Source organism: Malus domestica, chromosome 06 (genome assembly GCF_042453785.1).
Source record: "Malus domestica chromosome 06, GDT2T_hap1".
Taxonomy (NCBI): domain Eukaryota; kingdom Viridiplantae; phylum Streptophyta; class Magnoliopsida; order Rosales; family Rosaceae; genus Malus; species Malus domestica.
Window position 1 is genome coordinate 30,476,461 of NC_091666.1, and position 107,956 is coordinate 30,584,416.

The following is a 107,956-nucleotide window of genomic DNA, read 5'->3' on the forward strand; positions in this document are numbered from 1 at the left end:
TTCAACGATCGAACCGTCAAACATGTTTGTATATAATTCGAGATCGCATACGCGAAGAATTGCAAAAAAAAACATTCTGAGACAAAGTAACGGGAAAAACTTATTCGACGGTTATTAACGAAAAATCACGATTTAACGATTATTTTAACTCCGATTTTGATGATTTTTTATATGTACACTCCTTCACCCTATATGAATACACTGAATGAATGCGATCTTCAATTTGAAATATTTACACTAGTGGATATCACAAAATCTTGTGTTATACTTAATGAAAGTATGAATAAACTCTTTAAGTGTTAGTGAATCTATCGTTTTGATGGAATACGAATTCTAAGAAACTAATTTCAATGATCGAACCGTCAAACATGTTTGTATATAATTCGAGATTGCATACGCGAAGAATTGCAAAAAAAAAACATTCTGAGACAAAGTAATGGGAAAAACTTATTCGACGGTTATTAACAAAAAATCACGATTTAACGGTTATTTTAACTCCGATTTTGATGATTTTTTATATGTACACTCCTTCACCCTATATGAATACAGTGAATGAATGCGATCTTCAATTTAAAATATTTACACTAGTGGATATCACAAAATCTTGTGTTATACCCAGATTAATACAAATTGTTACGTTATATTTAATATTTATGCATGTTATATTTCATAATTGTATGTTAATATGATGTTTATATGTTTTTATAATTTAATACAACAAATAATTTGCATAAGAAAAATTCATTTTAAACGAATTATGATAAGATAAGATAGGATGTTTGTGGTGATTTTAGAATATTTATCATATTACTTTATGAACTAGTTGGTCAATTATTTACAATAAAAATCAAAATTTTAATTAAAAATTAACAGAAGAATGTTTGATCAAAAATTTCAAAGTTATAGATGTTTGATTAAAAAAATTCAAATATAAGGCATCTATATCAAAATGATCATAAAATTGTATTTCTGTTTTTTATTAAGTATTATGTATAAGTTAAATTTTATATATTAAAATATTATATGAAATAACATAATTGCTTATTTTTTAATTTTGGGTTAAACCTTTTTTTTTTCCTCCTGCGTTTCCATTTTTTTTTAGTTAAACTCTTTTTTTTTATGTTGGGCGGGAATTTTCCCGCTTTTTTTTGCATGGGGAAATGGATTGGAAGAATTAGGGTGGATTTGGACGTGCGAATGAACCGAGCATCGAAATAATAAATGGTTGCGTCGAAATAATAAATAGTGGCGTCGGTTCAAACCGACGCAACTACTTATTATTTTGACGCAACCACTTATTATTTCGACGCCTCGTTTCATGCGTCGTTTAAACCGACGCAACCACTTATTGTTTTGACACAAGCATTTATTATTTAGGTGCCTCGGTTCATTCGCACGTCCAATTCCGAGGCCACTGCAATAAATTTCTGTCAGAATAACGTCGGTTCAAACCGACGCAATTGTCTTATATTTCGACGCTAGGAAAATCTGTCAGACTAACGTCGGTTGAAAGCGATGCAATATGACCCTATTTCAACGCCAGAATCAAGTGTGTCAGAGGTTGTGTCGGTTTGAAGCGACGTAATGGTTGCATATTTCGACGGTAAGTTTTTTTGCATATTTAAGCTTCTACGACCTATTTCCGTCTCTGTCATTTCTCATTTCACTCCCTTCACTCCCTCATTTCACTCCCTCTCCTTCTCCATCTTCTCTGTATTCCGCATTTCTTCCGTGATTCCTTTACTTTTGCTATGGATAGTAGTAGTGATCATCAACGTTATGAGGAACTTCATGTGGAAGAGGAGGAAGTCGAAGCTGGTTATTTTTCCATATTATTATTAGTTTCGTTTTTTTTTTTTTTTTTTGTGTTTAATCTTCTATTATTCTTATAAACTGAAAATTTACATCTGTTTCCTACTTTTTTGGTGTGTTTTAATTGTGGTTTTTTTATGAACAAGGAACATCTCAACGGAGGCGAGGACCCTCAGTTCCCAAATGGACGAAACAACTTTGTTCGTTTGATATGTCCGGAAAATGCATTAGTGATAATTCTAGTGCATTTTCAAAATATGTGGCATCGGAGGTTAGAGACCACAGAAATCTCCCATTGGCGAAGCATTGGCGTAAGATTAAGGATGTAGATAAGGAAGTTTTCTGGAATACAATTAAGGTATTGGTATTTTTATTGTTATTAGAAATAAAAAGAATAATTCAATGATTGTTATAATATTTGACTTGGTTGATTTTTTTTTTTTTTTTTTGATGTAGGGAAATATTGTTTTTGAAGATGCAGATATACCAAAAATGCCTTTGATCCGCTTTATGACGCTTAAGGTTGCTGAGCATGCACATAAGGAGTTTAGAAATAAGTTAAAAAAAAGTATTATATCGAGAGAGCAGCAGAGGAGCGTCGCCAGCCTCCTCCTGATGTGAATCCTACCCAGTGGGGTAGTTTGTTGGCATACTGGAGTGGAGATAAAACAAAGGTAATCGATGTAGTTTATTTTGTTATAACTATAAATTTGTGTAATAAATTTTTTATTTTTATTTTCAGGAGGTTGCTGAAAAAAACAAGATTAATCGGCAAAGGAAAACAATGAACCATACTACTGGTACAAAATCTTTTGCAAGAAAGCGGCAAGAATATGTATGGATTGTACAATTTGAAGAAATTTTATTTTAAATATTCTATAGTTGTTATAAATTTTAATTTTAATGAGGTTTGCCTAAAATTGTTTGTGTGATATTTTATTTTTGGTAAAGCGGAAGAAGCATGGGAAAGAAGCCGATCCCGTAACCTTTTTTCGTGAATGTCATACACAAAAAAATGAAACTTGGATTGATGAGGAATCGGAGCGTACAGGGGTAATTTATTTTACTGTGTTAGTATTTCATTGTTATTAATTTTTATTATCTATAGCTTATTTTTCTGTTTTACGATTGAATTTTTATTTTTAAAAATTGTAATGCTAGGCAACAATGGAGAGCAATCTGCAAACTTTGATTCAGTCGGGGCAAGAGGATAATGAAGATCTTAGGACCCAAGTGTATGTTGAAACAATGGGTCTTGAGAGGTATAATAGAGTCAGAGGATACGGTCATGGGGTGACTCCTGATATGGTGTCCTGTGCGTCTTCTCGTCTTCTACATCAATTTCCTCCAAGAGGTCATCTAGCAGTGCAATGGCATTGCCGATGACTCAAAATAATGAGTTGAAATTGAGGAACGAAAATAACAATAAATGGATTTCGGACATAGAGAACAAGCAAAGTCAGATGTTTGCGTGGCTTTTCCAAAGATTTCAGCCACAACCACAGCCACACCCACCGTATAGCCCGGGAACCCAACAGTCAGGCCAGAGTCAGCCTCCTCCTCCTCAACAGACGGGTCAAAGTCAGCCACCCCTTGCATATCCGTATGCTGGCCATAATCAGCAACCTCTGTATCCTATGTATCTGATGCCTATGCAGCCCACGGCATACATGCAGCAGCCGCCTATACCATACATGCAGCAGCCTCCCATGCCTTACATGCAGGAGCCGCCTTATCAAGTGCCAGTATATCGACCCGAGATGGCTGCTCCTTATTCTGAATTTCCAGCTGGGGGGTTTGCTGAAATGCTTGCGGGTGTTGGATCTGATGTGGATTTGTCAAGGATGTTGGTATCAAATATAGGACCTCAAGGACGAGAAGGATATGTGCCACGTTCAGGCGCAGATTCGGTTCCGTAGTTTATTTGGTTCGCTTTCTTGTCAGTTAAATATGACACTTTAATCGTTCTATCTTTTTTGTTTTTTTATGTTATGTTTGTAATGTCGGATTTAGTAGTTGTTATGACGGATAAGTTTTTGTATATTAAGTGGAACGTTAGATGTACAATATTTGTGTATTTTGGCACTATTTTTATTGTTAATTATTTTCATTAATGTATGTACAATATTTGTGTATTTTGGCATTATTTTTCTTGTTAATTATTTTCATTAATGTTTATTTTGGCCTTGGAATTTATTAATATAATTATATAAATTTTTTCTATTACAATGAATTGAAGACGAATGCAGTTTGTCGGTTTTTTTTTATTATTATTAACAAAAGTGGTGTCGGTTATGACCGTTATTAGTTTGCATATTTTATTTATTTAATTGTTATTTGATGTCGGTTTATGGGTATTAAATTGATTTAATATTATTTCAGTGTCGTTTAAAAGCGATAGTAGGATGGATATTTTACAATTAAATTGCTAATGAACGTCACATTAAAGCGACGTAACCTGTATGTATGCGTCGCTTTAAACCGACGTTAATTTTAGTGTCGCTTTAAAGCGACGTTGTTTAGTGTCGGTTTAAGCCACGAAACCGACGCTAAAGCCCTTTCGTGACGCTAGCAATAGTGTCGCTTTGAAAATGCGACATTACATTGTTTTATGTTGGATTTTTGCCAAAATTCCGACAGAAATTGGATTTCTCTGTCGGTTTTTGCTCCGACAGTGATAGCATATATTGGAGTAGTGAACACAAACCCAGAATTCTTTTGAAATCCTTGCAGAACCCCGTCGGTCGCAAGCCATCGGTCGCCGATTTGAGCGGCAACAATTTCACCGGCGCTATCCCAGAATATCTCAGCAATGCCGAAGAACTCAGTTACTTGAACATTCGTTGAACCCATTTCAATTAGTCATTTCGTCGAACATCTGGCGCGCACCAAATCTGCATATTTTTTCCACTAGATCCAGCGACTTCACCGAAAAAATCCCAGACTTTGTCGGCTGCAAAAGCCTGTTCAAATCGAACGCCAATGAAATGACTTTAATGGTTCCATCCCATGGGACATCGACCTCACCCAGAACTTTCTCTCCAGCACAATTTCGTCCAACTTCAAGAACTGCAGCACGTTGGAGAGTTTCAACGTTTCGTTTAATTTATTGGGGGGAATAACCCAGGTTCTGATATTTGGGGTTGTGAGGTGATGAGTTTGGTTGCAGGAGTTGACGAATGGATTGAGGGTTGAAATTGGTTTCTAGAGAAGAGGAGAAGGTATAAATTGAAGAAAGTAAGGGGTTTGGGAGAATTAGGGCTCTTGAAATGCTCCTTCAATGCCTCCACCTTCATTTTTAATTGTTAATTTTTAATTTTTTTTAATTTTTTTAATTTTTTAATATTTATGTGGGCTCCTATGACACGTGATGTTTAGTCACTGTCCACGTGAGCGCTATGTCACCAGTTAACGGCTGATTTAATAGCAAACTTAACGGATGTATGAAAATGTCCCAAAATTATGACTTTATGTACCACTCTAGGATGAAAAAAAAACTTCATGTATTAAATGTTGAAAACCAAGAAACTTCAGGGTAGTAAACTGAGATTAACCCTTTTATTTATTACTTTTATGTCGATTTGAATTATCAGATCACTGTGGCATGGCTATATTTGGTTATATTTAAGTTATTTGTTCATCGTTTGCTGCACCGGTGTTAGTACTCGTCCAGACCAGGGCCAGTCTTTCATGTGTATGTGCACATCACACCGTACGCTCACTTTGGATCCATTATAGGTGCCAGTCCTGTCGTACAGGTTGCAATAGGCAACTTCGACTCATATGTGCTGAGCATAGCGCAAGTCTTCACGTGATTGTAGTACCAAAACGTTTACTATTATTACACCTAGTCCTTTTCATGTCAAAATATCTCTGCATGAACTCGTGTGTCAACATATGTCGATGAGCACCTGATATGATATGTTGCTTATGTGAGATTTTGTTATTATGGATGACATGCCCTTATTTACGAGATATTGTGCCGTAATGAATTCTTGAGATTTTGCAGGTTACGGTAAGTATTTTCTTACTATATGTAGTATGCATATTTTGGAAACTATACTTATTTTACAGCGAAGGGTTATTATGTTTTCGAAAAGGTTTTTACAAAGATTTGTTTCTAGGCCCACTTACCCTTATTTTCCGTCCCTCCAGGTTTTATCGCTGAACTTACATGTCGACACGGATTTTTGGCAAATCTTGGTGTAGACATTCGATGGTATAATTCTCACCCTAGCTTATTGTACTATACTTATGCTCTGACATTACGTGTGAAATTGGTTCATTCCCACTCACAGCGCACTCTAATACTGGGGCATTTTTAGGTTTAAATTTATTCATAATTCCATATCACTACACTTTATGGCTCGTCACCCTCCAGGTGTCAACCAGCACAACTCAATTCGAAGTCCAGGTGGACATTTTGGGTTGGGGTGTGTCAGTTTGGTATCAGAGCATAAGTTGGGCAGTATTGCGTTCATCACATGCATGATGTAAGCATTCTCGGTTCTTGAGCCTAATTTTCGAATCTTGCCACCTCGTCGACTACGAAAAACGTGTTAAGTTTTTCTAAGTTTTGGATGAATTGGATGATTTATCGTCATTCTAGAACATTGTGTTGGTAGACGTTCCTAAATTTTAACAAAGAACCTCACTGCCAAGGAAAAATCCTGTTTTTGGATTAAGTTGATGGCCCTGACGTAGGGCGAATGTATCAGGAGTCACACATCACCAGAGATTTACAAGTCAATCCCATCATTACTCTCCTGCCATCATTACCAAATCTTGCGAGATAGGAAACCACAATTAGTTTTGATTCCTTGGCAGCATCCGATCGCACACCATAAATTAGAATTCCTACGAAGTTTACTTAGTCAAGATTTCAGAATTGGCTTGAGCGACAACCTGGTGCTAAAGCGGTATCACTCGACAGAAGAACATCTGAGGGACAATCACTTTTGGTCCCTGATAGCACTAATCTTTTCAAACACACGAACGATCATTTCGGATCTTCAGAAGGAAGATCGACATCCGTTTAAGTCCGTTCTAAAGTAGATTATTATCAAATTCCTTTTTTGTCTTTTGGACGTTCCCACCAATACTAGTTTCTCAAATTTCTTTTGGTGATGTACTCATTATTTAGACGAGCATAGGCACAGGTGTACGAATTGTTATACCTACGGTTAGTAGAAATCCCCGAAATAGTAAGTATGTTTCCTTAGAATTAATGAAACCACCTCATTGGACCAGTTCCTTACCAATTGTCCAAAATTATCCACCTGAGCGGGCTCTAACCTGTAATCAACCTACAGTGGCGCTACTAATTAACGACATCAGCTGACATTCTAGAATGGTCAACCAGTATTCAGGCAGTATAATTTCTGATACCGGGCACATGTACTAGTATCTGGGAGTGATACTCTTATGCCAGAACGCTGGTTTATAATTTCAGGGTAACGAACAATAACAACATATCGTAATTATGTTAATTAGCGGTGAGACTAATAAACTGATTAATAGTGACTACTTGAGCCAAAGAAACTTAGGAGTAAGCTTTGTATTAGGACAGTAAACTTATAGTTGTTTTTACCTTATTACCTATCTAGGTAAGCATAACCTCTCCGACTAGCCACCTTTTCAATCACTTCTATACGTAGACAGTAGAATCGAGGTGTGAATTAATTTTCCATTGTCAAAGTGAGTTGAGTATCGAGAAAACTGTGAAGACCTTTTAGTTCGCGTCGTAGTGAAAGGAAGTAGTATAGTATGTTTCGAGAACGTATATCTTTGGCATCATTTCTCCAAATTTTGCCTAGGATATCACCAAATGGTGAAATAAAGTACGCCATCGATCCATTTTCTCGTACTACACCAATTTTCCTTGTGTCTTTTTGAACAACTCCTACAATTGAGAGAACTTAGTTACATAAGCTTACCGATTGGAAATTTATCAAACCAAACACCTTACCTAGGGAACCTCAAACCTATCTGTGAAGGTGAAAGGCTGAACCTTAGGATCGTACCTAGATCTTTGCAACGTAATTAGGTGACGATTAAAACGGTTAACCCATATTTCGAATTGATGGTCTACCCGACCACTTTTGGAACTTGAGTTTTCTTCCATAGCTTGTTGAATCCATGGTAGTCTTACAGACAACTTTCCCACCTACTTCAGCAGCGAGATCAAACTTCCTAAATACCGACAATTAGCTTTATACAAAATTTCTCAAATGTGTTAGTTGTCTAAATTGGTAGTTTTCTTGGGAGACGTGATATCGGTAGACGATATTCTTTTCTTTTTCCCAAAAGGTTGTAGTGGAAGAAAGTTGAAATTCTCACAAGGTATTGTGAATTTCGATATATCTTTGGTCTTGACGATTTTATCAACAATTTGTTAGCGATTTTTTTGCTATAGTGTTTTTCCTCACTTATCGACCGGGAAAGTTAATTTAGTTTGAGATGTTGAATATGAATAAAGTATCTGACAACTGAACTGTTGTCTCAACTCACCATTGCTTTACACCTTTCGATGACATTGATCATTTCAAATCCCAAGATGACGTGTTCTTTGGATGTTTTGGCTGTGTAGAGGCAACTTGACGATGTATCGCTTATGTTTCCTAACGATTGGAACCATATGAAATGAACTACCTTACTCATGACTTAGAGTCCACAATTATCACCTTTGTTGATGCATAAAATCAGTGAGGACTTTGGTACAACATAAAATGTTAAGTTTGTGACATTCGCTAGATTGCTCCGGTCACTAGTGTGGATAAATATGTAAATGAATAGGGACAGGGAAACAAACACAAGATGTATGTGGTTCACCCAGATTGGCTACGTCCATGGAGTAGAGGGGTTCTCATTAATAGTGAAGGGTTTACACAAGTACATAGGTTCAAGCTCTCCTTTAGTGAGTACTAGTGAATGATTTAATACAAATGACATTCATAAATATTGTGGGAGAATGATCTCCTTTTATAGAAGAGAGTTTGTAGCTTTGTTTTGACATTGACACGTGTCGTGTTATGATTGACTTTTGATGTTAACACGTGTCGCGCTATGACGCTATGATTGGCCTCCTGGTTGAAGGGAAACTCTTCTGGGTCCTTAACGGTATAACTCTGACCGGTGCGCAGTAGTTTCGGGATTGGTCAAGTATGGTACAAACAACCTTCATTTGAAAACCGGATGACATTTCTCTGCGATAAGTGTATCCAGAATCTTTATCAACCCTAGACTTCTCAAATACATCTTCAATTGAAAGGAACTAGATTTCTGACATTGGTGATGGAAGAACCAAATCAACGTTTATAATTGCGCTATCATGCATCATCTCGGTTGTGTAGGCGTAATGACTGTTTACCACAGTGAAAGACATATCTACCCTTGAACATTTCCAGCATTTTCTATCCCATTCTAGTTAGAGCTCACAAGCATCGAGTTGATATTATTTCCGAATTATCAAGAAATTTTTCGTGTGGTTATAATCACTTCTTGAATCCAAATGCAACTGGGAAATATCACCATAAGCTCCTACTACGAGGTGTCTTGTACATGTGGATATTACGATGATGTTTCGGTGATTATCAACCGACTTGACAAGTTAGCTTACTTCGCGTTGGCCCAAAGGGACTACATTTTAGATCACTTGAGAAAATTACTCATTCTTGAAATTATCAGATTATTCTGATGTTTAGATCAACATCTACTTTGACTGTGGTTTCATATTCACCTTTTGTGCAGGAAGGCATTCCAATCACCCTTGGGTATGTGTCTACCCTATTGCACTTTGTGCTAATTTTGAAGCAAATAGACCGTTTAGGTGAATAGCCCAAACATTTAGATTTTAGTTGTGACTATTAATTCCTAAATCACCCAACAAATACTCTGATAAGCGAATCCTTACCGTTGGTGATTGAATGTTCCAGAAGTTACCATTGTAACGAGATGTTATGCATTAATTTCAATTACCTAGTATCCAAAAGTTGATGGACTTGTTTTGACCCTCAGATATTTGAGTGTTCTTTTAGCCTTCTCAACACAGTTTTTCGCTAAATTCGAGAGGAATTCAATATAAAGCTGCTCGCTAAGGCATTGTGAACTACATTGTTTGACTATTTGGTATGCATGTCACTACTGTACCTCTGTATAACACATGTTTCATTTCCAAGTCTTGGGAATCCTTTTTGAAGGTTATGAGTACTAAGTTTTTGTCTAGTATCACATTTTTACCCTCACACTAACGACCAGTCTGAGCGAACTATCCTGACCTTAGTGGACATATTGCATTTTGTCTGTTCTACAATTAGCATGGTTGTAACACATAGTTATCTTTATTTTAGTTGCTTGTAACTCCGGTTACAATTTTTGGTTTTGGGTATGGCACTGTTGAGACGTAGTATGGAAATTTTATGCATAGCACATGATTGACAGAAGAGTATTGTGAACAAGTAGTTGAATGATCGAGATTACAATGTAACAAATTGTGTGCTATTTGCATTGTCGCCTGAGATGGCAGTACGTGAGCGCGATTGAGGCTCTAATTGGACGATTTATGTGTATTTCCCAATGAGAGGCATGATGGTAGTATTTCACCCTTGGGAATTTGTTCCTTACTTATCGAGACAATTGTGAGTTGTCGGTATTGTGGGTTGCAAACTGTAATATCGATAACTTAATTGTTAAACTCGTTAAGCAAGTGGACATTTAGTTCTGTCTACGTTAGTATTTTTATTTATTTATACATCTAGTTATTTATTTATCGTTTGGGCTTAACCCAAAGATACAACACACTCATCTTCGGAGTACATGATGCTACGACTGCGTAGGTGGAAAACTTTCTATTTTCAATGTTAATTTCAGTACAATTATTTTAACTATACGTTATTACATATATATGTATTTTGACGGGATGTTATTATACATTTGTAAATGCTCTTGGCTTTATGTTTTAATAAAAGGTATTATATTATAGTATTATGCTGAAGGAGAAGGAAAGTAGGAGTTTGGGGGCATGAAAGAGGAATCACTGCACTCCGATCGCGACGGAATGACATTCTCTTTTATGCAACCACTCTAACTTGATATCTTCCATTACATATTTATTTTTCCTATTGTCTTTTCATTACTTTTGTATAACAAGTGATTTCAAATTTTGGAGACAAAATTTTTTTAAGGTGGGTAGATTGCGACAACCCGTCCCTACATTGACAATTTTATTAATTTTAAATGAGTAAATTGACAAAAATGCCCTAGAGGTGAGGGTATTGACTTTTGTTAACCAACTTATAGTGAGACTTACAAAATATTCTTTTAGCGTATTCCTGTAGTACTTAACAATACGAATGTGTGGGGGCAAGTAGAATCGAAATTGGAGTTAAGATAGGGGTTTTATGGAACTATAAATCCGAAAAGTACTTTTGTAAAGATGACTGTTTATTATTTTATATATTTCTCATAATTATTATAATATTATTTTGCGAGAAATGAGGGAAGAGAGATCAACGACGGAGGAAAAAAGGCAGAAAACAGAGGGGGCTGCTGCCCAATATGAGGAAAGAAATGAGGGGGCTACTACCCAATCAGAAAGAAGAGAAAGAGAGAGTGACCAACCAAAGAGGAGAGAAAGAAGGGGAAAGGAAAGAGGTGCAAAGCACCCAAACGTGACCCATACACCCACACACCCAACCCGATTTTGACCCGGAGGGTTTTCCGGCCATTCTCATCCATTTTTCAGGGGATTTTCACCCATTCACCACCACCAAACCTTATCACCACATCCCAACATCCATTCCTAGCTAAAATCGACACGAATTGGTTGAGATTTCATGAAGAAATACCCCGTAGGTGCCGCAGAGGGCATTTGAAGTTTTTTTGAGCCAGTCGTGTGCAATACACGCTCGCATGGCCGCACATCCCGACAACAACAAATGGGGGTGGCCCACCAGCGCATGAGCACTGAGATGATCAGATGGATGCCACATGTTCGTTTCTAGGCTGTTGGATTTCAAACAGCTAGTTTTCTGGACCATTGGATTTCCAACGGTAAAAAAAATTGAAATTTAAAATTAATGGGTACTGACGTGGCACAATGAAGACCGTTCAATTTTCAGATTAATAGTCCAGATTTTTCAACCAAAAAACTTAATAAATAAATAAATAAAAATATCAAAAATAATTTTATAAAGTTAGAAATTAAAAATAAAATTATTACTTTTTTATTATTTTATAATAAAAAATAACAATATTTTAATAAATTGACTAGGCTATTTTTTTGTTAGATGTAGAGATGCATTTGGCCTATTACTATAAATTGGGGTCTATCACTATTCACTGAGTGGATTAAATAGGATGGGTGCTGGCACATCTTTTTAAGGGTAGACTTTCTCTTAAGTGTCGTGTGGTAATAAAGTTTCAGAGGTGTTTTGCTTTGCAGAAAGCCTGGGGTAATGCTAAAATAATGGTGATGGAATTATGATGAGGTAAGAAGCCTAGATAAGCTAGGCTTTTGGTCATGATGGGATAAGTCAGGATAGGCTTTTATCTTGTTTGAAAAGTCAGCCATTTGGATGATAGGCTTCAACCTATAAATTAAATAAGGAAATAGTGATGTGATACAGCAGGAGGTTACCATGCATGCATAGATAAAGATTATGAAATGATGGTGGGACCAAATATCCTTGGCAGGATGCCAAGAATTTTAATCAAATGGCATCACTTACAAGATTTGGAGATAAAGTGGCAGTACATCAGGTTGCTACAAATGAACACGTGGCTTTAGTTTGCATGAGATGATTATTTGGGGTTTGAGAGATTTTTCAGTGTGATCGACACACGAGGTGGTACACCACATGTCACTATACAAATGGTGGGATATGTGTGTTAAAAAGTTAATAACTTAAAAAATAAAATTTTCAACCACTTACATAAAAACACGTGGTGTACCACTCGTGTTCCGGTCACAATAAAAAATTTCTCTTGGGGTTGAGCTTTGAATTAATTAAATGTGTCAAAATGAGATAAAGATAAGTCAAACAACTAAAACATGGGCTTTGGCCTGCGTAACGTAAATCGTTTTATGAGTTTGAAATGCAATTGGATTCTGCAACAAGTGTCAGCGGCCAAAGCCAGTATAGCCGCTGGATAAATAGTATTGGAGCCGTAGAATCAGCCGACCGATGAGCACTTTCAATTTGGATAAACAGCACTGCTTCAAGACCAACTAATTATTTATCCAAGTCTCAGTCAACAAGGATTTTCGAGTCCTTGTTGGTAGAGGTCATCTCATCAGCCTTCTTGGCGAAATGAGGTGTTACCAGGTTACTACATTCAGCACATTGAAAGCCGAATTTGATATTGAACTTCGTAGAACTAGTAGCCTTGTCTTCAGGCTCTAAAACCCCGAAGGCCTAGACGTGTTCCTTTCTCGGCCGCAGTCACAAAATCAAGAAGTCAGCAGCGCGCCCAATGCCACATCAACATATTTTACTCCCCGACTGAACTCGGTCGACGAGTTGGCACACCCTGCACACAACTAAAGGATGTAGTTAGTTTATTAATTACTCGGCCTGCGAGCCATGTAGGCTTGATAATTTTTAAGAAAAATAGAAACACACATCCACATAGTTATAATTTTTGTTTCCAGTTAGGGTTTGATGCTTTCTTTTTGCACAATCAACACTAATAATTTCAGTTAGATCCAGATCCCCTCCTGACCTTTAAAAACTGAGCTTGCTGAGCAAACAATCTTGGCCGTTTAAATTTGATCCAACGACTACAAACAGAGAGGTCCACTAAAAGTTATAATAATTGTAGTCGTTAGATTAAATTTCAACAGCCACGATTGCCTGCTTAGTAGACTCAGTTTTTTAAGGTCAGGATGAGATCCGGATCCATTTTAGTTAACTGATTTTCATATTAACCTTGGGTGGACATGACTGATTTGATAAAGAAAAAATGAAATGTATTCAACACCCTTTATATACACAATGCGGCATGGACTCGGATCATCTCTTGACCTTTCTGTCCGGATCCGAATGATCAATTGATCCTAGCCTTTAAATGCACATCATACGGTTATAATTAATTTTATCGTTTTAATGGGCTTCTCTTGACTCTCCTTTTTTTTTATCTCCTCCCTCATTTCTTTTTCTCTCCTCTCTCATTCTATCTTTTTCTTTCCCTTTCACTTAGTCTTGTTTCTAGGGGTGGGCACGGGCCGGACCGAGCCTAAAATTGAAGGGCCCGGACTAGACCCGCTTGAAAATACAATAGGCCGGGCCAGGCGAATTTTATTATATTAAAACCGAGAACCGGACCTAACCCAGCCCATATAAAACGGGCCGGTTCCTACGGGTACAAACTCTTTTTTTCCCCTAATTTTCAGTATCCAGATTTTTCCCAGTATCAGCCATCGCCAAATCCAACACCTAGAACCTATTCGTGACCCTTTTGGAGGGCAAAACCCTAACCCTAACATTCACAACCCCAGAGATCCTCACCACTTCCATCAAGCACCTCCTATACAAAATCTTCAAATACAATTTCGAATTCATCAAAAAAATAAAATAAACTTGAATCCCTATGAGAACTAGAGACATCGTCTTCCTCACGGATCGAACTAGAGATGTCGTCTTCAAGCATTTCTCTTTGACCCTGAAGCACAAATTGAACCAGATATGTCGTCTTCCTTACGGATCCAAGACCTCCACCCTCGCCATTACAAATTACATCGAATCAAAACAAAATCAGAAACCTGCAAAATTCCTAAATCAGAAACCTAAGTTCCACTGATCATGCTTCGTAAACCCAAAACAAAAAATTGAAAATTTAGAGAATATAAATACAAAATTTAATTCAATCAACCCACGATGGTTTCGGAAATTCACATAAAAAGGGAGAGGGGGAGAGGAAGAGAGAAAGAAACTTACGATGTTGCCAACGATTGTTATACGAGCCGAGCTACAACGGAGGCCATGGAAGCTCACGCGGTGATATGGTTGGAACGAGGGTGGGGTGTCAGATAGATCAAAGGAAGAGACTCGGAATGGTGTTGGAGAGATCAAGGGTGAGGGGAGACGGTGAGGACGATGGTGATGGTGGCTGGCTCGGAATGGTGTTAGAGAGATCAAGGGAGGAAACTCGGAGTGGTGTTGGAGAGATCGAGGGTGAGAGGAGACGGCGAGGATGATAGTGATGGTTATGGTGGATGGCTCAGAGTGGTGTCGAAGAGATCGAGGGTGGGGTGAGTTTGACATTTAAGTGAATAGGTGGGTAGAGAGATAGACTGATAGAGGGTTATTCATTTAGGTGGGCAATGAACGGTCCGGGCCGAGGGCTCGTTTTCTCCAATTTTTAAAACCGGCCCACCCCGTTATTTACAAAGACCCGCCCCGTCCCGTTTTGTATTTATAATTTTTTGACCCGTCCTGTACCCGTGGGTCCAGGACCCGTTTGCCTACCCCTACTTGTTTCCGGATTGTTGCATCTCGTCTCTCTCATCTCACATATGAAAATTTGAAGCAACATAAATATTATACCAACTGGACTACCTTTGGTTCTGGGATGTCGAAAGAGCCATTTTGTTGTTAGTCTCAAACAGAAATCAAGTAACTCAACAAATTAGACACCCCAAGATCAGATCTTTATCACCGACCTTCAACCCAAACCCCTGAATTCTTTTCTTCACCCAACCAAGAAAAAACAAAACCCCAGGAGCATAAGTAGAGAAAAAGACATAAGCAGAGAAAGGAGAGAGCACAACACCTAGAAAGAAAAAAGACATAAAATCAAGACACAAAAGGAGACAAGAAAACCATTAAAAAGAAAAATTAATCAAGAAAAAAAAACCAGAAGGACAGAACATAGCATGCAGATGGAGAGAAGTAAAATAAAAAGAGAGAAAGGAAAGCACCGCAAGCCTGCATGAGGAGGGAGAATAAAGAAGAACACAGAATGAGAGAGAAAGGAGAGAGCACTAGCACGCAAAAAGAGGATAGAAAAATAGAGAATGACAGAGAAGAAACAATTAAAAGCAATTTAATTAGTAACCATAGGATTGCATCGAACGGCCAAAATCAATTGGTCCGTCGGATCCTGGTAGAAAGTTCCGGAGATGATATGAGTCCAATGGGGCACTGGGCATCAAAGAACAAATCCTTGGAGTACAAGTAAATTAAGTACATATGTGTAAGAAATAAAATATTTGGTACTTAAGAAAGAACAGGACTTGGCTGCTGATTCTTTTAGCAGCCAAGTTCTATACCCTAAGAAATCCTATTTAGAATATCCAACATTCATGAAGGAATAAATAAGTTAGTAAATAATATTTTTAAACTACACCTACTTCAGTAATAATCTCTCTAAAGTTATAAAATTTGTTTGCTCCCAGCTTTATGGGCTTTACTACATAACATATTAATGCGTGAAGTACCCATCTTTCCAATCACTTTTTGTCATTGATCACCACTTCGTTGGTTTAATTTATTATTGCTAAAATAACCCAATTTCTAAGATACGGTATTAGAAAAGACAATCAAAAACCTAATTTGGAAGCAAAATACAATAATATAAGGTATTTTGTTTGTGAATGCAAAATCCAAACTTGTTTCTAATTTGAAAACCACCCTTGAACAGAGACACATGTATTTTTAAAATGTATATAACATGAAAAGTAGACGGCGAAAGCGAGGGTTTCTCAGAGAAGCAAACAGATCATAAGGTCAAGATTCGGCAAACAATCCTAATGGTTTCCCATGAATAGCTAGGGCGGGCCCCCGTTTCATGTGGAGGCTAACGACATTCGAAGGTTCGCAGTAGGATTCCCTTGACTCGTTTTTGCTTGCTGGGCACGAAGCTTCAACTATATAGAAGCGTACAAGTTTCAGTCAAGCTCCTCCTTCTTTCCAAACCCTCTGTAAAAAGGTGCAAAGAATATTTTGCAGAAGATTAATTACTTCAATTGCTACTAAGAGACTTTATACAAAGAGAGATCTTGCCGAAGAAGTAACCTAGCCTACATTCTAGGTTTTACAAATATTCACAAATCAATTACAAACAATTTACAAAATAGTTTCCTAAAACTAAGCCAAGATATCAAGAATGATATCATTGACTTCTCAACACTCCCCCTCAAGTTGGAGAGTGGACATTGAGAACTCCCAACTTGTGAATGATATTTGAGAAAGTTTCCTTCCCTAATGGCTTCGTGAGTACATCTGCAAGTTGATTGGAAGAAGGAACAAATCTCGTAACAACTTAACCATCTTGTATCTTGTCCCGGATGAAGTGACAGTCCATTTCTATATGCCTAGTTCGCTCATGAAAAACTGGGTTAGCAGCAATGTGAAGAGCTGCTTTATTGTCGCAATGGAGCAGAGCCGGTCTTTGATGTAGTATACCTAGGTCTTTCAATAAATATCGTAGCCATGATAATTCACAACAAGTTCCAGCCATGGCTCGATACTCGGCCTCCGCTGATGATAAAGACACAGTCTTTTGTCTCTTTGACTTCCAAGAAATCAACGAAGAGCCCAAAAAAATACAATACCCTGTAGTTGATCTTCGTGTTGTTGGACAACCTGCCCAGTCCGAGTCACAATATGCATTTAAGACCAAATCATTCTCAGAAGAGAAGAACAAACCTTGTCCAGGTGTATTCTTGATATATTCAAAATCTGAAGGGCTGCTTCCATGTGTGGTGTGCAGGGCTCATGCATAAACCTACTCAACACATGCACGGAATAGGTTATATTTGGCCTAGTGATTGTTAGGTATATCAGACGCCCCACCAATCTTCTATATTTTGTCAGGTCTTTGAGGATTGCACCATTGTCTGATAACTTAAGATTCTGTTCCATGGGAAATTCGACGGGGCAAGCTCCCAAAAGACATTCATCTTTCAATATTTCTAAAGCATACTTCCGTTGGGAAATAAAGATCCCTTTCTTAGAACGTGATACTTCAATCCCAAGAAAGTACTTCAAATTGCCAAGATCCTTGATTTTAAAATGACCATTAAGGAACCGTTTAAGGGCATTGATAACACTCGAATCATTACATGTAATCAAAATATCATCAACATAAATTAGGAAGGCTGTAAAAGACTTGCCTTGTGTCTGGGTAAACAAAGAGTAGTCAGCCTTGGATTGTACATAACCAGTGGATTGAATCGAGTCAGAAAACTTTGCAAACCATTGATGAGAAGCTTGTTTCAACTCATATAAAGACTTGCTAAGGCGACAAACCAAGTTCTCCCCATGTCGCCGAAGACCTGGAGGAAGAGTCATATAAATTTCTTCATGAAGGTTACCATGAAGAAAAGCGTTGTTAACATCTAGTTGATGAAGAAACCACTGCCGGGAAGCAGTAAGAGCCAAAAAACACCGAACCATGACCATTTTGGCAGTGGGAGAAAACGTGTCATGGAAATCAACACCTTCAAGCTGGGTATAGCCCTTGGCAACCAAACGTGCCTTATAATGCTCAATGGAGCCATCAGAACGATGCTTAATCTTGTAAACCCAACGGCAACCAATGGTAGTTTTGCCACGAGGAAGAGCAGTAAGAGACCAAGTGCGGTTAGCTTCCAATGCCTCTAATTCAGAAGCCATGGCAGCTTGCCAATGAGGAAAACGAGCAGCTTCCTCATAACTCTGGGGTTCAACCTGTTGAGTAATATGGGCAAGGAAAGATTGTTGTGCAGTTGAGAAACGATGGTAAGTAAGGTAATTAGCGAGTGGATACCGCGTACCTGGAGTGGGACCAGACGACGAAGACGATGGAGGAAGAGGTTAGGTAAGCTTGAGAGTAAGACAATCATAATCACGTAACTTGGGTGGCGGAGAAGAATGACGGCTAGAGCGACGGAGCACCGGGGTAAGAGCTGGCGCTGACAGGGTGAGGTCAGGAACGGTAGATGCAAGAAGTGTTGCAGGCGCAGGAGATGCGGCATCAGCGGAAGGGGATGACTCAAGTGGAATCATAGGGTCAGATGGGTGGATAACGGAGGGTGACACGGGACCAAGTAAGTGAGGTGAAATAAGTGGTGTAGGTGAAGATACACGTTGATGGGAAGATGGAAAAGGTGAGGTTTGATAAGGAAATATATTTTCATGGAAGACAACATCACGACTGGTAAAGATTTGGTGAGTGGTGAGGTTATACAGTTTGTAGGCTTTCTGACCAATGGGATATCCTATAAAAATGCACTTGTGGGCATGAGGAGAAAATTTGTGAGTAACATTGACGATAGTGGCAAAAGCAAGGCAACCAAAGACTTTAAGGTGTGAAAAAGTAGGAGGTTTAGAATATAAACGTTCAAAAGGCGTTTTCTTGGAAAGAATGGGTGTGGGAAGACGGTTAATGAGATGAACGGCTGTGAGTACACATTCACCCCAAAAATGGAGAGGAAGATTAGCTTGAAAACGCAAGGCACGGGCGGTTTCAAGTATATGTCGATGCTTGCGTTCTACGACCCCATTTTGTTGAGGCGAATAAACGCAAGAATGTTGGTAAATCACTCCATGATCTTTAAAGAAATCACGAAGGGAAAAAAATTCCCCACCATTGTCAACACGGATTTGACGAATAGAAGTATTGAATTGAGTTTTGACAAAAGAAAAAAAATTCTTAAGAATAGATTGTGTTTCATTTTTGTGTTGCATAAGGAAAATCCATGTGAAGCGAGAATAATCGTCTACAATGGTTAAAAAATACTTGGCTCGAGAAGTAGATGCAACTTTAAAGGGTCCCTAGATATCACAATGAATCAAAACAAAGGGTTTATTAGAAGAAATAGAATTAACATTAAAAGGTAATCGATGTTGCTTGGCTAAAGGACAAATATCACAAGCATTATTAGATGCAAAAAGGAAATGTAACAATTGTTTGGACATGAAATCTAAACGAGGGGCTAACAAGTGACCCAAACGCCGATGCCATAGCTCCGTAGGTGAAAGCACAAGGTTGCAGAATCGCCGAGGATGCTGAGGCCGCGCAAGAGCCAAGGCTACCAAGTAGTACAGCCCGCCTCTTCGCTTACCCAAACCAATCACTGTCCTTGTCGTTAGGTCCTGCATAACACACCAAGAAGGAAAAAATGTTACTGAACAATGTGATCCACTCGTAATACGACTTACTGACATCAAATCTACTTTAAAGGTAGGCACACATAGCACATCTTGCAATCTAAAAGTAGAACTCAAAGGAATGTGACCAATGGAAAGTATGTGGGCTTTCTCTCCACTGGGTAACAAAACATGAGACATTTGCTCATTTTTAACACCATTAGTAAGCAATTCTGGTGAGGAAGTGATATGATCCTTTGCACCACTATCGATTATCCATCGATGGAGATGCAAAGAGGGATTCAACAAACCTGTCTTAGCGGTATTGGCCTGTGGTTGTTCATCACTGCCCTGACCATTCATGATGTGAAGAATCTATTGGAACTGGGCATCAGAAAGCCCAGACATGACTGACTGCATCTCCTCTTTGGTGGCTGCATTTTTCGTGACATGATTCGTCGAGGAAGAACCCCGCTCCTTCTTAAGACGATGGTTCCCTTTCTGTGGTTTAACCTTATGCAAACGATGGCCTGGTGGATACCCATGGAGTTGATAGTAGGTATCAATGGTATGGTAATCTTGATCGCAATGAGTACAATGCAAAGGTTTGCGATTAGAAGACTTTGAACCACTTTGACGCACAACCATGGATGCTGTGCCAGTAGTGACTCGAGAAGAGGCAAGGCTTCTTTGCTTCTCCTCTTGGGAAATTGATGCATAGGCTTGACGAACAGTTGGAAGAGGGTTCATCAACAGAAGCTACCCTCGAACAGCACTATAGGAGTCATTAAGTCCCATGAGAAACTGCATCAACTTGTTCCTCTCATTTTGTGCTCCACAAGTGCAAGAAATGGAATCACTGTAGGACGACAACTCATCCCATAAGCTTTTCATCTTCGTGTAATATGCAGCAATAGAGAGTTGATCTTGTGTAAGCGAAGAAATGTCCCGTTATAGTTGAAAAATTCGAGGAGCATTACTTTGACAATAGCGCTCGCGCAATTCCTCCCAAATTGCATGAGCGTCAGTCATATAAAGGATACTGTCAGCAATATCCGAGTCAATGGAATTAATAATCCATGCTACAATCATGTCGTTGCATCTCTGCCATGAAGCGTGATCGTCCGGCTTGGTCTTGACAGAAGGTTGCATGACAGTGCCATTAAGAAAGCCAAGTTTGTTTTTGGCACTGAAAGAGATCTTCATAGCACGAGACCAAGTTGAATAATTATCTCCATTCAAGGGCTTCGAAACCAGCATCATGGCTGGATGATCAGAATGATGAATAAAAAAGGGTTGGAAACATTAGCCTTTGTATCGGAATTGTTTCCAGAAACAACGTCGGTGGCCATGGCAAACAACGGAAAAGAATATGCGAAAATAACAGAGAAAAAAGGCAGCGGAAGGAACTAGGTTTTCAGCCTAGCTCTCGATACCATGTAAAAAGGTGCAAAGAATATTTTGCAAAAGATTAATTACTTCAATTGCTACTAAGAGACTTTATACAAAGAGAGATCTTGCCGAAGAAGTAACCTAGCCTACATTCTAGGTTTTACAAATATTCACAAATCAATTACAAACAATTTACAAAATAGTTTCCTAAAACTAAGCCAAGATATCAGGAATGATATCATTGACTTCTCAACACCCTCTCCCTTAATTAATTTGCTCTTTATTTCTTGCTTTTCTTGCTTGCTTGGATTTTGGGTTTTGCGGCTTTGTTTCTTTTTAGAGAGAGAGAGGATGAAGTGTAGTAGTGAGTTTTCTTCCAAACCGGACAGGAAGACAGTGGAGAGAAACAGAAGAATTCAAATGAAAAGTCTCTGCTTCAAGCTTGCTTCACTTGTCCCTCCCCAACACTTAAAAACCACCAACTCCAAGGTAAATATAGATCATTGGGAAATTTTATTATATAGTACTACTATAAGTTCAATATATATATTATTCAACTATATGTATATAGTACTAATATACGTTCAAATATATATAAGCACAGTACTAACATATATGTTAAAAAAATATTATATGTAATTAATTTACCTATATGTAAATTTATGATTAGCAAATAATATATATTTTGTAGGTAAATTAATAATGAATCAAATAACATTCTTTTATTTTGTAGGTAACTTATTTTTCATATATTATTACATATATTTGACACATTTTATTATTATAAGATATATGTACAAATAATAGGTAAATTAGATTCAAATCAAATAACATTGCTTTATTTTGTAAGTAAATTAATTTTGAATCAAATAGCATTCTTTTGTTATGTAGATATTTTATTTTGTATGTATCAATATCATATATATTTGGCACATTTTATTATTATATGTACAAATAATAGGTAAATTAGTATTAAAAAAATAATATTGTTTTATTATATAGGTAAATTAGTTTGCATGTATTTTGCATATATTGTCACATCCCGGCCCGAGCCCCTACCACATCCCGGGCTTGACTCCACCATAGCACGATATTGTCCGCTTTGGGCCCAGACCACGCCCTCACGGTTTTGTTTTCGGGAACTCACACGAGAATTTCCCAGTGGGTCACCTATCCTGGGAATGCTCTCGCCCGAACTCGCTTAACTTCGGAGTTCCGATGGAACCCGAAGCCAGTAAGCTCCCAAAAGGCCTCGTGCTAGGTAGAGATGGGAATATACATAAAAGGCTTACAGGATCCCCTCCCATAGGCAATGTGGGATGTTACATATATGGGTTTGTTATTATGTAGGTATATTATTTTTCATGTATTTTACATATGTTGGGTATATTATTTTTCTTTTTTTAAACAATCTAACATTTTAAAAATTTAATATTAGGTGCACTATTTGAATTAAATGTTTTTTTTTGTAGGTAAATTATTTTGCCTAAATTTTACATATATTAGGCATTTATATATGTGTGTGTGTGTGTGTGAAATAATTTACCTATATTAATATGTAAAATATAATTTTATTGACTTAATTAAGCATGTATAATAACATACTAGACATGTTTTATGTTATTATATATTAGGCAATGAATTTATAACAGTAATTTTTTTTTTCTTTCTAAAATCATTCATTCTCCCTTACCATCCATATGCATGGCATTAATTATGTACATCAACATTCAAATAGGGTTTATCAAAAAAAACAAAAAACAAAAAAAAAATCAAATAGGGGTATTTTAGGCATCCGAATTTTTTTAAATGTGTGAAGTCAAATATAGTTAATGAATTTGCTGATGTGGAATCTAGTCAATGAGTTTTATTCAAATAAAAAACTTATGTCGGGTTTAATGCGGAGAAAATTAAGTTTTAGGGGTTAAAGTCATATTTTCAGTTTTTTGTTTTTTTGTTTTTTTTTTGTTTTATCTGTACACCTAGCTTAAAATTTAGATATAAATTGTGTATTTTACTCTATGTTATTTTGGTTACAAATTAGGGTTTGGTTATTGTAAAAGGAGGTAGAGATCAGAAACAGTCAATTAATATATATAAAAGTAAAACCATAAACGGGACGGAAATGAAAATGAAGATTGTGTATTGTGACAAGATTAGTTACAAGGAAATGAATTGTGTGTCAGAGAGAGAGGGAGTAGCGGCACATGTATGTATTAGGTTTTTTTTCTTTCCAAAACGTATGTATTAGTTAAGTAAGTCAAATTGACATTCCTAGTCCAACTTAGATTCAGTTGTATAAATATACTTTAGCTTTCTATATAATTGATTGATCTGGTGAAATATACGAATATTGGAGCTTTCGATTTCCGTCGTTCTCTCAAGAGTTTTACCCTATTTTTGGTTTTCTTCATATTGTTCTACAGGGACCATCAATGGAGGGACTGCTTCTTAGTTTTTGGGTTGGAATAAAATTTCCCTACATTATTTAGGACATGTTAGTTTGTTAGTCTGAATTCAATAATCTAGTAATGTAACATATCAAATATTTAGGATGAGAGAACGCTACTCCTTAACTAAATATATTTCAATAAAAATCAAATTTCATTATCGGCTTTATTAATTGCAATATGCCTTTCTCCCATTGATCAGGATACCGTGTCACAGCAAAATCAGCTTGATACTGCGGCATCCTATATAAAGCAACTGAGAGAGAGAATAGAGAATTTGAAGGAGAGGAAGGAGAAAGCAATGTGGTCACAATTAGGCAGTTCTAATTCTGACGTTGGTGCTATTGCTGCCGAAAATGCCGTAATGACGGGATCAAGATTACCAGTTCTTGAATTAAGAGACTCGGGTTCCTGCATAGAAGTTATGCTGATTAGTGGGTTGAATAAGAACTTCATGTTTTATGAAGTCATCCGTGTTCTTGAGGAACAAGGCTGAAGTTGTCAGCGCTAGCTTTTTCACTGTAGGCGATAAAGTTTTCCACTCGATGCATGCTCAGGTACTAAAACAATCATCCGAGAAGCTAATATCGTCTAATCCTTTATTTTGATCTTAAAAAAAATGTACTAAAACAATTAAGGTCATTATGAAATGGACTTATCAATTTTATTTTGGCATAATCGGATAAATGGTCCCCGTGGTTACAAGGTATTCAGAAGATAGCCTCTGTGGTAAAAAAATTCGGATTTAAACCCCTGTGGTCTAAGTCTGTTAGGATTTACGCCCGAAATTAGAACTTCTGTCATTCCTCCGTTAGTAGCTTGTAGGTGGGTCTCACAGGTAAGACTAAGGTGGTCATTTCATCATTTCCATTTCATCTCTTCCATTGATCTCCTTTCAGAACGATCATGATGGCCACAACCGCACCGCCAAACTTGTTGTCGATGTCTCCTCTTCCTCGCCACGAAAACAAATCAAAATCTTTCAGACCCTCAAATGGTTACACATCTTCCTCAAACCCTCTTCAAAAACCCCTATGTTATCTCCAAATTCGGGCCTTTCTCGTGCCCAATTTTGTGTCTCCGACTCTCTGGCCACACCCGCCATCACCGGAGTTGCGGACAAGAACGCCAAGATTAACAAGTAATGCGAAATGGGTAATCTGAAATCCGCCATGGAAATGGTGTCGGGGGCTCAAAAATCCAAGCTTGACTTGGAGGCTTACTGCTCAGTTGTGGAGCTATGTGCTGGAATGATGTCGCTGCAAGACGGAAAAAGGGTTCACTCAATTGTCTGTGACAATGGTGTGGAAGCTAATGGGAAACTGGGTGCAAAATTTGTGTTTATGTATGTAAGGGATGAAATGGAAATGATGAAATGATCATCTTAGTGTTACCCGTGAGACCCACTTGCAAGCTATTAATGAAGGTATGACAGAAGTTCTAATTTCGGACATAAATCCTAACAGACTTGGACCACAGGGGTTTAAATCCGAATTTTTTTACCACAGAGGTTATCTTCCGAATACCTTATGACCATGGAGACCATTTATCTGATTAGACCTTTTATTTTTTATGCTTCTTTGTAGGTCAAAATTTCTAGAGATGGAGTAGACAATTCAACGGTATGGCAGAGACTACAGGATTTGTTGTACTGAGTAGCTAGCTTTACCTCTTGAAAACTGAAGATTTATAAATAATGTTTTAGCAACTGCATCATGAAAGAGCTCCGGAAGGAGAGGCTTAATTAGGATATAGAAACTGATGTTCCCTGTTTCCTGGGCGAGCCATTGAGTTAATAATTAACGAATCTATTAATATATACAGATGTGATCTGGTGTTAACTTTTTGTTTATTGTCCCTTTTCTAAATTGGTCTCAAAGTATTGATTCTTAACCATCTTTTTAGAAAATAATTAGATAATTTCATGTTTATACACAAGATTACACATAGAGGGTGTTGAATCCTTAATGATGCTACAACAGCATAATATTCTCTCTCATGGAATAAGGATTAATTAATGATCATAAACAAGTTTCAAACTCGCATCTATATATCGTCATTGCCTTACATTAATAGAGGAAGTGAAGGTTAGGGTTTTGAGAGGAGGAACGTGGTTGGAGACAATGGCGTAGCCACCCACAAGGCTAAGGTGGGTTGTAGCCCAGCGAGGTTTTCTGTAAGAGTAGTACTATCTATGCACTCATTTTTACTTCTCATATACCCTTCTCGATTTTCGGTTGTTCAAATTGAATGAGTTGGAGATGATCATTGACAGATAATTAATAAGGCTATGTTGGAAGTACAAATGGGTTTGCGAATATAACTATTTTTTTGTAAAATCATGTTTATAGCTTACCCAATTTCAATAGAGATTATTATTTAATGTATATTTTATAGAGGTTAGGTAATAAATAATACGTTTTATGCTAAAAATTATAAATTAATTCTATCTCCAGCCCCTCTTTATCATATTCTTTAAAGAAAAAGACCATTTACCCTATGTAATTTAGCCTTTGTGCTTTTTACTCAAGAAAAGAAAAATAATTTCTTTAAATCCATAATTAAATCCTTATCTCCGCAATTCCTTAATTTCCGTTGCGATTTTCCAATAAATGTCACATTTGGTACTTTCTTAATCTCTATATTTACTTATTCTTGATTTAATTAGTAGGTTAATTATTTATATGGTCCATGAATTTATCGGTTAGGGTTATGATTTTGAGAATAGTTTATATTATATTGTTGTTCTTTTGTATTGATTATTATATAAGTTTATATAAGCAAAAAATAAACATATGATTTTATAGTACTATTTTTAATTAGCCCATCCAAAGAAAAAATCCTAGCTCCACCCTTGGTTGGAGAGAAGAAAGGCGAGCTAGGGTTTTGGGTTTGTGCAGCAGAGAGGCAAACCTATACCATTTAGAAATAGGGAACTTTAACGAAAAGCACCCGGTACTGTTCACTTTAACGAAAAACCACATTTTTATACTAAAAAGTCAATCCTGGTACTATTCACTTTACCCTTTATTTTGTCCTTATCATTAAAACTCAAAGTTTTCAAGCCCTTTTCATTAGTTTTCCTTTAGAAATATGTGTAACCGTGGTGCAAACGTCCATTATCTATAAACAAAGGGAGCACCCAAAATGGTGAAGCATTCAAATACCATATATTGTCTGTCCCTCATGAATTCAAAATTTGCAATTGAATTAAAAAGAGTTAGCCAAAGGCGAATTTGAACCATATTATTGCTAGCTCATTGTAAGGCTTAACCTACTCCCCCACCCTCATAGTGTAGATAATATCGCTTGTTAAAAAAAATAAAAATTCAACACACGTTGATTTTGATGATTTAAACTTTAAAAATTTAGGAAAAAAATAACAAAAATAGAAAACCCCCATTAGTGGGTGGTTTATGATTTGTGACATCCTTTCCCAAGATTTATCGTATTTTATTATCAGTAGTAGTGAAATTATCAAAATGCCCCTGAGATGCCACGTAGGCCTTCCACGTGGAACTCAATTTTCCTTTCACTTTTCCAGTCTTATTTTACTATTTTCAAATAGTACTTATTTTTACGAACACGTGGTTGCAGACGGAACTCAATTCGGAGTTATAACGAACAAGTTATGTTCGAAACTGTGTAAAAATACGTACTTAAGGCAAATCCTAAACTTGGAAATTTCCCACATGCAACGCACATCCTTGTTGGAACATTATTGAGTGTTGAGTGGGTCTTCGTGCAATGGGTGGACCCTTGCAATTCTTATTTCCTAGATAAAAACTCACCTAATTCTAAACATCCAAATAAAATCCAAATTTGAAAAAGATTGCCAAGTAGAAAAGTAATTGACCTATTATTACAAAGGTCGTAGCTTTCGAAACAAAGGTCGTAGCTTGCCCAAATGTATATCCTTTTTTGGCACCCTCAACACCTTCTCTACATCGGCCAGCTCTCGCCCAGGCAGTTTGATGGTGCCTTGGGTCACTGCATGAAAAAAAATGTTAGAAGCAAGTAGAAATCACAACAAATAGCAAACAATGCGAACAATGGATGCATTACAACCTACAGTCTAGAAATGAGTAGGAACACATCGCTCAGGTGTGACACCCCTAGCATGCTCTTAATCCTTATAAAGAAGGCACCAACGGTTTTTCCAAGTACAGTACGCCTTTTTCTTACCAAAGACAATACGCTCCCTCTCACTTCGACACGCACACTCGGCATAACCAGTGCATAACTTCACTGGACACATCTTATAGCAATAGCACCACTGATGGAAGGAAGGCTCACATAACCCACACTTCATCCAAATAATATAAAACCCGATCAAGGTCTCCCAAAAACCAGGGTTGAGTTGCCCAGGTGCATATCCAATGAGAGATAGCCTATGTTGCAACTATGGGTGCAAGGGTAGCTTCACCCCTAATAAATTCACTAGTATTTGGGTGTAGAACATGACGTGACCCTTGGGCAGCTCAGTGAGCAATTCTTCATAACGCACCAAGCACATTCCTACACTACAGGGTATGCTACATGACTGCCTTAGGGCATCAAGTTGTTCTTCGCTATCTAACAAGTTTTTATCTAAATGGTCCGTTGGGAACTCAGAGCGAAAGATGAGTATTACGTCAAGAGCAATCCCCTCACCCACCGACATGAATGAGGAAGAACCAATATTGGCTAAGGTTACATCCTTCAACCTACACTCCTCACTTATCCCTTCATCGGAAGCCTCGGGAGAAAAACGTGTAATGCATGTTTGACGATTATGAAGATCATCCAATGTTTCTTCTGTACAAGACTCTAACAAAGGCCCTAAAGAATCTGACATTGCAGGCTCAAACCTAGAGCTAGAGCTAGGGAAAGCCTCATCACTAGAACCTCCAAGCTCTGACATCTATAACAAATAGAAACAAACTCTATCACAACGTGAAAGATCGAAACCTAAGAAGTTCCTAGGGCATGAAACAAAGCTCAACCAGTTCATCATGTTCTTAGCTAAATGCATGAATACTCAAACAATTCAACAAGAATGAAAGCATTTAATCTAATGGAGAAGACTACCAACCTGAAAATGGTGCCAAGCACTGCCAGAATCACTCCCAACTAGAGAGCACTTTGTCTTCAAAAATCACTACAAAATGAGCAAATGAAGGCAATGTAAAGAGTGGAAACTTATCCTTCTTATATAGTTCAACATGGCCAAAGAAATTCAAAATTTAAATTCAAACCATGAGAAAACCCCACATGGAAAGTCTTCAAACTTCCACACAAGCCAGGGAGTTTCAAATTCCAAATTTCCAGTTTCCCAAAAAAAAAAACAAATAAACAAAAAAAAAGGAGTTTTAACGAAATACCCGCGGTACTGTTCACTTTAATGAAAAACCACATTTTTATACTAAAAAGTCAAACCTAGTACTATTCACTTTACCCTTTATTTTGTCCTTATCGTTAAAACTCAAAGTTTTCAAGCCCTTTTCATTAGTTTTCCTAAAAAAAAAAGGGAAACACAACAACTTCATCAATGGAGGGCAACTACAATTCTTAAAAGCTTCACACACTCTTGATCAAGATAGTGTGAAGCAAAACCCATTTATGGTGCCAACAAATATTCATCAATAGAGGGCAACCACAATTCTCAAAAGCTTCACACACTCTTGATCAAGATAGTGTGAAGCAAAACCAATTTATGGTGCCCAACAAAGCTTCAACAAATGTAGGGCAACTATAAATGTCAAAAGTTTCACACACTCTTGATCGAGATAGTGTGAAGCAAAACCAATTTATGGTGATCAACAAAAAGCTTCACTTACAAAGCTTGAACATAAAAGCTTCACCTACAAAGCTTCAACCACAAAGCTTCACCTACAAAGCTTGAACATAAAAGTTTCCCCTACAAAGCTTCAACTACAAAGCTTCACCTACAAAGCCCCAACATAAAAGCTTCACATACAAAGCTTCAACCACAAAGCTTCAACTATCCAAGCTAGGTGCCCAAACAAAAACCTACAACCAAAAACCTACAATCAATAAACCCACACCCATTACACTACAACATACAATAAACTAAAAAATCACAAAACCCAAGATTCTCTTGAATATGTACAATAACACATGTTTAAACATAAACGATTTTTGTTTACATCCACAAGGTCCCTATCATAAACAGACATTCATGTCCTATTAACATTGTTGATGCACAAAATCAATGGGGATTTTGCTACAACAGAAAGTGTTAAGTTTGTAACCTTTGCTAGATTGCTCCGGTCACAAGTGTGGATAAATATGCAAATGGATAGAGACAGAGAAGCAAACGCAAGATGTACGTGGTTCACCCAGATTGGTTACGTCCACAGAGTAGAGGAGTTCTCATTAATTGTGAAGGGTTTACACAAGTACATAGGTTCAAGCTCTCCTTTTGTGAGTACTAGTGAATGATTTAGTACAAATGACATTAGGAAATATTGTGGGAGAATGATCTCCTTTTATAGAAGAGAGTTTCTAGCTTTGTTCTTACATTGACACATGTCGTGTTATGATTAGCTTTTGATGTTAACACATGTCACGCTATGATTGGCTTCTGATGTCAACACGTGTCGCGCTGTGATTGGCCTCCTGGTTGGAGGGAAACTCTTCTGGGTCTTTAACGGTATAACGTTGACCGGTGCTTAGTAGTTTCGGGATTGATCAAGTATGGTATAAACAAACATGATAGCTCCTTTTTTAATATTATTATTCCTATGTATGTGATATTGCATACCACTACCAGAAAACGTGATATCACACATACTTCTATTATATATATATATATATATATATGATTTCAAACAGATTATAATAGATTAAAAACAAGTCAAAATTCCAAGTTCAATGGTGGACAAAAATACAAGAAATTCACCAATAGTGAAGGTGCTACAAAAACTTAAATCTTCTCTAGACTTTTAAACCTCAACAGCGACAAGGGTAAGCTTCCAAGCACCAAACCCCTTCACAGTCACGACAAAACCTAATTTTCAGGAACAAACCCAGACATTCTGTTATCCGCAAAGCCCTGCTACCCAAACTCTCGAAGCTTGTAGATCACAAATGGCACCCAAGTCAGCCACATACGAAGGCCTTTTGCAACTCACAACCTTCCTCTGAACTTCTGCGACCTACAAAAGCTTCAACAACAGTCTAATCAACAACCCCTTGTCTGGAAAAACTCACGAAAAAGATAAGAGCATCTTTATCTTCTTTTTCAACTCATTGTTTATTACTTTAATATTATGTTGACTAAAAGCATATCACATACACACCATTTTAATCCATTAAACACATGGGTAGGCTGATCACATTCACCTAAAACCCTATTTAATCCATACACCCACTACACCATTTATATTACTATTGTTATTATTACATGACAATTGCTAATCACGTGGCATAGACTGATCACATCACATACCTGATTCTCACAATTATTATTTTATTTGACAAAACCAGTTCTATGACTTGTCTTCTTGTTAAATAAAATGCCGATACACAAATAAATTATTATTTTATAATTTTTACTAATGTTCTATTGATATAACAGTTTTATCATGGGACATGGCAACCGTACCACATACATTCTATGGAACCAAAATTATTGATCGATGAGCCATGTGCTTATTTTGACAACTGGGCTACTAGCAAGACACCTCATTCGGCAATTCTTCTGGCCTGAAGAGTTGGGGGACTTCCACTATATGCTACTACACCATGGTACTCGATAGTTTTGTGACTACTCAATGACTTAGATCTTTGACTTAGATCTTTCAAGTCCCCAACCGAGAAGCTTTCCTTTCTCAGGAAATTAAGGGAGCACTGTGGCAACCTAAAGGCTTCACCCAGAAAGCTTCAACATACAAGCTTTAACAAAAAAAAAATTCAAAAGCTTAGTGAAGTATGCCTTAGTGTATTTAACACAATACATTGAATGAAAAAAAAGCTTATTCATTGATATCTTCGATAAATTACAGCTATGTGCATACACATGAATCAAAACAAACAAACAGGAATGAGTCTTCACAAAAGTTGTTCATGAGAAGCCTCAGGACTCGGCAAAGCCCCAAAAAGAGAAGGCACCAGAGAGTGATTATTTGGAGCCTCAGCACTAGGCAAAACCCTAGAAAGATGAGGCACCAGAGGTTGATCATTTGGAGCTTCAATACGTGGTAATGCTCTAAAAGACTGAGGCAATAAATGCCTTTGGAACAAACCCACAAACCTTTGGTGATCACTTAAAATCTAACTCTCGGATTCCTGCAGCCGGTCAAGCTTCATATTCATGCTCGTGGAGTAGTTATGTGCAAGTGTGTGCAACTATCTATTTTCATGCTTGAGCCCTCTAATTTCTTGTTTGAGACTTGCCACCTCAATCGTCAATGATTCAACTTGGCGGGTTCGAGCGAGTAAGCGCTGACCCATATTGGATACAGAACCCGTGCATTGAACACTAAGAGACAGAGAATCCTGAACAGCCAACACATTGGACCGTTTGGAAAATATCATGTTATCTTTGGGAGTGAGAAGATTCTTGGCCACCACCATAGCAGTAATGTCATTCTTCATCACAGAGTCCCCAACGGTAAGAGGACCAGTAGGGGATAAGAAGGATACGTACCATATGTTGTCTTGAGGAGACATGGATGCCTCTTCCACAACATTCAAGTCAAAACGACGGTCAAATGGGCAAGCCATTTCAGAAATGATGAAGGAAAAATAAGGTCCAATAAATCTCAGAAGTACAAAAGTAGGGGGAAATTTCTATGAGCAGTAACTTTCTGAATGTACTTCCTGAACACAATTGGTGCCCTAATAAAAGAAAGGGCAATAGTACTGCTTGTTCAAAAATTAAAGAGGCACCGCTCTCTGAATTTTGAGAGTCAGATTTCCCTGGATAAAACTTGTCTGCAATCTACATACGTTGCAGCCTTCCGGATACCACGGGTAACTTTGCCAAATATCTCTGACAAAGTTAAGACACGTGAATTTTGAAGGTCCAGCTACCATACTATTACCCACCAGGGTAAAGGAACAACACCACTACTTGCTAATTAGAAAATCCCTAGATGTGTCGACCTCCGTCCTCTGTGGTCAAGCATACTTACGAGTATACCTAATTTTTCCTCATCTCCAAGATTGCGTCTTCAACAGATTTGCTTGTTCAAAAATCGAAGAGGCAACGCTCTCTGAATTTCGAGAGCCAGATCTTCAACAGGGTTGTTTGTTCAAAAATCGAAGAAGCATCATTCTCCGAATTTTGAGAGCCAAATTTCCCTGAATAAAAGTTGTCTGCAACCTTTACACGCAACATCAGCTTTTTGGATACCATGGGTAATTTTGTCAAAGATCCCTAACAAAGTTAAAACGCGTAAATCTCGCAGCTCCCACTACATCGTTATGACCAAGAAGGGTAAAGGAACAACATTACTACTTGCTGTTGGGAAAATCCTTACATATGTCGACCTTCATTATCAATTGCCAGGCAGACCTGCAAAAATGCCCAACCCTTCCTTACATTCGAGAGGGAACTCCCAACAAAACCTCTCGAAATACTCAGCTATTTTTCCCACCGATAATACCTCTGCAAACAAGTCACACTAAAGCAAGAGCATCTCATATCATCAGGGTCAAAAGCAAGAGTATCCAATATCATGTTTTTTCCTTATCTTTTCCTTTGCCCTTGCTCTTACATGCAAGACAAGGAGAAAGAAAACAATCAGTCGGAACCTAAAATCAAACTTCCAATTTGGAACAAATTACCCGGAACCTTTGTCTGGTTGCTTACCTAGCATTACTCTCGAGTACTCATCCTCAACTGTTGTCAAGGTCACAAATTCCTTAGGCAAATACCTCGGAACCATTCAAATGCAAATGTTACTCACCATTTATGCTATGCAAAAGATTGAAGTAGAGGGTTTAATGATGAGCTGGAACATGTCACTACAGCACAACGCCTTTCTTGCAGAACTGTATAATCCAGACGGATGAGTTTAAGTCAAATCCAAACTCGGCACCGCCGCCTTATTTGAATAGCTCGAGAAGCTTCAACAACTTTTTGCTGGCACTGTCGTCGAAGAGCAAAGTCTCACCATACCACATCCACTACTTTGTCAACAACAAAAGTATCACATGTCATCAGGGTCGAACGTACTCTAGATTTGACGGACTTGTTTTGACCCTCAAATTCTTGAGTCAGCTCACTTCTTTGAAGGAAACTAGAAAACCCTCCAACCTAGTTCAAGAATAAGCCCGTGGAAAGTCAACAAGTACAACAAAACACGTGCCGATTCATCCGTTGCTCCTTCAAAAGCAAAAGTATCTCATATCATCTATTCTCCCTGTCATTTTCTTTGTCTTTGTTGCTGCTTGCAAAACAAGGAAAAGGAGAACAATCAGCCATAACCCGAAATAAACTTCCGATCTAAGACTAATTACTAAGAACTCTAATTGCTTACCTTGTCTGTCACCTCTTTCGACAAATCTCCTAGCTCAGCAACTTGGGAGACTTCTACTATATGGTTTGTATAACACTTGACCAAGCCCAAAACTACAAGTAAGCTTCAAGTGAAAATGATGCATTACCTTGTGCATCAACATTAGTTAAAGATACTACTCCTGGATGAAGGACAAGTACCTCCAAAGAAGATGCCACATCTGCCTAGGGGAAAACTAAAGAGCATACCACTTCTACTTATGGGACAAAGGCAAGTGAAAATGATACCACATTTCGGTACTTAGAAGTTTCGTGATTACTCAGTGCCTTGGATCTTACAAGTCCCCAACCAAAGAGCTTTCCTTACTCAGGAACTTAGGGGAGCATTGTTTGTACCATACTTGACCAATCCTAAAACTATTGAGCATCAGTCAGCATTATACCGTCAAGGACCCACAAGAATTTCCTTACAACCATGAGGCCAATCACAACATGACACATGTCAACATTAGAGGCCAATCACAGCACGACACATATCAATGTCAGAATAAAGCTAGAAACTTTCTTCTATAAAAGTAGATCATTCTCCTACAATAATCCTTAATGTTATTTGTACAATACTTCTCTTTAGAACTCACTTCTGAGGAGATTGAACCTATGTTTTAGTGTAAACCCTTCACTATTAATGAGAACTCCTCCACTCCGTGGACATAGCCAATCTGGGTGAACCACGTACATTTTGTGTTTGCTTCCCTATCTCTCCCTTCACATACTTATCCTTACTAGTAACCGAAGCAACCAAGCGAAGGTCACAAACTTGATATTTTCTGTTGTACCAAAGTTCTCGCTGATTTTGTGCATCAACAGCTTTTATATATTATGACGTGACATGCCATGTTTAGCTTTACAAATAGACTTTTCGTACACTTTATGTTTTTAATATTATTTGTGAGCATAAACTTGTGACATGACATCCTTGCGTTTTATCTGCTCATTATTACATGTTTGCACAATGTCTCTTAGTTATTTGTATTGTCCTGGGCTAAGGACCAGTTTCACATGTAGTTCATATGCACCATTTACATTTGCTTTGGATCTAGAGTTAGGTGTCAGTTTGTCCTTTGTATTGATGTGTTAGACTCGTATGTGATGCGACTAGCGCAACTCACGTGATGTAGTACTAGAATGTAAAACCTACACCCAGCCTGTTCCATTGTCTTAATACCTCTGCAATGGACTTGTATGCCTACATAAATTAATGAGCATTGATTTCTTATGATATCGATTTGAGATTTATTGTTGAGGAAACTTATTATTGTACCCTACATCTTTTACAAAACTTTATTTTCAGACCCACTCACCCTTATTTTTGCCCTTCCAGGATGTTAGTGGTAGAGGATTTCGTGACAACGAGGATTGTTGGCAAAAGCTGTTACATAGGAGACTTCTCTTTTCAGTGTAAATGTCATTACTCTTCTTTTATTGCAATTTATCTATGCTTTGACATCACTTGTGTGATATGGATTCAATCCCCACTCACATGCGCACTCTAAATTAGTCACTTTTAGGTTTTAATTTATTCACATTTTTCACATCATTACACTTTATGGCTTCGTCACCTTCGGGTGTCCAAGTGGACATTCCCGATCAGGGTGTGTCATGATTGATTTCCAATCTATTTTCCAATATATTTTTTAATAAAATATATAAATAAATAACCTAAATTTGCTAGTTTATTTTGTAAAAAAGAAAAAACAAAAACTTAATTTAATGTACAAAAGAAGTGAGTGACAAGATGTTAGTATATAATTAAGCAAGACTAGATTTAGTAGGATTCTAGCAGCGATACTTACGACCAAATTTTAGTAGGGAGAGAGAAACAAACACAGAACCTCGAGTGCCAAAGTAATTTTTTTTAACTACTTGAACTACAAACCCCTTACATACCCCCATATAATACTTGAAAACGATATTATATTGGGGTTTATGTCTCCCACTGTTTTTTTTTTTTAATCTAAGACAACAATTATGGCGTGCTTAATGTGACCTCAACATGAGGTGATAATTAACGAATTTCTCATGCTCTTGATTTAATTTTCCATACAACCAATCACTTTAGAACCCTGCTTAGTTACAAGCCCACTACAAAGCTCGACATCTCCCACTATTATTAATTTTTTTCTAGTTATAAAGTTTATGTATAACTAATCTGTTTTAATGTGCTAAATAATCATATGAAAAAGTGTTTATTTCCCTGTCTACCATTAGGTTTAGTTTTTCTGCAACTATTTTTATTATGGGGTAGACTCCTGATTTAGTGCATGTATTATCACTTGAGTGAAAATTAGGCTCCTAAATTATTATTATTTTTGTAAAATAAGTCACTAAATTCAATAAAATTGCTAATTTCATCCCTACTATCTTATTCAAAATTATTTTATCCAATTTTTCATCAACTTAACCCACATGATACATTCTAGAGGGTAATACCCTCATTTTCTTGCTTATACGCCACTAACGCCTAATTTACTCTCAAAAGTTAACTTCATACACAATATCTTTGAGAAAACAAAGTCCTTGGACTCATGTAAAACTACCAATCGACTCTTCAAAATGTAACACATGCTAGTCATGTGACTTAAATTAACGAAAAATTAAATAGAATAGCTTAGTGTAAGGATTAAATTTTTCGTATAAATAATTTAGGGACCTAATTTTCACTCAGTCAATCATTTAAAAAGTAAATCGGCAGTTCACCCTTTATTTTATATATATATATATATATATATAGTTTTGTACGTGTAAGTGTAAACACCTCAGCTGCATTCCTGATTTGTAGAGAAAAATTACAGATGTCCAATATAACCCGAACACTTTATTTTCCAAATTTTTTTGAGAAAAAAATGATAAATGAAGTGTTTATCCTTTATTATATAAAAATGTGAAAATAATAATGAAATTCTGACACACGTTTCAGCTGTCAGCAAATTCTTCACTTATCTCTCGAATATCTACTGAGAGTCAAATTTAACAACAAATAATTTTGCTTCAGTAAGATATATATATTTATAGTTAGTCTTCTATATAGTTTAAAATTTTTCTTTCTTACTATTGTTTCTCCATTACGATTTGTCTACGAGTTAAAATTAGGCACGGATCTTCTTTGTAATCCTGTACCCAAGTAGACAAACTTTTGTAGAATCAAAACATATGTAAACCTACTTTCCACTGTCCCAATGGCTGACTGTCTAAGTTGGACATGCAAAACCAGTAGTACGTACGGCAGCATGAGTGTTGAATAGTTGGGCAAATTTTGGATATGAGAGTCAAATCATATAACACGCTTAGCTTCAGGATTTTTTTTTTTTTTTTAAATTTAACGAAAAGTATCTGATACTATTTACTTTAACAAAAAATCATATTTTTAATTTAAAAAATCAATTCTGGTACTATTCATTTATAACACATTTTTGTCATTTTCATTAAAACTCGAAGTTTTTATGTCATTTTTATTAATTTTCCTTCTTTTCTTTTTTCAGCTAACCAATGCATGCGAAATTTGAATTATTAGTTCTTGTTATTTTCGTTAAAACTCAAAGTGCTTCCCAAACAAAGAAAACAACTTCATTCTTGCCCGAGTGATTTGAATTGGGTTATACGACAACGTATATTTGAAAAGAAAACATTAAGTTTAATATACATATATGTGTAAAATATACTTGTACGGACCAAATGGCTACAGAGTTTAATTGTTTATCAAAAAAAAAAAAATAGCGCGGTGACGCTAAAGAGTGGATACATACTTTGAGTCGTGGACAATGTGAGATTTTTTAGTATGATCGAAATACGGGATGGTACGTAGGATATGTGTATTAAAAAGTTAATAACTTAAAAAAATAAAATTTATCACTACTTATATAAAAACAAGAGGTGTACCATTTATATTCCGATCACAATGAAAAATTTCTTGTGGACGAGGATTTAAACCAAAGCTAGGGTCAACCTTCACAAATACTCCTTCCATGACGTTTGGAAACTAAATGTGACACCATTAACCACACCATTTTGGCTTTTATTTTTATTTTTATGTTATGTTTACTTATATTGATATTGATATATCTATCGATAATTCTATAAATTTACATATCGATGGATATATCGATATCAATATTCGGTTGCCTTCGACAGGAATTATAGAAATTTGCAATGGGGGTGGGGGTGGGTATATCAACTCATTTAGATTTAGTCGAAATTAGAGAGAAATCTCTCCAAAAAAAATCAAAAGTTCGAAATATGCAATGAGTTTGATCAAATTTTTTCCATATCAACCTTAATCTTTGAATATTTCGACGGAACTATCAATAATTTTGTGGATATTTTAACACTGATTTGATAGCAAATCTGTGGTCGTTGGAGATGCATCCACATTGGATCACTGCTGAAAATACCAAAGGCAAGAACAAAAATATATCTACAAATTATATGGTCCCTTTTGGAGATATCATCCTTCAATGTTATGTCGTAATCACTCTTTCAAGCGAAAGCTTGATATTATTGAGGATCTAAGGTTGGTAAATCTCTGCTTTTTATATCAGAAATCTGCCAGACCACACCGTCCATGTTATATATGCCTCACAAAATTAGCGTTGCTACAAGCTTCTAGATATGCTACAATCACAATTTTTTTTTTTTTTGTCAAATAGTAGATTTATTAGATTAGAGTATTTTCAAAGAAGAAGTCAAACTCAATATACTAAATTTCAATTTGATGGCTGACTTGATAATTTGACATATTGTCAAAATTTTACTTCCACCCGATATGCCAAATTTTATTGTTTTATTTATGTTTTTTTTTAACAAAAATAATAAAGTTGGGTTGTTGTTGGTTAATAATAAAATAATACTTAAATATGCTAGCATTTAAGGTAAGGTAAGTGGAATGTCTTTGGAAATAGCAAAAACTATATTTGAAGGTACTGTCAATTTTGACATCACTCTATCCATGTCAACTTAGCCTTCTTTTCCATGTCATCTTTGATATTTCAATTGGAGTAAATGGTACGTCATTTGTTACTGTTATATGTCTATATGGCATTTTTGACATCTCCTTTGGAGATGACCTTAGATGTTAGATTAAAGAGTCGACATGGTTCAAACTCACGTCGTGGTGTAAGCCAAACGCTCATCTCTACCACTATAATAAAATGCCACTGCGATGCAAGGACAACATAATTATACATAACTAAATATTTAGTTATTTGAGCCTTCCGTTCTGCAGTTCAGTGGCACTCACCTTCTCTTAGATAGGATATTATAAGTTGAATTCCATGAATTATGAGTCTAAAATTTAATTATGACCAATACATTGTGTGGTTTAACTTAAAGTTTCGTTCTCCAATGCCATTCAATTATAAACATTAAAAAAAAATTAATTCTTTGCAACCTAATGGGCTGGGCTGAGTCAATCTACTGACATCCAATTCATTGCTCGTGCTGCTCTGTTACTATGTGAACCCTAAAGCACTGCAAGGTCTACAATGAGGCCCAGTCCCACTTAGTAGAATGGCAAGCCACAGCCCATTGTGGAGGCTATCAATTTTGACAAGACAAAATTCACTTACTCTGGAATTTTTTCCGTAATTATAAAAATTTAATTTTTTATTGTGATTATTTTAGGTTTCTTTTAATATATGCATTTTACCAAAAATGTTGTATCAGATTAATTTAAGAAGTCATATTTCTACACTATTTTTGTTTTAACAACAAAATAATAAGAAATAACAAAGCTCCTTATAAACACATAAACAAATCACTTGTTAAGCGGCACTGAATTTTCACTTTGTTGAAAGATGTTCTTAATTCAAACCTCATAAACCGCTATTGTTAATTCAAGAACAAAATCGAGACCTCCCATGTATTGTATTTTTGTGTCATCTAATCCACTCGTAAAAGGAAAAGCCGCATACGATCCATCCTACGCAAGTACCCTTCCCATTTAGGACACGGTTCTAATCATGTTTGGTCTTTAGCTTTTGGATTAGTACCAATTGGTGATGGTGGTGGCCCAACTTCAATGAGTTCATGAACACGTAACCACTCTGAATCCAACTTCTCTACGTTTTTTGGATTTTGATATTTGTGATCTTCCAAAGCGAAAGCGTCAAACGAACGAGAGATTTTTCAATTTATCGTGATATCATGTGTCATAATATAAGTAAATAGATACTTGAAAAGGAAAAAAATTCAACCACTTACATTGTGATACTTGATATACCAGACCGTGTTCCGACACATCAAAAAAATTTCTCCAAACAAACAAGTAAACGACGCCTAATTGGAAAAATCAATTTGAATATAAAAGACGAACAAGCAGGTTGGTTCGAAATCGCCAATAGAAACTTTCACCTTCAGTTTTATTATGTTTCTTTTTTGGTGATGACCTTATAAACTTTATGTTAATTGATCACATCACGGATTCATACGTTCACATAATTTAAATTATGAAATATTAATATTTTAGTTATTTTTAGCCGCCTTCTGAATTCTAATCCAAATTTTCTAGCATTCTCAAGAAAAAATAACATGTATCATTTTAAATTGCGATGTAACATATGTCATTTTAAGTCGTTACATCAAACAAGCTTCTAATATCATTACTAATTCATAACAAAACAAAATTGGTGTTGATAATGTGTATGTTCTCTTAAACTCAAGTTTGAAATTCTTACTCAGTAGATTAGAGCAATTTTTTTTTTTTAAAAACAAGCAATATAAAAAGAGGAAAAAACGCAAGCCCAAACTTGAATCACAAACTCTTTGCAAAGATAGCGGGTCGTGGCCACGATTTTTTTTTTTTTTGAACAAATGATATTATATACACTAAAGGAATGGAGTAGTAAGCTCCTCCCAATGAGATAGCGATAATGTAATTCAAATTTATCTTTGATAAGTATCAAACCTATAACTGTAGTACAAATGGCAAGACTTTTGTTAACTTATCAACAAAAATAAAAATAAATAGGTGTAAATAAAAAGATAGGAGTTGGGAGAGAGGAAGGGGAGGTTGGGACCTGGGGAAGGAGACCAGAGTGGGTCAGAAGACTCAGAAGCACACGTTGATTGTAGGCAACACCATGTGCTCACATGTCACATGCCACTCTTCTTATTCATTCATTTCATTTCTTACCCCCTCCCCTCCCCTTTGCTCTCCTTCCTCCTCCTCCACAGCCCCCCTCTCTCTCTCATAGTCACAGTCAATACTCATCATTTCCTAGTCAAAACACAAAACAAAACGGAACCCAACTCGTTCAATTTCTGAGCTTCTGAGGGTGAAAAAACCAGAAGCTGAAGCAAGAAAAAAATGAAGGAAAGCTCAGATGGGTTTGTGAGGGCAGATCAGATTGATCTGAAGAGCTTGGATGAGCAGCTGGAAAGGCATCTCAACAGGGTCTTGACTTTGGAGAAGAACAAGATCATGAGAGACCCTGAAACCAATTCCAACAGCATCCACCTCACCACTACCTCCAACTCCAATTCAACCGCTACCACAACCCCCACGACCACCACCTCCACTTCCTCCATGACCCTCTCCATCCCCAGGCGCCACCGCCAGGAGTGGGAGATCGACCCCTCCAAGCTCCTCATCAAGTCTGTCATTGCTCGTGGCACCTTCGGCACCGTCCACCGTGGCATCTACGACGGTCAAGATGTCGCCGGTAATCCCGTCCTGTCATTTTAGCTCATCTTTCATTTGGGTCCTTTAGAAGTTGTCGAGTTCCTCACTTTTGTGACTTTCTCCCCAAAAATTCAATCTTTTTCTTTCAATTTTCGATACCCCTTTCTTACAATGTTATCTTTTTGTTGTATCTATTTTCTGCAGTGTATTATGGATGTTTTTAGCAAAACCCATTTGGTTTTTTACTTTACTTTAATTGAATTTTGGGAGATAATTGAAGATCTTTGTTAATTTCCACTTTGGGTTTTCTACTGTAAAATGTAGTTTAAACACAAAAGTAAGGTTGATTATGGTGTTGTCTTGCAATTATTCACTTTGTTTAGTCAGTTTAAATGTTGGATTAGTTGAACTTTGTGGTTGATCTTGCAAGTCACTACAAGTTTCTTACTTTATAGTTTATATACATTTAGGTATTATATACATATGTGTGTGGCAAAATTCCAAATGCACATATTCAATGGACTGCAATGAAGGTTGCCGATTGTCCACTGTAATTGTACTTTTATGGAGTCCGTGACTCTTACACGGGTTTGTGTTGAATTTTCTGTTGAGAGCAACTTGGATAATGTTGCTGTATTCCTGACTTTCATGTGAGTTCCCCACCTGTTAGTTGAAACTTATTCAACAACCAAATAGGAAAAATGTTCATCCATACGTATTTATGTTAGCGAAACTCCTTATTTGTCAACACATTATTGTAGTTGCTGTTGTCATCATCTTCTAATCCAACCAAATTATGACCTTTTCGGTTCTTTGTATTCTTCTCTTCCTTTTTTCGTTTTGTTGGTTCGTGATGATACACAATCGGGTTGCAAATTTTACCCTTATAATGAAGGCTCCATTTTTTAATGCCAGTTAAATTGCTTGACTGGGGTGAAGAGGGTCACAGGACAGACTCCGAGATTGCTTCTCTAAGGGCAGCTTTTACTCAAGAAGTTGCTGTCTGGCATAAACTAGATCATCCTAATGTTACTAAGGTAACTTTCCACCTCTCTTTTTTAAGAATTTTCGGACGTGTCATTTGGATTTGATCGATTCTTCTAACTTTTATGAATATCAAAACCCGAATGTGTTTGTTTTAAGAAAACCTCTAGCATATGCAACACTAAGGACATTCACTATGTCACTTCACTAGGGTTGGTTTTTCTGCGGTTATCCATAGGGCGTCCACTGACCATGCAAAGGTTTCTAACTTCCTAGTTATACAATTGTTCTCTAGTCAGCGTACCATTATCCTCCTTGATTTATCATGGCCTAAGGTTGCAACCGTACCTGAGACAGTTGCCTTCCTTTTCTTTGGTATCCTTCAGTTGCATCTCTCACCACCTGAGTGAGGTAGAAGCATTAGAGCCTGTTTGGTACTGTACTTGAATCTAATTTTTTAAACTCAAAAGCACTTTTCAAGTTTTAGGCCTTAAAAACTTGTTTAGTATGACTATTTTCAAAAACTAAACTCAAGACTAACTCAAAAATATAGTCTATTCTCTAAAAACATAAAAAGTGAGTTTTTAGAGTTTTTAAACTTAAACCCACTCATTTCTTTTCTCTCTCTCTCCTCCCGTCTCACTCCAAATCTATCTCTCTCTTTTCTTCTTTCTTTATCCTTTTTTTTTTTACCTTTTTCGTCTCTCCTCCAATCCAATCAAGTTTAAGTCATAAGATTTAAAAATTTTAAATAGCAAACTAATTAAGTTTTTGAGTCTTAAAGAAAATTGTTTTCAAGAAATGTTCTTAAGAAATGTTTTGAGAAATGATAAAAATTTCAAATATGATACCAAACAGGCTCTTAGTTTTTGTATCATGAATTTTCAGAATTTACTTAGCAATATCAGGTAGCAAATAAGTTAAGCGATGACTTTTTAAATATCTGCACAGTAGTGAATACATGCTACATTTTCTTTTGTCCGGACGTCATACATACGACAATTTTCTATGCTATTTAACAGGCTATAAGAAGTTCAAAACTTTAATGCTGCTTCAGTACATTAAATGCGCGCATAAAATATTTGTGATTATCTTTTGATTTCCAGAAATATGATACACATTGCTATTGCTTTCTAGTAGTTTTTATTATAGATTGAATCTCGCTAATCTTCTGGTCTGTTGATGTCCAGTTTATTGGGGCAACAATGGGTTCATCAGATCTACAAATACAGACAGAAAATGGTCAAATTGGCATGCCAACAAATATCTGTTGTGTCGTTGTAGAATATCTTCCTGGGGGTGCTCTAAAATCGTACCTCATAAAGAATAGGAGAAGGAAGTTAGCTTTTAAAGTCGTTGTCCAGCTGGCACTAGATCTTGCTAGAGGGTATCCCTTTTCAGTTCTTATGCTACTATTAATTTCCTTTTTCTTAGAGCATTGTAATTTAGTAGATAAAGAGTGAGCTTCAGGCTGCGTTATTGTCAAGCCAAGCACTTAGACTTACTTGTGCTGTATTTTATAGGTTGAGCTACTTACACTCACAGAAGATTGTCCACAGAGATGTAAAGACAGAGAACATGCTTCTGGACAAGACTCGTGCGGTCAAGATTGCTGATTTTGGTGTTGCTCGTGTTGAAGCTTCAAATCCCAATGACATGACTGGGGAGACTGGCACACTAGGTTACATGGCTCCTGAGGTATTTGGTCTACTTTAGTTGCTAAAATTATTCTGGCTACGACTTCACCACCTTACCAGCTACGTTTCTTGAATCTTAGGGAGTCGGTATTCACATGTGTATGCGCATGTAGTTTTAATACGATTCTCTTATTGCATGAAAATGAAACTCTGGCATTTCCAAACCCTGTTTCGCTTGACATAACGGGGGCAGTTTTGCTAATATTTATGCTGAGATAGGAAGCATACAATAAAAGAATTGTTTACTGGATGCTTAATGACTTGCCATATGGATGGGTGACAGGTCCTCAATGGCAACCCGTATAACAGGAAATGTGATGTGTACAGTTTCGGCATCTGTTTATGGGAAATATATTGCTGTGATATGCCATATCCTGACCTTAGTTTCTCGGAAGTGACTTCAGCTGTGGTTCGCCAGGTTAACCATTCTCCTATCTCAACCATACGCCCAAGTTGTCATTTTTGTGTTGCTTGAAATTAATCCTTTTATTTACGCCTCTTGGCAATTACAGAATTTGAGACCGGAGATACCAAGATGTTGTCCAAGTGCGCTTGCAAACGTAATGAAGCGATGCTGGGATGCGAATCCAGACAAGCGGCCTGAGATGGATGAGGTAGTCACAATGTTGGAGGCGATCGACACATCGAAAGGCGGAGGTATGATCCCTCAAGATCAGTCTCAGGGCTGTCTTTGCTTTCGAAAGAAAAGAGGACCGTGAAGATTTATTCATTGAAAGACCAATTGGGATATGATTGTTTTTAAGATCAAAAGAGTCCAATTTGTACTTAAGATAGCAAACAGAAGAAAAGATATCTGGAAAATCAAAAGGAGATGAACAGAAAGGTGGTGGAAGGTAATGGCTTCCGGGTATACATTGACGAGCAATGCTATTTCTCTTATTATCTTGGAGGATGTAAAGCTTTTATTTAATATTGTTCCCATTTTTTTTTCCTTTTCCTTAAACGAATGTGTATTAATTTGACTGGCACTACCAGCTTCTTGTAAGATCCATTATATACTAGTTATATTGTCATGAATTTATGATTAAATTAACCATATTTCTGTATCTATTTAATTTGATTGACATTGTGTATGATAGACATTCTTCGAGACCCTCGCAAAGCCGGGAACTTTGTTTGTGGATGCAAATTTCCCTCCCTCTTCTTCTTTGGCGAAAATGCACCTGCAAAATAATAACATCTAAGATCAAGGCCAAGAGAAGTTAGCTTTTTGGTGGAGAAATTGGACTATATATAGGGGTGTGGCCGGCCCTATTTGGAGAATAAGGACCGGTCACTTATGGTGGTATTTTGAATATAATTGCAAGATATTATGTGAAATAATATCTTACAATTAATTTGGTAATTAATCCTAAATTGAATAGGAAAATTGAGAGTTATCTTTTGAGTGAAGATTTGACGAGGAATGATGAGAGGGATTTAAATAAATACCATCTTTGACTCTTTCTTGATTGAGTCTTGTTCACTTGAGGTTGCCTTTAGTTTCTGGTGTGTACTCTTTTGATGAATTATTTTGGTAATTGACTGCAGGAAAGTGTTCGTCCCAAAAAAAAAACAAAGAAAAAAAATCAGCACAGTGAATTGAGAAATAGATCTTTTTATATAACCAACATTGCAAATTACAATTTACAATTCAAAATTTGAGAACAAATAAAGGAATAAATGAATAAAAAGCTCAAGAATTAGTTGGTCCTACAAAAAGATAAAGAATATTGAAGCAAGAAGCTCCCTAATCCCTATCATTTCTTCTAAATATCAGAGAGTTGGAACTTGTTTTATTGGTTTTTCTTCCTCTTCCCAATTGGTGGTCTGGTAGTAGGTTGCATATAGAATGAACTGCACCAGGCCAGACAATGATCCCAAACTCATGTTTTTCAAGCCAAGCCCACCCGGATACTTCGGAAGGCAGACTTAGCTTCATTTAAGCAAGTTGACTTTACTTTTGGATTGAGTGGAGCTCCAGACGAAATTCTTATTCAACCTGTCAAGTTGATCACAAATGATAGGTGGTAACTTCACTATCTGCATAGTATATACTGGGATTGCAGGGGTGACAGATTGAACAAGAGTGGCCCGACTAGTTCTAAATTCACCTTCCAGGCAGAAAGTTGAGTTTGAACTTCTCTACCAGGCTTTTGTAGGTGTTTTTGTGATGCGAAAATGAATGAGCGGAACTCCCAAATACTTCCCCAAATCATCAGTTAGAGGGGAACCACAAATGCGACTAGGAACAAAAGCCATTCCACGATTAATATTAGCAGGGCAATAAATTCTAGAGTTTTCATAACTTATTTGCTGCCCAGAAGCCAAGCAAAATTTATCAAAGACAATGCTTGATTAGAATTGGAGTGGGGGTAAAAAAACAATAAGAGTGGTCTTATTTCAAAGCACATTCTAAATTTTCATATAAAAATAAATAAATAAATGTTATTTTTACTATGTATTTGTACCATCATTTGTATGAACTCACAAGTATTGGTGGGCCTACCTCTATTAGGGAGATTGTACAAATAAATGGCAAATGTGTAACAGTTTAGTGGCCAACAATAAAAAATCTCAAAACATACGCATAATTTTTTGTGAATACGGTAACTTCTGATAACACCGGTATGGTTGAGACTTGAGATTGTTTCTAAGATGAATGGTGGAGATTAGTTAGTTAATTATCAAGCTAGTTACTCTAACAGCATTGCTTTAGTGTGTAACAGTTTAGTGGCAAACAATAAAAATAATCCTCAAAACATTCACATAATTTTTTGTGAATACGGTAACTTCTGATAACAGTTGTATGGTTGAGATTGTTTCTAAGATGAATGATGGGGATTGGTTGGTTAATTATCAAGTTAGTTACTCTAACAGCATTGCTTTGGAGCTAAGCAACTACTCTTTGTACAAAATAGGGTATGAGAGATCAGTGTAATTCTAAGAAGAATATTCAGTTGTGATAATTCAGGCTATATATACAGCTCTCTCTCTCTCTCTCCATTTTTTCTTTTCTCAGTTCAATACATTCAACATGGTTTATGGAGAAGCACCTCTAGAAAGTATTTCCAAACGAGTTAAAGATAAATGAGGTAGTCTTCATCTTACAGGCCTTTGACGTATCGAAAGGTTGGAGCTATGATATCTCAAGATTACCAAAAAAAAAAAAAGAACATTTAAGTGACTCATTGAAAGATGCTATTTGAAACTACTGTTTGAAACATTTTTAGTTATCTTAAAACATTTCCAAACGGATCCTAACAATTTCAAGTTTGCGAAGTACAACCGTTATATATAATTATGGAGCATAAAAGGTTGTGTTTTAGTTTTTCTGAAGAACAAAAATTGGATAAAACTTATTTCAAAAAGGAAGCATCAACTGAGCTAATTTGAGGGTTCAAATTAATAGAACCACTAATATGCAAATGACATTGATTACCTCAACTGATACAGTTAATTGCAGCGGTAATCTATCTTTCTATCTCATGACTAACTTACAACAAACAATACAGGCAAATACCTACAAAAATTGAGGAAATGGCTCAAGAACTAAACTAGTTGGCCATAAAAAATAAAACAAAAAAACAAATATTGATGCATGTCAACTAATTTCTCTCTAAACAACCGACCTACTTAATGGAACAAAATTTTGTTGTTGTTTGTCAATTAATTTCTTTCTAAACATTAGACACTTGGACCTCTGACCGCGGCCTGTCATTCTCGTCGTCTTCCCATCGAGTGGTTCTGTAGAATATGGCGTACAAAATGAGCTGCACTGCGCCGGAAATCGTTCCCAAACCGTTTGGAAGCTACCAAAGTTATTCAAACAAATATGTTAGAAACTTAAATATAAGTTTTTGATTATTTTTTTATATATTTGTATAGGAGAAGTTCTTTGATTTATTACTTGGCCCTCATATCGTCAATTAATATGCGTTGAAACTTAATTCGGTTTATAAATTACCAGAATATTGGCATCGAATTTAAGGAGTGAGTAGACCAGCCAAACAACCCCATTGAAGAAGTTAGCAAGTGACAGGTAAAATGGCATATACTTCACGCTCTTTGTCTTGATCACCATACGCTGCCAAACAACCCCATTGAAGAAGTTAGCAAATATATGTAATTTATTTACTCATAGATCAATGAAATGGAGAGAAACTTGGGTAGGGTAACAACAGTCACGCACTCTCACAAAGTAACAGGTCTCATTGTATTTGGCTATGTTCCGGTCTTATGTGATACAATTATCAACGAACACCATCACAGCCTTTCTGCTCTACTTAAGGTTTTTTCTAATGACGAGATTCAATATTAATTGAGGGTGCTTAGTAATTAATAGAAATATATATATACATACCATGACTGTCAAGGGTGATAAATACATAAGGATGTTGAAGATAATGCAGATGATTCCAACTACCAAAGACCGGTGTCTAGTTGTATGGAAAATGTACATGGTAACCAAAACCACAATAACAAAGAAGATAACTTCAACCACAAGTGCTTTAAAGATCGTTAGCTGAAATCCAAGAAAAGGAAAGAAAAAAAATTAGGTTATAAGTTTTACCGCAATAACAAAGAAGATAACTTGAATAACAAAGAAGCATTAATACTCAATTAATTAATTTAACAACGTAACGTTTTGGTACACAAAACTAACTCACTGTTAGTATGCTTTTAAATAAAGGTGAATCGTATCATTGTACGTAAAAGCTACTTGTATTCGGGAGCATATCAACAAGTGCGTCAATTTTTTATTGTACGTAAAAGCTACACGTTGCAATACATACTTACGCGTTGTGAGCCTAGAGAAAAGATGAGGAAGACGAGAATGTAGACTAGTTCGATGACAACTCCAGCGCCATTGATTGATACCACAAGAATGCTGTCAGGATGGACAAAGGGCATGCCGTAGAAGACCCATAAGGCACAATTCAGCAATGTTACTACGTAGGGATCCGGCTTGAAATCTGATACTGTTTTTTGCTTTACTATTCTATAAAATGTTGGTCTGCGATGTTTAATTCATTAATCAACACAGTTATATATTAATTAGTTTTGTTATTTCAAAGAATTAAGAGAGAGAGAAAGAGAGAGAGAGAATTACATTGGGGACAGAAACATGATCAAAGAGATGATATTTCCTGGATACAAGGGATAAATGGAACAAGAAAAGCATTAGAGATGTAGGATTTAATTAAAAAAAAATGTAAAAGAAAAGAAATACTCGAAGAACATAACCTAGATTAAAGAAGATTACGTTTGGATAATTTTTTGTCAGAAGATAACACATTCACACAAAAATCAACCTGATTATTATTTTTAGATGGGCACGTAATATAAACAGTGTTATCAAAATGTAGAGAACATTTCCGATGTATTTCTTTCAAATAATACATACAATATATGCATGCTTCTTTGATTCTTTGTCAGGTCGTCCCATGCAATGAACTCGATACGTCACGATTGATAACGCAAAAACGAAAAATGAAAATTGTACAAGTAAGAGGTAAAACACAGCACCGATCACAATTTCACTGACCGATAATGCCAATAACCGTTCTGACTAAGCCTATGTCCACCATTTATACGTTGAGTGCTAGCTTTAATTACTAAACATCTTAATGAATCCAAATCTTGATTATTTAAAGGGTCAACCTGGCCATCCTATATGAATGGATGCATGAAGTTTTGGTCCACTAAAACCGGAGGGTCTCTAAATCTCTTGACTAAATTTTCGTCCTTAGTTTTCTAATCAACAGCAATTAAATTTTCTTTTGCTAATTAATTAACGGTTCTGGATAATTCACCGTTAAATTAGGATTGGCATGAGTGTGGCGATTCATCTTCTCACTGTATATCTGTTTTCCATATGGTGTATAGTGGCCATGAATTAGGGTTCCACAAAAAAGGGAAAACACAAAACCCCCTATTTCAGGTAGAGTATATGTTGAGAATGAATCCCACATTGATGAGAGAAGACACCTAGCTACTCCTCATATTGCCAATTGGTTTTATGGTGGAATCTCAACTTTCTTCATGGTATCAGAGCAGGTTGTCCCACGTGTGAAGTCAAACGGTCACACGCGTTCCACTTCACCTCGTTGTGTTGTCCACGTGTTAGGTTTGAAAATTTGCGTTGAGAATGAATCTCACATTGATGAGAGGAGAGACCTTGCACGGGCTTATAAGAGGCTGGGGTACTCCCCATATTGCCAATTGGTTTTATGGTGGAACCTTAACTTTCTTCATGATATCAGAGCAGGTTGTCTCACATGTGAAGTCAAACGATCACACGCGCTCCAAATCTCTTCTACTTTTCTCCCCTCCTCTCTCACTTTCCTTTATGGCTTTCTCTCTCTACAAAAATGCTCTTCTACATTTCTCCTCTCCTCCTTTGGCTTTCTCTCTCTACAAAAAAGGCTTCATGGTAGTAGGATTATCTCCCTTCCAAATCTCTTCTACTTTTCTTCCCTCCTCTCTCACTTTCCTCTTTGACTTTCTCTCTATACCAAAAAATCAACACAAGATGTTGACGTGATTTAATTGTAAACGTTCAAATAAATTGTAAGAGAGGAGAATGAGAATTTGGAGGAGAAAGAATCATATTCTAACTTCATGTTGGTTTTTCATTTTCAATATCAACGTGCATAAATTTTTTCTGTTCTCGGAATTCAAATTTGGACCATACTTTTAACATTTAGATAGAACATAGTTACCACGTCTACGCTAAATGTTAATTAGTTGGTATACATGCACAATGTGTTACTTACGAGTCTGTCTGACTTCTATTCTTTCCCCTTAATCAAGGATACAGAATGTTAATTAGTTGGTATGTTAATTAATCCTACCTACTTTTTTCAAAAGTAAAAACTATAACAATCTCTCGTCTGTAAAATTTGAACCTAGAACGTTTTTCCATAAAATAAAGGGTAGATGTCACTAATCAAATGTCCATCGGCCCTAACAGAACCTTATATACTTGGTGCTTGGACTACAATTTGACAGTTCACATGAATTCTATAAGACCCATTTGTCATGTTATCAGACAGTTTAAGATTGATTTATGGCCTTAAAGTCTTGAGGATAATTACGGGCATAATAATCATTGTGTGGTGAAAAATCTTGTTAATGTGAGAGCTTTGCATTGCATTGTAGCCACAATCTGAAGATATTTTGATGAAGACCTAGGGCATCATGGAGCACTATACAGGGAAGAGTATGGGCAAAGGAGATAACCCCAACAACTTCAATAAAAATCAAGATTATTCAATCTCTCTCACAAAAGCCTCCTATGAGCAAATCTCTCAAAGTCCCTCAAAGAGCAAACCTCTAAAAGAAAGCAAGCTTTCCTCAAAGCATTTCAAAGAGAAGAAGTACCATTCCTTCTCCAAGTCTCTGTCGAATCAAGTAGTTTCCGCGAAGACGTATCATATCTTCTCTAAGCTCTCTCTCTCAAAATTCAAAGCAAGCCTTCTTTGGCAAAGCTCTTGATTTAATTTGCTTTCTCTTGTTATCTAGCTTCTCATTTTCAAGTTCCCCTTGTAATAACTATGTCTTTCAATATAATTTCTCTCTTTGAATCATTTTTGTGACTTGGTTTCCTACAATACAAGAAAAACTGAAGTCCTTAGCATTCAAGGCAAAAAGAACTCAAAGTTGAGCCTCCCCACTCAATTACACAATCTTTTGATTAGGAGTCAATTAGGTGCAATTTTCTAGTACATGAGATCTGTCTACTAGCGGCCTCTAATAGTGACACACCCACATTATCGCGATCTACACTGTCTATTTATTTTCCGGGCTCGAACTCTTGGTTTTTTAAGCTTTACATTTTAATCAACCTTCTGGTTTTGGAAACAAACATAGTAGTGTGATATACAATTTTTTCTATTGATCCTTGTCAACCTTTTCATTTTTGCATGTAATTATCAACCCACTGTCACGCATGAGCTGTACCCGGATGATTTAAAGTTTTGATACATCCTGCATGATTAAATATGATTACTTGAGAAACATTATTAATAAACTAGATTAAAAGTTAAAAGTAAGATGTTTATTTTTTATTTTTTGAACAAAAGTAAGATGTATATCTAATTCCCCAACCGCCACAAATTAATTATTGCTTCCCAGACTAAGTTGGGCTGACAAGTTTGCATTACTGAACCTCCTCGATTAATTTTTTAGAAAAACTAATGAAAATGGTTTGAAAACTTTGAGTTTTAATAATAAGGACAAAATAAAGGGTAAAGTGAATAGTACCAGGTTTGACTTTTTAGTGTAAAAATATGATTTTTCGTTAAAGTGAACAGTACCGTGGGCCTTTCGTTAAAACTCCCTTAATTCTTTTTGTATGTAGGTGTCATGACAAAATCAATTGAAGTATAGGATAGATTCTGGTGGTTGACATCATAATTTAATTATGAGTAATAACATGGTCAGCTGGAATGTAGTTCTCCAGAATATGAGAAATGCTAGGTAAACTAATGTTTATATTAAATTTGCAAATTAAAAGATATGTCACCAATAAGAAAATAGTTTTCCTAGTATTACCCTAAAAATATATATTATCAAACAAACTTGATAATGCCCTAAACTGATTGTGATTAGAAAGAAAATATATTTCAATTATTATGGGAACTAACTATGCACAATCCTTTTCGCTTTTTCCACCACCAATTGGAAACCTAAACCTGTTTGGTCTTAGTATTTTGATGAGCCAAATCACAAAATAATGCACCCTAGCTACTAATTCGACTGAGTTTAGGGTGTGATCTGAGCATGAGGTGATAATGGATTTCTCACCCTCTTAACTTATCTCTCATACAATTAGTATTTTAATGCTTTACTTAATCACAAGCTCATGATACAAAATTTAGAAATAATAAGCAATTTGTTTAGCAAACTCAAGTCTTGTACAAGTTTGATTATACAAACATCGTTTTAAGAAAATCCAATTTGTTGATGAGCAAAATCTAATTTCTTTAGCGTTTGTTTAAATCAATCGGATCAATGATAAGTTATCATCAAGAAATATGAAGTCATCTTTTTATACATGCAAGTCACAATAGATATAAATGCAAAATTAAGTCTCCAAAACCATTATGATAAAAGTTTCTGGACATATTTCGAACTGTAATTAGGATTTAGCATTCTTGTCCCGACTTAAATATAAAGTATTAAGGGGTGGGCATACGGATCTTTAGAATCGTGAATTCGGACCGTATAACCAAGCCCAATGTAAAACCATCCGTTTCTTACTTTTGATTTTCAAAATGATCAGAGTTGGACCCAATTTGTATAAAACCGATTCCAAAATCGAGTTCATATTTCTTATGTGCGGGTTACCCGGCTCAGACTGTCTGAGGATTGTCTTAGCACTTGTCATTTTATTAGTGGTTCACAACGATAAAATTTCTTTCTTTCAAACATTTGTCGGTATTGACTTTGTTAGACTAATTCTCTCGCAACAGAACACACATAGATTGTTTTGTATTGTTTTTTTGTCATACGACATATGATTGAAAACAGATTCGTCGACCCGTAAAAACCGAACCGTATCAAACAGACCCAAATAAGCCGGTTCCATTAATAAACATACATTGTTTCACTCTGCAAATTTCCCAGACAAGGCCAAGCCGCCGGGCCCTCAACTTTTATGCTGTTTCCACTCTCTCTGCCTCTCTCTCAATCAGAGAACTTAACCAAATTTTCAATCTTTTTAAACCGTAGATTACTTCTTATTTTGGACTAATCCGCTCGATTAGTCTAAACTTTGATTAAAACCTTTCTGCCTCAATTCTCAAGAGTCAAATGTGTCGTTTTCTGTTCCCTTATAAAAAAAGAAAAAAGAAATATTATGATTACTGATAAGGCCCTGAATCTGTATCCTCCCTCTATCTGTAACTTAATAGTTAATAGCACAAAGGGGCAGAAGCAGCCCACTTGTAATACAAAGCTGCCACATAATTCAACCAAAACTCAAATCCCAAGACATGTTAAGCTTCTGTTCTTTCCTTCTGTTTCAGTTACCAGCCTGTTCAAAGCTGCGTTTTTTTCCAGATAAGATCAGTGGTTTAGATGCATGAGGTGGCCTTCAAAAGCTTCTGGGCTCGTGTAGGATTGCTTCTCTAGAAAGCACTTCCGCTAGAAGTGCGTTGGAATTTTTTTTTATTAGAAATCCGAATGCGTGCTTTCTAGAAAATCACTTGGAACGTCGCCTGAAGAAGCATTTGGTAATTGGTGGGAGCTGAGTTTTTCTGTCAAAAGCAGTCAGAAGCGCTTTTGGCCGTTCCAGGAGCTTACAGCTGATTGGGTTTTGTGTTGTATGGGTTTTGAGGTAAAAACAATCTTCTGGGATTTTAGTGTGCTAATAAAAGATCAAATCTTTCTGGGGTTTTGTACAATTTCTAGGGTTATGGCAATGGAGATTTTAATCTCTGTGATCCTACTGTTCGTGGGGATTGTTGTTTTAGTAGTAATTCATGTTTGTATTGTTGGGAGAGCATTCAACAGAGCCAATAATCAAGGTGTTAATCTGGTTCAAAGAAGCAGCATTTTGGGGATCAAAAGGATGTCCAACGAGGAACTCAACATGCTGCCTTGCTTCGACTACACGGCAGAAGAGAAAGGGACTGCTACTAGCCCTGGGGATTGTGCAGTTTGCTTGGAAAGTTTCAAGGGAGGTGAAAAGTGCAGGTTGTTGCCAAATTGCAAGCACAGCTTCCATGCTCAATGCATAGATTCATGGCTGCTGAAGACTCCGGTTTGTCCGGTGTGTCGGACTTGTGCTAAAACTCCGAAGATTGATGTGAGTTTGGGAGGGGAAAGCAGCGTTTCGGGCGATTATCGAATCGAAATGACGTAGAAGGCAGGTTTTTTATGTTTTGTTTTCATTGTTAATGGTGATGTTTTTGTAAAAAGTTTCTTGCTTGCCTATCCCTTTTCCTAAAGAACTCAATGCTGGTTCTGCTTAACGTGATTATATACCAAGTGATTTATATTTGGAATAAGCCGACAAGCTGATAGGGATTTGAAGCCACAATAGGTTGCAAATCCTCGACGGTTGCCTTGCATTATGGGGCAAAAGAACAAGTTTTGCCCCGTTGTTATTCCTAAGCCTCGAGGACTTGCATAAACGGAGACACCAAGCTGACGGTATTTCAAATCAATAATGCGATCTCACGCTGTTAAAACATATGAGGATGCATGATAGGGTTGGACAGCGCCACCTTAGCTTCAATAATACGATCTCGCGCTGTTAAAACATGAGGATGCGTGATAGGGTTGGGATAGCGCCACCTTAGCTTCTCCGTTTCATGCATTTAAAACAATCACTATGTGCAAGCCATGAAGACCCAAAGCGATGAGTTCATTTGGAAGAAGCACGACGAACAAACCAATCAGTCAAGTACACAGCTACGAAGATATGTGATGACCGTTTCTTCCTTCTTGGTGGAATAGGCATGTCATCGGACCTTAACGGCGGGTTTTCAGACAACATGAAGTTCCGGGTAAGAAAGCGTATTCCCATACCAACACCTTCATGATCACGCTACATATACAAAAGCACTTTCAACTCACAACGACCAGGAATGAAATGACAGATCCTAACATGTTAGCTTCCAAAGCTTCGGGTATTTACACGTAAATCCCCTCTACTTATATCTCTACGAAACACAGAATGCAACAAGCTCTGGAGATTTCACATTCACATAGACAAGCTTAACCTTTGTGATTCAAAGCAAAACTCAAACTTAGCGCAAACAACAAAATCTTGAGGCTTTAATACAAAAGAGCATTGGAAAGGTGAACAAGGTTTTACGTCTGTTAACAGTAAGCTACCGTTTTGAAACAAAATATAACAAGAAAATCCATCTCAACGAAAACTAACTAGGTAACAATGCAAAGATGCACAAAACAAAGAAAACCTCAGACGTAGTCTGCATACTAAGCTGAACTCTTCTCAGTATTGTTCTCAAGTTCCCTCCTCAGCTGCAGGGAGAAGTCATCGTTAACATCGTCATCATCCCAGTCGTCTTCCCACTGCTGTGTCACTTCCTTGCCTTCCTCTTTGTCCTCCCATTCTGTCATTGTTCATAAACAAAACAAGACGAAGTTAGAACGAGGCATAACTCCTACCTGATCAGCATTGCAAGCATACACACAGCAGTATGAACCATAAGTAAAAGCAATGCAGGTTCTCTAAACCTAAACCCGTTATGCAGAGCAGCACCGTGCTTACGCAAATGAAATTTACAAGACAATACCGAACACAACTAGAACAGCTCAATCTCCAAAGTAGTGAACCAAAATTCGACAAGCATGAGGTCTAAAACAAATGTACCCTATTTGAATTCTTCGTCAAATTAACGAATTACCGAACTGCAATGGCTCAATATCCGAAATGGCGAAACAAAATAACCAAATTCAACATCAAAAAATGAACTTCAACAGTTTTAGCATACTTGAGGATCAAAACTAAGAGACCCAGAAACTTAAATCCACCAACTAAATCGCTAATGCAAGCTGAGACATTGCAAAAAACTCCAAATCAATTCAAAAACACATGCAATAACAGTCATGTTCAAAAATTTCCAATCGATTGAAAGCCTCAGAATTAAATAGCACAAATTGAGAATGAACTGAAATTAAGGCTAAACAATTGACCCACGTATTGAAGTGCAAAATTAAATACCTTCGTTGACATCAAACTCCTCGAACTCGTCGTCGTCTTCGAACAGATCCATCTTCGCGACCTCCGTCACCGCCTGGGGCTCCGCCGCCATCTCAGTTCTCCAAGCGCGAACTAACACAACAAAAATCCGATTCAGCTTTCAAATTCCGCGAAATCAGAATACACAATATACAGAAAATTAAAGGACAAGTAGAACTTACACAAAGAGAGAGAGAGAGAGAGAGAGAGAGAGAGATCGGAGAATCTGAAAAATTGGGAATTAGGGATTTTACGTCGGAACCTTCTGGGTTTTTACGGTGAAGTCTCAACAGTCGAAGAGCTTAAAGCCTAAGGTGAGCTCTAAACGGCGACGTATTGGGGGGGGGATGTCGGTTTCAGCTCTTCCCAACCTTGTTGAAACATGAAGTTACATTAGATCCGAGTGGGTTGGGCTCTCTAAGGTTAAGTCTTGGGCCCATTTATTTGGGCTTGTTAATACTTAGGGCAATGTTTGGGGAAAATCCAAAGTGAGTGGGCCCATCCTAACTTATTAGCCGCAACGCTAAATTTACATTAAGAGGTGGGAGAATATATTTGTTGCGAACTCACTATTCACAAGATTAGAACTTAAGATTTGAAGAATATCAGTAGATCGTAGTACTAAGTGGCAGCTATGCTTCCAATATAGTTTGTCAAGCTGGTGATCATGTTGACCAGCGGTATTGTGCTCTCTCCTTTTGTCGCCCTTGATTATTATGTTATCGATGTTTAGTATTTGATCAATTTCACAATTGGGATTTGATTTTCGTCTCATCATTTATATATTTTAAAACAAATCCTATCTTCCACCACAAGAAAAACCAAATTCAACCGTATGCAATGATACACAAGCAACATGGTCACATATGGCTACTTGAAAAAAAAAATTGAGCTGATTTCTTTAAGAATCAGAGAGTAAAAAGCCTAACTAAAAAAAATCATATTTACACCATATCTATGAATGTATTTTACATGCAAAATCGAGATGAATCACCGTTCCTGGACGCCTTGTTTGCGCCTAACTGCAGAACTCATCCATCTTGATGTACTAGTTTCACGAAAGTCATGGAGAATTTTGATGAGGGAGCGCGATTTCTTGATCGCATAAGATGTTCCATCCGTCAAGAGCGAAAAGAGTCTAGGCATTAGTGATGATTCCGTTGCCAAAACAGCAACAACTTCCGCCCCGCCATTGATGCACAAAGACAGCAGTGTTGAAACACAATACTCTCTTGCTTTTGGGGATGTCGAAGTTTGAAGAATGCGGATGATCAATTGCAAATCAATGGAGTGGAGGATTTCGTATGATCCTACGACATTTTCAGCCAAAATTGCAAGAACTGATAATGCATCATCAACGAGCTGATCAGGGTTTTGTGACGAAGAAGATATTATGTCAACTAGCAGTGGAACAATGCCCGCGTCCAGCACTTTTTGTTGATTCCTAGCAAGGAGGATCAGCCCGAAAATCGCAACCACGGAGTTCTTTTTCCCGCACGTATTTCCTTCCCTGATCAGCTCCACAAGAGCTGGGATGGCCTCAGGCATTTCTCCGATTAGTTTCCGAGACTCCCGCATCGAAGAGAGGTAAAACATCGTTGCAGCTGCGCTTTGTCGGGCTTCTAAACTCAACCCATTTTTAAGAACAGCAACAACTGATGGTAGGCCTCCCCATGACATTATCAATTTCATTCCGCTTGCGTATTTCGCGAGCTTCAACAAGGCTGCAATTGCATTCCCTTGCGTGGATGCATCAGCGGAATTCAGTAGCCTCAGCAGAGGAGGGATACAGCCAGCCTTGATCAAACAAGACCTGTTGAAAATGTTTGATTTGCCTAGCAATCGAATCTCATAAGCGGCCTTGTTTTGCTGTTCGCTTGTTCCGCAAGCAAGCCTTCCGCTGAGAAATCTCGACAGAAACCTCATTGCGTGTTTAGCAACCGGGCTACCAGGTGCGATCGTTTTTTCCTTGTCGGCGCTTTTCCTTCCTGGCCTGCCGAGAGAAATGCCGTTGTATTCACAAAGGTTTTTTATCAGCCTTCGGAGAACCGAATTCGGTACCAACTCTGTGTTTGTGATCATCTCTCCTGTTTTGGGGCAGAGCATGTGTCCGTCGTCGAGCCATTTTTGAATCGAATTTCGATCGTACGTCTGACCTGTAGATACAGTCACCGGATCAAGCATTAGCTCCAGAGAAATCGGGCACCTGAAATCTTCAGGGTTTAAGCAACGAAACATCTCCACGTCGCACCTGGAATCGATTTGATTCGCGGGGTTTTGATGATCCAATGTTTCGAAAATCAGCCCCCTGCTGTAGCTCATGAACCCCACCAAGCTACTCAGAAAAGGAACATCCATCTCCTCCTGATCGAAACGCTTGATAGCAATTTGTTCTTCCAAGAATTTGATCTCCGTGTTGCACTCGCTCCAGCTTTTAATTCGAAGGTAATCGAGGACCCGCTTTACGGCAATCAAATCGGGCTCGATTCCCTTTTCGAATTGGTTCAGAATCGCAAGCAATCGTTTCGAAGCCAATCTGTCACCCACTTGGAGCTCTAAGTTGGCCTTCCACGATTGCTTCGACACCAATTCAACCAATTCCTTAACTTCATCGCCAACATCGATCACTTTCAACGGCAGAACATCGAGAGCCGTCGCCACAGCTCGAATCAGAAACCGAAATTGAGTCGCAAGAAACTCGCATTTCGTCAGCATCAAAACTCGACCACCTTCCCTCATACAATCCTCCAATAAAAACCGAATTTTCTGGAAGACGAAATGAAGCTCGGAGAGGCAGACGACAACAGACGATTTCGGAACAACCGAATTGCATTCACGTACCTCCTCAAAGAACATGAGAAGAACACGAACCTGCCGAATTGCTTCCCGGCTGTTCCTCCATTGCGTCGCACAGCATTTCGATTGGAAACTGCAGATGGTGTGGGAGAGAGCGATCAGAGACTCGAGAAGGGTCTCCAGAGAAATAAATTCGCAAGGTCGCACCGCCGGAAACGTGAGAATCCGGCGGTCGCTGCTGTCGAATTTCGGGTTCATCGATGCAATTGTATGCGGAAAAACAGAGGATCTCTGTTTTTGCTCTGTTTTTGGGACATAGACTTGGAGTAGAATTCGAGTCGGAAGAGAAGTGTTTCTCTGCTTTGGCTCTGTTTTTGTTCACGGAATTAATGGGAGGAGGGGTAGCAAGCGTTGCTGCAATATAGGGAGATAACGGGCACGTGGCGGGATATTAGGAGTCCACGTTCCTAGGTTGACTCGGAGTGCACTTCACTGGATAGGCCTACATGGACACGTGGAGAGGTGGGGTTGGCTGATGCGGCTTCATGGATACTCGTCAATGATGATTCAGTGTACTGTTTCGCGTCTACGGACAGTTTATCGTCGGCCGGAGAGTGATATCTGTGGGGACCACCAAGCCGACTTGGACACGTGGAAGTGGTTGACGTGTTGCGGTGGCAGCGGGGCACACAGAGGAACACTTGTGTGTGTTTCCTGTGTTTTACGAGTCAAAGTGGGTTTTGATTAGAGAGACTAATAGACGATTAATTAATAGAAAATTAGAGTTTAAAAGCTTGGCAAAGTTCATGTTCATACAGACCAGAATTTTGAGTTAAACATCGATTGAATTGTAATGGTTTTGTTGGCCCACGTTTATGTGTCAAATGGTTCAATCGCGGGTGCATTTCTTCTGTTTCGATTATGTTTTATGCCTTTTGTTTCGTATAACGATATTCGTGATACGAATAATTTGATTAAAGTTACGTTTCTATTCATAATTCTCACGTTTTAAATTGTGTATGAGCTTCTTAAAATATTTTATATCTTATAATACTTCTTCGTTTTGAATGAAACATATTCTCCAACAATAAACATACGTGGTGTACTTGACATCAAGAAAATACATAACTATTTTAATCGATATTGATTAATGTATTAGTAAGAGATTAACTTAAACAATGTTTAAGATTGATGAAACTCCTTAGGGGTAGTGATGTAGTATTCAGAGTAGGATTTTATTTTCTCGTATTCTCTTCCTTCTTCTCATACTTTCACTCTGTGTTTGTTTCTCTATAAAGAAGTCAACACAAAATATTAATGTGACTTAATCGTAATGTTCAAATATGAGGAGAGTAAAAGAAAAGAGAATCTTAGTCGGTAGATCCTAGCAATTTCATCAGTTTTATTCCTTGAGCAATTTGATCACTTAAGCAATAAGTTATTACATAAATAATGAGTACGTTTCGCTAATCAAATTCTTGTTTGTGGCCACACATCCTTTTAATTAATTTGTAATTATCTTCTAAACTTTTCCATCGAAAACTAATGATGATTTGACAAGTGGACCAACCATAGTGTGACAAATTGAACGCGCCTGTTGTCTCTGCATTGCAATAATTCTGGAGATACTATAAAACGCGTTCACTTGGTTTTGGTCTATCCTGTGATTGTGATTGGGATATTCCCCAAAAAAATAAAATTTTACTCTTTGATGCTTTTCTCCATGGAAAGAGGTTTTTGTTTTTCATGGAGTGATGCCTTCAGCCTGCCAATCACTGTTTTGCAAAATAGTTAGGTCTACAAAACTAAGTAATTATTCGATTACGTGATGTTATTATTTTCCTGTTATTATGCACGTCGTTGTTGATTACTATTAGAGTTCAGATTAATGAGTAATGGGATATCAAATTTTTCGACCCCTTGTATTATGGAAATTGATAACAATTACGGTGGTGCTATAAAGCTAGAAGAATAAAGAATTTAGTGAGATAAAATGAATTAATTTCATTAAGAGATAAAAGTTGCATAATAAAAGGCATTGTTGCATTGATATATCGAGCCAGTTAAGTGTAATCATTTTTAACTAACTACATTCAGTTACGAATTGACCATCTCATCTACTGTTATCAAGTTTGACATGTTGACTGTCATTGAAAATTTTCTCAAAAAAAGTTTTATCGCTAACAATGGCGTAGCCACACCAGTTACTACAACAATTGTGATGTCATTTTGTTCAAGATTATTTTTCTTTGAGATAGTGGGGTTTATACCAGTTTCAACCAATTTTTTTAAGATTGTCTTTACTTTTACTTTCAGTGTTTTACTTTGTGCTAGTTGTGTGGTTGTAATTGAGATATCAAGTTTTTTTTTTATCTTCTTCGTGTGTTTAAATCTAAATGTATGTGAAATTCGGTGATTCATTGTAATTTTGTTAGTTTGCAATTGCGAAGCTTATTGAGTTCCTGCCAGACAAATTTTACAAATACAGAAGTTAAACTTAAATTTTTGCATACAATACATATGTAGTAAAAAAAAAAAAAGCCTTTTGATTTTAGGGTATTTTTTAGGGAGTTTTAACGAAAAGCTTGCGGTACTGTTCACTTTAAAGAACAACCACATTTTTACACTAAAAAGTCAAATCTTGTACTATTCACTTTACCCTTTATCTTGTCCTTATCGTTAAAACTTAAAATTTTCAAGCCATTTTCATTAGTTTTCCTTATTTTGTAGCTAGCCCACCTATAAAATATTTTCTGGCCCTTGATTGCCAAACTGTGATTTTTCCAAAGAAATTACTCTTTATCTTTCACCGGCTTAACTTTTTTGGACATAAGATACATGCGAATTTTAAGCCCATGCTTCCTAGTTTGATCCTACTTCTAGTATAAAAAAAAAAGGTCGTACCCAGTGCACAAGGCTCCCGCTTTACGCAGGGTCTGGGAGAGGTGAATGTCGGCTAGCCTTACCCCCATTTATGGAGAGGCTGCTCCCAAGTCTCGAACCCGAGACCTACCGCTCATGGGCGAAGGCACTTGCCATCGCACCAAGTGCGACCTCTATCCTACTTCTAGTATATATAATAAAATTGAAAATCTTTGTTTATGGACTTGGGATATTATCACCAACTTGGTTGGCTGCAACGCAATGGCAACAAAATTGAAAAATCTAAAACCAACTTGGTACAAGATTGTAAATCTGTCTTGGTTATTTGTAATTTGCAATTTTATAATAGACTCAAACTGTTCACAATGTAGAAGGTTCAGGTCATAGAAAATGTCTTGAAGTAAAACTAAATCTGTGTAAGATAGACGTTCCCCGACCTTCGCAAAGCGAGGAGTCTCATTAGCTTGCGGTCGCTTGGTTTACAAAAATCACTAAAATTTAGAAGGATGAAACTTTTGAAGCATTCCCACAAAACAGTATAACATCTTTCTATCACCACAAACTAGTCAACTTCTTTCGATTACGGATTACAGACAGACTTTTTGTATCTTTATTATTTGAAACCACACAGATCGGAGCATATGGTTCGGTCGAGAGATTTTACAGCCATGCCGGATTCTTCAAAGGAGTGACAACAGCCTTCACCTGCAAGTAGTTGTGAAGGCTGTAGATTCCCTTTTCTCTGCCTATTCCACTCATCTTGTATCCGCCAAAAGGAATCGCAGCATCAAACACGTCGAAGCAGTTCACCCAGACTGTCCCAGCCCTCAATGCCCGTGTCAAGTAGTTGGCGGTGTTAATGTTCTTTGTGAATACTCCGGCAGCTAGACCATAGCGCGTTGCGTTTGCCCTTCGTACCACTTCATCGAGCTCCCTGGTACAAAATGTGGAATTTTTAGGCATGTAGAATATTACAACTTTTGCAGAATGCAAGGAGTTGATGCAGTGTGAGGTTTTTAACTCACTTGAATTTCAAAATCGACTGCACTGGGCCGAAGATCTCATCCTGTGCGATCAACATATCGTCCTGATTGAAATGAACAGCAATCGTGTTACGTGAAACGATATTTCAAGAGTACAGGTTGAAGGCTAACTTTGGATGAGGAAATAATATACCTCAACGTTTGAGAAAACGGTAGGCTGGATGAAGTATCCCTTGGAGCCCAATCTTTCGCCTCCACATTCAAGGGTAGCATTGCTATCAATGCCAGATCTTATGTATCGAAGGACCTTCTCAAACTGCTCGTTGTCGATCTGTCAATTGTCGAAATGATCAGAAGCATCACTTAAAAACTTATATTCTTTATGTCACACATGAGTGCATGAAACGAATAGAACATCGTTGAAATGCAAGTATGTGAGTACCTGAGGGCCTTGTTCAACACCCTTCTTAAAGGGATCGCCAACAACACGTTTCACAGCGCGTGCCTTTGCTTTCTCTATGAACTCATCATACACACGCTCATGTACAAAAGTACGAGACCCAGCACAGCAACATTGCCCCTGAGTGTCATCCAAGCATTCATTAATGATGTGTTTTGAACTTCTGATTACTACAGAACCCGGCTTCGTGGAAAACTAATTGAACCAACCTGGTTAAAGAAGAGAGCAAAGTGTGCAAGCTCCACAGCATGATTAATGTCAGCGTCCTCACATATAATGAAAGGTGATTTCCCGCCGAGCTCTAATGTTACTGGCTTAAGATTGCTTCTTGCAGCCAATTCAAGAATAATCTTTCCAGTATCAGTTGATCCGGTGAAAGCTACCTGAAAAGGAACGCGGTAATGGTTTTACGTAGCCTGCATATCCAGTGTACAGGGAAAAAGAAGGACAAATGTGCTCCAAATACCTTGTCCACCTCCATATGACTGGCAAGAGCAGCACCAGCAGTTGGCCCATCTCCAGAAACTACGTTTAGAACACCCGGAGGAAGACCAGCCTGTCACAGATGAAGCTGAGTAATATTAGAACATGAACAACGACGGAAAAGAAATAAAGAATGTACACGCTTCATGTTGATGCAGAATAAAAAGTTAATTACACTATAGATTAATTTTTACATATTTCGCTTGGCACATAGATGTTTACGCGTGAGGGAGAGTGAGCAGCTCGACAGGCGTCACAGGCCTACCTCTTGGAATAGCTTTGCCACATAGAGGGCAGTCAGAGGCGTCTGCTCAGCGCTCTTTAGGACAATAGTATTACCACAAGCCAGTGCAGGCCCAACTTTCCAGGCAAACATGAGTAAAGGAAAGTTCCACGGAATAATCTGTCCTGCAACACCGATTGGCTCGTGCAGCGTTTGCACGTGATAAGGTCCATCAGCCGGAACAGTTAGACCATGGATTTTGTCTGCCCATCCTGGATAATTTGAGGAAGAAATCGTAAGTAAAAACAATGTGACGAATAAAAATGGATTTTGTCTGCCCATACTGGATAATTTCAGTGTTCTCACCGGCATAGTAGTGAAACAGACGAGCCAACATTGGTAGTTCCGCTGTCAGAGCTTGCTCATAAGTCTTGCCGTTATTCCATGTCTCTAGAGCTGCAAGCTCTTCACTGTTTTTCTCAACCAAATCAGCAAAGCGTAGTAATATCCGTGATCTTTCCTGATTAAACGATAAAAAGACGAAGTCTCAATGACGATGCACATCAATATCCTGACAATTTACATCCCTCATATGCTAATCCAGCAGGAAAGCGCAACAGAAAAATGTACTACAAAATATAGACCAATGCGAAGTTCGATAGTTCTTACATAAGCGCTCATCTTCGGCCATGGCCCCTCATCAAATGCCTTGCGAGCAGCAGCTACTGCACGGTTAATATCTTCTGCGTCGCCCTCAGCCACATGAGCAATCACTTCACCTGTACGAGGGTCGTATGCCGGAAATGTTTTTCCTGACACAAAAGAATTTCAAACATTAGCTCCATAACATGTTATCTTTTCGGCAGTCTTCATCTTTTTGCAAGTTCCGTTTACTCACACAGTTTTTGCAAAACAAAAGCGACCGTATGCAGATTTCTTGGACTCGTATGAAGAAAAGGATTACCTGATGCAGCGTCGACGAATTTCCCATTGATTAGGTGCTGAGTGTGACTTATTTGAACAGGTGGAATGATTAACTCCTCAGTTGCTGCAGCAGTGCTAAACCTGCTAACTCTTCTCCCTGGAGGGTCATGGGAGGAGTATTATCCGTCGTATTAAATCACGAAAATTGAAAAATCCATGAATCTTTGGCTGTATGATGGCTCCACCATCATTCAAAAATTCCAGAGAGAGAGAGATACACACACACACGCATACACACACACCCCAAATCACATACAGAAAATTACTTGCACATGTTGTTAGAACATAAAAACCATGGAATCGAATGAAGAAAACCCATGAAAGATTACCAGAAGAATAAGTGAAACAACGCTGTAAAAAGGTAAAAAGTAGGAAAAGGACAAAGGTGGGAAGAAGGTGTCACCTCCAGAGCGAAGCAGAGAAGCTGCAGACCCGGAAGAAGAAGAAGGAGAAGCGGCTGAGAGGGAGCGAGAGAGTAAGGAGGAGAGTCTCCGAGCTGCCATAACCACCCACAGATGCTGAGTGAGAAGAATACGTCAAAACCCTAAAGCCTTATCTTTTGAATTGTGATTCCAACCTTACAGAAAAACAGAGTCCTCTCTGTTCCAACTCAAAGGTTTCTCAGAAGATAAAAAGTCTCCCTACCACCCCTCTAACCCACCGAGCGACACTGTGGCACAATGACGTTGGTATAACACCAAAATCCAAATCAATTTTAAAATTAGGAAATAGTTATAAAATAGCAAAATAAATTGACTGAAAACCTAAAAGAGTAAGTACGATCAATACTTGTCTGCTGAATTTTCGGCAACCGTGGTTGCTTTCATTCACTCAGATTTGAATACGTGTTTAGTTTATGTTGATAATTTCAATTATTTAGATACGTGTTTAAATTTGATTAGATAAAGCAAGAGTGACTATTGAATTTTTAGCAGCTATGTATTTTTCAATAAGTATTTGAGAAATGCTAATTTGAGACTCTATATTTTTTGCACAGTTTTTACAATGTTAACACAAAAATTGACGTTAATTTGTGCATTTGGCTATCGATTCTATATAGAAACAATAATTCATAGGATGTTGTTGGACGATGATTTTTCAGAGTTGAAATAAAGCTAGAATTTAGTTCCAGTTAATCAATTCATGCATATCCATATTTTAATGTCTCTATCTCTCTCTTCTCTGGAAAATAAAACTAAATTCTAAAGTGGACACTCCAAAAAGACAAAGAGCCTCCAAAGCCACGCATCCACGGTAGACTTACCAATTAAGATCATCTCCAAGGACTAAACGTGATTTTTGTCCATGTTTTAGTTCTCTAAATATTTGTGTGTGAACAATTTTTTTTATTTTTTATTAAGGAGTGTGATTAGTTTTTAAATTTTTTAAAAATAGTATAAGACAATGATGATGAGATCTCTTAATAAGGGCATATTTTTCTTAATATTACATAATTACCATTTTACCCTCTTTATGTAAATATTGTATATCAAAAGTGGGGGTAAAATAGGAAAAATGGGGATATGATTGTTATTTGTCAAAATGTACAAAATTACTATTTTTCCCTCCTCATATCAACATTTTGTATTCAAAAGTGAGGGCAAAATTGAAAAAAATGGGGCAAAAAGTTGACAAGCCCTCTTCTCTTAATAGAATAGAAGAATAGATAATCTGATTTTCTTTAGTCTTTTGCTTGGAGAATGATTTCATTTAATTTTGAAGCTAAATGTGACTTGTAACCCTTGACTAGTACACACTAATTCATAAGGAAAAATACGAAGGAAAGGGCGTTCTGAGGCTAAATTGTGTGGATTCATCATACACCCATATATTAATTTACTCTCTCAACAGTATGATTTTTCGTGAATTCTCTGTACCTTACAGTTCAATGTCAACTCTCGTGCCAACATATAAAACTCTGTCACCTCACAATTCACAATTTTAACTTCAATTCCAGTGCCAAAATTATAAAATATTGTACAAAAAACATGAAATAACAAATAATCTATAAAGATTCCCACTTGTAAAAGAACTCTTTAGCATTTCTCATTTATAAAAAAAATAAATAAAGTCTAGTTTATTTAATATTCTTCTCATCACCCACCCAAATAAGTTTGTTGGTATCTTTTCCCACATGCACGAATTTCATGAATCCAAACTTTATTGGGGTTTAGAAAGATACACAAGTATACTGTTCTCTTGGTTTCCATCTGTCATCTTGGAGTATGCCCCTTTGTTTCGTTTAAATTGGATTTACGAGTAATGTATGTAGAATAAAAAAATACATGTGTTCATCTAATTCATCATGTGGCTTCGAATTTAGATGCATATGAGAAAATACAATGCTTTATTCAATTTAATTAAGCTCAAGTCTACAAGTTTGTCGTAAAAGATGTATTAATTATGAATGAAACTTATTCTTTCTAAATTTATGATTCGTTTGGAAGTGTTTTTAAATGATTGAAAACTCTTTTATAGAAAATGTTCTAGGATTCATTTGCATTTTAATTAAAGATTGGTTCTAAAAATATTTTCACAATAAACTTTTTCAATCATTTTAAAAACAGCTCCAAACGAGCCATTACAAAAAAACATAGTAGGATTTATGTGTTAAGGAATACTTCACATCTGAGATTACAAAATTAAACATGGTTTATTTTGACTAGTTTACTTCTAATTACATAAAAATCTTTGTGATAAAACCACAATACTCGCGCGTTGTGCATGAAGTAAAATGTAAGTTGTGAGATAATATTTTGTGTTGTTAGTAGTGGATTGCTAATTTTTCTCTTTAAAATATTAACATTATGACTTATCCATCTATTATTTTCAGTTTGAAAAGAAATTTAAAAGTTATCATCAATTTCTTGCTTCAACATATATGTTCATCTCCTAGGTTGAGTTTGGGAAATGTCAACTTCAAATTGTACTTCTTCCTTTGGGATCAATTATTACCTTTTCCATAACAAAGAAGAACAAGACAGGAAGAAAATCCTGCTCGTTTAATTTTTCCCAAAAATGGGTTGGAGATTATGAAAAGAAGATTTAAATACTCTTATTACCTCTTCATCTATTATATTGAAATTTTACCTTTGATTTTAAAGAAACTAAAAGCGATGTTTTAAATCACAAGTCATATTACAAGCTAAGCTACACAATGAGAATTTAAACTTGAAACACAATAAGTTTAACAAAAAAAAAATTGCGTTAATTATCAAAGCAATTTATCCCTTACAAAGTACTTAAAATGATGGAGGCAGATTGTCTGCCCTCCCATCACGGTTAAGTCATGTCAACATTTTATATTGATTTTTTTATAAAAATAATAAAACAAAAAGTAATAAAAATATAAAATGTTTACGTGACTTAACCGTGATCATACAAAACAAGAGAATACGGAAAAAGTAGACATTCCTCCTAAAATGATTGCATTTCGAAAAGAAACCATCACAATTATTGATGAGGGAATCACTTTAACTTGGTGTCAAAGGATGGTTGGTGGCATTTGTTTATCAAAAGGTGTGGCATTTGTTTATCAGAAGGGAAAAACAAACGGACCTGGCTTCTCTGTCATTTCGGTTTTCATACACTCTTATTTCTTACTATTTATGTGGTCACAGTTAGATCACGTTAATATTTTATATCACTATTATTTTTTATCTTATTATCTCTATAAAAAAATCAATACAAATGTTGACGTGGCTTAATTGTAACCGCACAAAATAAGAGGATATGAGAATGTAAGAAGCCAGGTCCAAAACAAACAGAGGAGGGAAACGTTGGTCTAGCATCGAAAGGCTCATTTATTAATTTTATACTATCATCTAAGTTTTTTGTATAATTTTTCAATATGATCAGAATACAGAGTGGTACATCAAGTATTATTATACAAATAGTATGATATGTTTTTAAAAAATTAATAACTTTAAAAATAAATTTTCTTACTACTTGTATAAAAACACGTGTTATATTACTCGGTCTTTCGGTAACAATGAAAATTTTCTCTCACTTAGGGACACAATATTAAGGGGAGTTGTTCGAGAGTAACATGATTGTACAGGTCCAAAGTCCTATATATAAAGAAAATGTCATTGTCATTTGGTGGGTATGAGGCTCCTCTTTTGTGATGATTCAAATGATTTTTTAATCGTGTTCATTAGTTATAAATTATGCGATGAGTTTTTTATTAGGTGTTTTTTACGTTTAATTTTAAATATAAAATTTATAATAATTTTTTATCGTACGATGTACGATAAATTGACACGATTAAAAGATCAAGAGAGAATCTTCACAAAGAGAATCCAGAGAATATCCTTATACATCAGTTGGTATAATAAAACATATAGTATTGTATTAGGTTACTGATATGGCATGACAATGTTGGAAGTCACTGTCATACTTCTTTTTAATTCGGGTTTTTAATTGCATTAGAAAGTATCGGATCCTGAACATAAACGTATTATAATTCTTAACCAATTACCAACAAATCCATCGCTTTTTTCTCATTGTTTTTTGTGTTTTCTTCGAGTTAATATTTTATAAATCTTAGAAGAAAAAAAATTAGAATATGTAAATTAGGTAGTTATATGGTCAGTTATCTCTGGTGAATGTTCTTGCATGTATATGTAGTTCAGTTGAATCGAATTATTGTGCACTTTGCTCTGATAAAAATCTTATGCATCCACTGCCCACCAAATTTGAAAATAAAAGCATGCATAGCAAACCAATAGGATCAATTGACAAAACCATACAAATAAAACCCCACCCTTCAATAAGTCAATGCCCCTCCGGTGGTGTTGGTGTTTTCAAAATTTGCATGCAGTAATGACCACACACGTTATGATCATCACACAAGTTAAAGAAAATTAAGGAGATTGTAATCCAAATCTGGTCAAAAGAAGAGAGTACCACGACACTTCATTAACGCAATATAGATTTAATCAAAAGGATCAATCACTTCTTGTCATTTCACGCAAAAAAATTCGTCAAGTTGAGTTGAGCGTAAATTGAGTTATTTCATGAGCCACAAATTGCAGGATGTAGCCAATGGCAAGTGAAAGCACTTAAATCCTACTTGACCTTTTTGGTATCTTCAACTAGGAGAACTCCATCATCACCATTAATTTCACTCTTCATTTGAAGCAAGTGAATTTACTCGACTCTTGGCACTTGTTTCCACCATGACATCCCAAAATCTCGTACCTTTAGTAAACTTGAAAATTTCTATAACAATCATCAACTCTATTGTTCAGTTATATAATATGACAATATTTTTACAATGGGCCATAACTTATATCGAACTCATTACTAAACGTGTTCTGACACTTTCCGAATCAAATTTGACACTTGAGTCATGCGCATATATAATAAGAAATTAGGGTTGTGATCACTACTTTACATTCTTTGTTGGACTCACAGAATAATTGGTTTGGTTTTGGATTTTAGTTTGGTTGGTGGTCCCAAAGTTTTTCAATTGAAGTGAAAACAAGAGGAAGGCAATTCTATCTAGCAGCCCAATTCAGCATCCAAAACAAGACAGAATAATGCTTGAGGATCCTGAAGTTTGATGCAACTTCCAACCATGAGAAGAGTGTACCTTATTCAGTAGTTGCAAGCAAAACCTAAAGCCAAAGGGGATTGAAATTGTTAAGTAACGTCATCCCCTCTCAATTACTTTGGCCCCGTGTTTGCTTTTCATTTCGATGTCTCTTGTAATTGAAGAACCGTTTGTATTTTCAAGTTGTACTGATTGATCAGTGTAATGATTTACACCACTGACAACTACGTTGAATTTGACGTCGGAGGCTATGAGGCTGGTTTCGAGGAATTACAAAGCAAGTTTAAGGAGAAAGGGTACGGGAGGTGCCGCACTTAGTGGTTTGGAGTCTTTGCAACCCATACGAAATTGGACTAGTGTTTGCTCCTTGTACACACTATGGGGTGACGATGTTGAGGGGCTATAAGTCTATAACAAACACTCGTCTGATCAAGTCCTTCCTAGACAACGATGGTGAATTAGCCACCACAGTGTCACAGAAGTTGCCATCGCCGAAGAAGTAACGGTATCAAACTCTGGTTGTAGTGGACTGACCATGACTGGTTCATTCACTACTCATCTATCTAACCGAAGAAGTAACGGTATCAAACTCTGGTTGTAGTGGACTGACTATGACTGGTTCATTCACTACTCATCTATCTAACTTGCTTAGTTCCATTGCATGTTTCCTTACATTTTACAAACTGGAAATTATCAGATTCGAATATGTAGCACTACAAACTGTCTATATGCCTTTATATTCTAATTCATCCGCATATATAATTGGCTAATAGTGACAAGAATTGATCTCACTAACCTCATAACTAGTCACTCTATTTGGTATTTATTGTGGCAAAAATCAAAGGATTCTGATTATTATATACTCAACTAATCTGCTGAAAAATCAGGCTCATCTGGCTTGAACAGTTTTTTGGGCATACTGGTTTCATCATGGTGAATAACTGATGCCACCTTCTGAATCCCTCTTCTGGTGGTTGCAGCAAATTTGGAAGCCAACAACGCCGGCCCAAGCGGAATACTATGCGGCAAGTTCGCCTCTGACGATGACCTCTCAGCACCACCTATGCTACTAGTCCATACTCTTGATTCATTGCCATTGCCATGCTCTTCTTGCTCCAAAACATGTGTATAATAGTACTCCTCCTCTTTTGCCAACTCCATTGCCAACTTTCGCTTCCTAAACCTTCTCCAAGCAACTTGTATAAAACAAGCCCCCCAAGTTCTCCACTGGTGTGAATAGTACCGAAAAGCATGCTGCAGTTTTTTGCTGTGCAGGCGCTTGAATTGATTGGCAACGTACTTGAGGTCTTCAGCTTTTAGTGCAAATGCCTCAACTTCAGTTAGGGACCTCACTGTGCGTGTCGAGCATGGAAGGTTGAGGCTTGATGTAGGCATCAAGGCCCATGTGAGCAACTCTTCGCCGCAGAAATCCCCCCGCTTGAGGGTAGTTGAGTTGTAGAACCCTGTCCTTCCACCATCAGTTGTGGAGCTCTCAAGTTGTCCTCTGATGATGAAAAGCATCTCATTCACAGGATCACCTTCCCTGATGATGTATGTGTTCCTGGTATTTAGGGATGACTCAAGGCGTTCACATATGGCGTCTAGAAGCTGATCGTCCATTTGTGCGAAAAAGGGTACCTGAAAATTAAAGAAAATTAGACCACCTTTCAATCTCATGAATTCAAATCAGTAATCGATCAGTGCCAACAACTTATAAGTCAGCTGCTATGCGCTTATTAGCAAGTGTCAGCATCTGATCAATGGTATAGATCGACAGTCTCCCAAACATAACGCTTACACGGCGAACAAGGGCAAGACATAAATGCCTTTGGATTTGGCGGCGGAGATCCACAGGCAAGGATTGCAAAATGTTTTTCTCATCTACACCTCTTGTGGCAATCCACTTATATTGAACAAACCGACGAACACGCTCTTGCAGCTCCGGAGGGAGCTGACGGTGCCTCATCCACTCCTCTGTGTCTCTCCTTTTTACCCGCCATTCCTCAATTCTAATCGTTGCAGATTGCAGATAGGTCTTGAAGAAATCAGAAAATTTATATTAAAAGTAACGAATGTATCAGAAAATTCAACCATGCGTAGGAAAAATTAGAACTAGATTTGTTGTGCGGAAGCGTCAAATATAACCAATAAGTTACAACGGCAAAATATGATAAGACAAATAATCCAAATGACACAAGGATTTATACTGGTTCGGCGTAAGCCTACGTCCAGTTCTGAGACGGCGAGGAAATTCCACTAATATCAAAATGGAGATTACAAATAGAGTTTTAACTCTCAAACCCAAATCCCACATACACCCAATAGCTCTCACTCTCACAAAGAACAAATGGAGAAGATGGAAACATATACCAAATTCCTTCTCTCCCAAAAGCCACAAAATGTAGCACAAATATATTTGATTGAGTGATCACTAACAAAAGGGGATTACAAACAAATGGGAAGGAGCAGCACTGTTTCAAATGGGAGAGCTGAACACTCTCCCTGGTATGGCTCTCATCTGATGCCACTCCCCCCTCATCTCCCACATTCGGATGCAACATTTATCCATACAAAAGCATCCAATAAAAAATCCAAAGTAAAGGAATAATCATTCCTTTACAAACATCATTATGACCTTTCTTTTTCTTTTCAACAAACATCATCATTGGTCTCCTCATAATGATGTTCCTACATCATTATGTCTTTCATTTTTTATTATATGCTTTTGGCCACTTGACCACTAATTTGACCACTATCCAACAAGATTAACATTTTCTTGTAAGTAATAGATGCGTTGAGCAAATTATACCTGCATCTGGCTCATGAGATGTGAGAAGAGAACTAGACCAAGAACGGCAATGAGAATGCAAAATGAGGTTTCACTGATAAACGTGCTTGGCTTAATATCTTGTCCGTATGAACTGCGTATCGCGAAATGAGTACAAGACATGAATTAGCACAACTAGCTTGCTTAATTTTCAACTGCATTCATTCCTTGACCGACAAGTAACTAGTATTATATGATCCAAATGTAACAGCAAAAAATGCATTTGGCTTGAGCTAGTAACAACAAAGCATACCATAAATTTCTCATACCCCACCAAAGGCAGTAGAAATATTTTTCAATGATGTATGCAGAAGCAACCTCGTTAGTTAAAGCCTCCGCAAACATTCCAAACTCAAAGTCGTCCTTACCAGCAGCATCACAACTAGTCTCAACTTTTGTGATTTTTAGCCAAAGTTTTCGTTCGCGGTTTTCGGCATTGGCACAATCAAGAAACGAAATTTTACAGGATGGAGAGTGTGTGTTATTCACTTCCTTTTTACATTCTTGCGTCCAGCATTCGTACTGCCGTCTAATGGACAGCACATACCATGAAGCTCCAACAATCTGCACTGAACAACAACAACCATCGTAACAATCAAACCAAATTAAATAAGGCGCGCCATAGTAAATCGGGGGATCAGTTATTATCCCGCATTTTATGTTGTCATCAGACCATCAATTTGGCACCAAATATTCGAAGAAGAGCTTATCGAAACAATGATATCAAAATCAACAGTCTAGCAACGTAAGATGTCATTGTCAAATTGTAAGTACGAAGTAATAATTGAAAGGAAAAAAAATGGGGCACAAACACACACATAGATATAACTAGCTGGCCAGGTTCTTACATGTGCAATTAGACAAAACAGAACAAGATTGTAAGCTGCCCCTGACCAAGCAGTCTTGGCTACAACGCCGGTCGATTTAGTAATTTGCCGGTTGAGAGGGAAAAGTTGAATAAATCGAGGAATATATTGAATGAGCACAATTAGAGAAAGGGTGTGATTAGCATGAGCAGCTGTTGAGTTTTTCACTGAGGGAATTACAAACCAAATCATAATCTGCAAAACAAAATAAATTATATTCCATAAGTGATCGGACACTGCTCAGATACTTCCTGGAAATTATAGTTTAACACGTATGCACAAATAACTTGTTAAACACAGAAAAGTAAAAATAATCGAAAAATCGAGATCCACCTCTACTAAGGAAAGGTACACCAAATTTGTACGGGAAAGGATTCCCGCACACCTGTTTTCTCATTTTGCACTGCATCTTTTGTTTCTGTCATTTGATTCTCCTTTGATTTATGCAGGCAACAACTAAAAAAAGGTGAGAAAAAGGGAGTGTAGAAATCATTGTTGAGTAACTACCTGTGGGAGTGGTAGGGAGGCGGCGAGATCGATAGAGAAGTCGCCCTTGAGGTAGCGGATCGCGATGGCCCTGGGGTCTTTAACGAGCTGGCCCCGCCCAAAAACCCTAGAACCAGGGTCGATATAAGCAATTCGAAATTTGATTAGGATATGGATAATGTAGAAGAAGTCAGCGACTGTACGGAGGAAGGTGACCAAGATGCCAAGGCCCATGTCAATCTGCATGCAAGCGGCTTGGTCGCTGGACGTGGTGGGCAAGAAGAAATAGAGGGGGTCAAGGAAAAGGCCGGCGATGCATATGACAAAGAAGATGTGGTTCCATTGGGTCACGCGTTCGGATCCTGGGTCGAGGATCTGGTACCACCACGGGATCTTCTTGTTGAGGTAAAATGGGGTCGAGAAGTTGTGGAAGCGAGCCGAGGCAGCGGCATATGGCTGGAAGCTGTGCATCATCTCTGGGCGTTTTGCGATTTAGCCATGAGAGAGAGAGAGAGAGAGAGAGAGAGAGAGAGAGAGAGAGAGAGGGAGAGAGAGATTTGTGGGGGAAATAAGAAAAAGAAGAAGAGAGGAAGGCTGAGGTTTCGGGTTTTCATGACCGTTACATGAACTGGAAAAACGCGCCAAATGTTCATTGCTTTTTTTTTTCTCTTTCTACTTTTCATTTTTTATTTTGTTGTCATTAAAACTAAAAAAAAAACATTGAGTTGAAGACTGAAACTTTTATTATCCCTCTCTCACATTTTTTAAGCACATTTTGTAACGAATATCATAACACGATGTTTAAATTTGTTGAATTTGTGAAATAGAAAGGAATTTTAGAATGCTAAATAGAATAACACATGTTTGTTTATGTGAAAATACACGATATTATTCCATTGTTTATATGCTTAAAGTAAACGGTGTGTTTCCCCTTTTGATCCAAAAATTTACATTGCCCCTCTAATTAGATCACTTCTTTTCAGTATGTACTTTTGCTTTTCCACACAATTTTCTCAAAGTGTAGAACGGTAGTTTTCCAATTTTCATATTGCTTTTTTGAACCGATGTTCTCACCATATACTAGATTAGAGGCCAACCACTATGTATGTCTCTTGATAATGAGGGAATTTAAATTCAAAGGGGAAAATAGAAAGTGGGAGAGGAAAAGTGGAGGAGTAAAAGTATAGCTAATTCTTTTATAGACATTATTTTTTGGGCAATTAGTTACAATGATTATTTTTACATTTTGTTGCAAAAATGATAAGTTTTTAGTAATGATAACATATTGATTATATTATATGACACTAACAACCGAACAACAATGATATAATAATGACACAATAAAAACTGATCATTTCTGCAACCAAATTCAAAAATTGATCATTCTAACTAATTTCTCTTCTTCTTCTTTTTTGTTCATTATCAAACTTATTAAGGATGAAAATAGTATAATTGACATTTTACACACTATAATTGCCAATGAGTATTTATTTACTAATAGTAAGTATAGAGAGATATACACCTACCATATTACATCCCAAAGTTTTCATTACTAAGGTATATATGAATCAGTAACATCATACAGCAGTGTGCTTATAAAAAAAAAAATCCTTATATCAAACTAATATTATACTACTAACTCAAATGATGCCATGTAGAACATAATTATAATTTCCCTTGCAAGAGAGTGTTCCTTGTATATAATTTAATTGGTTCCTCACCCTCATTAGGACCTATAAATATGCACATATGAGCAAATGGATTAGCAACCCCACAGAAACACTATATAGCTTGGTTATTTGTCAAGCTGAGCCACGTCAGTTTTGACAAATAATTAACTACAACCCAGAGAACCCATTAGACAAAATTAGTTGGACAAATTGGTTGTTGCGTAGAGCAGACAACATATCTGAATATAATTTGCATGCTAAAATGCCAAAAGAAGAAGCAGTTGTGGTCGTCAGAAATGGCGATAGTGAAGTCTCCCTTCCACCAGTCTCAGCTGGAACTGAATACAATGTTAAAGAACTTGCAGATGATGATCTTACTGATGATCATCCAAAGGTTCCTGGATGGTTTTCTGATTTTTGTCCGATATGGCCAGGTGGGTTTCATTTGACATGAAGTTTGATTTTTTGATTTTTTTTATTTTACAATACATTTTTTTACTTTGTTTAATATGATTTTAAAAGTTGCATTGTGTTAATTTGTCAAATTTCATTACTTTACCATAGTGAAAATCTGGAATCCTATTGTTTTCAATAGGAGTAACTACTACTTCAAACAAGGGAGTTATGTATATCAGTATATAGTATAATCCTGGTAAACAGTGGTGAGAAATTACCATGGACAAATTTGTAAGCCTATTATGTTCCAAAGCCAATTTGTTAAAAATATTTCTTGATCTTGTAGGGCAAGCACTATTTTTTTTTTTTTGAGATACTTTGGATGCGGTCCCTAGTCCCTAACATTCTTTGACTAAAACCTTAATGATATTCAAAGTTTGATCAAAATCCTTTGACTTTGTACACCTCATTATACTACTATTAATATTTTTATTTTTATAATTTTGACATTAATTGTTTGATATTTTATGAGATTTATAATCCTATAAATTTAAAATCCCTCATTATAATACTATTAGAAACGGCTACAGTAAAAAAATTCAAACATTTTGATTGAATAAATGGATAAAAACTATGTAACAATAAGAAATAATAAATGGCAAAAGAATGTATCCATAGTGTTAAAAGAATTGGTACATTTCACATATAATAAAATGGTACATTAATAAAGAAGAAGGGGTACATTATAAATAAATTAGGATACAAATAAAAGATTAAAAAATAGGGTGCAAAAAGAAATTAATACATGTGTACAAATTAAAACTAGAAAGAAAATACTACAAATTTAAAAAAAAAAGGTTGCAAATTAAAAGTTGGTAGAAACTAAAAATATAAATATATGATACAAAGTTTAGTCATAAAACATAAATATACCATATATAATTTTTCTATCATTGATTAATTATACAATATCACGTGAAGGTAAACACATGGGTACAAATACAAATTGTTGATGCACAAAACTAGAGGTATTGGAACAACGTAAATCTGACCGTGAATCTGTAAGAAATGTAAATAACACAAAATGTATCGTGGTTCACCCCAAGGTTTGGGCTACGTTCACACTGATTATTGTATTTCTCTGAGAGGATTGTGAGGGAGAGAACCTCTGTAATGTGAGAGGGGATGTGAGAGGGTGAATGGGCTTCAACCTAAGAGTTGGCTCTCCTTAATGTGAGGGTGATGAGTCCTTTTATAGAATAAGGGCTCTTCACTTATTAGATATTTGCCCATTCCTTTATTACATAATTACATTTAAGTCCCCCGAGTATTTGTACGAGATCTAAATACGAAGGCCCTAAATATGGTATAAACAGTAGTCCCCCAAGTCTTCAGTCAAGAGAGTCTTTTGGCTGGAGACTTGAAATTCAGTCTATGTGTGGGCCGAAGTAACTAGATGTCGTCTAAGACTGATACTCGATATGAGGCGGTGTCTAATCCGAAATGATGCTCAACTATCATGTTACGAGGCTGCTCGGCTTGTGGCGTTGAAGGTGAGGGAGTCCCTTTTATAGAATAAGGGATCGCTCCTCAATACAAAAATGATGGGCTAGAGTTGATGCTCGTGGCGAGGGGGTTGCTCAGTAGGCGACGATGCTCTCTAATGGTTGTGAGGGAGTCTTTTTTATAGAATAAGGGCTCGCTCCTCAATACATAAGTGATGGGTTAGGAGTGATGCTCGCGACGAGGCGGTTACTCAGTTGGCGGCGTTGCTCTCTAATGAATGTGAAGGAGTCCCTTTTATAAAATAAGGGCTCGTTCCTCAGTACATAAGTGATGGGCTAAGAGTGATGCTCGCGGCAAGGCGGTTGCTCAGCTGGCGGCGTTGCTCTCTAATGAAGGTGAGGGAGTCCCTTTTATAAAATAAAGGCTCGCTCCTCAGTACATGAATAATGAGCTAAGTCCCCCAAGTATTTTTCATGAGGCCCAATATATGGTACATAATGTAGTCTCCCAAGTCTTCGGTCAATAGAGTCTGTTGGCTGGAGACTTCAAATTGAATCCATGTATGGGCCGAAGTGGTGGTTGTTCGGAGGCGGTATTTGTATACCATGCACTGAAGCTTTGCAAGTGAAGCTTTGAAGTTAGAGCTCTGTAAATGAAGCTTTTGAAGCTGATTGTCATGAGTGATGCTCATGAATGTTTATGTTGATTGACATGAGTGATGCTCATGGATGTTGTCATGAGTGATGCTCATGAATGTTAACATGAGTGATGCTCATAAACATTGACATGAATGATGGTCATGAATGTCTATGTATGATTGTCATGAGTGATGCTCATGAATGTTTATGTATGAATGACATGAATAATGCTCATGTATAATTTGGAGTACTAGGCGTACTTTTGATCACCTGGTTGGTAATATGAAGGGGAGTACGGGTTGTACATTTCATCACCTGGTTGGTGGCATGAATGGCTAGTTGCCAAATGATATTAGAGTACGGGTTGTACATTTCATCACCTGGTTAGTGGTAATAGCGGCAGGTTGCCGAATAATTTTGGAGTACTGGGCGTACTTTGGGTCACCTGATTGGAGCTATTTTGGGCTTATGGGCCTTTGCCCTCTACACAACGTTCAAGCCCATTTATTTTGGGCTTTGCCGTTTTTTTTTAATTTTTTTTAACCCTCTGATGGGGTTTATATAGATGTCTCCGAAAGATACAAAAAATAAATTACATGTTTTCAGCGTGGCCTCACCTTAATGTGAGGGTGAGGAGTCCTTTTATAGAATAAGGGCTCCTCACTTATTACATATTTACCCCTTCCTTTATTACATAATTACATTTAAGTCCCCCGAGTATTTGTACGATATCTAAATACAGAGGCCCTAAATATGGTATAAACACAAATAAAACTTTAAAAAATATGGGCACAAAAAGAAATTAATATATGGGTACAAATTAAAACTGAAAAGAAAATTGGTAAAAATTAAAAAAAGTTTGCAAATTAAAAATGGGTACAAACTAAAAATAAATAAAAACTTAGCCATAAATATAAATATATTAATTATAACATTCTTAACACTAAAGGAATATATTTTAAAAAAAAATATTTTATTATTGAAATAATTAATGATGTTATTAATACCCAAGGAACTTGATTAAAATTTAACAAGGAATAAGATTTTAATCAATACAGTAACAAAAGAAGGAATGTAAACCTAATTTCTTTTTTTTTTCTTTTTTTCAAAGGTAAATTTTAATACAAACACACCTATTTTACAACCGGAAGTCCAGTTACACGTGAAGCACAATACAACATATGGACCCCATTGAAGGCAGGAAAAATCTTATTTCAAGGGAGGTTCGAGTACCAAAGTATGATGGTACTTTAGGTAAATTAATATAAGTCCTCGTGTATCATGTGAAAGAAAATTATTTCTCTTTTATCACATGAGTAATACTTGACAAACTAAATTTTAGATCAAATTTACAAATTATGTGATGTGTCATCAATAAAAAAATAAACACGTTAATGAATACCTAAGTGATAATCTAAGCATCAACTACGTCGTATGATTTACAAAATTTGATTTAAATAGATGGTCTTCAGCATCAGAGGGACATAGAGGGGTGGCTGCCCCTCCCCTCTCTGGAAATGAAGCCCAGAAGCGACGATACGTCACTCTGCAAGTTGTGAAGCCTCTTCCTAATCGGCCACAAAATCGAAAAGCATTTTAAATGAACGTCTAGGCGGGACCAAGCAAAGCTATAAAAATCCGAGCAAGTTTGGGCGAGAGCTAATTTGGCGCATATCAAGGCGTCGGAATCTAAATTTTTTTTTTTAAGTCGGCCTCGCGCCACGAAAAAGAAGACAACTCTGGTCCTATCATCATTTTAATGGATTGCGCAATTTATTTAAGATAGTCCCACTTTGGCAAAAAAAAGTTTACGATGGTCCCACCATCTTTTTTTATTGTTACACGTTTTCTTTTAAATGGTCCCCCATCTTCCTTTTACTACATTTTATATCCCTTTGTTTTTCACTCTCTTAAACCCGATATCACTTTTTATTTTTTTATTTTTTTTGTTTTAATTGTTTTATTATTCTTCTACATATATAAGGGAAGTATTCCAAAATAATGAAGCATTCAAATACCATAAACTTTCTTTCAAACATTTCAAAAAAAAAAAAAATATATATATATATATATATAAAGGGAGCATTCCAAAATAGTGAAGCATTCAAAATACCACAAATTGTCCTTCTAGAATTTTAAAAAGGGTTTTTATCATAAATGGTCCTAAAATTGACCAACACCATCAAGATGGTCCTTGAAATTGAAATCGATCAATGTAGTCCCTGAAAATAGGTGTTGCAAATCAATGTGGTTCTTCCGTCACAATTTTGTCAAAAATTCTGTTATGTGTTGATGTTGCACATAAATGGGTCCCACAAATCATTTTTTAATCACAAATTGTCTCTGAAATTGACTCACACCATCAAGATGGTCCCTGAAATTGACCAACACCATCAAAATGGTCCCTAAAATTGAAAATTGATCAATGTAGTTCTTGAAAATATATTTCTCAAATCAATGTGGTCATTCCGTCGTAATTATGTCAAAAATTTTGTTATGTGTTAATGTGGAACATAAATAGGCCCACAAGTCTGACTAAATAAAAAATAAATTAGAAATATGTCTAGTAATTTAATAATTAATTAAAAAAGTTGTCAACTCAGAAACTCGGTCCTACAATCACCTCTTATCCCACCCCATACTTTTCTACCTTCATGTAACGCCCCTGCCCCGAAATATTTGTATATTTCGGAAAAATAATTATGGTAGGCCCAACCTAAAAACATAGCTAATTTATTTTCTTCTCTTGGATCAATTTCCATCTATATACTAATTCTCGAATATTTAAACACATTTATTTTATGGTTGCATCTAACGTCTCGTTAGACTGTCTACGTACCCTCAACAAGGATCAAGCCTTTCGTAGTTCAAAACTTCAAAATTTTAACCAAACCCAAAAATATTCCTTTAATCCAACATATACCAAAAACGTAGTAATATTCAAACCACATCAATTAAATCTCAAAAACATAATTAGAATAACGAAATTCGCATAAAACACACTTGTAGTAGGCTCCCTGGCCGTGCGCCACCGCACCCGCCGCCGCGGGTGGCGGTCGGCCGCTCTGATTCATCGAAAAATTCAATTATTTTTAAAAATTCTCAAAATTACAGAAATGAAGATCTCAATGAGTAGAGAAACTTTTATACCTGCAACCAAGGCCAATTTGGCCTAGAAAGGCTCCAATTTCGTCAAAACTCGTCGGAACCCTAAGATTTGGGTGTCTTCAATTCGACTCTATAGCAACTCCGACGCCCCAACCAATGAATGGGCTTTGTTCCAGCTCTTAAGGGGAGTCTAATGGTGGTTGTAATTGAACCAAAACATTTCAGATTTTGATGGATTTCGAGCAAGGAAAGTCGCGGCACCGAGTGTTCTTTCTCCAAATTTCAAGACCAAATTTTATGATTTTTGGGATGCAATAGGAAGAGGGAAGATCGTGGAGGGGTTTCCAAATGGTGGTTTGATGCATTTCACCGGAAAAATGGGTGAAAATCCACCGGAAAAGTGTATGATGCCGACCGGGTCCCGATCCCCCGTGTCTCTCTTCTCTCCTTTCTCCTTCTTTCTCTCTTATCTCATTGGTCACTTCTCATCCCTCTTTTTCTGATTGGCTCCTCTCTCCCTCCTTTCTCTCCTTTATTTTCCATCTACACCACCCATCATTTCTGTCTTTAAATCTCGGCCACACACGTGGCCTTCTAGATTTTTCTTCAAAAATCTGGAATTATCTTGAACTTAACTATTTTACTAAAATGTCCCTAACTTTAAACGTTAATAACTTCTTCGTTCTAACTCTGTTTCACGAATAGTTTGCGCCTACGCATTCGTGAGGTCAAGCTCTATTCAAAAATATGATTTTTGACCTCGAAAGATCTACGTATTTTAAATAATTAAGGTCCAAACTTTAAACCTCGTAATTAGTTTAATTTAAAACTAAACTTAGACAAATTATTATAAATTCTTGAAAAATCATATAAAAGCTCAGTAATATGCTCGATTTAATTCTTCATAATCATAAATCGATTTATTTTCAATTTTCTCCACATATTCATATATTTAAAATTTTCAGGGTATTACACTTCATCTATGGTAGCCTTTGTCGTCTCTTCTCTAGAAAAAAAACATTTCTTAAGACACTCATTTTCACACCCTTCATCGAATTGGACTAAGATCGAGACTACCTTTGTTAACAACTTGGATTGGTGACAACATCTATGACTCTACGATCAATATTTGGGCGATCAACAACCTCACAATCTTAACCTTGGAAAGCTTGTTAGGTGCTTACCCAGTGATCTTGGTGATGCGGAGAATGGCGAGCTCTGCCTTGAGATAATCTCATTGTGCAAAGAAGTTTTTTGACAACTTTTTAAAATTAATTATTGAACCCACATCAACACATGACATAATTTTTTACAGAATTATAACGAGATGACACATTGATTTGCAACACTTATTTTCAGGAACTACGTTTATTGATTTTCAATTTTAGGGACCATCTTGATGGTGGGTCAATTTCAAGGACTAACTTGATGGTGTGAGTCAATTTTCGGGACCTTTGTGATAAAAACTCTTATATCTTGTGGGCCCTATTTATGTGTCACGTCAGCACATAACAGAAGTTTTGACGGAATTGTGACGAAATGACCACATTGATTTATGACACTTATTTTCAGGGACTACATTGATTGATTTTCAATTTCAGGAACCAACTTGATGGTGTAGATAAATTTCAAGAACAATTTGTGATATAAATCCTTTCAAAAATTACAATTGAGTCAAAATGAGTAAAAGTAATTCACCACATATTGAGCCTCAATATTTTAGCCTCATTACTTAGTTCGTTATGTCTATAAGAGGGGAAGGAAACTCTTATTCTATAAAAGGGATCCTTCACCCTCATTTTAAAAGGAGGGCAAACCCTAGCCTCTCTAGCAACAACAATGCAACTCTCATTTCATATAGTGAAACTGGATCTAACGTAACCCCACCTTGAAGTGAACCAAGATATATTGTTGTGTTCTTGTATGTATATGATTTATAGTCGAATTTATGTTGCTCCAAAATCAACCGATTTGGTGCATCAACACTATATAATTATATAACATCAACTAAATATAAATAGTCTGTCACCTACTTGCTCAATCCCTGTTTTCTTCTGTGTCAAAATTGAGGCCTTACTCGTTGCAGATGGTGGTATCTTAAAGGAGATTTCTCGACACTCTTCTGTCCAGCAGATTGACATTTGCGAAATAGACACCTGGTTGTTGTGGGTAAAAAACAATGAAAGAAGATCAATTACAAAAAACTAACAAATATGTGTGAGAAGTAAAAATAAATGAGTGAATAGCACTTTTCATTAAAAAATCTTAGGTGAAAAAGAATTTGCGCACAATTCTCAGGTGTACAAGAAATATTTTCCTAGTTTGCCATTGGATATGAGGACCCTCGTCCTTCACGCCAAATATGGTAATTAGTTTTTTTTTATATAAATTTTATAAATTAATTTTCACACACGTCAATTTTTTAATTATTTTATCAAATTAACAAATAAAGATCTAGAATTAAGATGGGTATGGAGTTTTTTTTTTTTTTTTTTTTGAACAAATAATATTACCTATATGAAGGGGTGAGAGAGTGGACTAAGTCTCACAATTGATTAGTAATAATGTGATTTAAATTTGTTTTTGGTGAGAATCTAATATAAAACCTCTCAATTACAAATAAAGATGAATACTGCTAAATTGTAGTACTAAGTCGCAGATGGATATGCAGTTTGGTTAACTGAAAAAGTGTGCAATCAGTCTCCCAAATTTATGTTTGTGGACCATTTTCAAAGCTGGCAATTGTCCTTCACGTTCAATATGTAGGTACTGCAAGTCTGTCCCCGAAGGTACATATGACGCGATAATAGTGGATGCATTTGATACAATAAGTATATACATGCTTCTCCTTGACTCTATTTGTAGCATATTTTTCTGGTTCGAATTTACGGTCTTTCAATTTAAGTCTAGCAAGAAATTAAACATTATTATTATATACGACATGATCGATATAATTTGTTATTTGCATGCATACATACAAAGCAAGGTCATGAGATTTACAAGACTCCGTTCTTTGATTTGGTGGCAAAAGCTCTCCGATCTGGCGGAGTCATGTGTATTCAGGCAGAGAGCATATGATTTGGTTCCTTAGACATTGGGCAACTCATGGCAGAATGTCGCCAGATATTCAAAGGCTCTGTCCATTAAGCATGGACAATTGTTCCTGCATATCCAAGGCATGCATACATACATACATATATCATATGTGGATCATTTTAGTTCCGATCCCGAATCAACTTAATTGTTAAACTGAAACCTTGTTTGTTTAAATATTTTGATCGAGATCCTTAACATCATTTAAAAGATTTAACTCATGCATTTATGCATTTAATTTCTCACAAATTCAAATAATTTTTTTAAATATAATAATTACTTAAAATTAAATATTAAAGTAATATTGTTCTTCACAAAATTATAGCAAATAATGTACCCACATAATTATTAACATATTTTATAAAATAACTGCTGATATAGTTTAAAACATAAAATAAATACATATAATTAGCATGGGTACATTTAGCAAAATTAAAAATAGGTACAAATATATTTTAAAATATGGGTACAAAAAGAAATTAATACATGGATACAAATTAAAACTGAAAAGAAAATTGTTACAAATTAAAAAAAGGTTGCAAAGTAAAATTGGGTACAAAGTAAAAATATAAATATATGATGAAAAATTTAACCATAAATATAAATATATAAAATGTAACATTTCTAAAACTACAACAACAACAACAAAGCCTTTTCCCACTAAGTGGGGTCGGCTAATAACATTTATAAAACTAAATGAATATATTTAGAAATAAAAAAATATTATATTATTGAAATAATTAATGACATTTATTAAAAACTAAGGATCTTGATTAAAAATTAAAAAGGAATAAGGTTTTAATCAATGGAATAGCAAAAATGGTTAGTGTTTAATCTCCTATTTGCATCAGTCAAAATTTTAAAAAGGCTTTTTAGCCAAAATAGTTTCTAAGATTTGCATAACACATCACTTTGGTCCCTGAGATTGTCCACCATCCATTATTTTGATCCTTCTGTAGTATCCCACATTGGCGGGGTGAGGGTTGGTTCATGGCCTTATATGTACATGCCCCTCTCTTCCTAGCATGACGTGTTTTGGGTAGTGAGGTTCTCTTGCCAAGGAACAAATTCGTGAGGGCGTGGCCCAAAGTGGACAATATCGTGCTACGGTGGAGTCGGGATGTGACAATTTGGTATTAGAGCCAAACTCACCGTTCGTTCGGATGTGTCGACAAAGACGTCGTCTCCCTAAGGGGGTGGATTGTAGTATCCCACATCAGCGGGGTGAGGGTTAGTCCCTGACCTTATATGTACATGCCCCTTTCTTCCTAGCATGACACATTTTGGGTAGTGAGGTTCTCTTACCCATGAACAAATTCGTGAGGGCGTGGCCCAAAGCGGACAATATCATGCTACGGCGGAGTCGGGATGGGACACCTTCCGTTAAAAACTACGTTAAGTGTCCTGGAGCTCTTGGCCGGAAGTTTTGGCAATTTTCAAAGCTTCGTAACTCAATCATTTCTTAACCAAATTCGACCCATAATATATCAAAATGAAGATAGGAAAGTGGAGAATAAAATTATACCTATTTGAAAGCCCAATGGTTGCCGAAGATTGCTGGAAAATGGCCTGAAAGGTGACTGGTCCGTGGGAAAACTTGAAAACTCACCAGAAACTGGGTAAACTTTAAACGTTCATAACTTCTTCAATGCTCAACGAAGTCGAGTGATTCAAAAACGAAAATCATACTTATCGATGAGACGAAGAGAATGATACCTTTCTTGATGACTAATTCACCGTGGTTTGGCTGGAAAACGGCTCAAAAGTGGCTAACTCAAGACCAAGACAGCCATTTTCGAGCTGTTTTCCGGCCAAACCACGGTGAGTTAGCTATCGAAAAATGTACCATTCTCTTTGTCTTGTCGAGAAGTATGATTTTCATTTGGAATCACTTGGTTTCGTTGAGTCTTGAAGAAGTTATGAACGTTTAAAGTTTGCCTAGTTTCCAGCGAGTTACCAGTCACCTTTCAAGCTATTTTCCGGCCATCTCCAGTAACCATTGGGCTTCCAAATAGGTTTAATCTTGTTCTTCACTTTCCTATCTTAATTTTGATATATTATGGGTCAAATTTGGTTAAGAAACGATTGAGTTACGAAGCTTTGAAAATTGCCCAAACTTCTTGCCAAGAGCTCTGAGACACTTAATGGAGTTTTTAACGAAATGACCAAAATAATGTATGGCGGACAATCCCATGGACCATTTCTATTGATTTTCAATCTCAGGGACCAAAGTGATGTGTTATGTAAATTTCAGGGACCATTTTGGCTAAAAAGCCTTTTAAAATTTTCCAGAAGTAGCTTTGAGTGTTTAATTTCCTATTTGCATCAATTATAGCAAAAAAGTTTTCAATTTTAAAAAGGAATTTTTTATTTGCACCCCACATAATGTTGAATACACCCCCACATTAAAATTTAAATTAAATGACTTATGTACCTTACTATGCAATGACAATTTCGACCTTATAAGTTAAAAAAAATCTAAATGCACCCGAAATTACTTTTAACGTATTATTTAGCTTATTCAACTCTCAATACCACGTCCATTGTAGGATAAAACCCTAACCGATGAAACTACAAACACGTTGATTGAAACACAAGATCGATGTTTCAGAAGCTTGACATGAAGTAAGACCTCATATTTCATTATTTTAGTGATTCCAACAACATCGATATTTATTTAAGCCTACTTTTGCTTCCAAAATAACTATGTTATTAAAGCTGTAAGTGGTAGTTTTCTGTTCCCTTCTCTTGTCGCCATTTTACGATGATCCACCTTCTCGGTGGATCGCCATTACTTGACTTTGAAATGGTGGATCGCCATTACTTGACTTTGAAATGGTCTTCCTTGGCTCTGAAATGGCCATTATTTTAAGACCACAAATATGAAACATGTCTAAATTTTGGAAACCGCGCTTTGTAAATGTATGGAATTGCAATCTTAACTGGGGTAGCAGAACCTTTTGTTTTATTGTTGCTTTCCAGTCTAACCACACTTTGCTAGACGAAGTAGCAATTTGCCCTGTCAATGCTCCAGAGTCCAAATAACTCGACTTTCGTTTATGGAACTACTCTTTTCCATGGATTAGTTTCATCCAAGTGATCAGCTTATCTCCGTGCTTTATTTTTCTTTTCCATTTTTATATGCAGTCAAACAGTGATCATGTTTTGTAGTCAAAACCCTTGACAGGATAACCCAGGTTTGCTCCTTAACTTATATCCCTTAGTTGATCGTTTGAGGATCAACTCCTACAGGCCATCTCAGTTGCTCAAAGAGGGTTTTGAGCTTGTCAATAGGTACTAACTACTAACTAATTCATGTTGCAGAATTTAGTTGCATGCTGACTGTTAAAAAATGTATAACTTCTATAATGAGTTCATGTTGATAAATGTTGAGACACTCAGTAAATCAGAGTGTTCCCTGGAGAGGCTAATGCTTGTCTAAGTATTTTGAAATTGTCGTTGGTGTAGGATTGCTTGAAGAATTCAAAGAAAATGTGTATAGCATACGTAGAAAATGTGGGGTGTATGTAAAAAATGTAAGGTGTATGTTAAGATTGTAGGGTGCGAGGGTATTATGAACAATTATGTGGGGTGTTTTAAGATAATTTTTAATTGAAAAAGTAATTATGGGATGAATTATGTATGTGAGATGTATTCAACAATATGTAGGGTATTAATATAACAAGCCCCTTTAAAAATTGAATTCAAAAAGTGAAAACTAAGAACACAATGGTTATCATACGGTTTCTAAAATATCTCCAATGAAAGATGCAAAATACTTTGAAATGAGATTTCATTTTTTGTAGGCCTAAAAGATCTTCAACGAGAGAGATGTAAAATACCTATCGGCTAAATGATGTAAATAAAAATAAAAATATACGTTTTTTTATACATCTTTTAGATGCGGATCTCGTCAATTAAGGAGAGGAAAACAAGTATCACATTACTAGCTAGTTGTACACTTGTAGTTTTAATTTCTAACTACTGTATCAGTCCATAATTAATTTCAGTGTGGTGATTGGCTTCTTGCTTTGCTTAACGGAGGGGCCACTGGTGGATTTCGGAAATCCTGTCCACCCAATAGAGACCCCAACAATAGTTTGTGGTTGCAGAAGAGCCCTTGAAATTTTACAACACAGAGGCACCCGAATCAAATTCTAATTAATTAAATGGAACTTAACCTCTACATCCTCTCTTTGTTCTCTCTCAATTTCTGCCGACACCAATTGGTCAGGTACTCATATCTGCATTTTGTTTGCCATCTTTTGTAAATAAGTGATTAATGGGAACGGATCCCCTCCTGAGCAAATTACACGGACCATTGGATTTTGATCAAACGGTTATAATTATTATAACTTTTAGAATGACCTCATGTTTGTAACTGTTGGATCACAATTCAACTGCCTGTGTAATTTTCTCAGAAGACTCTGCGTCCTAAGCTGAGGAGGGGATCCGTTCCCGTGATTAATGGGTCTAAAGTCAATGGAGTTGGTACACTCAGCAGTTGACACAACACAAATGAACATTCAAGAAGAAGACGGTGGACAATATCGATCGTTATTAGAATATTTTTTGCCATATATACATACCACCACCACCCCAACAAAATCTATCCAAACACACCAAACCAAACATCACGATTATGTGTATTAATTTTATATAAATGCAAACTATATATATGGTTGTGTTCCATAATTTTCTCGTTGAAATGTCTTGTCAATATATCATGCAATTGCTTTGCTTTAAATATGGAAATGACAACTTACCCAATATTGTTTCGGATATATGTACATCGTGGAAAGTTTTCTTAAATCTGCTATTACTATAGATAGAAATTAAAATTGTGTCTATCCAATTTTGGACTAATTAAGTCGTGTATTACTTGCCTGTTTAAAATAAGCCATGTATAAGCTTTGAAAGGTTGTTTGATATTTATAATAGACATAAACCTCATAAAAAACATGATCTTTGTACGTATCAAAATTCCATCAAAAGATTTTTCATGTCTGATAGTTAGAATTTTTTGCACTGTCCATGGGAGCTATCCCAACATCCGCCAGTAGAATGAAGAGTGTGAGTAAGCTAGTTAAAGAACATCGTTTGTATCCAAAAGAAGTCTTCCCGTTTATTTTGGTTATTCTTCTCCCATTTCTGAGGGAGAAAGGGTGGGAGAAAGGGGGACCTTTGGCGGTTAAAGTGATGGAAGTTTATATTTTGCTTATACCAGTTTCATGCAGTTCTACGTGCATATTCATTTTGATAAAGCAGCCCCAAATAAACAAGAGATTTTTCAGTATGATCGGAACACGGGATAGTACATCACGTATCACTATGCAGATAATGGAATATGTGTGTTAAAAAGTAAAATTTCTCACCCCTTATATAAAAACACGTGGTGTACCATTCGTGTTCCGATCACATAAAAAATTTCTCCAAATAAACGTCCGAAATCAGTTGAACCCAATTAAAAACCAATACCCTCATCACACTAAAGATTAGGTTAAACAAACATAAGTGACAACTAATGACTGATATAACTGTAATGACACATGACATTATTCTGGTGCAATAGTTTGTTAATATAGTTGTAGTTGTTAGAAGGGTATTGTAGTAATTGTCACATGTAATGTTGGCCATATAAGGAATTGACAGCCTTCAGTATAGCAGAAGGTTGTAATACATTCAATTGAAATAAAAATAGCTACTCTCTCTTCTTCTCTGATTTCTTCGCTTTCAAGCTTTATCTTCAACTGTCAATAACAATGTGATGCATATTTAACGCGTGTCAATTAGGTTGCAATCATACACACAACTTGGCTAGGGCCATGCATTTATCAATCTGTAGGGGCCTGTTTATTGCCCCAGGAAATAGTGTAGCGTACAACAAAGGACCTGGTTAGCTAATAGCCACAAAGAGGCATGCTTGTGTGTCTGTGTGTCTGTGTGTCTCTGTCTGTGTGTCTGTGTGTGTATATCTGTGTGTATATATAAACACAGAGCCACACTAGGATCATATGTAGCTGGAAACCGATAATCATGGCTGAGAAGAACGGTAGTGTTACTGGTTTTGCAGGTTTTGTTGACGAAGACCTTGTGGAGGATGTTGAAATAATGAGTGCAGCTGCAAATGGTCATCAAAATGGTAATACTGAGATGGGATTGGTCTTTGATAATAATGGAAAGGAGAAGGCAGAGGCCATACCTAGTAGTGTTGCATTTACTAAGGCATTTACTAAGGCAGGATGGTATGCTGATGTTTCCACAGATGGACCTGGTAATTAAGCATTGATCAATCTCCGTTCGAGTTAAATAGTGTTATCCACACACTCATTTTTACTATTCACACATCCCTTTTAATTTCGACTGTCGGATCGAATAAATTGAAGATCAATGACCAAAGATTGATAAGAATGTGTGAAAGATAAAAATGTTGTGAATAACACTTTACTAAATATATATGTTTGCATGCGACATTATATGCCAACTAATTGAGATTTGATTTTGGTCATTTTGGTCTACATATATACGGTGCAGGGAAGGCACATTTATATAAGATGGAGAAAACCTTATTTCATGGGAAGTCAGAGTTTCAAGATCTTTTTGTTTTTCAGGTAATTATTTAAAGTTCGTTTGATAATTATTTTATTTTTATTTTTCAAATTTAATTTCACTTTTTGTCAAATGTAAAAATGAAAACTCATTTAGTTTCAATTTTTAAAAAGCGGAAAATCAAAAATTAAAAACTGAAAACCAAAAAATGAAAACTACTTTTTTTTAGTTTTTAAATTTTAGCTTTCATTTTTTAGTTTTTATTTTTTTGGAAAATGAAAGTAATTACCAGTTTAAAAAAAAAAGAAAAACCTGTTTGGTAACTATTTTTAATTAAAAAAACTGAAAACTACTTTCTTCAATTTTTAAAATTTGTTTTTGAGTTTTCATTTCTTTTGAAAACTAAAAGTAGATACCAAACGGATTTTCAATTTAAAAAATAAAATAAAAACCCGTTTGGTAACTATTTTCAATTTTCAAAAAATCAAAATGTGAAAACTACTTTCTTGAGTTTTCAAATTTTGCTTTTATTTTTCACTCTTTGCTTTTCAATTTGAAAACTGAAAGTAGTTACCAAACAGGTTTTCACTTTTTTGTTTACAAAAAATGAAAACTGAGAACTATAAACAAAATGGTTATCAAACAGCCTGTTAACTAAAAAAAAAATTTATGGAGAAGTTTTTAGTTGTACATATGCATTATTAATTTATGTGTTATAATATCGTGTTAATATTTCATGGTCTGATTTAGTTCAAAAAATGGATACACATTATTAAAACTACAACATGAGTAAATTAATAATATCACCTCCCTCATGTACAAATGTTTTTTTTCTGTTGTTTCATTAATTTGGTTACAGTCATCAGAGCATGGCAATGTAGCCATCTTGGATGGTTTTCTTCAACTCACAGAGAGGGATGAATTTGCTTACCAGGAAATGCTCTCTCACCTCCCACTTTGCTCTATCCCAAACCCAAGGAAGGTTAACTCATCTCTTCATCTAGTGCTCTCTCTCATAGTCACCCATCATCCTGCAAAACAAGCATACTAAAACTAACCTGTTTGATCATTTTTTATCCAATACTGTTTTGGTTAATTTTTCCTCAGGTCTTGCTTGTTGGAGGCGGAGATGGAGGCATTTTGAGGGAAATATCTCGTCATTCTGCTGTTGAAGAAATCGATATATGCGAAATTGACACAATGGTGATAGATGTGAGCAAGCTTTCTTTAAACTTCTTGTATATATGTTGTACACATCCCTCCTTGGATAAATTTTCGTGGTATTTCAGGTTTATAAGCGTTTTTTTCCGGACATAGCTGTGGGATATAAGGATCCCAGAGTGCAAGTACGCATAGATGATGGTATGGTATAACTTTAGAAGAAGTGAAACTTGCTTTCAATGAGGATGTCATTGTGGCTATATCCCAATCCAATATAGCATTTTTCCTTTTCCACATTGTATTATAATTTGATTCGGTTACTGTGAATCTGTGATAGTGATATTCCGTTGCATAAAAGTCCTCCTTTGCAAGACATTGCTTTTGGCCTACTGATAAGTCTCTTTTACTTCATTTATTTGTGCCTTACTATTTTTTAACAAACATGCAGGAGTTGCATTCATGAAGTCAGTTCCTCAAGGCACATATGATGCAATTATAATTGATGCATTCCAGGGCATGGGTATTTTTTTTTTCTCATTATTAAACTTACATCACGTTCTAAACATCCAACTTCCAGATCCTCATAGCAATATACGTACTGAAATCCCTTACAGGTGCTACAGCACAAGAACTTTCTGATAAGGACTTCCTGGAATCAGTTGCAAGGGCTCTTCGCCCCGGCGGTGTGCTGTCTACCCCGGCGGACAGCTTCTGGAGCAAAGACTTTGTTAACTTTGCCGATACCGTAGCAAACTGCCACAAAATATTCAAGGGCTCCGTCAACTATGCCTGGACAACAGTTCCTGCATATACAAGGCAAGAGGTCCTTTTGCATTTTATTAACTCTCTTATTAATATTATATTTGGTATTTGCTAATGCAGTACTAAATAGGCTTGTGAATCTCTGCTCTTAGTGGGATCATTGGGTTCATGCTTTGCTCGAAGGAAGGACCAACCGTGGACTTTAAACACCCTATAAATCCATTAAATCAAGAGAACTATGGCGTGGCAAAGGGACCTCCCAAGTTCTACAACTCAGAGGTACTACTTATTTAACTTCTTCTTCTCAGAACGATTAATTTGAGCCTATTCTCTCTGTTTGGATGCTTATTTGGGTTCCGAATGGATTCACTTTCCTCTGGTTTCAATCTTTCAGATCCACACTGCTGCGTTTCGACTGCCATCTTTCGCAGAAAAGGTTATCGGTTTCCAGATGTCATGAACATCTTTATGAAGTTCTTCGTTGCTATGTTTTTTGTACAAATTTTTTTTTTTAGTAACTTAAGGTATTGAGACTTTAAAACTATTAATAATTTAGAGAAAGTTTCGAACCCAAAATGTATGGGTAGAAACTCAACACCTTATCTACTAAGATATTAGACCGCATGTTATGTTCAAGCATATAAGTTCGTTGCTGTGTTGTAAACGAACTGTTTTCTAAGTTGGTTCCATTTGGGACATGATCTCAAAAGGGCAACGTGATGAACTGTTGAAATGGAGTTTCAATTCCCTTCAGTATCATCTTTACTTCTATTTGAGAAATTGGTTGAAGTGAAGATTTTTAGAAAGTGTTGCTTCATTGACACTACACATTTTGTTGACCACACTTTACATAAAAACTAAATTTTAAATAAGGAAAATTAATGAAAATGGATTGACTTTTTAGTGTAAAAATGTAGTTTTTCGTTAAAATGAACCGTACCGAGAGTTTTTCATTAAAATTTCCTTTTAAATAACTTATATTCCCTAATATGAAATAATTTAGACCATTTTGTTGACTACACTTTACATAAAAACTAAAATTTAAATAACTTATATTCCCTAATGTGAAATAATTTAGACCCCTAAAACGTAAAATTCTAAATACATTCCAATTCATTTTTAATTTTGGATCATATGCATCCAAAGAATTTTATTTCTTCAAGTTCTCAAACCACTCCCACCTAGAGATGGCAATTCAACCCGTTAAACCTAATAACCGTCCGAATAGGACGGATTTGAGGATGAAAATTCGGATATTTTCGGATATGAGAAAAAACCATGAATATTATTCGTTACGATTTTGGATATGGTTATAGGGTCCATCCTAGAGTCCGTCCCGGATAATATATAATATAAAATATATGATTTATATGTATATTCACAAGTATTGAAATTATTTGATAAATTGCTTCGTCTATAGTGGCTGTTGTATTTGCTTTTGCCATCCCTTTCCTTTTTTCACCAATTTGCCTTATTTGCTATCATATTTGGCTTATCATGAACACCTCAAGAAAATATTTGTTTTTGTCTTTAATGATTTGGGTAACTCCGCCTGTGTAAGTTTATCTTACATTGCCGATCCTAAGCCCGGATAAATGAGGAGGGGGAGGGCGTCAGGTAGTCGACAGCCGGCACTTCTAGGTTACGTCGAATCCTTATGAAAATGAATCCAGAATAGCCGACCCCACTTAGTGGGAAAAAGCTTTGTTGTTGTTGTTTGTCTTTAATGATTCGGGTGTGGATATTTAATGACATAATTAGTATTAAATTATAATGTGCCTGTTGAACGAATAATTTTTTCACATTAACGAAGATATATATAACCGTTTACCAATGAAAAATCTGTTCGATGGTTATAATTATAATCCCTGATGGTTAATTTGCAAATATGGATATGGTTCGTTTTCATGATTATAGGAATGGATATGACATTTTCGTTTCCAATCCAAACTGTTGCCATCCTTATTTCCACCTTCCTTTGTTAAACAAAACCCTAACAATTAAACGCACAAACACACCAATGAAAAAAAACAAAACCCTAACAATTAAAAGCACAAACACACCAATGAAAAAAAAGAAAAAAAAAATCTTATTTTGACAAATTAAACATAAAATCGTCTATTTGGAGGCTACACGTAATGGTTGGGAAACCCTAGACCCCAATTCAGATTTTAGGTACGTTCCTAGTTCTCAACCGATTGGGTATATTTCGGAGGATACCTACCAAAATATTGAATCATTTCATTAGTTATGTAATTTTTCGTTATGACTGGAACACATGTGGTACACCATGTGTTTTTATGTAAGTGGTGAGAAATTTTAATTTTTTAAGTTATTAGCTTTTTAACACACATATCTCACAATTTGTATAATGATACGTGATGTACCATCTCGTGTTCCGATCACACTGAAAAATCCCTCTTAGGTTTGAGCTCGGTAGAGATATGCAGAGAGCGTGAGGTGCGAGGATAGTTAGGTTAAGATGGCTGTATTAAGATACTTTCCTCTGTTTTAGCTCTTGCAGATGCACACCGCTGCGTCGTCTGTCGCGAGGAAGGATTTCGGTTCCAAGATGTGATGAAAACAAACTGTGGTTTCAACTGGTTCTGCTTTGGACATGATCTCAACAGGATCTTTACTACTATTTTAACCAAATATTCAAAAACTGAATCCTCATTCCTTCAACAAACATTCTCAATGCAAAAACCTCACAACAAAAGAAGCATATATCAGAATTCGAACTTCATTACGGGGCTTACAAGGTACAAATAGGAGTCCGTAACCTCTTCAAAACCGTATAGGTGTAGAAAATACCTAAAACCGAAGGTACGTGTTACATAGCAAAACCAACCGCCGTGGAAAGACCTGAGAATTTTTCTTCCAAACATAATTTAAGCTCTCGTCATGACCATATTCGACAACAAAAGTGGGATTTTCTATTTGTAAATGTAACTGGTGTTTATGGTGGGATTTGCTCTGCTTCAAGATCTCTTGGGTGCATGGACAAAATGCACAGAAGGTGAGGGAGAAAGAAATATTTCGCTAGAAACACGAGAACCCCATAATCAGCCTCTTCGCCAACTGCTGGCCGGCGTGGATTTACCCAGAATATTTGGCTTGCACACCATAAGCTGTACAGGAGTGCTACGATAGCAATTAGAATCGCTGATTGTATCGATTGTTTGGTAATAGACCTGTGAGGCCTAACTCTGCAAGCCAAAACAAGTGATCAACATATACGTCAAGGACCTGTGGCGAGCTAGGGAAAGAGGAACCAAATGTATGTGGAGTGCCTCAAATAAATACCTGTTGATGTATACAAAGCCGCCAATTAAGATGATGCATAAAATGCCAACTACAACAACAGCATCTGGATTAACCGGTGCTCGACCCTCCCACCAACCAGTGCTCAAAATCCATGTATACTCTGATGAATGCCCATTCTCCTGTACATTTGAAAGGACATACAAGATGTAAAACTGTAAACAGACAAAAAAGGAAGTAGAAAACATGAATTTATGCTCCGTGACTGAATTACATGTGGATCGATGAGCCTCAAAGTTCTTGCACATAGGCGCTATTAAACCTTAGACTCCGTTGATACATATTCGATGTCAAATTATGACTCTAAACATCCACTGCTACCGAAATTAAGAATCATATTACGACCTTTTCTCCTATGTCAAATTAAAACGTTAACCCTCCAAAACACAAGTCATTGGTTCTTCATAGAACAAACAATCGATAAAGAATTGAATTAGGATCTTCGAGCAGAAGAGCTGATCGACGTCTCAATATTACCTCGAACAAGTGATCAAGGAAGAAGTGTGAAAAAGAACCAGCTGACACCAGCAAGAAGCATTGCTTCTTAGTAAGGGGCACCTGTAACATAAAAACACAAGAAATGACAGACATATTCACTACTTGTGTTGTAATTAATAATCAAAACAAAGATTCTGGTTCTGCAATTTTCCAACAAAATCTTACAATTAAGAGCAACCTTAAATAATGCAACATTAAACAACCCAAACAAATCTCACTTAATAAATACAACCTCATTCCCGTTTCCCAGTATCAAGCATATGATTCACATGAGGCTAATGTTCATTAATTTGATAAAGTAAATCACACAATTCAGATCATATGCAGAAATCCTACTTTGATTTTCTCCAAAGATCTGCACAGCCAAAAATAGAAACCCCAAATCTTAAGACTGACAACTAAAGTCCGAAAATAGAAACCCCAAATCTTAAAACTGACAACTACAGTCCGAAAATAGAAACCCAAGAGATCCAAGATTCAAAATTTGTTTCCATTTTCTCACAGTTCCCCAGCTCCAACAACCAAAAATAGAAACCCCAAATCTGAAAAACGACAACTCACCCCAGAAAACGAATCAAGCACCCGCCTTTGAAGCAAAACTCCAGAAACCCAGGAGTAGAGAAAACAGAGAGGAAGACCCAGGAGGAGGAAATAGAAGATAGGATCGTGGACGAAGTCGGCGAGCTCGGAGCCGAAGCCGAAGCCGAAGACGGAGTCCAGCCACTCGGAGAAGGAGCCGATGTCGGGGCCGAAGAAGGCGTTGACCGTGTAGAAGAGGGTGTGGTGGGGGCTGAACCTGCCGCCGCTGAGGGTGGTCAGAGCCAGGCCCGAACCCATGGCGTACATGAGGTGCGGACCAGGGCCCGGCATGGCTGCACCTGCTCCCACCTGGGTTTTGGCCCGGGGGGTGGGGGTGTCAGATTTAAGAGCTTGAGTTTTTGTTGTTTGTTACAAATTAGGATCTGCCATTGTATGATGTCAGTTGGAAAGCTTGACGGGCAATTACAGTTTGAGTGTCGAGTTTCATTAAATTCAAGCGGTGATTAAGGAATGAGAGACAGTTAATCTCGTTAGGATTATGTTGGAATATGTGCTTTTGGGCTTATGTCATGTGGTTTTTGTTATCTTGGGCTTTTGGCCATCTTTTGATTATTTGGTTTAGATTGTACTACTAAGCTATAGAAATTTTGTAAACGAAACTGGTCAATTTCTTAATATTAATTTGAAGATTACTTTTACAAAAAAAAATTCTAACCATATATCGTTTAATTATCTAAATATATCAGATAAATAGACAGTTCATCATAACAGAATTAATCTGGAATAAATTAAGGGATGTGATATCCACACACCCTATTTTACTTCTCACACACCTTTTTAATTTTCGGCCGTCAGATCAGATGAATTGAAGAAGATCAACGGACAGAAATTATCAAGGGTGTGTGAGAAGTAAAATGAGGTGTGTGGATAGCACACCCCTAAATTAAACGTGGAACGAATTCTTGGTGGGTGCTTATCAACCTAACGACATGAATGGAAGGGTCATGTGGTCTGAACATTCTTGGATAGGTTTTGAATAATTTCACACGTCTTCTTCTATATCGGGTCGGGTCTAAGAACAAGGCCTAAGGGACGGGGCCTATCCAACTCATGGGCCAGTTCAGGCCCTCCCTATTTCAAATGGCCCTGGATAAGCCTGGTCTTAAAACTTGGCCGGGCCAGCCATAACTCAAAAAATAAGGTTGGGCTCAGACCGGCCCATCAGGCCTCGTCCCTTTTTACAGGCCTAGACGTTACTAAGCATTTGAGGTAATCTTTCGGAAATGCCCTTAAAGTTGGGTTTCTATGCAGGTCAGAAGCTGTGGGCTCATCTAGCCCAATTCTTTGACTTTATCCAGATCAACCCCAATACCTAAGCCGAAAAAGGTCCAAGCAATTTTCTCCAGAATGTTGGTCTCCACTCTCTTAATCTTTAACAATACTTAATACTTAACATGTTTAAAATATTAATATGGTTGTCATTTCACACCGGTCTAGTGATATTCCTCTTCACTTGTAAATCAAAAATCTTAGATTCGCCAAAGACAAACTTGAATCATATTATTGCTAACTCATTATAAAATTAAGTCCACTCTCTCTTTAATGTATATAATATCAAGGAATATATCGATATCAACCGTTAGACGATAATTACGTTGAATACATGTAACCAGTTCTAAAATTAAAAGTCAATCTAATAATTCAACCCATTAAATTTGTTAAAAAAAAAGAAAAAATCAACGGATAAGTTCTAAGACGCAATATCTTCTTCTTTGATCTCGTTTGATTTTTCCAATTTCTCACCAACTTGCTTATACTTGGTAGGAAAAATCCCCGACCTCAAATGACGTCATCACCTTCTCATTTAGCCAGAGTTGGGCGACGTCAGCTGGAAGGAAAGAACGGATAAGAACCGGATGGTACCATCGGACACGGGTAATTGGTGGGACCCGCCGGCTTGTCAACTTTTTGGTCTTTTTAACGGATAAGGACTCTCTCTCTCTCTCTCTCTCTCCAGTCTGTGTGTGCATGCAATTGCGAATTTGGAATCGGCGACTCTTCTCCCCACGCATTCGCCTCCTCCGCCCGCGACACGGCACGAGACTAATCAAATACATGTGGCTGGCCCACCACGGACCATCGGATAACGTCGGCCCCACCTTTTCCCATGTCTTAAATGCAACAATATTATTTTATTTTTCTATTTTTCTATTTTTATATTTTCGCCTTTTCCCTTTTTTTAATTTTCCGCCGGGAAATGGTATAATTGTTTACAGAAGTAAAGGTGCGTTGTTCTTTTATTTCATGTAATTCCCTTCCTAATCCGAATATTCCGATTGTCGACCATGGTGATGGCCACGTGGAGGGGTCGGATATACTCCCCAAATTTTTAATTCTCTCTTTATATAATTATGATACGACATGAGGTAACAATATATTTTTATCACATCAAAATAAAGTGATAGATTCAAAAAGTCATGGAAATTAATAAAGCAAGTATTTGCCGTGTTTTTAAGTAAAAAACTGGTGACGTGGTGTTGTGAGAGTAAACCGTTGTTTTAACAAAAAATAGCGTCTAAGTGTTTTGGTAAACTTTTACGTAAAGTTGCTGTTAATTTGTTAAATGACTAATAAATAATATGATATTTAATGTGATATAATAATTGTCAAAGAGAATAATACAGGGCAAAGATCAAAATTTTGTGAAACCTGCAAGGATATACTTGTCATTTGAAAATCTCATTAAATGGGCACTGTTCATTATGCTTTTAAAAGAAAACACTTTTTTAAAAGCATATAAACTCTGCTTCTGCTTTTCTATGTTTTTCTACTTTTATTTACAACATTTAAAAAAAAACATTTTTTTGTTTTACTAAACACATTGAAATGTTTGAAATTTTTAAAAGTACCACAATACATAACCAGTTGTAAATCTAATGGGAGCACGTTATCTCGCCGCACAAAGGAAAATAAAGACGTTTACAGATGTGAAGGACCTTACACTACCGAATGGGAAAGCATCACATCCAGCTGGCAGGGTACAAATATTCGCAACCATATATCCACACGATTTAATTCCAAAAATGTAGCACATACGGAGATTTGTAAGAGGTGGTGGGGTCCTCCCCCCCACATGCCAGAAGAAAAATAAAATCTTAGTACCATCATAACGTGGGCCCCGAGGAGGACCGACCAACCACGAGGAAACAAGTGTGATCACGTGGATAAATGTCCATTGTCAAAGGGAAGCCGGAGGGAATTGGTCACCGAGTGTGAAAGGCGCTTACGAGGATTGGAACAAGTTGGCATGCGGGACTGGATTGGAAGAAAAGAAAATGCTGCCGTGCTGGAAAAGAAGAAGGGTTGGGAAATGGGAATTAGGGATGGGATAGGATAACTTGGAATGGAAGAGGATCTCCTGAGCTCAAGATGGGGATTCTCCTAATCAACCTATCTGGATAGTTCAAATTTAATATAACGATTGTAATTATTATAATTTAGAAGACCTTTTATTTAGAATCGTTAGATTAAATTTAAACGGTCTAAATAAGTTTGTCAGGATGATCTCTATCCTGAGCTCAGAAGAGGATCTCCTTCCGAATAACATAGGATGAGGAGGTTAATCGTCATAGGCTGTGACGAGGGCGGGGAGAGGCGGGGAGAGAGAGAGATCCTTGTCTCCTAGATTTTATCGGCTTTGAATTTCGTGACACCAGCAGGGACTTATGCTTGCTCATCATTACATCTATATGCCAAGTTGCCTTCTCCTTAACGTTAGGTGTTTATAATTAGATTGAATTAGATAAATACAACCTATTATGATAAGTTTTAGAACTATTACAGGATGGTTCAATAATTAAAGATAAATTTCAGACTCGTATTTCACATAATACATCTTGAGTTTGATTCTTGGCGCTGGTGAATCACATAATGGCCTTCAGATGAAAGCTAAAATGATTTTGTGAGTCATCCTGATCCCAAGAAAGGTGGATTGCAATGGCAAAATCACCTGCTGATCCCCCTTTTAAAAAAAAATTATAAGTTTTAGCAGTGAGTAATTATTTTTTACATCCAACATAGACGAAGTTTTTTCTTTTCTTCTTCGAAACATACGAAATATAATGAGTTATTCAATCCAATCTTATATACAGTGAATTTTGATGCAAACTTTTGTGTATCTAAGTTGGTTACGCTTTCTGGTCATCAATTTCACTCAAGTTCGAATCATCATTTCAATGGCTTCTATTAAACTAGAATATTGCTTGAATCAAAATAGAAAACATAAAGTTTCATCGTAAACGTAGTTGATTATCATGTTTGATCCGAGATTAAACTTACTAACATGTTGACCCTAAAAACTACAAAGCCTACGTGGCGCGCAGGCCGAGTAATTAATGAGCTAACTACGTCCTTCGGTGAATGCGGGGCGTGCCAACTCGTCGGCCGAGCTCGGCCGAGGAGTAAATTTGTTGATGTTGCGTTGGGTCGCGCTACTGACTTCTGAGTCTTGCGATTGCGGCCGAGAAAGGAACACGTCTCGGCCTCTTGGGCTCTCGAACCTGGAGACAAGGTTACTATTCTTACGAAGTTCAATATCAAATTCGGCTTTGAATGTGCCGAATGTAATAACTGTAACACCTCACTTCGCCGAGAAGGCTGATGAGATGACCTCGACCAATAAGGATTTAGAAACCCTTCTCGACCGAGACTTGGATAGGTAATCAACCGTTCTCGCCGCAGTGCTGTTGATGCCAATGGAAGATACTGCGAGACCGATTAACTCTACGGTGACAGAGCTATCTATGCCGACTTAAGGTATCACCGGTTGCTTCCACAGTGCTGTTGATGCCAACGGAAGATGTGTCAGCGAAAAAAGGAACAAGAAAAATCACAAAGTTGTGAGAATTTGCGCAGGGCAATTTTGTATTGATTTGCAGGGATCTAACTTGGTGCACAGCGTCCCCTATTTATAGTACTGATCCTTGAGTCCGAGTTTAAATCCTACTCGGACTAGGTTTCCCTCTCCGGATCACCTCGACCAGTCCTATATTTACTAGGACTATGAATCTAGTCCTTAGCTAAGCTGGATTTGTTTTCTGGATATCCGATCCCGTCGAGACTCCTCATTGCACTAGGACTTGTCCTAACCGCTCTAGGTTTGGACTCCTACGTGTTGACCGATCCATGGCCCTTTTGCCGCCCGGCCTCCTGGGCCGAGAGTGATCCTACCCTCGGCCCAAACTATTATTTTGGGCCCAAACATTGCCCCCTCGCTTCTGAGGTCCTCGGCCTGAAACCTTCGGCCGAGTTTCGGCCTTGAAGAAGCGAATCTACCATTCAGAGTCCTAATATCCGAGTTCCGAGGCGCATTTATTGAACACGATCGCACGATCTTGATACTGCTAAACCATTCGCCACGTGGCGTCCCCTAACATGGCCAATCCCCAAGAATGACGTCCAAAGCGTGCAGCAGCCTGAACCGTCTTGCCATCATGATCTTATGGCTGAACTTAAACACTACCTCAATCCGCGAGCCACTACCTCAATCCGTGAGCCACTTGTCATCGTGCGGGCGTCGAACCGTCTTTCGTCATCAATTTCGCCGTCACACGCGATCGTGCGCCCCCAAAACCTAAAACCTTCAGTCTTCTCAACCGCATTTCCCAAATGTTCATCATGATCAACGATTCCTTCGGTCGATTTTGCCCTTTGTTTTGAATTTTGAACGATTGCTCTTCCCTCCACAACTCTATAAATACCGACATTCTCTCATTTGTACTTTACGCTCCCAAAATTTTCTGAAATCCCTTGCCATTGCCTTCTAGTGCATTTTTCCATTCCAGGTCTCCGTCTTCAAATCCCCACCCCAGAAAATCCTTTTACGCCTTGCTTCCTTCTTACAATGGCGTCCTTCATCTCCAAGCTTACCAGGGAATATGACCAACATCAGAAGATTCTTGATCGGAGTTCGATCAAGACTATACGTTTTGAAAACGATATGAGTACTCAGCACCAGATCCTGGGTCCTCTCTTCAAGGCTGCAATACCGCCGACCATCACCAGCCTTCTCCAGGAGCACTGCCTAACACCCTTGCTTCAAGGGTTTGAATGGTCGCGATGGGATGTGGCGAAACCCCAGGGCTCCTGGCCTTCGACGACCATAACCTGGGCAGCCTGGGTTGTGCGAATGGAACGGCTCTTCGGCGAGCAATGGAAGACCCTCGGCATCTACGATGCCATCCTCCTCTCGTCCATGGATGTCGTCCTCGACAAGGAGCTTCTCCTAGCCGCTCTGTGCTTCTGGTGCTCGGCCACCAACACAATGGTTCTTCCTCTTAGTCCCATTGGTCCCACCACCCTGGACATCACCGCCATTCTGAGGAATTCGGCAACCGGGATCCCTGTCGACGCGACCCTCTCTAGGCACCCGTCGAATATCGATCTGAAGACGCTTTTCGACCGTCGAGCCTTCGAGACCCTGAACCGTGACGGTCACATCCCGTCGAAGGAAGACATTCAGAAGCTCCACAAGAACTTCTGTAATTACAACACCCTTTATCTTCACTTCGCCGGCAGAGGAGAATAGGACCTGCGAGAAGGAGAGCATGAAGCCTTCCTCTTCTATTGGTACAACAAATACATTTGTTGTACCAAGTCAAACAAGTGTTTGGTCGAGAACATGCCGGTAGCCGAAGCCCTGGCTAGTGGTCACGTCCTGGCACTGAGTTCCAACATTCTCGCCCAACTCTTCCGTTGCCTGGCCGAGGCAACCCTCCACAAGGTCGACCCGCACCAGAATGGTCCCCTCTGGGTCTTCCAGCTCTGGTTACAGGTGTACTTCACCTCCCTTCGGCCGGCCATAGCTGACTTCACACCAACGGAGGCGCTTGGACCTCAGCTGGCCTCTCGACCGATACCTCCCCATTAAGCCGAAGAGGTATTTCGGTACCTCTTCGCTCTCGACGACTTCTCCAACGACGAGTTCCTGATATGTCGTCGTCGGAGCTATCCTTCCTTCATCAGGCTGCCTACCTCTACATGGGGCGCAGAGGAGGACGCCGATCTTCGTCAGACCTGGGGGTCGTTTGTGCTTGCTCGCGACCTACCTCTCGGCTGTGATGGGAAACGGTCGGGTTGGGAAGTATATCATCCGAACTTCCTAGCCCGACAACTCGGCTATCTTCAGGGCTGCCCTGTCCCCCTTCTCTCCTCCCGAACAGTCCTAAGCCGTGGCCGTGAACCTCGTTCCTCGGAGAATGAATGTAACACGGCCGCGAGGGAGTTCCAGGAGTCCTGCCAAAAATTCCGCCTTCGACCGGCCACCCCAGAAACCCATTGCACCGACACCTTTGGTGAGTGGTGGGAAAATTACACCCAGGAATTCTTTGGTGCTCCGGTCGAAAAGGTACTGAACAGACTCTTCGGTGACCGACCTAAGAAGGCCTCGGTCCCCCAAACTCAAGGTAATTGTTCATTTCTCACAAATTTTTTTTTTTTTTTTCAACCTTGCATATTGCTTTGCCTTACTGACCCGTTTTTATCTTCTTAGGTAGTCGGCCTTGGAGAAAAATGAAGGCTGTTGCCGCAGTCACGACCGAGAAAAAATCGGTCGTGGCTAAAAAGGATAAAACCGCCGGTCGGGCCGTGCTGACCAAACGACCTCGTCAAGAGGCCGAGCCGGTCGTTGAACCTCCACAGCCTGCTAAGCGAGTAAAACAGCTGGCAAAGAAGGGCGCACGGGAGATCCATGTCATCTCCAGTCAAACTACAGGGGCGACTGCTCCCAGTGTTTCCCCTTCTCCTGCCGTTGTTGAAACCTCAGTCGAGAAACAGCCGGCCCCGGCCACAGAGACAATTGGAACGCGGCCTGTCTCTGGGACTGGTATACCAGTTGCGCCTCCATCCGCCGAGAAAGCACCCGTTCCAAAAAAGGTGGTTTCTGTGACCGAGGGAAAAACCCCTGAAAATCCAAAGCCCTCGGTTTTCATTCTGGAAGAGAGTGAGGGGAGCGACGAGGTCCCGCTGGCAGATCGTCCGCACCCTCGCCGGCAACCTCCCCCAAGGTCCGAGATGGTGGTTCAAGCTGGCCCCTCCACGGCTGACCGTGGCAAGCGTCCGGTCGAGGAACCCACGGCAGTGGCCGAACCTCTCGCTCCCTCTCAGGACCAGGATGTCCCTGCCTCCTCCGAAACGGCTGTTCCGGTCGACCCATCTGCAGCCGACCGTGGCAAACGCCCGCTCGAAGAACCCGAGGCAATGGCGAACTCGCCCGTTCATCCCCAAGACCAGGGCTTCCACATTCCTCCACAGGAGGTTACTTCGGCCTTCGTAAGTACCTTCGACCATCTTTCCTTGATTGCTTTTTTCTTTAGAATTCTAAACGAGGAAAATAATAAATGTCAGGTGCCTGTACATTCTTTTCACCGAGAATTCTATGCGCCGAAAGGCGTTATCTATATTTCGTGGCCGCCTCAGTGGCCATCAAACGTAGATAACCTCCATCGGCCGCGTGAACTGAGAAGCAACCTGAAACACTGGGCTCGGCCATTGAGTTCTTTAGGTTCGACCAACGATCCTGGAGACATGGCCGAGGTCTCCTCTCGGCAGGTTAAAAAACGAAACCTTCTTGCTACTCCTGTCATGACTTCTTTTAAACTTAACCTGATTTGTATGTGCAGGCTTCCTGGGAGGTCGAATTCAAAGCCCTCCTCTCCAGTACTATTGCAGAGTCTGGTCCTTCGGCCGCTACGACCGAAGCTGCCGATCCCAGCGCCCTAACCCAGCTGCGAGAAGTCATGTCGCTCTCATCATCGCAAGTACTTGAGCGCAACGGTCTTGATCTGCTCGGCGTGTGTCTGAACGACCTTGGAGCCGACGGTCGCCTGAGCGGAGA

The 107,956-nt window shown here is 37.3% G+C and overlaps 9 protein-coding genes and 1 pseudogene across 13 annotated transcripts; 4 read left to right on the plus strand and 6 right to left on the minus strand.

Moving 5' to 3' along the window:
* The first annotated feature begins 21,695 nt into the window (after nucleotides 1–21,695).
* On the plus strand, nucleotides 21,696–25,380 carry LOC103438135 (transcription factor bHLH162-like; annotated as a pseudogene).
* A 15,802-nt stretch (nucleotides 25,381–41,182) lies between these two features.
* LOC103437740 (serine/threonine-protein kinase 52-like) lies at nucleotides 41,183–45,608 on the plus strand. The gene is made up of 6 exons (XM_008376236.4): nucleotides 41,183–41,908; nucleotides 42,784–42,905; nucleotides 44,043–44,239; nucleotides 44,376–44,550; nucleotides 44,833–44,967; nucleotides 45,062–45,608. Exons 1-6 carry the CDS (start codon nucleotides 41,554–41,556, stop codon nucleotides 45,266–45,268), a joined length of 1,191 nt encoding a protein of 396 aa, XP_008374458.1. The 5' UTR covers nucleotides 41,183–41,553; the 3' UTR covers nucleotides 45,269–45,608.
* A 2,324-nt stretch (nucleotides 45,609–47,932) lies between these two features.
* Nucleotides 47,933–50,202, minus strand: LOC103437739 (bidirectional sugar transporter SWEET5-like). Of its 2 annotated transcripts, none has more exons than XM_008376234.3 (6): nucleotides 50,098–50,202; nucleotides 49,663–49,699; nucleotides 49,350–49,566; nucleotides 48,913–49,074; nucleotides 48,517–48,636; nucleotides 47,933–48,361 (listed from the first exon to the last, which is right to left on the minus strand). In XM_008376234.3, exons 1-6 carry the CDS (start codon nucleotides 50,138–50,140, stop codon nucleotides 48,230–48,232), a joined length of 711 nt encoding a protein of 236 aa, XP_008374456.1. In that variant the 5' UTR covers nucleotides 50,141–50,202; the 3' UTR covers nucleotides 47,933–48,229. The 2 variants fall into 2 exon arrangements, with proteins under 2 accessions (XP_008374456.1, XP_028960121.1); XM_029104288.2 differs by having other exon boundaries at nucleotides 49,957–50,173.
* Nucleotides 50,203–54,978: 4,776 nt separating this feature from the next.
* Nucleotides 54,979–55,422, plus strand: LOC103437738 (RING-H2 finger protein ATL64-like). Its single transcript, XM_008376233.4, has one exon. The coding sequence runs from the start codon at nucleotides 54,979–54,981 to the stop codon at nucleotides 55,420–55,422; it is 444 nt and encodes a 147-aa protein (XP_008374455.3).
* Nucleotides 55,423–56,311: 889 nt separating this feature from the next.
* LOC103437737 (protein DELETION OF SUV3 SUPPRESSOR 1(I)-like) lies at nucleotides 56,312–57,675 on the minus strand. 4 transcript variants are annotated; one of them, XM_070823818.1, is made up of 3 exons: nucleotides 57,525–57,675; nucleotides 57,253–57,363; nucleotides 56,312–56,641 (listed from the first exon to the last, which is right to left on the minus strand). In XM_070823818.1, exons 2-3 carry the CDS (start codon nucleotides 57,341–57,343, stop codon nucleotides 56,505–56,507), a joined length of 228 nt encoding a protein of 75 aa, XP_070679919.1. In that variant the 5' UTR covers nucleotides 57,344–57,363; nucleotides 57,525–57,675; the 3' UTR covers nucleotides 56,312–56,504. The 4 variants fall into 4 exon arrangements, with proteins under 4 accessions (XP_070679919.1, XP_070679916.1, XP_070679917.1 ...); XM_070823815.1 differs by having other exon boundaries at nucleotides 57,455–57,660; XM_070823816.1 differs by having other exon boundaries at nucleotides 57,471–57,621.
* A 399-nt stretch (nucleotides 57,676–58,074) lies between these two features.
* LOC103437736 (U-box domain-containing protein 19-like) lies at nucleotides 58,075–60,324 on the minus strand. Its single transcript, XM_008376231.4, has one exon. It carries the CDS (start codon nucleotides 60,322–60,324, stop codon nucleotides 58,261–58,263), a length of 2,064 nt encoding a protein of 687 aa, XP_008374453.1. The 3' UTR covers nucleotides 58,075–58,260.
* A 2,946-nt stretch (nucleotides 60,325–63,270) lies between these two features.
* LOC103437735 (aldehyde dehydrogenase family 2 member B4, mitochondrial) lies at nucleotides 63,271–66,886 on the minus strand. The gene is made up of 11 exons (XM_008376229.4): nucleotides 66,486–66,886; nucleotides 66,063–66,179; nucleotides 65,768–65,910; nucleotides 65,465–65,618; nucleotides 65,141–65,370; nucleotides 64,859–64,948; nucleotides 64,602–64,775; nucleotides 64,375–64,512; nucleotides 64,126–64,263; nucleotides 63,975–64,036; nucleotides 63,271–63,883 (listed from the first exon to the last, which is right to left on the minus strand). The coding sequence occupies exons 1-11, from the start codon at nucleotides 66,583–66,585 to the stop codon at nucleotides 63,610–63,612; spliced, it is 1,620 nt and encodes a 539-aa protein (XP_008374451.1). The 5' UTR covers nucleotides 66,586–66,886; the 3' UTR covers nucleotides 63,271–63,609.
* A 5,389-nt stretch (nucleotides 66,887–72,275) lies between these two features.
* LOC103437734 (probable cyclic nucleotide-gated ion channel 16) lies at nucleotides 72,276–76,405 on the minus strand. The gene is made up of 6 exons (XM_008376228.4): nucleotides 75,840–76,405; nucleotides 75,315–75,527; nucleotides 74,720–75,030; nucleotides 74,449–74,560; nucleotides 73,438–73,674; nucleotides 72,276–73,277 (listed from the first exon to the last, which is right to left on the minus strand). Exons 1-6 carry the CDS (start codon nucleotides 76,290–76,292, stop codon nucleotides 72,507–72,509), a joined length of 2,097 nt encoding a protein of 698 aa, XP_008374450.2. The 5' UTR covers nucleotides 76,293–76,405; the 3' UTR covers nucleotides 72,276–72,506.
* A 15,489-nt stretch (nucleotides 76,406–91,894) lies between these two features.
* On the plus strand, nucleotides 91,895–95,454 carry LOC103438138 (spermidine synthase 1-like). The gene is made up of 9 exons (XM_008376677.4): nucleotides 91,895–92,503; nucleotides 92,764–92,840; nucleotides 93,638–93,760; nucleotides 93,886–93,990; nucleotides 94,068–94,140; nucleotides 94,388–94,459; nucleotides 94,554–94,755; nucleotides 94,854–94,980; nucleotides 95,096–95,454. The coding sequence occupies exons 1-9, from the start codon at nucleotides 92,266–92,268 to the stop codon at nucleotides 95,159–95,161; spliced, it is 1,083 nt and encodes a 360-aa protein (XP_008374899.2). The 5' UTR covers nucleotides 91,895–92,265; the 3' UTR covers nucleotides 95,162–95,454.
* Nucleotides 95,455–97,428: 1,974 nt separating this feature from the next.
* On the minus strand, nucleotides 97,429–99,579 carry LOC103437741 (uncharacterized). The gene is made up of 4 exons (XM_008376237.4): nucleotides 99,085–99,579; nucleotides 98,503–98,583; nucleotides 98,008–98,147; nucleotides 97,429–97,910 (listed from the first exon to the last, which is right to left on the minus strand). Exons 1-4 carry the CDS (start codon nucleotides 99,391–99,393, stop codon nucleotides 97,661–97,663), a joined length of 780 nt encoding a protein of 259 aa, XP_008374459.1. The 5' UTR covers nucleotides 99,394–99,579; the 3' UTR covers nucleotides 97,429–97,660.
* Between the last annotated feature and the right edge of the window lie 8,377 nt (nucleotides 99,580–107,956).

Bases quoted from the DNA above. Each gene is read 5' to 3' on its own strand.
- LOC103437738 (XM_008376233.4), top strand. From the start codon at position 54,979: ATGGAGATTTTAATCTCTGTGATCCTACTGTTCGTGGGGATTGTTGTT.
- LOC103437739 (XM_008376234.3), bottom strand. From the start codon at position 50,140: ATGGTGGACATAGGCTTAGTCAGAACGGTTATTGGCATTATCG. The intron at 49,075-49,349 runs GTAAGTATGTAT...CTTGGATTTCAG, and splicing joins TTTCTCTAGGCTCACAACGC to CTAACGATCTTTAAAGCACT. The intron at 48,637-48,912 runs GTATGTATATAT...GTTGTTTGGCAG, and splicing joins TATCACCCTTGACAGTCATG to CGTATGGTGATCAAGACAAA.
- LOC103437741 (XM_008376237.4), bottom strand. From the start codon at position 99,393: ATGCCGGGCCCTGGTCCGCACCTCATGTACGCCATGGGTTCGGGCCTG. The intron at 98,584-99,084 runs GTGAGTTGTCGT...TTTATGTTACAG, and splicing joins TGCTTGATTCGTTTTCTGGG to GTGCCCCTTACTAAGAAGCA. The intron at 98,148-98,502 runs GTAATATTGAGA...TCAAATGTACAG, and splicing joins TCCTTGATCACTTGTTCGAG to GAGAATGGGCATTCATCAGA.
- LOC103437740 (XM_008376236.4), top strand. From the start codon at position 41,554: ATGAAGGAAAGCTCAGATGGGTTTGTGAGGGCAGATCAGATTGATCTG. The intron at 41,909-42,783 runs GTAATCCCGTCC...TTTTAATGCCAG, and splicing joins CGACGGTCAAGATGTCGCCG to TTAAATTGCTTGACTGGGGT. The intron at 44,551-44,832 runs GTATTTGGTCTA...GATGGGTGACAG, and splicing joins TAGGTTACATGGCTCCTGAG to GTCCTCAATGGCAACCCGTA.
- LOC103438138 (XM_008376677.4), top strand. From the start codon at position 92,266: ATGGCTGAGAAGAACGGTAGTGTTACTGGTTTTGCAGGTTTTGTTGAC. The intron at 92,504-92,763 runs GTAATTAAGCAT...TATACGGTGCAG, and splicing joins TGTTTCCACAGATGGACCTG to GGAAGGCACATTTATATAAG. The intron at 94,141-94,387 runs GTATGGTATAAC...ACAAACATGCAG, and splicing joins GCAAGTACGCATAGATGATG to GAGTTGCATTCATGAAGTCA.
- LOC103437734 (XM_008376228.4), bottom strand. From the start codon at position 76,292: ATGATGCACAGCTTCCAGCCATATGCCGCTGCCTCGGCTCGCTTCCAC. The intron at 75,528-75,839 runs GTAGTTACTCAA...TTTGTTTTGCAG, and splicing joins CCTCCCTACCACTCCCACAG to ATTATGATTTGGTTTGTAAT. The intron at 73,278-73,437 runs GTAAGCGTTATG...TTTAATTTTCAG, and splicing joins GTCTTGCCCTTGTTCGCCGT to GTACCCTTTTTCGCACAAAT.
- LOC103437735 (XM_008376229.4), bottom strand. From the start codon at position 66,585: ATGGCAGCTCGGAGACTCTCCTCCTTACTCTCTCGCTCCCTCTCAGCC. The intron at 64,776-64,858 runs GTATTTGGAGCA...GTTCCTTTTCAG, and splicing joins GTCATATGGAGGTGGACAAG to GTAGCTTTCACCGGATCAAC. The intron at 63,884-63,974 runs GTGAGTTAAAAA...ATTTTGTACCAG, and splicing joins CAGTCGATTTTGAAATTCAA to GGAGCTCGATGAAGTGGTAC.
- LOC103437737 (XM_070823818.1), bottom strand. From the start codon at position 57,343: ATGGCGGCGGAGCCCCAGGCGGTGACGGAGGTCGCGAAGATGGATCTG. The intron at 56,642-57,252 runs GTATTTAATTTT...GAACAATGACAG, and splicing joins GGAGTTTGATGTCAACGAAG to AATGGGAGGACAAAGAGGAA.
- LOC103437736 (XM_008376231.4), bottom strand. From the start codon at position 60,324: ATGAACCCGAAATTCGACAGCAGCGACCGCCGGATTCTCACGTTTCCG.